The sequence below is a fragment of the Hesperophylax consimilis genome, chromosome 6 (genome assembly GCF_061612785.1).
Source record: "Hesperophylax consimilis isolate HC1 chromosome 6, BYU_Hcon_1.0, whole genome shotgun sequence".
In the NCBI taxonomy this organism is placed as follows: domain Eukaryota; kingdom Metazoa; phylum Arthropoda; class Insecta; order Trichoptera; family Limnephilidae; genus Hesperophylax; species Hesperophylax consimilis.
In genome coordinates this window covers 30073508-30195403 of record NC_142841.1, presented here as the reverse complement: position 1 = coordinate 30195403, position 121896 = coordinate 30073508, and the positions used below count along the sequence as shown (strand labels likewise).

The 121896-nt window shown below is 34.2% G+C and overlaps 6 protein-coding genes across 6 annotated transcripts; 4 read left to right on the top strand and 2 right to left on the bottom strand.

Annotated features, from left to right (window-relative positions):
- Window positions 1-326: 326 nt before the first annotated feature.
- On the top strand, window positions 327-6088 carry mal (molybdenum cofactor sulfurase). The gene is made up of 5 exons (XM_089632910.1): window positions 327-963; window positions 1050-1344; window positions 2354-2966; window positions 4171-4610; window positions 5416-6088. Exons 1-5 carry the CDS (start codon window positions 455-457, stop codon window positions 5605-5607), a joined length of 2049 nt encoding a protein of 682 aa, XP_089489036.1. The 5' UTR covers window positions 327-454; the 3' UTR covers window positions 5608-6088.
- Window positions 6089-6642: 554 nt separating this feature from the next.
- Window positions 6643-12469, bottom strand: LOC149423191 (migration and invasion enhancer 1). The gene is made up of 4 exons (XM_089633062.1): window positions 12363-12469; window positions 11976-12032; window positions 10728-10825; window positions 6643-8210 (listed from the first exon to the last, which is right to left on the bottom strand). Exons 1-4 carry the CDS (start codon window positions 12467-12469, stop codon window positions 8047-8049), a joined length of 426 nt encoding a protein of 141 aa, XP_089489188.1. The 3' UTR covers window positions 6643-8046.
- Window positions 12470-20477: 8008 nt separating this feature from the next.
- Window positions 20478-25789, top strand: LOC149423190 (uncharacterized). Its single transcript, XM_089632909.1, has 4 exons — window positions 20478-20745; window positions 20821-20990; window positions 21525-22837; window positions 23154-25789. Exons 1-4 carry the CDS (start codon window positions 20585-20587, stop codon window positions 23529-23531), a joined length of 2022 nt encoding a protein of 673 aa, XP_089489035.1. The 5' UTR covers window positions 20478-20584; the 3' UTR covers window positions 23532-25789.
- Window positions 25790-30435: 4646 nt separating this feature from the next.
- Window positions 30436-42512, top strand: Rpe (ribulose-phosphate 3-epimerase). Its single transcript, XM_089632908.1, has 4 exons — window positions 30436-30778; window positions 37530-37637; window positions 40782-41003; window positions 42059-42512. Exons 1-4 carry the CDS (start codon window positions 30542-30544, stop codon window positions 42173-42175), a joined length of 684 nt encoding a protein of 227 aa, XP_089489034.1. The 5' UTR covers window positions 30436-30541; the 3' UTR covers window positions 42176-42512.
- A 62-nt stretch (window positions 42513-42574) lies between these two features.
- Window positions 42575-48765, bottom strand: LOC149423188 (28S rRNA (uridine-N(3))-methyltransferase). The gene is made up of 3 exons (XM_089632907.1): window positions 47944-48765; window positions 47232-47504; window positions 42575-43055 (listed from the first exon to the last, which is right to left on the bottom strand). Exons 1-3 carry the CDS (start codon window positions 48489-48491, stop codon window positions 42632-42634), a joined length of 1245 nt encoding a protein of 414 aa, XP_089489033.1. The 5' UTR covers window positions 48492-48765; the 3' UTR covers window positions 42575-42631.
- A 686-nt stretch (window positions 48766-49451) lies between these two features.
- LOC149423187 (bifunctional purine biosynthesis protein ATIC) lies at window positions 49452-74864 on the top strand. Its single transcript, XM_089632541.1, has 11 exons — window positions 49452-49568; window positions 51324-51391; window positions 57052-57268; window positions 63408-63683; window positions 65533-65645; window positions 66099-66322; window positions 68470-68718; window positions 69833-70054; window positions 70227-70404; window positions 71035-71195; window positions 74075-74864. The coding sequence occupies exons 2-11, from the start codon at window positions 51379-51381 to the stop codon at window positions 74192-74194; spliced, it is 1773 nt and encodes a 590-aa protein (XP_089488667.1). The 5' UTR covers window positions 49452-49568; window positions 51324-51378; the 3' UTR covers window positions 74195-74864.
- Window positions 74865-121896: the final 47032 nt, after the last annotated feature.

The window sequence follows — 121896 nt, the reverse complement described above, 5'->3', positions numbered from 1 at the left end:
CAATTACTCACCTACCTACCTACTTATTATTTTACCAACATAAATAGTTTGCAAACTTTTCTTGTCTATCACCAATTTTCCCAACTGTCGCAAGTAACTTTTTTATGTTTTCTTTTTAGGTCAAACTTATCTAGACCACGCTGGTGCAACTTTATATGCAGAATCCCAAATACATAATATTTCAAGAGATCTAGTGAAAAATGTATTTTCTAATCCACACACCAGTAAACATACTTCCAACTGTATTGATCAAGTTCGATTTCAAGTGTTGAACCACTTCAATACCAACAGCAATGAATACAGTGTCATATTCACTTCAGGGGCCACTGAAGCACTCAAACTTGTTGCCGAGTCTTTTGAATTCAGAAAAAATGATCTGGAAAGTACAGAAAATTCAAAAATATCATCGGGGTGTTTTGCTTATCTTCAAAATAGCCACACATCTGTCCTCGGCATGCGTGAAGTTGCCTCATATAAAAAGGCCGAGGTAATATGTGTGCCACATGACGATATGCTTGAAACAATGGCGACTACCCAAGTACATAATGCCGATGAAAATTTTAATCCATTAAACTCATCTGAGCGAGCATTATTTGTATATCCAGCGCAGTGCAATTTCAGTGGTTACAAATACGAATTGAAATGGATTGAAAAAATACGTAGTTGCGTATTGAATGAATTTACTCAAAAGCAGTGCGGTAAAGTTTTTCCAGAGTGGGCAGTACTATTAGACGCTGCTGCATTCGTCTCAACAAATAGATTGGACCTTTCGGCTTACAAACCAGATTTTGTTTGTCTATCTTTCTATAAAATATTTGGTTATCCAACAGGGTTAGGAGCATTACTCGTTAGAAACAAAAGTGCACATCTGTTGGACGCAAGAAGATATTTTGGAGGAGGAACTGTTCAGATTTCTTTGAGTGGAGAGAATTACCACATCCGACGAAATATCATACATGAAAAGTTTGTTACATTTGGAACAATACAATCCTTAATAATTTTCTGTTGGATTCAACAAAACAAATAATAATCATACTGTTATTTTGCAGGTTCGAGGATGGAACTGCATCATTTTTATCGATCATGGCGCTGAAACATGGTTTCAACACGTTGCATTCAATTATTTCTCCCACAGAGAATGAAAAAACCATGGACTTGATTTCAGAGCACACTTTCAGATTGGCTAAAACTTTTTACGAGAAATTAAAATCAATGAAACATTTTAACGGGTCGCCGATTGCCTGCATTTACGCTGATACTGAATACACTAATATACATCAACAAGGAGGAATAGTTAATTTTAATCTTTTAAGATCTAATGGTGACTATATTGGATATTCGGAGGTCAGTTCCTGTAAAATTTTCTAACCACATTCAATTCCGTTAAGTCTAAACTAAAACTTTGAGGCGCACGGTTTTCAACGCTGTGCAAGCCGGTTTCCTACAGAGCATTGGACCATCCCATAATGTCTTATTTATTTTTCGTTTAGACTCTACTTCAGCAATTATTATAAATTGTCTGACAGTGAGATTGAGATTCCGATTATAAAAGCCTTAGCCGACTATAAAACACTCAGTTTTCCCTTTCTTATGACATTGTCAGAAACACCGGTCGGTGGCTGAGTTGACATCGCATTTGGGTCCCACCCAGGCGTAGTGTGTTCAATTCCTCGGCTGGCTAAGTCCTCCATCAGAACACAAGCAACATTTACCGAGTACAGTGGTGGTAGTAGAAGATTTTCAAATATTGTCATATTATTCGTAACCCGGGATTGTTTGTCTTTCTTTTAAAATTAAAAAAAACAGGTAATGTGCATTTAAATTGTTGTATTTCAAAGAAATTGACATTGTATATTGTGTTTATTGTACATACCTATTAGTTTTCTTCTCATTTTCCTAGAAAGACATTTGACACAAAGCTGGACTTTTCTTTATATTTACTAATTTAGATCAGATGAAAGAAGTATCTAATTTTACTTCAACTGCTGATCAGCTTTGGAAGAACCCTTCCTTCATTCACGTTAATATATTTATACTGTACAAAATAATGAAATAGGTATGTCTACGGCCCATTAAAGTATGTTCACTGAACTCAGTTCCGTGAAAGCGCGCTTCATGTCAGTAACATATCTTTCTCCATTCATTAATTTAAGTTATATTGGTGAATTTATTTAATAATTTAATAGTTGAAATAAAAAAAAGTAACTGTTTCATCGAATCAAATCATGACACAATGTAACTTCCTTTTCGAGGCATTCATTTTGTAATTTTTTATTTAAATTACCATATATTTTTTGTTTTTTAATTACGTCTAATTATAAAATTTATAAAACACATTTAATTATATTGACAGGTCACCCACATGGCCGAGTTATTCAATATACAAATCAGATCAGGATGTTTCTGCAATCCCGGAGCATGTCAGCGTTTCCTAAACCTGTCAAATGAAGAGCTACTCACACATTTCCAAGCCGGTCACATCTGTGGAGATAACAACGACCTTATCAAAGGGGTGCCTACAGGCTCTCTGAGAGTGTCTTTTGGTTACATGTCAGTGATACATGATATTGAAACCATAATAAACATGATAATCAAATGCTTTGTAGATAGTGATCCAAAGATAAGCATGTCCAACGAAGTAGCCAAACTAAAATTGCTGGATAATACATCAGTCAATATTGATATCACGGTGAATTCAAACATCGCAATGACCACGCCAACTGCCAATACAATCTTAAGAGCTAGGGGAATTGTCAAAGAGATTCACATCTATCCTTTGAAGTCTTGTGCTGCTTTCAAGATATTGTCTTACTGGGAGATAGGAGCTAAAGGTCTAAAGTATGATAGAGACTGGATGATTGTGACGGAAGATGGAGTCGCCCTCACACAGAAACTGGATACAAGGATGTGCATCATTCAACCTTCAATTGATTTGGAAAAGAATATTCTGCGTTTATCATTTCCTGGTAAGAATTTTTTCCGTCACCAGTCATTGTATTCTGCCTTCATAAGCAAAAAGGCAGTTATGAATTTGCAAAAATCACTTTCTAACATCTTTTTTATTATAATAGATGAAAGGTCTCATAATGTGACTATTGCAAATTCCTAGCTGCTTTTAACGGTCATGTACTACTGCGTAAGTACATATTATACACTTTTAGCTAAATAGCTCTCTGAGATCTTTGCCATCTCCGGGGATATTGTTGTTCAGAGGATCTTTATGGGGAGAGGATAGATTGAAGTTGATTTGCGGGAAATAATAAATAACCATCATCTTATGTGGACTATCTTTCCCGAGAAAACAGTGGATCATTTTATAGGAGGGAGGATACACAAGAGCCGGCAGTTCTTCATTCAATTCAGTTCTTCGATCAAATGTTTTCAAAACATCGTATAAAATAATATAATATAATTTTTTTGTTTTCCATCGGCCACGAAAACATGTTTGCACAAACATTTGGTTCAATGTTTGTGGTAATATTGTTGCTGGAGACCCGCCTTAACTATTACAATCTGTCTGTGCAGTGGCGGCTCGTAACTTTCAGTGTGATAGAGCACCAAGATTGAAAACAACATTATTAGTGTAGCTGAAAATTTTTTATCTGTTATTCGGTGTAAAACTTGAACGATGACTCATACTTACAACAAAAGTAGACGGGCTTTTGAGTTTAGTCGGTCAACTAAAAACTTGATCAACTTTGTTGAAAGGGTATTCACACTTGTTGATAAGCTTTCAAGTGTCATTTAACAGAGTTGATCAACTAAAATCGTACTGTCAAAACCCGCCATAAAATTTTAAAGTAAATTAAAAAAAATTTATTTTACTCACATAATTTTGTTTGTGGTTGTTTTATATTTATCTTATACTATTGAAGTTTATTGGTAGTATTGATTTGTATCAGGGCTTATCTTGTTAAATTATGATCATAAATCAATCTTCAATGATATTATCATAAATAATGGTTGACTTATGATTACAAAAATATAGGCAATTAATCATTTTAAAAGCCTTTGTATTCTTTTTATATTTCCATTACATACACAAATGGATACACATACCACAGAATAGTGTGTAAAGATCCAGTGATTATTGTAAAAGAAAATATGTCAAGAACATATCAAAATCGTGTATAAACAGAATTGACTGTTTATTGTTTATTACTTTTTTAGATGTAGATGATGTAACAGTCACCCTCTCCAAGCCAAATGGTCAGCCAACTGCTCAAAATTCACTATGCCGTTCTAAGGTATGCGGAGACAACATTGAAGGTTACGATTGCGGGGACGAAGTAGCCAGCTGGCTGCTGAATGTCCTTGGCACTCCCGGACTGCGATTGATCAGGCAAAGCGATGCCGAGATAAGATTGTACAAGAAAAACATTCTACTTACCGTCGAAGAGTCACCTTTATCACTCTCAAATAAAGCCCAATACCATGCAATTAATCTTGCTAGCATCAGATGGCTAGCGGACAAAATTGAAAATCAAGAATTCGAAGAAAGGCTTGATAATTTAGTAGATAGATTCCGAGGAAATTTTATAATGGACGTAGAGAATGCTTTTGAGGATCTATCGTGGCAGTTCATGAAAATTGGAAGCACAGATTTTCAGGTAAATTTAACTGAGTTTTCTTCATTCCGGTGGATTTGTCACCAAATATTACTATAAATTAATATAATAATTAATAACCTTAAAATTATGAATGACTTTTGTCATTAACTACGATTCCAGTTCTCCCAAATGACAGCAAAAAAATCGTTAACATAAGGTTAAGGACAATTCCTTATCCTTAACCGCTTTTACGCCACCGTATGTAATAGAGCTATTTTGGGGAAACTACATGTGGTAGATTATACAGCGTGTCCCAAAAATAGTATCAAGCGGAAGTCCACAGGTAGAACACCCCTAGGGGTACCCAAATTCGAGTTATGATTTTTTTGTGAAACCTTGACTAACAAGAAATTATAAGTATACTTAAGTCACAGAGACATGAATTATTGTGATACATGCTTTATTTTGTTTTATTATTAGGTGAATAATATGCCTTGCAGACACAAAACAATTGTGGGCAGATCTGATACCTAATAATGCATAAAAAGTGTTAAATCCCAAAGTTAGATAAAATTGAAAACTATAAAAAATTTCGAGGTAGACTTAAAAAATTCTGCCAAGATCCTTTTTAAAAACCGATTTTATCATATATATGTTTACCTTGTAAATTTCATTGAGCTTAAAATTTGTTTGTAAGCATAATGAAAAAAAAAAACCAGTTTAAAACAGTGAGCTAAATAATTATTATCATTAATTGTGCATTATTGAATTGCAAACCACTCCACCACCGAGGTTGTTATAATACTGTTCAAAATAATTAAAATTGATATTTTTTGCTTCTTTTACAAGTAATATTCTATTTCAGATGATCGGTCCATGCACAAGATGCCAAATAGTTTGCATTGACCAAGCGACTGGGGAAAAAACCATTGAACCTCTTCGAACAATTTCAAAACTCTTTGAAGGGAAAGTCAACTTTGGGGCTTACTTCTCTCACATACTCAACAACAATGAAAGAAAAATTATTTCATGTGGTGATGTTGTCTTTGCTAAGTAAATCAATTCAGGTCACTACGATGATTTTGTAAAAACTTCATTTTATTCACTGTCAAGCAATCAAACATTGCGTTACTTTTCGTTGATTATTCGTATTTTTTATTTTAGTTAGTTATAGCGGACCAAAATAAGACACTTTATTCATTTACAGTATTTGCGGTCAAATGTTGTCATGATTGTTTTTGAAAAATTCGATTTTGTACAAACTTATGTTAAAAAAATTATTTCTTTGAAAAGAGTACACTTGTTGTTATTTAGTATCAGGTTAGGTTAGAATGGTTATAAGGTTGATTAAATTACAGTACGTTGTTGTGGATCATTCCGCCCCGTAAATATTTAACAGATAAAAATAATAACAATGAATTTATATAATACAGTTTTGTGATTGTTCACCTTAAGTCCATTAGATAGAGATGACATTGAAAACGCATTAACCATAGCCTGGGCTGGCCTTGCGGGCGCAATTGAATTGCCAAGATGCAGATAATAAGCCAGAGTAAAGCTGGCCTCTCAGAAGCTGGGCGTACTGTACAGGGCCCGCAGATACTTTAATAGTACACAACTGCTGACCCTGTACAAATCACAAGTGTGCCCTACTGTCGAATTTGGCAGCCATCTCTGGTCCGGAGCCCCTAAATACCTGAAAAAAACCCTCGACTCTGTGCAAAAATGGGCGGTCCGTTTGATAGATTCCCCAATCTTAACAAACGGACTGCAATCTTTAGAGCACAGGCGTCAGGTAGGTATGCTGTACTTGTTCTATCGGTATTACAATGGAAGATGCTCTGAGGAACTAGCGTCATTGATCCCTTCGGCACCGGTGCGTAGTCGGGATACACGCCAAACGCACGCCCAACATTTGTACACGGTTGACATTTGTCACATGAGAACGGGTCGCTTCTACGATTCAACAGCTCGGCTATGGAACGAACTGCCGGCCTCTGTGTTTCCTCCCTCCTACAACATGGGACTCTTCAAGACCCATGTTCACTCCTTCCTCTCCACAAAAAGACCCTCCACACAGCATCCCCAAATAATGTTTTAATGTTTTACAAAAACAGCGCTACACAAAAATACAAATCATTCGAAAATTACTGATTAGAGTGATCACATACCTAGGTCTACTAGTTTTGATAAGATAAGATTTTACTTGTGCCAGACGCCATTTGGTTCAGGGCCGGCCCTGACTATAACTTACAGTATATTTGCAAACTTTTTTGTAGTATTTTTATTTTTTTTAAATGTATATCCGACATATCACACTAACTATGTTACTAAAACTAGATACACAGAAGAGGTATACATAGTTCAATGTAATATTACAGCGCCCTTAACCTCTGTAAAACCGTTCGTGCACCAGTGAAAAGAATTTTTTCTCGCCAACCATTCATGCGCGCTGGTATTGGAGTTCTACGAGATTCCCTAGCAGGAATCTTTTGGTATGCGATTTAATCCTGTATACCATGAGAAAGTGCATTTTTTTTTAACAGAATCGCTTGTACTTGAAACACTTTTAGAGTTTTTTTTTTTTTTTTTTTTTTTATTAACAAAATTTTTGATACATATACAATTCAGGTACATACATAGTAATATAGAATGAAAGAGTAACAAAAAAATCCCACAAAGGATTTTTTTGAGTTCATTTTTGATTTCCTTCAAAAAGGGTCTGGTGTTCCAAAGGCTATGGTAAGTTTTCACAAAAACAGCACTACAGAAATTATCCCATTATGTACTATTATTAATAAAAAATAGATTTAGTGAAACAACACTTTTTATATACAATTCGTTCCATGGGGCTGTATGAATTACCATGTGTACAAATGAATCATTTTTTCCACAAATACCTAAGGAGAAGAAGTATGTTACTTGAGATGCTGGTAAAAAACAAAATAAATTTTACTGCCTATTATTGATTGTCTTGCGTCAAGCTGGACAAGACGTTGGACGTCAAGTCTGCTGTATTATATGTACAAGACAAATTCACAACTCAAGAAAACTCCTGCAATAAATCCACCAAATACGTGAATACTTTGAAACAAATCTCGAAATTATTTATTAATATATTAATCACATTTAGTTAATAGTTTAGGTAGCGGGTAGTTGGGGAACATAGGAGCACATACATAATATTTAACAGAGCGGGAAAGAAATATTGGTATACGAGAGAACTAACTGGCAAGTGAAGGCAAGACTTACAAATTGAGTGGAATTAATGAAAAGTAAACATCTTCAAATTTCATGAAGCATCTTCATTATGTAATTGACTGACGAATTAGGTTTTATACTGGAAATTGATTAATAAACGTCACCTGACTGAATTATTTAATTAGATTCATTTTGAATAAATAAAAGATATATTTACATCTATGAACTACTGACTATGTAATTCTATAAATAATTTAACATCGAGTATATTAATACATATACTCATTTGTACTAATTATGAAATAACACAGTTTATTGGCTGTTGCCTGATAACAGGCATGATCAAGCCACTCTCGGAAGCCACTTTTACTGCTTGCGTTACTTCATCAAAATCAGGTAGTGCCATTGTCTGCAGTTTAGAATACACTTGTACTTCATTTATGAATACTTCAAATGATCCTGAAATTAAAAAGTACCATCATGACTTATTTTACTGTGCTAATTCTTAAAATAGGCAAAACATTGAATTTCTTGGCTTCGTAACACGGGTAAACGGCTCAATCATAAATGTGTTAAAAACAAGTAGGATGTTATGATTTAAGATTTTCACGGCCAATAGTATTTTTGTTATTTGTTTTTGGGGTGTTATGCCGTGTTGCGCTAATTCCTTCTAATAACACATCTGCCCTGATGATGGACACTTCAATGCTGTCCGAAACGTTGGCTAAAGAAGGAGTTAGCGCAACACGACATAACACCCCAAAAACAAATAACGAAAAAAAAAGTAGGATGTTACTTATTATACAGGCCCTTGAGGTGATTTTGCACAAAAACAGCGCTATACAAATCATCCAAATATTACTATTATTATTTATAACCGTAAATGCAATAGGGACACTAAGGGGTAAATGCACATTTTATTTTTGGTTGCACGTTTTATATTGACCAACTTTAAAACAATTTCAAAACGGTATGAAAATCGAAAAAACTCTAAAAAAAAAGTGGGTGTGTCAAGCCTACGCAAGACAGAAGTGAAACTTCTAGTATTCCTCTCTCTCTATTTTCATTTCATCATCTCTATTTTCTCTCTTAGGTTAGTTTGAAAATTAGAGGTTAAATAATTCAACGACGAAGCATGGATTTGATAGGATATTTCCTCTTGTGCCACTGATGTGTTCATCACCTCTATCTCGTCACTACTCATTTTTAACACTGAAATTCTGTACCAAACCGTATGAACCACAATCAATTACGTATTTCACTCGTATTACACTCACGACGCAGTATACTAACCAAGCAGCTGATGCTTGGCGTGGCGCAGTTCGCTGGTGTCTGAGAGAGAGGAAAGAAGAGAAGAGAGAGAACGTTCGTGAGCGGCTCCCCCACCTCAACAAGCGCATATGGTGAGAGAGGGACAGTGAACGGTGAGCGGTGGTGGGGGTACCCGCATTTTCGTGTCGATCCTGACTCGGTTTTACTCCGTCCCCGAAAATCCATTACGCGCCTAAAGAAGTTTCACTTCAATAATGTTAAAAGTTATATTTTCGTGATATTAAAATGTGATTAAAACAAAAACTTGTGTTCTAATTTTTTCACTTTACTTGCGATGTACGAATCCATGTTTTAGCTGTTCAATGTTTTTTCCCTGCAAAAAATATAATAAAACAAATGAGTCGTGTAATTTCTATACCCGCTATATCAACTTTCATTGATTTGGAGAAAACCGCAAAAAACTGTCACATCTCTAGCGTACATGAGTAATTGCATTACAATTTTTTATATAATGAATTGGAGTAATAAAATTTCGAAAAGCATTTATTTTTCTATATATGTCTAGCAATAATTAAGTAATTTTGATAAATAAAATGGATAAAACGGATTTTGATACTCACTTCGTGATTTTGAAAGTCAACTGAGCCGACATGGCGGGTTTAGAAACACACGCGTAGATCATTTTGACACACGAGCGTGGCGTCAGAGCGGCGGCCATATTGTATTTTGGCAAAATAACTGCTTGTGATTGGTTGAATCCGATATAGCGGGTTTTGATAGTAACTTTCTGTATGATATAGCGGATTTGGTTTCTCACTCGCAGTTTTAACATGGTTTTTGGTCGTGATAAGGAGGGTTTTGAAACTCAATTTTAGGCTCCTCTTGTTGCTCGCAAAAATGTGAACAAGATGTCATACTCAGATCATTTTGTCAAAAAATCGGATATAGCGGGTATAGAAATTATACGATTCATATTTGTGATGATTTATGATATGTAGATGATAATATGATTACCAATGTAGGCTGATGGATTAGTAAGTAAAGGGGCGAAAGCACCACTTGCAGGATCTGAGTCGGCCGTAGGAGTGGCAGCTTGCCAGACCAAAATAGAAAATTGAGAGGTGGGTCAAATCCCAGCACTGGAAGGAATGGGAGAGGGCACCCGGAATGAGGCAGTCCAAAGTATAAACAGACCAGACCCTAGACAAACCAGGCAACTACTCAATATGGACAGAAACTCACTGAGGGAATGGTAGGACTACTAACGGGACACTGCCATCCCAGGAGACACATGCATTTGTAGGGAGTAATAGATGCAGTAAATGTAAAAAGGATGAAGAGAATCCAATTCACCTATGGTGCCTATGTCCCGCTCTTTTGGGAACAAGGCTCAGGTACCTAGCTAGACACATTGTAGAACCACGAGACATATCCAATGACAACCCTGATGAACTTTAATAATGGAACCAAAAATTTCCATTCCTTTACTTTAGTAAAGGAATGAAAATAAAATGGGAGATAACACAATGGGCTTATGCTCAAAAGAATTATACATAAACCGTCTCCTCTCAATTATTAAAAAAAAAATTATTCAAATTGATATGGGCAACTGTTATAATATAATTTGATGCTATTATATTTATTATTAGCATAGCACATCACTAAAGAAGTTACTGGAAATCCACATGGTAGTATATTTCATACCTTGTCTTCCACGAGTACAAGTAACGTCAACATGGGGAGTTGCTTCCGTCAATTTTCTAGCAAGTTTCAGGCAATTTCCTTCATAGTCACAAATACTGCTGGAATAATAGTTTTGCCACAATAATAATGTGATGTTTATTACGTATGTAGCTAAACAGAATTCTGTAGTCGTTATACATTTTACCTCGTTTGTTGCATAGATATTTACATTTTTTAAATAAATTATTTTGATAAATAGACGTACAGAATGGTGAATTATAAGTTATTGATTTTAGAAATGTATGTATACTTCACATGGCAAAGAAAAGCAGAAAGAGCTAGTTCATGGTCATCATTACTCAAGTCCTGGTAAAACTATTTTATCTTTTCATCACCATTCGCTACGGTAAGTTTAGATCACTAGTATTGTTTTGCATTTTAAATTGGCGAGTCATAAAAATAACAATGTTTAATATAATTATTAAAAAAAAAAAAAATCGTAAAATAAATTTAGAAGATGTGATGAAATGTTTCAATTTTATTATTAAAAAATTCTTAATTTTTGTAAAAAAATCAGAGTGATCCAATTGCTAAAAGTGCTTTTCTATATGGTTCCGATTGAGACTGTCGAGGTTTTAAAGGTTACACATTTATTATATAAAGTTTGAAATTAAAGGTAAATAATTCTTCATCAATCATGTTTTAAAGCATGGCTCTGTCTACATAGAACTAGTGTTTGAACTTTTTTTCAGTTAATATATATACGATAATATAATTTTAATTGTTGAGCATTCTATTGCGAAAAATGGTTTGTGGTTGTTGTGTTTATAATACAACGCACTCCATACAACTGTTCGTTACAATAGGAATAATCAGACCACTATCAGAAGCAGCTTTGACATGTTTTATTACATCATCAAAATCTGGCAAAACCATTGTTTGCAACTTCGAATATATTTGAACTTCATTTACAAAAACCTCAAAAGAACCTGCAACAAAAGATCTCTTCTATTTTACATTACATAGCCAAGTCTAAGATAATAATTAAAACAATAATGACTTGTTTGAATACCCATTCTTCCCCGAATACAAACTACGTCAACTTCTGGATTTGTTTGACTCAATCTTCTAGCAATACTAATGCAATGCCCTTCGTATTCACAAACTCCACTGCAATAGGGAATGAAATGTTATTTGATGAGAATTCTAGATTGTTTACAACTAATGCAGAAAGAACAATAATTGGTAATTATTAGTTAAGGCAAGTACCAGTATTCCACCTTAACTTTCAATCTCCCCTTTTCACAATGTTTTTGATCCTTATTTCTTCATTCATATTAAATGTTTTAATTCTTCAATATAACAATGTTTTCAACGTCTGAGGTCATAGATATGCCTGAAAAATTTGAAAGTCGTACGAATTACTACGAGTGGTGCTGTCAAAAGTCATAACATTGTTTTACCCAAAATAGCATTTTTTCGATTACGTAACGCAGCAAAAAGTGTTTACCCATAGACATAAATAAACCACTCTCCCATAGATATTAGAAGTGAGTCGTTCGCGAACGAGTCGGCTCAGTGAACCGGATCTTTTTGCGGATCCGTAAGATCCGGTTCCCAAATTAGCCGCTCACTCGTTCGCGGATCAGTAGTGACTCACTCGTTCGTGTGAGTCGGTTCACTCGTTCGCGAATGGTGAGCCGGTTCACTTGTTCGCGAACGATGAGCCGGTTCACTCGTTCGCGAATGGTGAGCCGGTTCATTTGTTCGCGTTTAAATATTTTGCGCGGAGTATGTAGTGTAAATTTTTTTGTGGGGAATTATGTTTCATAGAAATTCCGTAGCCACCCCCCCCCCACGGATTTCAAATATCTCGTGAGGAGTATGTATTTTTATTTTTTTTGTGGGGAATTATGTTTCATAGAAATTCCGTAGCCACCCCCCCCCACGGATTTCAAATATCTCGTGGGGAGTACGTAGTTTGAAAACTTTTGTGGGGAATTATGTTTCTCAGAAAATCTCTAACAACCCCCCCCCCCATGGATTTCAAATATCTCGTGAGGAGTATGTATTTTGAAATTTTTTGTGGGGAATTGTGTCTTATAGAAATTCTGAAATTCAGAAATTCTAAAAAAACAACCCCCCCCCCCCCCTATGGATTTCGAATAATGAAAGGAGGAATCACGCTCACGCAGAATATTTGTGGGGAATATGTGGGCAGATTACTGCAACTGAAAAACGGCGACATTAGGCTAAGATCCGCTGGCAACACTGCCGGTGACCCGCTCAATTGAGCCGGTTCCCTGAAGCGGATCTTTCAAGTGAACGGGAACTAGTGAACCGGCTCCCTCAACTGAACCGCTTCGCCCATCTCTAATAGATATACCACTCACCCAATAGGGAAGGATGGGTATTTTCTTTATGGGACTTGGACACGGTCAAGCGGCTTGATCGCAAGCACGTAGTTTATTGTCTATGGCACTTTGTGTCAAGCATTTTGACCGTGTACCGAAGCTGGCTTGCAAGCATTGCGCAATTCTACGTGCTTGCGGCGAGGCTTGATGCGAATTTATATTTTTGGGGGAATAGACAAACGACAATAGACAAATAAATATCACGTATCATAAACCATGATATAAATTGAATAAAATTGTTATAAAATAGGTACTTAGTTATTGTTTTTGTGTTCAATTTGTAGAAATCCATCTAATTTAAAAATTCTGGAAGTATTTTAGTATTTTTTAATAATTATGACAGCGGTTTTCAAGGTCATTAATAATCAAACTGTAGAATAAATAATTTTCTGAATTTTCAATGGAGAAAACATATTTTTTGTATGAATACCGCACAAGATATTCATACAAAAAATAGCTGTAGCCTGTAATACACTTTGCAAATGCTCATGGGTAAAGCGGTACCTTAACTTGTACCATTCTTGACACCAAATTCGTTTCTTTTTATTATTTTATTCAAACATAAAGCTAACGTAAGAGCCAAGAACGCTTTGTCTTTGACAGATTCCATTTTGCCGCGAGTCACGAAATGACAGGAAGGCATAGAAGTACATATACATAGACCACCACGAAATCACAGGAAGGCGTGGCCATGCTTGACGGAGAGGCTTGATGCGGGCTGTCAAGCCGCTAAGCATAGACAACAATAGACAACAATAGACAAAAAAACTACGTGCTTGCGATCAAGCCGCTTGACCGTGTCCCAGTCTCTAGAGATTGTCAACATTCCTGTCCCGGTTATTTGGAACCGGCTGCTATTGGAATATTTATCACCGGAAATATTAAGGACTCCCGACATGGAGTGATCGGGTGCATCCAGTGCTTGTGTCGGGTTATGTCAGGAGCCGTTACAACCGGGGAAAAGCATTAAACGATGCATGAATGTTGCCGGGACGAAGTGGGGTGGCGAGGGTCATATATGACCGGGCGTCCATTTTTTATAAAAGTATTTTTATCTTTTTTTCTATCATGCTGAAATACTTTGACTTAAAAAGAAAAATAATAAGTCTTTCCATTAGTAAAATTTTAAGCTAAAATGAATAATTCACATTTCGCGCCGCTGTCGTATGAATCGGTTTAACTTAAAAAATAAATTTCTTTTTTGTTTATTATATGAACGAGATAAAAGTGAAAATACAGTTTTCTTACAAATTCCCCAAAAAAACGAACTTGTTTTTGAAATATCAAGTTCTCTCCATATTTTTATGATTGGATTAAAAATTTAAGTTAAAATGGGGTTAGCGTTTTTGACGTTTGATATTAAAATTTTCACCGGAGAGATAATTTTATCTAGTTTCTAAAACAGTATTTGTTTTTACGGAAAATCAAAAAAATAAGATGTATGTAACGCATTTGAAATACACAGAAAACATTGCAAACTGTACAAAAGTGATGAAAGTACTGAAGGGTTAGACATCCGTTGTTGAGCCTTGTATTGAAAAATATTTATTGCAATGTTGAAGTCACTTTTGTTTAAAAGTGAAGTCATTCTCCCCAAAGACAAGATTGTTGATAAGTTGGTCCTGCCTCTTGGAAAAATAAAAGCCTTTGCTGCTTAGCTCTGGTGAAGTTATCCGGTTACGCGTAGTACGTTCATGATTGCAAATGTGCCCATTGCGTAGTTAATGTGCTACATGCATGTCCTGTTTAGACTCGACCGTTCCGCATTTCGTCTGTCTTTAATTTTGGTTGTTTTTTTCGTTACCGGTTCAAGATGGTGGCTCAGTAAAGATAATTTTTTTAAATGTGAATTCTTAAGTGTTTATTTCGATGTTCTTATTTAATTTTTTTCAGTAGTAAGGTATACCTGTCCGAAGATAGTTGGAAAAAAGAAAATTCATTCAAAGAAGATCATTGGGATAGTCACGGTTCTTTGAACAAAATTTACATTTGCTAATTACATTTTTTTTAATTACATAAAATAAATGGTTTCTAATTAAGTAGATTGGTATTTAAATCATCTACTTACAATTCTTAAGATTTCGGAGGATGTGTTGGCTTTAATTCGAAATAAATGAAAATATTAGAAACATTACGTGCCAAGTCGACTGATCACAGAACTCAGACAGAACTACTTGTTATTGATAAATAGACAGCACTAATTATTTAACTTTATTTATTAAAAATATTTTGAATTCCTTAAATATTTAGCAAACTGTAAATAAAATATCTGTGAGCCCCTGAATATTAAACCATATAATTAAAGTAAGTGTCTGACATTTTCAATTGTGTGGGAGGAGGGTTCGGGAACCGCCGCCTCTGGAACCATTTGTTGGATAACCAACACCTCTGCCATAGGTCACCCCAAGTGATTTAGCAGGGGTGCCCGGGTTCATGCTGCGTGGTCAGGTCGTGAGAGATTGGTTTGGAGAAACCCTCTGACCTTTCCAACTGCTCTCTCGACCCATCGTCTTGCGCCGCAGTGCGTCGTATACTTACGTCACTCCTAGATACACTGACCCCTGATTCCTACCCAACCTTCATATCTTTTACCTTCCCAGAACTTCTTCTCCTTCATTTCCTTAAAAAAAACCCATACAGCATTCCCAAAGATGACATATGCCCTGAAAGAAATTATTTTCTTCAGGGCCTCCTGTGTGGGTTTAATGTAGAAAAATAAAATAAATTTAAAAAAATAAAAATATAATTTTCAAATCCATACAAGCGACAAAGCAGGTGAGTCTGCTAAATTTGTTTTCACCAGACCATTATTGTTATTGTACATTTGAAATGCGCTTCTGCTCTTGTGCAAAAACGTAGTTTCTTGAAGAGTCATCCCATAATTTTTCACGGTTATTGTATATATATATAGTAGGTATATTCTCAAATTCCATAGGTCCACTCATCGAATACTGATCCTTTTTGTTGGCCACTAACCAAACTGTTTTTCGTAATCATTATCTAGTTAAGCACATTTTCCAATGCATTAATCTCGTATGATCTGTAAAAAAACGTGTTGCAATATACATATTTTGATAGCACCGAATCGAATAAATACATATTATTTTGAATAAAATTCAACGTGTACGTACGTGTGTTGTAGATACAATTATAACGTAACATAAAACATTTGTTGGTAAAAATTATTTTCGTTCTATTGTAGTAGCCACAAACTCGTTGTATTTTCTTGGAACAATTGTTATAGCATTTTCTTTTCCCATGTTCTTGCCTTGCTGGTATGTTAGTGCCTTTTGGAACAGATGGACTAAAATTTTCTAAACGTGTAGGAATGTAAGTTGCTATCTTACTTGGAGAATTTACACTTTCTTGCGTTACTGCAATGATGACGCCTAATTCTGTGGTGCTTTTATTATTTTCTTGACTTTCTGGAGTCTTAATGCCTGTAGGAACAGGTGAATTCAAATTTTCTAACCCTTTTGGAATGTTAGCTGTTGTCTCATGAGTAGATTTTATAATTTCTGATGTTACTGCAATGGTAAAGCCTGATTCTATAGTCAGTTCTTCATTTTCTTGACTTTCTGGAATTTGAGTGCTTGTAGGAACAGGTGAATTAAAATTGCCTAACCCCGTTGGAATGTAAGTTACAGTCTGAATAGAAGAATTTTCATTTTCTTGGGTTACTTCAATGGTGACGCCTGTTTCTGTAGTGAATTTTTCATTTCCTTGACTTTCTGGAATTTGAGTGACTGTAGGAATAGTTGAATTAAATTTTTCTAGCCCTATTGGATTTTTAGTTCCTGTCTTATGAGGAGAATCTACACTTCCTTGCGTTACTGCAATGGTGACGTCTGATTCTGTAATGAGTTTATCATTTTCGTGACCTTTTGGATTTTGAGTTCCTGTGGGAACAAGTGAATTATTTTTTTCTAGCCACGTTGGAATGTAAGTTACTGTCTCAATAGAAGAAATTATATTCTTTTGGTTTACTGCGACGGTGACGCCTGATTCTGTATTGAGTTTGTCATTTTCTTGACTTTTTGGAATTTGAGTGGCTGTAGAAACGGGTGAATGAAAATATTCTTGTCCTGTTGGAATGTTAGTTTCTATCTCATAAGTAGAATGTTCATTTTCTGGCGTTACTGTAATGATAACACCTGATTGTGCAGTGCGTTTTTCATTTTCTTGACTTTCTGGAATTTGAGTGCCTGAAGGAATAGGTGAATTAAAATTTTCTAGCCCCGTTGGAATGTTAGTTACTGTCTCAATGGAAGAATTTCCAATTTCTTGGGTTACTGCAACGGTGACGCCTGATTCTTTAGTGAGGTTTTCATTTTCTTGACTTTCTAGATTTTGAGTGCCGTTTGGAACAGATGTACTTAAACTTTCTAACCGCGTTGGAATATTTGTAGCTGTCTCGCTTGGAGAGTTTAAACTTTCTTCCGTTATTGCAACGTTAAAGCTTGATTCTGTGGTGAGTTTGTCATTTTCTGATTCTGTAATGAGTTTATCATTTTCTAGACTTTCTGGAATGTGAGTTTTTGTTGGAACGGGTGAATGATAATTTTCTTGCCACATTGGAATGTTAGTTACTGTCTCGATGGGATAATTTTCATTTTCTTGTTTTACTCCAACGGAGACGCCTGATTCAGAAGTGAGTTTGTCGTTTTCTTGACTTTCAGGAATTTGAGTACCTGTAGGAACATATGAATTCAAATGTTCTATCCCTGTTGGAATATTAGTTTCTGTCTCATTAGTAGAATTTTTATTTTCTGGTTTTACTGCAATTATGACACCTGATTCTGCAGTGAGTGTGTCATTTTCTTGACCTACTGCCCCTACTTTTATATTTTCAGTTTCCGTTTATTTGAAACTTTTTCGTGTGTATGAATAAGCGGACTGTAGATGTTTGTAGCTTCTTGTGTATTTATGAGAGCACATTTTTTTTTATGAATCTGATAAGTATTATATGGAACATATTTTCTATGAATATTTAAATTTGAAAAATCGTTTTCTCTTTTGGGAGAAATCCCTTGAGCTATGATGACTGAAAACAGAATACAGAAGACAAATATTGATGTTTTTATGAGTATTGATTAACAAAAAAAACATGATAAAATATATTGGTTAGCTTACAAATTACTTGTGAAGAAGAATATAAGGGAAAAGAAGTAAAAGAAAGTTGTTTCGACATAGACCGGCTCACAAACCTAGATGTTCCCCTCTGAGTCGCAGCCACACGACCATAAATATACCCACACGACAGAAGAACTGATAATTATACACAGTGTCCTGAAACTTGCAGTACAAACGGGTGAATCAACATCACATAGAAAAAAAAAATTAAAAATCTAATTTTTATGAGCATTTCATTTTAATTTTTTTATAAATGCGTAGGGCAACTAGAGGGTTAAAACAAACTTTTGGAGTAGAGTCTACGCTTCTTCGCATTTTAAAACACATTAAACAGCTGATATTCCCATAGCAAAGGATTTTTTTAAATTTAACTAATAAATTCCAACTTTTTACTCGATTTTCTCGAAAACGAAAGCTAATACAAAAAAGTTTTACATACCATAGAATCTACTCCAAATGTTGATTTATATAATATATATTAACCAGTTTATCCTATACAGTTTGTACTACGAGTTTGGACACTGTGAATAAGTATGTAGTATTATATTTGCGGATCATTAAAGGTAGACCTGTCCAACTACTCTCAGTATCACCTTCGTAAAATACCATAATTCATAATCTAGCCATTTTAATGATCTACTTATTGTTAAAATAAAATATTTGTAAGCTAACCTGTCTCGGCAAAGGATATTCCTGGTGAGACAGGCACAGAAAAAATATGTGTAAACCTTACTTAGATAAATGTAACTTAGAAATAAATAAATAATAATGGCAGTGTATCGAGAATAGATTTGAATAGCCAGGCAATCTTCCTCCTCCCTATCTCCTTTTCTTCCTGAAAATATTTGATACATATACAAATAATATTAGTTACCGGTGACCGCAAGTAAGTAGATCTTCATATTGTTTGCTTCAAAACTGAGTGCTGAACCGAATTATTTTTTTTCTTCGTAAAATCGATTTACCACTAATTTGAAAATATTTTTACGACGTAAAATAATGAACACTTATTGAGAAAATATGCTATCCAATTAAAAAATCATTTATATTTTGTACCAATCCAATCATTGCAATTGATTGACAAAAAATATGCATGCGATTCAACAAAAATGTACTATTGTAATCTTTTGGAAATATGTACCGATATTTTATCGTATTTGTATTTATTTGTGTACATTTTATTATAAATTGTGTTGACAGCATATTTGTGCATAATATCAACGAATTAACCTCGTTATAACAGCAAGATAAGTCTGAACCATAAACAAAAATAGACCACTCACGTCTGAACTAAAATCCTTATTATAGCCGTGATAGTTATAACCATAAAAATAATATATTTAATAAGAATAAATAATACAAATATGTTTCGTATCTACTTCCATTTATAAGGAAATACTATACTTGAATATTCCTACTGGAGGTTTATAATCTCCTCACATTTCTTATTATTCCGTGAACACATTCTTCAGTAGAAGATAATATTTCATAAATGAAAATATTTCATCCCAACGGACTCCAAATATAAAATTAAATTTATATATATCGGGCCTATTGCGTCTTTCACAACAACTCGTAACCTTAAAATATATTTTACCTTTTATTCTTTATGGAGCGCCCTCGAGGTGATTTTTCAAAGGGAACAGCTCAACGAAAATGATTAATTTGTTGATATTAAAACCTTCCCTACTTATTATAAGTCAGAATTCCATTTTTTACATACACTAAATGTACTGGCATCGTAAATCGTAACCTAAAAAATGAATGAATTGTTCACACACTAGTAGCTTCTTTGATTGGTAGATAATATAGTAATTAAACAGCTAATATCTAATAACATTCCAGCATTTGACAATTAACAAAGAGTGATTCTGTAATAAAGTTGAATATTACTTTGTTCTTTTTTTTACTTTTGTTTTAAATATATTTTTGTTTAATTTGGTAGAGCATTGTATAATTTTGTAGAATTTATAAATATTTCTCTCTCCAAAAGATGTTTTCAAACTGGGAGTAACCAATCTATTTTGGCTTATTGCTCGAATTGAGTATTTATGTTGGGCAGTAGAGTACTAATAATATCGGTTCGATTCAAATTGAAATGTCTGAACCCGATATTTGCTACCAAGCGATTCATTCGAAACATCATTCGATCGTTTTGATGTTTCGAAAATAGAATGTTTCGATTATGCCCATCACTAAATTCATTGAAAACGTCAAAACAATGTCAATATGGAATTTTGACATCGCTGTCATTAGTTTTGCTTTTTTATTATTGTTTGGCAGTTTAATTACCGGTTTAATATTTACTGTAAAGTTTTTTTAAATTTCAATATGGATTCTACCGTAGAAATACGTAAAGTTCCAATCGGTTCTATTTACGGATTAATTCAAGTTTTAGAGAATTCGGATTCTTGGAAAAAACTTATGTCCCATATACCAAAAGAATTGGAAAATAGTACATTCATTCCAAAATATGGGACTGATCACATGAAGTAAGTTTTGTTATAATTAGATATGCTTCGTATGATTATCCGACGATGTCAATAGTGTTTTATTATTATTTTTAGCCTCATTGAAACAGCAGGATTCAAGCAAAAACGTCCCTGTACAGAAATACTTTTTGAAGAATGGGGAACTTCAGGGAGAAATCGTCCTACACTGGGAACTTTACTACAATTACTGATGGAGGCAGAACTGTTCAGAGCTGCCGATATTGTGGCCGTCGATTTACTAAATAGTGAGTAATCCTAATTGATTCTAAGACTGATAAACTTATGTTGGTACATATTCATATGTACGGTTGGTATAGTTGCCGGTAAATATTTAACTAACCACTTTTACTTGGCAAAGGTTATGGAAATTAGACTTTGTTTTAACTTAATTACTACAAGAATCAACAATTTAGGTTGGGGGAGGTGTAAACATACACAAAATAGGTTTTTAGGTTGGGTTATTTTAATAATTTATGCGTATTCCCTAATCTTCAAACCTAAAATTCATCGAGAAAAAAAAGAATTTTGAATGCATCTTTCACCTTCACCCCCAACATAAATAGTTATTTCTCGTAGTGATTGAGTTAAAACCAAGTGTTACTCTTAAAACGTTTGCGTATTAAGCATAAGGCGGAACTCGAAAACTTTATCGTACGGTTTCTGGTACTGGATGCAATATTTAGAAGTGCGTAATAGAGGGACATTTACAATAAAAAGTTTATTTCTAAACAGCTATTGATACACATGCTTACATCCAAAATTAATTTTCTTTATTTTAGGTTCTCCCCCAAAACGACCCGTATCAGGACCCGCTGCAAAAGTAGACGTTTCCTTACCACACATTCTCGCTGACAAAGAGTTAAAGAAGGTGAATGTGGAAAGCTTACTAAACAACATGTCTTATCCCAACTTAACTGCCGATAATTTGGAAACCTACAACAAAAACATGGATAATAAAATAACCCCTGAAAAATCAACTGAGAAATATAATAATTTTCTTATAATTCCAAGCAGCGGCTTGAATAATAGCAATCATTCTGTAAGCACCGCTCCCTCTGTGTTAACTAAATCAACGAACATTTGCACTGAATCAAGTAATATGATTCAATTTTCTGCAGATCACTCTAACAGTAACTTAAGTCAAAGCTTAAGTGAAGACCTGAATGAAGGTTTCGGCATTCCCGCTATAAGTATGCTCTTAAGTGGAGGTGAAAGTGTCTCGAGGGAAGAAAATGAAACACCCAATCAAAGCAACGATGTTGATGTGATATTCCAAACTGAAACTGATGGCATGATGAGCAATTCCACATCTAATGCGAATCTAGAAGCTGTAAATATGAATGTGACAAATGTATCTATGACTACCCTCTCTGAGTACAATATCCCCGACTTTAATGTCATTCAAAGTGACTCTGGGATGGATTTACCAAACATCAGCATTTTACAAGGAGTTTCTACAAATGATACCGATTCCAATTTAGACTTCAATATTCCTGAGCTGAGCGCTTTACAATTCAAATTCAAAACATCAGAGAGTAATATAAGTGCCAGTTTGCCTATAACAAGCGCATCTTTAAACACAATCTTACCGCATATTTCTTACAAAGAGTTGCAAAGATTTACTAATAATTTTAACGACGTCTCGCAAGATGACAATCTACTATCGTCACGAAATATCGGAGCGGGTGGTTTCGGAACTGTCTATTTGACAAATGGGTTGTTTGATCTTCCCGTTGCTGTAAAGAAACTCAAACTCTTTGGTCCCGCAGGACAATATTGCGAGCCTATAATATCCAAACAGTTCAAGATGGAAGTTGAAATTCTTTCTAAATATAATCATGACAACATTCTCTCCCTCTTGGGCTATTCCTGCGATGGACCAAATTACTGCGTAATCTACGAGTACATTGAAGGTGGCTCATTGAGGGAAAACATCTGTAATGGTTCAAACTTATCAACTCAAACGAGAATGAATATTGCCCTCAACTCGGCTCGGGGCATTGAGTACTTGCACTATGGATTTCAAACTCCCTTAATTCACAGGGATATTAAATCTGCCAACATCCTTTTGACGAAATCCTACATTCCAAAGGTATAGTATACTATCGCTTTAATTTAAAAGTCAAATGAACAGCAATCAATGGCACATTTTGAGTAATGCAAAGTTTTTGATAACATTAATTTATTGATCACATGAGCTTGCTGAAGTATTATACAGTTAAAATGTGGTCTTCCAGATCACAGGTATGTAGGGTATAATTATTATTGTTTTACAAACAGCACTAAAAAAGCGGACATGTTTTTGTTATAAGCCATTCATTGTTGTATGTGAAATGTTTTAAATGTCTCTTATGAAATATTTTTTGTGTACATTAAAATATGTATGATTTTTTATTTTTTTATTTTAGCTATGCGATTTTGGACTCGTAAAACTACTTTCCACTCAAACAGTGACATCGAACATAATGGGCACCACAGCTTATATGGCTCCAGAAGCCTTTCGTGGAGACGTGTCTGTGAAAATGGACGTATTTAGTTTTGGAGTGGTGCTCCTAGAACTTCTCACTGGCCTCGCCCCACTAGATGACACAAGGCCTGGCACAGACATTGTTACACATGTAGATGACATGTGCTCAGATGGAGTCATCGAACCCTTGCTGGATAAATCTGTTGGGAAATGGGAGAATGCTGAGCTATTATTTTCACTGGCTAAACGCTGCCTCGAAGAAAAAAGGAAAAGGCCTTTGATCTCTGATGTTGTTGAAAAGTTGAGAGACTTGTTTTAGATAGATTTTATTAAAACTGAACAAACTTAATTAAAAATAATGTGAAGTTTTTTTTTCACATTATTTTCACCTTGAAGAAATCAAATGAAAGGTCCCTCATCTGGGGTCCACTTGGTGCCGGCAATTTGGTGACCGACACCAGCATTGTTGAGTGCCAACCAGTAAAATGCATGGCGGCTTACTCACTCAGACAACATAATATCCATACTGGTTGTGCCACCGTGGTTTTCCAGTGAAATAGGACCCTTAAGAGGAACGGTTGCACGCCTTTTTTCATACAAAGCTTATATTTGAATTTGAGGCCAAAATACCCAACCAAACTGATAATATTTTTTTAATCAAAAGGTATAGGAAAAATGTACTTTGGATTTGTGGTACTTAATTTATTTGTGTCTTAACTTATGATATATACGCAATATTAAAAATTCTATTTTGCATGATTTTAGAGGCAACTTTGGAATTGTGAGTTAATTGTAATCTCTAAATGGTATAAAATAAAGTCGCCATCCGCGTCTGTCTGTTTGTGCGCTTAGTTCTTCTAAACTACCCAACGGATTTTGATAGAATTTTCACTATCATTTAGAGAATTTCTTCCTGAAGGTTTATATATAAAATACATGCATATTATACTTATCAGAAAATTGTAATCAAGTTGTAAAAGAATATTTTTGGGCACTTTCATTGCTAACGCTGGCTTAACCTTATGAGATACATCAAAATAATGTTCTGTCTATGGCATATGTCTATTTCCTAAGGATAACCCCCAGCAACGTTGGGTACACGTCAGTTAGTTTATTAATAACTGGCGTTGCTCGACTTTTCTCTACTTTCAATAGATATAATATCCATGTATTATATGTATAAACCTTCAGGAAAAAATCTCTAAATGATATTGAAAACCCTATCAAACTCCGTTGCATAGTTTAGAAGAACTAAGCGCACAAACAGACAGATGCGGATAGTGACTATGTTTTATACTATTTAGAGATACCAATGTATTGTCACGATTTATGAACACGTGTTCCTAAAAACCATTTTCGCATTTCGTCATTGTATATTATAAGGTAATGTCGCAGGTTACGGTAATGTTTGCACACAAGTTATATCATATTATTACGAATTTACTAAAACTTTATCAGGAAACAGCCTGTAATCCCGTTTTTAGTTCATTATGATCTGGGATGTTCCCGAACATTCCACAACATTCCAGAATGTTCCGGGATGTTCTGGAATGTTGTGGAATTCTCTCGAATACTCTCGAATGTTCTGGACTCTTCTAGAAATTTCTAGAGGGGCGAAACTTTCAGCCCTTATATAACGGGAACCTTCTTCATGGATAGGGGATAGAGGGCTACCACACCATATAACTCCCTTTATCATACCATTTTTATTTTATTTTCTTATCATTTTTATTTTATTTTCACATTTATATAGTTCATCTAACAAAATTTTTTTTTTAAATAAACTTAAATTGTCATTGCCTCTAAAATCATAAAAATAGAATTTTTGAATGGCCTAAATTTTATAATTGAAAACACAAATAATTAAAGTTGCTACATATCCGTACTAGATATTTGCTATACTTTTTAATTAAAAAATAACTGTTCAGTTTGGTTGGATGCGTAGTATTGCGTAGGCCACAAATTCTAATTTAAATTTTGTTGCACAGCCATTCCTCTTAAAGTAAGAATACTTTCTTTGTTCCACTTTTTTAACACAAATCTTTATGTTTTGTGTTTAATCTTCCAGAATTTTATATTACGTAGGTTATTTAAAAATTGTTTATTGATTGTTAAATTACTGTTTATAGTGTATTTAAAGAAGGATGAATATTCCCAGGTTACGAATAACATCACAATATTTGAAAATCTATACCACCACAATAAGCAGAAAGTGTTGATTGTGTCCTGATGGACGACTTAGCCAGACGAGGAATTGAATTGTACGACCCCTGGCTGGGACCCAAACGTGATGCCAATTTAACCACAGACCGGTCTTATTAGATGATAACTGTGATAACCTTTAGCGTATCAATTACATTCATTAATTTGTTTTAATAACTACTGTAAGGCCATTTTTTATAAGGTTCATCCAATTATTAAACAGAGTTAGATATTTTACTTAGTCATTGCATCAAACTTAGCAATAATCACATTACAAAATATATTATGGAATGAAAAATGTACTGCTTGTATTGGACCCCACCATCTATTCACTGAAAGTCCATTGCATAGACCACTATGTTAAAAAAGGCCGCATGGCATATATATTTTTATATCATTGTTATTATTTTTTATTTAATAAACTTTTTTAATTTCATGTGAATTTTTCATACTGCTCATTTTGTTTGTATTTTAATGATTTTTTATTTCTTCCCTTTGTGTGATTTAATGTATTTTTTTTTTACTAAATCAATCTTGTTTTAATCTGGTAACCATGATTGAAGTATTGCAAAAAATCACACTTTTTATACCTCAGAAGTCAAAGGTCGGTTGTAACATTTTTAAAATTGTTCAGGAGAGAGGAAATAGTAAAAATTTTCCTTTGAACATTGTGATGGGGATACCAGACCTTTTATGTTGACCTAACTTAGTTTCACATTGTCGCAGGACAACCGTCTTTATACCTCTGTGTAGATACTGAAAAAACTAAAAAGGTCTCATACATAACTCATTTTTACAAAAAAATGCATAACCGACCTTTGACTTCTGAGGTACAGATATATACCTGCAGTCCGCAATCCGTATTTTATTATTGTATTGAGAACACAAGACTGGTTTTAACTTACAAGGGATTCTAAATGTGAATGCCCGGTTTGGCAGTATTATGAGGGGTGTTAAGGTTGGGGCTGTAGGAAGGGATTTATTAGTGTGGGTCTTCAAGAGGCCGGATTATATGAAGGAGGAAAAACAGATGACTGCCGCTCATTCCACATAGGAGCCGTCTTACACAGAAACGAGTCGAAGAAGCGACCCGTTCTCATGAAGCCAACATCCACTGTGAACGGGTGTATCTTGAGTTTCACGCAAGTGCACCGGGGAACAATGCTGCTAGCCCTTTAGAGCAGGCTCCATCAAAATACCCGTAGAACAAGCTCAGCATGCCCACATTGTGTCTGTGCATTAGAGATAGCAATCAGTCTTTTAACAATGGATTGTCAATCAGACGAACCGCTCTCCTTTGTATGGAATCAAGTACATATTGTGGGGCTCCAGCCCAGAGGTAGCTTCTAGCTAGGGTTGGCAGCTGGTTACTATTTAAGAATCTGATACTCCTATACAAGACGCCCAGTTTCTCCGAAGCCAGATTTACTCGGGCATCGACAGATCCCTGATACGGTCTGATATACTTACTTCAAGAATTTCAATGGAGTACTTCCATATTTTACATTATTAAACAAATAAAATTATTAAGTAACATTTTGTTTATTATTTAAATATCACCAATGATATAAGTACAGTTTCATAGTACATATTATAGTAGGAGTGATATAGTACCTACCTGTGTACAGTTTCAGCACATTCAAATACTGCCACCCCCGAGTGAAGTTCTGATTTACCGGCCGAGGTGTTACTCTCATCTCTGTCGGCCGAGCAGGGATCTACACTTCTATGGATCGTGGTCGCCGTTCGCAAACTCACGACGTAGATCGAAGACCAGTAGGAGTCCGAAAGGAGTGGAATTAAAGACGATATTTTATTTTTATTTTTTTTTATTGTGTTTATTTCTTGCTAGAGCAATCCCGATGAGTAACAGAACTCATTTTAGGACAGGAGGAACTTACAATTCATATGTAGGAGGTAGTAGGAACAATTTTACAACGGTATTTTGATATCAAATATAAGTTTCACATTCAATACAGCATAAAAATTAAAAATTAAAATAATGACATGTTAAGTAGAACAAACAACAAAAGAAAACAAGTACAGAAAGAAAAAAAAACATGGATAAGATACAACAAGAAATGACAACACAGTTACATATTTTCATTTTTAAATGTAGTTAAAAAATATTCTTTTAAAGCATTGCTTTGCAATTTTTTATTATGGTGGATGTGTTTGTACATATCTGGAAGCGAATTATATAGTGTATAGGCAATATAGTTCAGTGATTTTAACCCATATTTTGTAGTGTGTGTTTGAGGAATGCGGATTTTATTGTTATTTCGAGTATTGTGGTTGTGGATGTCTTGATTGTAAAGTGGCTTGATGTTGGTGTGAGTTGATTTTTGGGTAATTTGTAGGATGGTGCTTGTGATTTCATATTTAGGAAGGATTGTAATTGGAAGGATACCAGAAACTGAATAGATGTCCCTAACATGAGTGTCCCATGGAAATTCAAACACATTTCTGAGAGCTCGGTTTTGAACCACCTGCAGGTCAGCTATCAATTTCTTTGAGGCAAAACCCCAGATACAGCAGAGATAGGAAAGGTGTGAATGTACCATGGCATAGTATACTGAAGTTAGTAAAGGAATGGGTAGTAATCCTTGAAGCCTATATAGTACACCAGTTATAGGGGTAATTTTCTCTTTTATATGATTTATATGGAGATCCCACGAGAGTTGGGAATCTACGATCAGACCCAAATATTTTGTGTTCATTTTCTTTTCGAGGCAGTTGTCTCCAATTTTAATATCGAGGCTGAAATTTTTCTTGTTACCGAAAAGTATATAATGGGTTTTTTTTACGTTAAGAGTTAGTTTGTTTATTCTCAACCAGTTTGTGAGATGGGAAATATCAGCATTCATCTCCGTTTCAAGCTCCGCTAGGTTGAGTTTATTGTAAAAAATTACCGTATCGTCAGCATACAGTTGTATAGTTCCTTTAATACCCCACTTTGTTATGTCATTCACGTAGATTAGGAATAGCAACGGTCCAAGAATTGATCCCTGTGGTACTCCACATGTTATTTTACCTAATTCACTCATTTCTCCTCCAAATTCTACTGCCGAAAAGCGATTTGATAAATAAGATCGGAAAAGCTCCAGAGGTGTACCAACAATACCCAAATGCTTCAGTTTTTCGATCAATACTTTATGATCCACCGTGTCAAACGCCTTCTTTAGATCAATAAATATTGCCGCCGTAAAATCACCGTCATCTATATGTTTCTGCAGATTTGATATAAAATCGAAGGAAAAATCGATATAATGCTGGGTTTTTTTTAACAGTAGGTAACAATGTGGTATAGAGTAGTGAATGGTAGAAAAGGTCCGGGACGCCCGAGGAAAACATGGCGCGATCAAGTGAAACAAATTCTTATGTTTAATTATTGAAGACAATATTAGCGATTTCTAAACGAAAATCTGAAACAGAAAAATTTCGTTTAGAAATCGCTAATATTGTCTTCAATAATTAAATATTACAATTTGAGGTTTTACTCAATAAAGTTATTCCGAAAAATACAAATTCTTATGTATGGAAAAATTAGGCTTATTTAATGACCGAAATAAGGGGATGTGAGGAGAATGTGAATCGGAGAAGTGATTAAGGAGAATGTGATTTGAGTGAATCAAATGCAAATCATCTTGAGTGATGAGGCCCATTTCCACCTCGGTGGCTTCGTCAACAAGCAAAATTGTCGCATCTGGGGCTCGGAAAACCCAAGAGTTATTGTTGAAAAGCCTCTCTATCCTCAACGTGTGATTGTTTGGTGCGGTTTATGGTCCGGCGGAGTCATTGGACCTTACTTTTTCGAAAATGAGGCTGGAACAACATTTACGGTGAATGGATTGCGCTATCGAGAGATGATTAATGATTTTTTATGACCGGAATTGGATGGTATTGAACTGGATAACGTTTACTTTCAACAAGACGGCGCTACGTGCCACACAAGCAACGAAACCATTGATCTTTTACGATTGAATATCAAAATAACACCTCTTATTGGAAAACCCTGTATGTATTTTCACCAACTACATCCAGTTTTCAGGTAGGTACACTAAAATTCAAAACTTTACTACAAACCATTCATGACCCAAGCAACACCGGGTACACATCAGCTATTAAATATTATTATTGGTTTATCTTTCCACGCACTTATGTTGGTTTGTAAACACCACTACATACTTTGAAAACATTACTATTACATACTTTTAACCACTATTGAATTTGGCAGCCACCTTTGGTCTGGAGCCCTCAAAATACTTGGGAAAAAAAACTTGACTTTACTTGATATTATTGACTTGGTTGGCCTTTTGGTGGACTTTTTGACTTTTGTTTATTTATCTTAAGAGAACAGGTCGTTTCCATGACTCGTTCATGAGTTCAACAGTTCGGCATTGGAAAGACTTTCTTGTTTCCTCCCTCCTACATGGGTCCTTCAAGACCTATTTTCACAACCTCATCTTCTCAAAAAGACCCTCCGCACAGCATCCCCAAAGATGACAAAGGCCCAGGGGAATTTAAGAATTAAATATTACAATTTGAGGTTTTACTCAGTTATTCAAAAAGTAAAATTTATTTTTCTCTGGGCCTCCTGTGTGGAGTTGATGTTAAAAAATACTTACTAAAAAATATTTTCGCTATTATAAACAACAATTATAGCAAACAAATAATTATGATGTAAATATTTAAAAATCACTTTGTACGCACACGCTAATCACCGAAACCGCCCGATCGATTTAGATAAAAAAAAATAATATGTAAGGTCGGTTCCAGCAATAAAGGATAACATTGTGGTATACAGTAATGAATGATGGAAGAAGTCAGAGGTGCCCAAGGAAGACATTAGCAATAGCGAAGCATTGCGGGGGATCTACTAGTCTATTTATCTATTTACATTATATATAAATAAAAAAGTAAATTTTCGTTTGTTCACAATCTTAAATCTCTAAAAGTTTTTCATTTTCGCAGTATGGCATCACTTTGGGAACACTTCTGGTAACATTATTACCGTGACGTTTGATATATGTTTGACGTGTTTGACATTGTGATTTGCTGATTTTCGATTCGTTTTTCGTTTGAATTAAATTTGCTTCTAGAATCGGAACTGAAGTGGCATGCATAATGGCTAGTGCTGTAAAATGTAAAATAGGGCCCTCCATCCTAAACTCCGATTTGTCTCAGCTGTATGAAGAGTCGCAGAGACTGTTGGATAGCGGTGCCGACTATTTACATTTGGATGTTATGGACGGGCACTTTGTCCCTAACCTCACATTCGGTCACCCGGTTGTCAAATGTTTAAGGTCAAAAATCAAGAATGCGTTTTTCGAAACACACATGATGGTTTCTGAGCCATTAAAGGTACCTTTGAGTTTATTTAAATATTTTATTTTGCCCAGTTTTAATATATTATTATTATTTTGTATTTTTAATTCGTGATTCCCCAAAATCTCAAACTTATGATACTGTTATTTACTAATTATTTTAATAAAAATAATCATGAGTAACTGTCTCAAAGCTGGTGGTGTGATGGACATAAGCAATATAACTTTAAAACTTTCCCTAAACTTAAATTTGGGAAAAAATTCGGTTTATGGGCGAAATTCCTAAAAAATAAAACTAGTTATTTTTATACTAACTTTGGGCCGGGGAATCCGAATCTGGAAGAATTAGGTTGCGGCAAGCAATATTAACTGAATTACACGACTTTAAAATTTCGACGCACAAACAATTTAACTGGCCATTTTGAATGCTTTCTGACAATAAAACTAGTTATCTTTATACATCTTTATACTAACTTTGGGCCGGGGAATCCGAATCCGAAAGAATTAGGTTGGGGCAAGCAATATAAACTGAAATACACGACTTAAAAATTTTCGATGCAGAACAAAATACAATACCCCATTTTCGACACGTTGTTGACAATAAAATCCATAGAAAAATAACCAAAGATATTACATACAGTGTTACCAACTCTCAAAAATATTTATTTATTTTGGTTTGTGATAGAAAAGAAAGTGCCCCCTTCGTAGCGCCTACTCGCGTCAAGGCAAGAAAACATCCCAGTTTTCAAGTAGTTTAGCGGCTATGCTAGGTTTGTGTAACATGGTTTGTGATAGAAAAGAAAGTGCCCCCTTCGTAGCGCCTACTCACGTCAAGGCAAGAAAACATCCCAGTTTTCAAGTAGTTTAGCGGCTACGCTAGGTTTGTGTAACATGGTTTGTGATAGAAAAGAAAGTGCCCCCTTCGTAGCGCCTACTCGCGTCAAGGCAAGAAAACATCCCAGTTTTCAAGTAGTTTAGCGGCTACGCTAGGTTTGTGTAACATGGTTTGTGATACAAAAGTGAATAAAATGTATCTGAATACTTTACGTAAATGAATTAATGTTAGCAAAATTAAAATATAAAATGCATATTTTTTCGTCTCCCCCGACATAAAAACTCACCTTTCGTGATAATAAACCTAAATCTAACTGTTTGAATAAGAAATATTACTGAAATTTTAAACATGTTATTTTACGTTATTGATATTATTGCTTACTAGCAACACTTAATTTTATATGGTGATATATCTTTGGTTATTTTTCTATGGATTTTATTGTCAACAACGTGTCGAAAATGGGGTATTGTATTTTGTTCTGCATCGAAAATTTTTAAGTCGTGTATTTCAGTTTATATTGCTTGCCCCAACCTAATTCTTTCGGATTCGAATTCACCGGCCCAAAGTTAGTATAAAGATGTATAAAGATAACTAGTTTTATTGTCGGAAAGCGTTCAAAATGGCCAGTTAAATTGTTTGTGCGTCGAAATTTTAAAGTCGTGTAATTCAGTTAATATTGCTTGCCGCAACCTAATTCTTCCAGATTCGGATTCCCCGGCCCAAAGTTAGTATAAAAATAACTAGTTTTATTTTTTAGGAATTTCGCCCATAAACCGAAGTTTACCCTAAATTTGTTTTAAAAAAGTAAACAATATTCCTTTGCACATAATACTATGTTAGACGTTAATCGGTGAATGTAGTGTTCCCAAACCTACGGAAAAAGAAAAAAAATATATATAAAGTATCACCCTATACGCATACAATCGCTATCCAACAATTTTTTGAAACCCTTGTTCTTGGTTTGATTTATCTATCAATACTAAAAGTAATAGATAAAAACCAACACGGATTTGTTACTGGAAGGTCAACTACTACTAATCTATTACATAACTATATTACGAAATCTTTTACCAACAAAAACCGAGTTGACAGTATCTATATAGACTTTTCAAAAGCTTTCAACAAAGTATCCCATAAGTTAGTACTCATTAAATTGTATGCATTAGGACTGAGAGGCAAGTTGTTGGATCGGTTCTCGAGTTACTTGTCCAAAAGAATTTTATTTGTCAAAATTTGAATCAAAGTTATTTTATGAAACTAGTGGTCTACCGCAAGGAAACAATCTCAGCCCCATTTTATTCCTAATATTCTTAAATTACATCATAAGTTGTTTCGATGATGTAGAACTTATGCTTTTTGTCAAATTATACAAAGAAATATCCAATATTAGCGATGCCTAATCTTACAGTTAAAGATCGACAAACTACACAATTGGTGTATCGCTACCAAAAATCAAGAATGTGAGACACTAACATTTTGTCGAATCAAGACCCTGTTATCATTTAACTACGCTTATAGACAACAAAATCTTGGAAAAAGTCAATGAAATTAGGGATCTTGGTTATTACCCAATTAAATTTTGTAAATCACATACCTCAAATAATTTACAAAGGCATGAAGATACTGGGATTTATAATCAGAACCATCAAATACTTCGATTCATTGGAAATTATAAACATTGTAAATTTGTCGCTAGTACGCAGCTTGTTAGAATACAATTCAATAGTGTGGCCTCCATACTATCAAAGTCATATAAGGAATATTGAATTTGTGCAGCACAAATTTTTACGATTTATTAACTTCACATACCTATTCAACACATAAACTATACATTTTAACTAAATACATTACTATGTACATTAGGGTGGATCGATTTTTTGTTTTTATGTTTTTCTTAGCAGCGGGGTGTGGAATGGATGCTCTATGGGGATACTTTTAAAAGTCATTATGACAGCATTAAGATATTTTGAGTGCAAGTACTGCCCCAAGTCAATTCAAATTTTAAAAAAACAGCGTGAAACTAGAAAAAGAAGGGTTTAATCTTTGCTCAATAAAAGTAGGTAAAATATTAAAAAAAAAAAACTTTTCATTTACTAATAATATTATCTACTAATCAAGAAATAATAAAAGTACAAAAAATCACAAACACTGGTAAAAAATATAGTCAAAAATCATAAAAGTTATTGTATTTTATAGTCCTTCTTCGAATTTGATACTGGCATTATACGACAAGATTCTAGCTTGTTTTGTATCCACCCTTCACGTCTTTCAGGGCCGCAAACAGCAAGCATGATGTCGTTACCACTTTGATGCATCTTTCCGTGGCTTGCGTGTGACAGGGCATCAATCGGAACTTACACAAAATGTTGGATTTGATAATTTCGTGGTCTGCAATGGCATCAATTTTTGTCTCGCTAGATATCAGTTTTGTAAGAGCTGCTTCTGATGGTTTTTCCCAGTAGATCAAGTCAATATAGTCTTCTGCGTTGAAATTAAAAGTAGGTACCTTAAATACTCTTATTGGAGAGAACCTCAATATAAGTTCTCGGATACTTAGAATTCGTTTGAGAGCCAACTCTCTAATCTGTCTTCGTTCGTCGTTTAACATAGTAATAAGTATATTTTCGCTTGGCCAAAATACCCGTTGCGTTGAATTACGGGACCTACCACCTTTTTCAAATGCTCTGGAAGGTAACGAGACAATTTTATGGTTTCGTGGAGATGTCTCGCCGGTTGAAGTCTGCTCTTGGTTGTCTCGAAGGTTGTGTTTTTATTTTAAACCACATCGGAGCATACACTCTTAGCACAAATTCAGTCAATATCACCTGATTTCTGTCGGATTCTTGGTTGATGTGTAAAGTCGGTAGCTAGAGAATAGGCTGTTGTTAACCAACGCAAATGACAGATTTTACACGGGTTTCTTTTCGCTAAGTTTTCATTACATTGTCCTTCGGCGATTGCTCGGCACATTTCCAATAAATATAGCTGGTCTGTGCTAAGGTCGTCACGGGATTTTGTAATTTCATAAGTCAGGTTCATAGGTAAGTTGCATTCTATTGCTTGAAATCCTATCACAGGAAGATGTTCACAGTACTTGAGTAACTTTCCTAGTTGGCCGCTAAAGCTTCTAGGACCTGTTGTCAATCCATCAAGGCATTCGAAAGAGTGTCTCAAACTTAACTCTTTAGCATGTAACTGACAAACCAACCACTGAAGTGGATGATGGAGCTTTCCTTCAAGAAGTCGAATAATGCCAGACTTAGTTCCAGTATTGACTGCTGTTCCTTCACATCCGATAGCCACGAAGCACGCTAAATCAATGGATTTTGCCACAAAATATGCAAACAATTTGTGAGCTATTGTTTTAGCATCGCCGAACTTAACGCCCATGTGGCCAATGTGTTGTGAGCTAGGTTCTTTCAAAAGACTGATATGTTCTTCAACAACTTTTCTGCGTCCATCCTCCATGATTAATGTTTTATCCTTTGACCGCCAAACGATATGCAAATGCACAAATCAAAATGGGGCTGATTGATGGCAGTCAGTGTGGTCCTAGTTTTGGCACGAGCACGTCGAATCTTATTACGATCGATCAAGTTTGTTAGATTGTCTTTTGTCACTAATCCGATATCTTGCAATGTAGCGCAGACAGCACAGAAATACTGTATCGATCCAATGTTCTGGATACAAAAGATAGTCCACTGTCTGTTGGATTTATTACATAAGAAGAAGAAGTAGATGAAGCAAAGTATTGTTGGTCAGTTGGAAGATCAGCGTTAGTAAAAATTTAAACCGTACTGCGAAATATGGACGGTTGATCTAAAGATGCGCGGTGCGCGAACGAGGCGCGAAAGTGGACTCGGCAATTATTAAAATTTTCGCGGGAAAATAATTATCATCACTTTTTTTTAATATTATTATTTAAGGCGCGGCAATTTTTATTCATTATGAAATGTAAAAGTAAAAATTAAAGTATTAATATTGACACAAAACTGTTTTATAAAGGGACAATTTTTTACCAGATTTTAAATAATTCAACTGCTTTGGGGCAGTACTTGTTATCAAAATATTAAATTGATATTTTGTATGCTTAATTGTATGTACCTAGAGCATCTATTCCGCACCCCGCGAAAACTGATTTATAAAAAATAAAAAATTCCATACAATGGCGATCCACCCTAATGTACATTCCCTAGGGCCGTCTGTTTCAACGCTTGCTAGAGTAAAAGTAGGAATAAAAGTACAAAATTGCTAAAGTAAAATTTCACCAAAATGCGTTTTCAATTTAACTGACTGTTTTATGTTACTTTTGACTTCAGCCTTTACTTTCCGAAAACCGATAGTTACTCGCCATTTTGACTGTTCTGTTGGCAGAAAGTTACTCTTCAACATTACTTACGATTATTAATCACGCTTAATATTACAGAATATGATGACAGTGACGATGAATTGTTTATCCAATATAAGTTACAGCGAAAACATTTTGACTAGCTACGCGTAAATAATACGCTATTTGGGATGATTCGGGATTTCTACCTCGATATCGTTTGTCGAAAGATCTCTTGTCACTTGGTGACGGTGGGTAAAGTGGAAAATGGCTCAAATTATTGTTGTTTTCTAACCTAAGAGCCATTTTTTTTTACTATAACCTTTGTGACTTTATTATATTCCATTTCACAAAGCCATTAAAATAATGGGTTCAGGCATGTTGCAGTCGAACTCAGCTTCAATGCAGTCCCAGAATTTCGCTTGATGGTGCCTGAATCCATTGAATTCAAGTTCTTGTTGAAGTAATGAATATCATTACTTTTAATGATTAACTAATGTTTACAAGACAAGGTTTTTATAGCACATAGGATAACATATTATTTTTAAGCAATAATTATTAACCTGAAACACAAAAAAATCTAATAAGCAACAATGGTTGAATGAAAAATACCAGTACATATTGAATAATTTGGCAGGTTTTGAATTAACGGACGTAGCGCGATTCATAGAGCACATGCCCGGCAAGCAGAAGACTGCGGGTTCAATTCCCGTAAATTATTATGAACCTGTACCGTTATTTTTATGCCATCTGCACTTTTAAAACAGGTTTCGGATTTTTTTCTATCGCCTTTCTTATATTATGTACATTTAAATGAAACTTTATATGCATAATACAATAAAATTTATATCAGAAATTCCTAACATTTTGTTTCGCTAACATTATTATATTATATAACCTGTATCTTACTTTTTTATTAATTCATTTTGTTCCCATACGTTGTGCTATAAAAATATTATTATTATGTTAATTTTACTCCACTATTTATTTATTGACTAATTAACCAACTAAACATCACGCCGTTGGCACACGCTTCTTGCCTCATTCACATTCATACTTTTCTATTATTCTGACTCTTAACATGGCCCGACTCAAATATCTGATTCACTCGATCGTGCCATGTCTTCTTCGGGCGTCCCCGACTTCTGCTACCATTCGCATTTGCATTGTGAAATTTGCTACCTAACTAACTATGTTAAACCAGTTGAATGGGAAATAAATCTTTACACTTATTGAGTCATTACAAAGCAATTTCAGACAGTAATTTTATAGTTGGTGAGGTGGTAGTTCTTAAAAAATTTAATTCAGAGATGTATTATTTTCAAAGATATAGATAGCGGTTTAAAACAAAATCCAACGAACGGGACCCTTGTTGTTCCCCTCGTGAAGATGCTAATATGTAAGACAAAAAGATTATCGTAGATTTGAATAATTATTATTGCTGTAAATTTTTTTTCCAGGAATCCAGATCATCCATAGCTTAGAGATTAAAAAATAATTTATTAGTTGTTTATAATGTCACTCAAACGGTTATTTACATTGTGCTAATCAAATCACTGTGTTCTTGAAACATTAAAATATTACTTATTCATTATTAAAATTGTTTGTTTCTATTTATTACAATAGTGGATTGAACCGATGGCGGACGCTGGAGTTGACCAATACACCTTCCATATTGAACCCGTCAGTGATGTAGCAACGGTGTGTCGAAAAATTAATGAAGCTGGAATGAAGGTAAATAATAATCATAAGTGGTTAGTGGCTGAGTTGAAAAATGCATCCAGGCATTTTAGGTTCAATTCTTCTCTTAGTTAAGCCCTCCATTATTGCACAAGCAACATTTTCCACTTATAATGATGGAAGTAGGGGGAATTATTTTCAGGTTATTCAAAACCCAGGATTCAGCAAAGTGCTGAAATTATGTTTGTTTTATTAAAAATAAATAATAACAAGCTCATAATGTTTTTTTTATGTATGCATATATTTTTATTGTTATCAAGTATGTAGAACTCTATTTTAATTTTAAATATTTATGTTATTTAATTTATAAAAAAAAAACTGTATATACACGGTGTCCGGAAACTCGTAGTACAAGCGGGAAACTGGAGAATATACACCACATGGGGAACCCAAAAAAACATAAAGTTTTTTGATTTGAGCATTTTCAAAAAAAAAAAAAAACCAAAAAAAAATTTTCGGCTATTTTAGGGTTAAAGTTTTTTCTGGTGTTTAGGGTTGAATAACAGATGTTTTAACCCTGCAGAGCAGAAATATTTTATGATTACACCGGGTTAAATGAAGGGTGATTTCAAAATAATGCTTCAAATCCGAGTTTCTTCATTTGTTTTACTTTCAAATAGTTTTAATTAGTTGGGTACTTTGATCTTCAGTAATAATTTATAAGAATTTGATTAAAAAAAAAAAAAAAAAAAAAAAAAAATCAACTTCAAACTCAATTTACTCGATAACGAAAGCTCAAATAAAAAAAAAATATACTACAAAATCGACTCCAAATGTGATGTAGATTCACCAGTTTCCCGCTTGTACTACGAGTTTCCGGACACCCTGTATAATAAAGTCCTACACTGTGTCATTATTATTACAAGTGGCAGTTGTTTTGCCTTACGAAGGCATTATCAAACTGTTGTGAAGCCACTTGCAGACCATCTATTTTTCATATTACTTCTATTTAAAAAATCATATTGCTTTTATTTTTATTACTAACTAGCTGTACCCCGCCATGCGTTGCTGTGGCTCAGTCTTACTGTGCCGATAGAGAAACAACGGCGCATGTTGCTTTTATGTCCAACAGATGACATCTATCTAATATATATAAAAACACACGCGTATTTGAATCCAATGTTGTGTCAAAATTTCAAGGCAATCGATGGAGAACTTTCCGAGAATTAAGATTTTGAACAAATGAACATTTATATTTTGATTTATATAGATGTCCTTATTGATTTTAGAGTAAATTGTGAGAAATTATTAATGGTTACTCTTATTTATTACTACCCTGTACAGTCTCCCCACTTTTATATTGTTTAAATTTGACTAAAGGTCATTAAAGGGAGGTGTTTACAAATTAATTTGTGCGAAAGGAAAAGGGTGTTAGTCGACGGATCACGGATAAATTATATGATTTGAAATATAAAATAATATGGGATAAAATTTCCTTACTCTGCTTACTGCTAATACGCACAAATCATTGAAGTTTCACTTCTTTTCAACTTAATTAGTACAAGAAACAATAATTTACGTCGGGGTAGATGGGAAAACATGCAAAAAATAGGTTATTAGGTTCTGAGTTTGGTTATTTAAATATTTTGTGTGTTTTTAGATTTAAACAGAGCCTATCGGAATACCTCACTTCATACTAACAAAATCATTGCGGAAAACATGTTTTGGCATGGAAAATTTTGAACTTTGAAAAAAACAAGAGCTTGGAGCTTTAATGCATCTTTTACCATCTCCCCTAATGTAAATAATTGTTTCTTGTAGTAATTAGTTGAAACAAAGTGTTTTTAAACAATCCTTATTATTAAACATGTTTTAAAATTTACACAACTGATAAACAACCTTTTAGGCAAAATTAATGGTTTTTATAGTGATTTTTTTTTGGGGTATTATGTATGACGTGTTGCACTACCTCCTTCTTTAGCCAACAATTTGGACAGCATTACTATGTCCATCATCAGGGCAGATGTGTAAAGATTGTGGTGAAGTGTGTGCTTATGTATGTAGATGTAATATTGTGTCGCCAACTCCAATCCTCTAAGAGCTGGTAATAAATTATAATTTAACCCTTGGGACCTTCTAAGACCCAAACAGTCCCAAATGCCGTGCGCGCATTATACTCTCCTAAGACCATATTTGTCCCAGAATGACCGCACATTATTAAAATGCATATATCTCTCTTCCTCTCATCTAAAAATTAATTATTTCTTTTATGTCAGAAAGAGAAAGAAATAGTGCTTGTTATTGTCTTTGAAAAAATGGAAGCTTGTAGAAGGTTCGATCCGTGCAAATCAACAATGTCTCATGGGTTAAGATAATTTTTTACGTTTAGTTTTGGTGTAGCTGTCATTTAACAACACGTCAAAGTTTAGCCCCGTTGTCTTTATTGATATTTAGTGGATGTTTATGAATTTCAATTGCCTCCGTAATAAGGAGTTCCCAGAATTACAGGAACAAACAAGAATTTACCTAATATTGAATTTCATTACATAAAGGGTGGACATGACATTATTCAGTATTTGAATAACACGATAAGCAGGATTTTTTTTTTTTTTTTTATAGTGAATACCTCACAAGAGTCCCAACTGCTCCCGTCTGGAGCCAGTGAGACTATGGCATCCCCAATTGGGGGATGTTGTGAGGCTGAAGGTAAGTGGGGAAGGGAAAGAGGAAGGTGGGGAAGTATAATGATATAATGCACTGATCTTGTAAAAGCTGATTTGAACTCATAATATAAGCTAAGTGCAAATTTGCTAGCAAGTTACTGTTTCCGTAGCCTAATTGAAATATTATGGGGTTTTGAATATTGTTGCTTTTATTAATTTGTATTCTCAATTAGTCATTCCTAGTTTCCAACGTAAATTCTACATAATTTGTTTTGTTCATTTACAAATTGTGGTTAAAACATTTTAACTCGCAAAGGCCAGTATTTCAGTCGGTTTATAAGCTCAGTTCGAGAGGTAATTAAGTTTGTCAAGTTGCTATCAGGTAGGTTTACTGACCGTTTACTTAAATACCGGCCATAAGTCATTGAATTGTAACTTTCATAATTGTAGGCAGATTCCAACACAAAATTATTTTAGGCTACATTCCTCTTAATTTTTCCTTTAATCGCTTCTCTTAAATCCACTCTTCCGACAGGTGGGTCTTGCTTTGAAGCCAGGCACTCCGGTGAGCGAAGTCGTGCAATACATTCCCTTTGCTGACATGGTGCTGGTGATGACAGTGGAGCCAGGGTTCGGGGGGCAGAAGTTTATGTTTGACCAAATGGACAAAGTCCGATGGCTCCGCAATGAATATCCCCTGCTGGACATTGAGGTGGATGGAGGAGTCAGTCTATCCACCATTAGTGCTTGCGCCGAGGTGAGCATTTTGCAAAATATTTAGTTTCCCAATACTAACAATGAATATCCCCTGCTGGCCATCGCAGAGTCAGTGTGTCCACTATTAGCACTTGCGCCAAGGTGAGCTCCGCTGTTAATTAGTGGCGGCTCGTGACTTTTGGGTGTACTATAGTGCTAATATTAAAAAAAATTCTATTACTGATGTTGAAAAAACAATGTTTTTTTTTTTCAATAATTCAATTTTTTGTATGAAGATTTTTAGGAAATCTGTGCAGCGCACGGCCAAACTGAAATTTCCTGAAAATCTTCGTACAAGAAATCGAATTTTGAAAAAAAAAAAAAATCATTTTCAGCTACAACATCAATAATGCCATTTTTTAAATATTAGCATTCTAGTACATCCAAAAGTCACGAGCCGGCACTGCTGTTAATATAAGTCCTTGGAGTTTTCCGAAATCAGATGTAGACGGTAATTTTCCTTTCAATGTTAAGTTTTTTACGTTTAACAATATATCTAATAGAACCTCGCTTAACATGCATAATTCGTCCCAGAATCTTACCCATAGCGTGAAACCATTTTTCCCATATGAATCCATGTACAATACAACAATATGTTCCATGCTGAAAAAGAATCCCGTTCATGCAATCTCTGGAATAATACATTCCTATCTTTCGATTGCCATATTATTGATCTTGTTAAAAATAACCTTGAAAGAATCACATTCTTCTGAGCTCTGGAAAGAAACCATACCGTTGTTCAGAATGCAATATTAATTTTCTCAAAAATTATCTTAAAAATAATCCTATTTTTGTGAGCTCTGGAGAGAAATCTTGCAACATTAATGTTTTCAGAAATTGTCCAAAGAACCTCATTTTTGCGATCTTCTAAAGAGAAACTATGCTAACTCGTTATGGGAAACAATGCTTGTTAAGTGAGTAAATTTTGCTCATTATGGGAGGTGCTCGTTAAGTTCCACGGTACTTTATTATATCATGTAATAGTTCTCTGTGAACAATTCTCCACACATGCAACATCATAAACAAACATAAGATAGAGCAATGTTTTTGTTTCAGGCTGGTGCTAACATGATTGTCTCTGGTACAGCAATAACAGCTTCCCCGGATCCTCGTTCTGTCATAGCGAACCTTAAGAATACCGTAGAAAGCTCCATCCACAAGTGCAATGTCTGAACCCTCCATTATAAGTATATTATCCGTGCGGTCAAATTTAGAGCATTTCTTATTTCCATTGCATTACGTATGCAATATTACGTTTGTTGCATTTTCATTGACATTCCGAAAGCAAAGACAAAACCCATTGCTCGTTTTTAGGATCTTTTTATTAGTGTTGAAGGGAAAATAATGTCTTGATATTTCTTAGGTAGGAAAATTTATTCAGTGTAATTTTAAGTTGTGCTAAAAATGCTCCAAAATCGACCGCACGATTGAGTAAATATTTTTAGATTTATTTTTGTTACATTTGAGCGAGCTTTGTCAATAATAAAGTTGTATAATTTTAAATAGGTAATGAGTATATTTTTTTTCAAATTCTGTGATGACTTTTTTTTATAAATAAATGAAACATATTGATTACAACGTGTATATTTAAAAAAAATAGTCTTGTATAATAATATAAACATTGTAGATTTAATCGAACCTACTCAAATCAGTATCGTTCTCTTTTTCAACAGTAAGATGAACTCCATTTGAAGCTTGGATTTCATTTTTAGTAGGGCTATTAGAAAAGTCCGAGCTCTGGGCAATTTTATCAGAAAATGTAAATTCTTTAACTTTGTTTTTCTGCTCCAGTTTGCTTCTGAGCGCAGACATAGTAACGAGGATGGCCTCTTCTGTTCTAATAGTCCTGGAACCTTGTGTCGGAACAGAGTTGATGTAGTGATCGAAGAGTAAACTAGGGTCATCGGCTATCAGCTGCTCGTCACTGTCTAGGGCGGATTCTATCCCTTGAAGACCTCCAAAAAGTATGAGAGTGTGCTCATATTTGATTTCTTTCTCCGCTATACTGTCCAAACTCACTCCTTTGTCGGAAGTTCCTATTGTTACATCATACCTGTAAAATAAAAACACATTTAACCTGTTGAGGGTCAGAGCATAAAACAGAAAATATTAGCCCTCGGAGATCCTTCATAAAAATCAAAAGTGGAATCTAAATTTTCATTAGCTTAACCTAATGATGCTGATTTTGTTTTTCATACATTTATCGAAGAATTAAGGTCAAAATCTCATTGCAAATTATTCTAACAGGGATAATTAGAATGCTTGCATGTTCTCCGAAGACCTAGCGGCAATCCACTGGTTAAGTATATGTTTAATGCTTGGAGTTACTATATCAGACCGGCTCAAGTATCGGGGATCCATAGAAGCCCGAGTAAATCAGGCCTCCAAAAAGTTGGGCGTCTTGTACAGGGCTAGGAGATTCTTCAACAGTGACCAGCTGCTGACCCTGTACTAGTCTCAAGTCCGCCCAACTATTGAATTTGGGAGCCACCTTTTGGGCTGGTGCCCCAAAATACTTAATAAACCTGCTTGAATCTGTGCAAAGGAGAGCGATCCGTGTGATTGACAATCCGTTGTTAACAGACCGATTGCCTTCTCTAATGCATAGACCCAATGTAGGCATGCTGTGTCTGTTCTACAGGTATTTCAATGGAGCCTGCTCCAAGGAGCTAGCAGCATTGATTCCTGATGCACCGGTGCATGTGCGCGAAACTCGACGGACACGAACTGAACACCCGTTCACGGTTGACGTTGACTTCATGAGAACGGGCCGTTTTTACGACTCGTTTTTGTGTAAGTCGGCTCGTATGTGGAACGAGCTACCGGCATCTGTTTTTCCTCCCTCCTATAATCCGAGCCTCTTCAAGGCCCGCATTAACAAATCCCTTCCTACAGCCCCTACGATATTCCGCCTCACAACGCCGCCCAACCAGGTGGTGACATAGTTCCCCTGTCTGTACACTGCACAGGCAGGGACACTCTTGTGAGGTGTCACATAAAAAAAAAAAAATGTTTCGAATTAAGTGATCTTAGTCAGGTCTAAACTATATTTCCTTGTTTTATACAGAAAATATACCTGACTTTTGACCAACAGATCTATTCATCTAGAACAAGGCTGCCCAACCCCAGGCCCGCGGGCCACAATGTGGCCCGCGAACGAATTATAAGTGGCCCGCGTGAACCATTTTCAAAAAACCCGCCAATCCGCCAATTTGAAAAAGTGTCGCGGGCCCGCGGTAAAACAAACAATGCAACTTGCGCGCGGTCACAAGTGTTGCCAACGAAGGCGATTTATCGCTATTTAGGCTACTCAGAACGAGAATCAGCGACGAAAAAATCTAACCTGTTGAACTTACTTTTTAAACAAAATACATGGTTTTTGACATAATATTTTTTGCGTCGTCCGAAATGGAATCTTCTAGCCCCCCCCCCCATGGAATTCGAAAAATTGTTGTGGGGAATCACATATGTTGTTCCGTAAAACCCCCCCCCCCCCATGGATTTCAAATATTTTGTGGGGAGCACTCATTTTGAATTTTTTTTGTGGGGAATTACGTTTTATAGAAATTCTCTAACAACCCCCCCCCCCCCCCCCCATGGAAATAGGAACCGTCAGGTATTCAATGGCCCGCCAGTGATTCAAAATCGTAAATTTCGCCCGACTGTTAAAAAGGTTGGGCAGCCTTGATCTAGAACTAATGTTTTTAGTTTCAAAGCTTCATAGGGCTACAATACATTACAAACTGAGCATTAGTGGTTGTAGTTTCTCAGCTTGTACCTGATCAGATGAGTAGAGTTCAAATCTTAAAGAGGGAAGCTATGAAGTTATGGCACCTAGTGTAAGGGCTCTTGTTGACAGCAACGGTCCGTTTATTCCAACTAGCTGGCAGTGGCGGTCGGTGACTTTTAGTAGAAGGGATGCTGGACTCAAATGTTTATACTCGTACTTACTACGTACTCTATATCAAATATGGACATTTAAACACTAGCCCACAAACCAGATACAATTAGGTACCGCCTAAAATTATCTCCATAAATCCATTAAGCTCCATAACTCAATATTTCCAGTTTTCAGAATAAGTTTTTTTTCCGCAAATGGCGGAGACACAAAACTTTTTCGCATTAATGATTCAATTATCAGACGAAATAAAATCAGAAGAAAACATAAAAACATTTAAAATTAAATTACGAAAATATGTGTATATGTATAAGGATTGTATTAGGACATAGATAACTATGTACCTACTTAAAATACCGCAATAAACAATAATTATACATTATCATTTAGAACTTGGCGAAGTATCCAAGCTCGAAGCAAACTGTCAAAGCAGCGCGCGCATACATTCCAATGGATTAGTAATAGAGTATACGATTCTGTGCATTATACATATGAGCATTAAAGACGGTTTTTGCACATTGGATGCTGTCATTAATATCTTGCAATTTTTTTTTTTTTTGTAGCACAATTTGAAAAGAAATATGGAGCAATCACTTTATTGGAGAATAGACCGGTAATATGGGATAAAACCATGGAGAGTTATAAAAATAAGCAACCTACTATCGGCAAGGAAAGAAATCTGCAAAATTTTACATGAAAATTTTGAGACATTATAGGTAGTAGACATTAAGAATGTTTATTTTCACTCACTTCTTGTTTCAAAATGACGACATCGTAAACATCGGGAGTGTCTATGTTATATAAACCTGCCTGTTTTCCATTAAAACAAGGCCCGTCAACAAGAGGCATAATGGTACGAATGTGACTTGAGTTGGGAGGTTGTAAATTCAATTATTATCACAACACATATCGTCGCTGTGAAATCAAACCGGCATATATGCAAAAATGGAGATTTTGAGTTATTGGTGTCAAAAAATTTCTTTTTTTCCCTTCTATTTTTATGTCGAACCGGCATGTCGTATAGTTGAATAAAAATCTGTCAGATGGCGTTGGGCCGGTATGCATTTACGCGTGAATCGCCATTTTTTTTAGCAGAAGACAGACCTATTCCGCAATACGCCAGTTGCTTCAAAACTTTCAAGGGGGAAATGCGTCCATCATGTAAGTAAAACTGGATTATCTCACAATAGTACATTTTTATTACTACCAAATATGACTTATTGTATGACTTATTGGCAGATTATCCGGTTTGCACTTAACAAAAGCGTTTATAGCAGCCTCAACTAAAACAAACCGGCATATATGCCAAAATGTCTGACCCGGGTAAAATTTCTCCCGGTTAAAAAAATAAATTATAATAGGCAAATTTAAAAAAAAAACTTTAGCAAACTGAAAGATGCGAAACTGCGGTGAGAAATACGAGTCTAAAACCCGTGGAAGAGTGAACCAACGAAGCATGAAGCCTCCTTGCCACAACTGTAAACGCAAGTGTTCCTAGTCATTACTACAGATCTCAAAGTTCTCGGGAGTATATCGATGGTGGAAAATCTATCGCCGATCACAGAGATTATCTAATATAACAGAAAGAAAGGAGTCAAACCTTGCAGGAATCAGCTACTACCAGTACAGAGGTTTTTTCAAGTCATACAAACTTTCACACTGAAGAAAGATCAGTGTGATGTTTGTCTCATTTACGACGGCAACTTTTACTTCAAAACCTCCTACGGATCACATGCCTGGGAGGAGGCGAAGAAAAGGAATAAACGGGGCAATGGGAGCGTGAATCCTGTTCTGATGCACGCTTATTCCAAGAGACTATTGATGAGAATAAGAAAAATGGTATCCTAAAGTTAGTTACCGCCGGGATAATACCGTCAATTCAGATTTCCATAAACGATTGGGAAACTTTGAAGTTACCAGCAAAGGAAAGAGCAGTATTATGTTAATTGTTTATAAAAAAATTGTGAAGCAATAAATTATTTTTTCATTGACAACATTGTCTTTTTTTATACCTTAAACAGGTTCCAAAAGAAGAAGCCACTGTGACACAAATGCAAATATTACACTGATTTTAAAGCCATACTGGCATATCTGCATTTTACTCTTAATTTAAGCAATTTTCGATTTATTTGCAACTACTACTTCAATAAGCAGTATTCGTCTAAATTTTATTCATTCATAAGGTGGCATTGAGGTGAACCAAACGGACGTAAAAAGGAAAATATCATATGCGAAATCTTTAAAGCGCTCTGGTGAAAAACAAGCATTTTGCAGATATGCCGGTTTGATTTCACAGCGACGATATTATGAAGCCAAAATAAGTTAACTTACCCATTCTTGTAAGGTGACTTTGAAAACACTTCACTGAGTGTGTTAGCTATCCGAACAACATATCCCCAGTAGACTCCTGTTTCTGCCCGAGGTGTCGAGAGGCTCTCAACTTTCCCACGGATTTTTTTACTTCCTGGAGTGGTAGGCAGCATCCGCACTGTAACTCGCAGTCCCGGATTCAGCAGTTTGTCCACAGAAACATCTTGAAGAAGGCCCACATTTACCTGAGACCCTCTCCCAGGCTTTACATTCTTATTCATTGTTATGCCTTCTCTATAATGCAAAAAAGTACCACTTAGAAATTTTATAAAAAATAATCAACAATTTGGTTTGAACCCATAGCCCGCTCAATCATGGGTCGGTAAACCGGGTGCATTAAGAAAGTTCCATGTATTTCTATTGACACCTGTACATGGGTCAGGGCGGCATGAGAGCGGTGCTGCATACTTCCATTGCCCGCATTCTTACTGGTCCCGGTTTATGTTGATTCCTTACCGACCCGTGAGGGAGCGGGGTTACTGTATGACAGAAACAAATATTTTAGTAGGTACTTTCCATTAATACTTTTCTCAAAATTTGAATTTGAATTGACTAAGTAGGCAGAAAAAATACGAATAAATTAAATAGATTGGTTGATGACAGAAATGTGCCCATTAATGCGTAAATTATGTAATAATCTAATAAATGCTAACACAGAATAAAGAACCATTACCTGAAGTGAAACTCGTTTTTGGCTCGCAAATGATGAGGTGCATCCAATGGATTTAATATTCCTGCAAATCTCAGATCATCATGGATTGGAAAAAAGAATTTTCTCAAGTATTGTGGACACTCCAGGTACTGTAATATCCTCGCTAGCTGCACACAACTTTTCCTGGAGATTTTGGTGCCATCAATGTCGTCTATTTTTGATTTCTTGGTGTTAATTCTATCACCAAGATCATCGTAAACAATGATTTCATCTACACTGAAAATACAAGCGGCTCTGGCAATCTGACCAGCTAAGTAGGATCTCAATTCGGGAGACTGCGCGTTTTCTAAGATGGATCCAGGAACTGCGATGCTTATTGTAGACACATTTGCTGACTTAACCTTTTCAGTCTCTTCTACAAGTAATTCTGCTTCTTTCTTGGCCTTTTCTTCGGCTTTGCTAATCTTTTTCTCAATTTTTTCTTCGTTCCATTTCCGTTTCAGTGTTTTTCTATGTTGAGAGTACTCTTTCCAAGATTTAAAACCGTCAGGAATTACTGAAGGATTCATTTTTAGAGTAAGAAGTACCGCGAGGTAAAAATATAAACGGCGGAGGTTACTTTTGTATGAGACAACTAAGAATCAGTTATTAAGTAATACGTCAAAGTGACAAATAATATAAACGCGGATCAAAATAATACAGCAGAAATCTAAAATGTATTTACTTTCGACAACACGCGTTCCAACCTCCAACTACTATCTGTCAAACTGACAATATTTTATATGACTGTTAGCAATGTTAAGCCTTCAGCCAGGCCAGGTGAGAAAATTTAGATGACCCTACATTCGCCTGTTTTTTATTAAGAGATTTAAAAATTGGTGATAATTCAAATTGTTACAATACAAATACATAAAAAGAGAACGATTTATATCTCCAACTGAACGACTACTAATTATTTTTTTGGTAAACATTTGGGATCGCTGGCCACGGATAATACGAAATATTTTTTTAATAAAACCTTTTGATTCGCCCTAATTACAATAAAAGGAAACTGACTACATTTGGGAATTTTTTTAATTTAGCATTTTAATTTTTAATTACTTAAAATGAAAATTTGCTTTCGCTGTATGAATATTGACAGTCAGAAAAATTAAGCTTTTTTTAGATTTATTTAAATAATCCATAATTTCGATAAGAAAACGTAACTCCACACATTCTTGATTAAAATGGGTCTGTACAAGTACACTTCGGAGCGGCGCAGCGGTATATACCACGCGATACTCAAGGCCGCCGCGCAAAAAAGTAACGTCCGAAAGTAAGGTGACGGTTTACAGCCCAGTCCACTGTGAGACTTTTCTGCGCGGCGGCGGAACGACACGTGGTACCGCCGGCCGCTCCGAAATGTACATGTGGCACAGCCTACCTACGTAAATCTATATCTATGGTCCAATGGTCCAATCACTGCCATCTGTGTCCAATCCGAGAGTGGTTAATTTATGGTCCAATCCATGTCTAATAGTCTAATGTCTATGTCTATGGATATTATGATTGACGACTGACATGTGGTAAATTTGATTTTTTCCGGTTTGATTTTAAGTTTTTGACAAAACTTTTCGTCTAACTCTACCAAACACAGCTAACTTTAGGTAATTACGAAACATGAAATGCAAAAAAAAATGTCATACCACTTAATACTTTTAAATCTGTTCTTATATTGTAATTTTTACTGAATTTGTTGGTAAAACTCTAAATTTTCTACTACGTACCACTAAAAAAACCCTCTAATTATTGTAGTTTTAAATATAAGGGAAAGCTTTAAATTATTTCGTTAATCTTGTCGAATTCCGCTGCACGCTTAATACGCCAAAAAATATAAACAGCACTTGGTTTCAACTCAATTACTTTAAGAAATAACTATTTTTGTGGTGGGAGATGGTAAAAGATGCATTAGTTCCATTTTTCTCATTAAAAGTTTTTTTGAAGGTTAGGAAATACGCACAAATTATTAACATAACCCAAACTAAACCCTAAAAACCTATTTTGTGCATGTTTACTTAAACCGCCAACTTAAATAGTTTTCTCCATTCGATATTGAAATCAAGTGATGTTTTTAAAGAGCCTTTGCATGCAGCGGAATTCGACAAGTTTACCGATTATTTCTGTTAAAATCGTGGAAATAGCAAATAATAGTAATCATAATTTATTCAGAACCAAAACTTTTCGCACGGTTTTCAGACAGTTTGCTGTTTGTTCATTTCTGTCTCTCATTTTGTCTCTTTCACTCAAAGAGAAACGTCTGAACACAAAAGAAAAGAAAAGTGACTAATGAATTCATCAGTGAACTGATCCGTTGACGTTGGATTTCGGCATTCGGCATCTTTCACTCGTGCTCAGAATGAAAGAAATGAAACATCCAAACACGGAATGAACGCTCGTTCATTCTGTTGGACACATATCACGTCGCACGCCAAAAAATGGTATTTAAGTGGAACGATGAGAACACCCTGCTCTTTTTTATAGAATTTTAAGAATTACCAATGCCTCTGGAATCATAAACTTAGCGAATGCAAAGATAGATTGCCACATACTAATTCCATTAAATCTTTAATTAAAGAAATTAACTTAATAGTGACGGAAGAATTGGGTACCCTGTATAAATTTTCTGGGGTTCCAAAACAATTACCGGTAGCAAGATATCTCGGTACAATTTGCAGTGTTATTTGTGCTGGTATACTCTCTCTCATCAAAGTATCTTCTTTCTTTATTGACGGAGCAACAAGTAGTAGCAGTTCTTCAAATTTACTTTTATGCATTCTTATGATGATTAATGCACGATTCAGGATCTTCCTCCGCTAATTCTCTCAGCAAAGTGTTTGAAGCTCTCAACACGTTTCTCCCTAAAATCCATGACCGCACCCACATCGTCAACGTTTTCTTTGCTTTTAAATCAATTCTTCGATCAAATGATCATGAATCAAACTGAATTCCAACGCGCACAAATTCATTCGACGATATCGTGGGAAAGGTTGGTTGAACATTCATTCCATTGTGCAGTGTGAATGCGGAATGAAACAAAAATGAATGTTCAACCGAGTGAACCATCCGATACCCGCTTAAGGAATAATATTTATTCATGAACTTGATAAATTATCTTTTTACAATATTGTGGATACTTCTCTTCTTTCTCGGTACTACGCGATAGACACTATTGAAAATAGAAACCAATATGTTGTTGTTCTGATTTATCTATATAATGTACTGCAGTTCATTTTATATTATCATTATTTGACATTTTGAACTTTAATCATTATAACCCCCCCGCAATTCTAAACAACATGTTTACTATTTTGCACAAACATTATTATATCCTACATTTTATAAAAGTGTTTATTTCATTTCAGTGCTTCATTTCTTGTTGATAACTTACGAAGAACTCACTCCTCATCCTTAGCAACAATGGCCGGCTTAGGTATGTTCACTTGTATTATTTTTTCTGAGTCAAATTTTACTTACGAGTACCATTTTTCGAATGCGCATTTTTTTTGTAACAATACTTTGATTCAGCATTACAATAAGAAACAATTATTTCAGATGTGGAGATGGAAAATAGTGCAATTTAGTAGCTATTTCGTTCAAATCAAAATTAATATTTTACACCTTTAGTATAGTGGCCCACTATATTACCTTTTATTAATAATAAAATAGGTTTCTAGGCTATTTATTTTGTCTTTTTTTATAATTAAACAAACACTAAAAATCTGTTTTTTTATTAATGTTTTTAGGTTCTTAGTTTGGGTTTCTTAAAAAGAAGCATTGTTATTACTAACTATGCATAATGTGTGGTAGTTTAAAAGTAAAAATTTAACCTTTTCTGCTGTTTGAATGGAATTATGTTTCGTCCTATCCAGCTTAATTAATCCTTGGCTACTGTAAATGTTGCTAACAATAACAATATTTAAATATAATGTATTTCTGACTAATAGCCAGAGATGTGCAAAATGGGTACCCAAAACCATTTGAAATGCAAAATGGAAATAGGTCAAAACTTTTCCATTTGAAAATGCAAAATGCAAAATGGTTTTTGGAAAAGCATTTCAAATGCAAAATGCAAAATATGTACCTATTTTCAAAATGCATTGAAAATGCAAAATGGTTTCTCAGGTCAAACAATTAAAATAATTATAGAGTTTAAAAAAATTTGTTATTTAATAATGGACATCAATGTAGAACAAACATATTACATGATGGTAAATCCAAAAACACCACGACTACAGATTACAAAACCACAAAAAAATTGCGCAGTACTAATGTTGCCAACGTAAAAACATAGAAACTGCTATCTAACATTTAATATTACAGCGTCATGGCCCCATGTTCAGTATCTGAATCAGTCTTTTTTGTAATGGTATCACTCGATTGCCAGGGCTCCTACCAGGGAGCAACTTGACAAATGTAAATTATCTCTCATAGCGAGGTTGAGGACCGACTGATATTTGGGGCTTATGAAAAAAAGATGAGTGGAGATAGTAGGAAGAATGTTGCAAAAAAGCATTTAAAATGGAAAATGCATTGAGAAAAGCATTTAAAATGCAAAATGCTAAATGGAAAATACCCATTTTGCATTTTGCATTTCCATTTGAAATGGATTTATTTGAAATAAAGCACATCTCTGCTAATAGCTTATAGCCAATAATATGAATAAGTCAAGCCATTTTTAAGTAAATTTTATTTAAGAATTCAAATTTAATGAATGCCATTTACAGACTAACTGTAAGGGAACATTACTAAATTAGTGCTGTTTCACATATTATATAAAAATAAAATAAAATGTACATTGTGGTAGATACCCTGACGAAAAACCAACATTGTAATAAATTGCACACTAATACAATAAAGACTGAAAGTGATACACATTTACAATCTCCTTCCCGATAGCCTGAAAACGTAGAATAGAATAAGTAAATTTAAGAAAAAGCTGTTCAATCTTAAGATAAGTGAACAGAATTATAATGTTCTTTAATGTAGAGTAATTGTTTATGTTTGTGTAAAATTGTTATTATTTTGTATATTATTATTATATAGCTTATGTTTATATATTTAGTTAGAAAGTGAATTATTAATATTTTTTAACTATAATAAATAATACAAATATATATCACAGTCCAGTTCACGAGAAAGTGAATAAAACCCTTTACAATATTGATTGTGATTAGCACAAGCGTTGCTCGGGGTTATGAGTGATTTGGATTAAAGTTTTGACTTTATGAATATGTGTACCTGAAAACTGGGTACATTTTTGAGGTGGAAATAATATTATCCAACTATTCACTTCCACAACTTACATTCTCCTTACACCCCTTTCTTCATCGTTCATCACATGTCACATTTTACCACACATAAGTATTTGATTTATTTGAGAGTGCCATGTCTTGCTCGGGCGTTCCCAAATAATATTATCCAACTATTCACTTCCACAACTTACATTCTCCTTACACCCCTTTCTTCATCGTTCATCACATGTCACATTTTACCACACATAAGTATTTGATTTATTTGAGAGTGCCATGTCTTGCTCGGGCGTTCCCAAATAATATTATCCAACTATTCACTTCCACAACTTACATTCTCCTTACACCCCTTTCTTCATCGTTCATCACATGTCACATTTTACCACACATAAGTATTTGATTTATTTGAGAGTGCCATGTCTTGCTCGGGCGTTCTTCAAACTCAAATTCTTCTACCATTCACTACTGGATACCATATTGTTACTGTTAAAAAAACTACAATATGTTTTATTTTTATTTTTATTTATTGATTTTATTTTAGTAATTTGTACATTTAAGTTTACAAATGACTAATTAATTGTTACATATAAACATACAGTGGTGCCTCACACAACGAACGCCTCGCACAGCGAATGCTGCACACAACGAACTTCCTTTTCGTTCATTTCACGATTCATACAACGAACTTCGCTTCACACAACGAACTTCGCTTCACACAACGAAGTCGCCCGATCTTCTACGATCACTGCCGATTAATTGCATCCTCCCGCGCAGGCAGTCGTTAGACTCGTTAGTCACTGCGTAGTACGCTTAACTTACGCACGTATCGCAGCAATCGTTCTTCATTACGAATTAAATCGCACACGTATCACGGCAGTCGTCCTTTTAAGATAAACTCAACATTTTTTTTTATATGATGGGTTCTAAAAAAAGCAGGAAGGTGATTTCTCTTTTGCGCACCATCGGCGGAAAATGGATGAAGATGTGCAAGATTCGATTATTTCTTAAAATTAAAAAATGTGTGTTTTTTTCATTATGTTTTTAGATGTATCTAAATAAAAATAATAACAAAAAATTTATCTTTTTTTTATGTCATCTTACCATATTTTATGCTACAGAACGAATTATTTTTTTTAACATGTATTGTTATGGGAAAACGCGTTTCACATAACGAACTTTTCGCATAACGAACTTGCTCCTGGAACGAATTAAGTTCGTTGTGTGAGGCACCACTGTACTATGTTTTTTTTCTTTTTTCTTGCTTGATGTGGCTCCTACACAACATCTTGAATTTTTCAATTGGGGCAGACTTAAGGTTTTCCGGCAGCGCGTTATATTATTTCATCCCTTTATATAATATACTATTCTGGGTATTCGCTTTGTCCTTCTTTGGTAGCCTGATTTCATTGCACGTCCTAGTTTTATGTTTGTGTATGTCCTTGTTGTATTCAATTTTATTCGAAAAATATTTGGGTAGCAGGTTGTTTACTATTTTGTGTAAAAATATCATCGTGTTCAAGGTCAACATCTGTTTCACCGTTAGCCAGTTGACCTGTTGACTTTAATTCAACCCCGTATCTCATTTCAGTGAAGATATATTGCATTGAGCCTTCCTCGGGCGTCACCGACTTCTTATATCATTCAAACCACTCTCTAAACAACCCCGGTACTAATAAGAAAAAACATTGAAATTTTCAGCAAAATCAGTCCAGTAGTTTTTGAGTATATGGGGCACACACATAAGGACATTGATTTTTGTTTATATACATATGAATCAGTTCAAAATAGACTAACTCGGGCTTTATCCTACAGAACCCAATTGTCCACCTTTCCCTTACTGTGCTAAAAAAATACACGCGTTACGGTGCTGTGTAGTCAATACACATCTCAAAATAAGCGATTTAATATCGGAAAAATATGAATATTCATAGCTAATCGATTATGTTTATTATATTTTATATCAAAAGTGATAATAATTGTAATTTATTTGCTGAAAACATGAAAAAACCATCGGCAGATGCTAAAGAAACGTGCGAGGGGTCCACATCTAACGACGGTTCGCGGCCAACTGGCTAGCGGCGCACCTGGCAGCTGGCACAAACACAGCTGTGCGGTCGTAGGTATCGATGGTCTTAATCAAAAACTACAACTGCAGAAGTGTGGATGTCTCATGTTACCGCATAGCAAATTAAAGCGGGACATCAATAGCGTGTCATTTCCTCGCACACTCTTTGCGTATTTAGTATCACACGGTTGATTGTATTGGTGTATTTGTTCCCGATTTAAAAAAAAAACTCTGATTTTTAATTGAATTTGAAAACTACGTAATATATTATTTTTTAATTCAGTGCATAAATGTATAACGGAGGAATACCTAAAATCTGAACCCAGAATTTATTATATTTATAGAGTTACTAAAGTTATTAGAAGCAATGTGTAGTAAATACACACCACAGATGAGGAAAGGATAAGAAACTCCTAGAATATTAAAAACCAATTACATTGATCTCTATAGATACTTTTTACATGTTTAAAAAAAATATATTTTAAACACCACTGTTTTATCCTTACACTATAATACCCACGCTCAGGCTTCGCCTTTGTGGGATTTTTTTGTTACTCTTTCATTCTATATTACTATGTATGTACCTGAATTGTAAATGTATCAAAAATTTTGTTAATAAAAAAAAATAAAAAAATTTCAAATTGGACACATCAAGCTTCGTGACAAAAATTACATGAAATTTCTTTTCAAAATTATAATAAATCACGTAGAATCTTCCCTCTTGGCCAAAATCAATATCATTCACCATCTACTAAGACTATAAGAAACTCCTAGAATATTTCAAATTGGACAAATCAAACTTCGTGACAAAAATGACATGAAATTTCTTTTCAAAATTATAATAAATCACGTAGAATCTTCCCTCTTGGCCAAAATCAATATCAATCACCATCTACTAAGACTATAAAAAACTGCTAGAATATTTCAAATTGGACAAATCAAACTTCGTGACAAAAATGACATGAAATTACTTTTCAAAATTATAATAAATCACATAGAATCTTCCCTCTTGGCCAAAATCAATAGCAATCACCATCTACTAAGAAACCCTGAAACTTTTCATATTCCTTTCCAAAGAACCAATTTAACCTTCTCCCAACCTCTTGTGCGAATGTGCCCACTATAACTCATTTTGGGAAGTGGGTTTGGGTACCACCGCCCCGGGAACCATTTATTGGATAACCAAAACCTCGGCCATATATCACCCCAAGTTGTTCGCTGCGTTCGGTGCCCGGGTTCATCGGGTGAGGTACTGCGCGGCATGCCAGATTGGGAGAGGCTGGTTTGGGGAGACCTTTTGACCTCTCCAAGTGGTCTCTCGACCCATCACTGATCCCTAGATTCTTACCCAACCCTTGTACCTTTTACCTCCCCTTTTATTTCCTCTCCTTCCTTTTCTTCAAAAAGACCCCCCACGCAGCATCCCAAAAGATGACATAGGCCCCGGGGGAAATTATGTTCCTCAGGGCGTCCTGTGTGGGGTTAATATTTGTTTTAAAAAAATCCACTGTAATGGCAAGAAAATTGATATATATGTATATTTATTTAGTGATAGCCCCGGAACTTTTCTATCGATTGCTTGAATCTCTTATAATCAAGTATTTCTACCTCTCTATGTATTCACTTCTCTCTTTCAAAAAGCCTTATTTAATCATTGTTTTGTTTCACTTGGCTCATACTTTATTTTATCTTGTATACATTTATTCCTTATGTTATATATTTGTAATTTTTAATTTAACCCTCTGACTGAAACTAAAAGAAATGATTTGCTTCCAGCATTGTTGAGTGTCTCTAACAAGGCAGAGCTGATTCCTCTGGCGAGGCACCTGGAAAAGTGTGGCCTGAAGCTGGTGGCCAGCGGGGGCACGGCCACCTCCATCAGACAGGCGGGGCTCACCGTTCTCGACGTGTCCGACATCACAGGGGCGCCCGAAATGCTCGGGGGAAGAGTGAAGACCCTGCACCCGGCTGTTCATGCTGGCATCTTATCACGGTAAATTTGGTTTCACAACAAAACAGAAAATTGAAGAAATTAAACCTAATCTAACCTAACCTATTATTTTTATAATATTCTGTTTTATCACTGTTTGTTTTATCCGGTTATCAGTAAATTCATAGTAGTCTCGATCGATCGTTCATTGAATTATCGTTCCTCGAATTATCGTTTTCGAACTCAAAAACTCACAAAAACAGATACCACCGATCAATTCTATATACAATGTTTTACCGCATTAATCATTCAAATTTTTGAATGATTCATTCATTTTTCATTTCATTCATTTTTGTACTACTTTACTCGACTGATCGCTGCTGGCGATAGCTTCTGACACTAGTTGTCATTAGACATTTAAACACGGTGCGTGCCTGCGTTTATGAATGTAGTTTTTTCCATATTCTTGCATCCACTGTTTTCCCGCATTCATAGTTTTTTTCAAAAGGATCCTTCAAAAACGATAGGTAGAGGTTTGTTTAGCTGTAAATTATTTAAGTATAAATAGCAAATTTGTAATTTTAAGGAGAGCAGATAGAACACAAGATCAATTTCTATTAATTAAAGCAAAAGAAGATACCCTTCAATGTCTTGGTCATATTATGAGGAACGATATATACAAGATTACCAAATTGATAATCCAAGATTGATAGAAGACATGATAGAGGAAATCACCGCACTTCATGGCATCTTAACTATATGACTGGTACTAGTGTAGTTCCACACAGTTGTTCCGGGCTGCCTATGTAGTGTAGTAAATTAATACCAAACTAGCAGTTAAAAACCCGCTCCGCGGGTTTTTGCTGCTAGGTCCTGCGGGCGGCACTTCTTCCACGGCACTGATATTAACTGTTATGGTACCTAATATAATTTGCTCATAGGAGACTTGCAGTGCTTAAATATGTGTTACAACGGTCAATGTCTATAAGTTGAATCAATATCGTATAGTTTGTCACAACAATTAAAGATAGTTATAACAAAGTTGACTGAAATAATAGATTATTACATATTGATTAATTGTACCCGTGTTTATGGATAGAAGGAGGGTAATTGTGCGATGAGATTAACAGTCGGTTTAATTAAAAGATGTAAATTTTACTCCAACTGGTGGTAATTCTTTACCTAAAACTGTTACTGTATCTAATAAAGTTTAAAGTTAGAATATATATACACCTTCATCAGGAGAGTAAAAATCTATATATAAAGGTAGATTATTACAATATAGCGCCCCTGAGGTGATATCTCACAAAAGCGGCGCTATACAAACTGTCCAATTAATAAATAAATATAATGTTTACATTTTATTATGTACGTATGCATTGATATACAATGGAAATAGATAAAATAATGTTATCCTATTAAACTTTATTTTATTAAAAAACAAATAACTTTTTTAACATCACTTTATTATATACAAACAATACATGTTTCATGAACGAAGTATACACCGAAGTCAAAAATTAAATATAGATTACAATTGGAAAAAAGAAGTGGAAGGAGGGGGGAGGGGTAAGAGTAGGCTGGGTTTATAAGAATTAGGAATTACAATATGAAAGACCAGTTAAGCGGGAAAATATTTAAAAGAGAGTTTATAAAAAAAAATCTTGTTAATTATATCTACTTTTATAAACATGTTCTCTTATTTCTAAAATTTCGAAATTATTTATTTGTGATGCTTTATATCCTGTGTGAAGTATTTTAAGACCTGAACAAAAAAATTGCATAAAACCATAAAACAATATATTCATAAGACAAATAACATTTAATAACGGTTATTCTAATAAATTGAAAGTTGAAATACTAAATAAAAAAATTAAACATATTCTCTTCAAACGGTATTTTTACCCTATTTCTTAAGATATAAATAAACAATCAGGATTAAAGCATCGCAAATAAATAATTTTTAAATTTTAGAAATTATAAAACATGTCAATATAAAATCAGATATAATTAATAAGCAAAAAAAATTATAAATAATAATGAAAAATGCCATTGCAAAGTTTAAATAAACTTCCAGAAGAAATCTTCTTATGAAACGCTTAATGGTCAAGTAATTTTGCATATTTAACCTTTTCTCTGCGGGAGACGCACGCCTGCGACGCACTGTACATGCCCTGTACGCGGGTGGCACATCTGTGCGACGCAAAGTTTCTTCGGCGTTATGGGTATGAAACATGCTTGAGCACGGTAAAACTTATACTCTTAAAAAATCTCACATCTTTACACTACTGACATCTTACGATATTTATCCATAATACGTATCCTAATCATCGATACAAAGATTTGAAGGGATCTTCCAACTCGGAGCGAAAAATGAATCAGTTTGAATTCTTCCCGCGTCTTTACACACGTTATTGCGCAGGCGCATTTTATAAGATTCTCAAACAGAGACGCTCGCCGTGTAGATTACATTGTTTTATCGAATTATTGTTTGCTTTTTCGTGGATATGAACTTTTTTAATTACAGTGTACATTCATCTGATTTATCATATTTTAAAATAAGTTCAGTTACATAAATTCATTCAAACTATTGAAGAAATATAAAATTTCGTCAGTGTTAGATTATTTTCAAATAAAGATACGTGGTTAAAACTTTTTTTTAGTGAAAAATCAAGTGTAAAGTTGTACAAGTTTGACGTTTTATCAATTTTTGAAAGTATTTTTATTGCCAAAATACAAAATGTCGGGTCGTGGTCTTAATGACGAAGAAATATTTGGTGCTACTTTAGAAATAGATTCAGATTTTGAAATTAGTGACAGTGACGTCGATAATAATTGCGAAGATGCTGAAATACATGAAAGCCATGATTCTGAACCCGAAATGAACATTGAAGAAGGAGAAGAAGTGGTTGAAAATCTGTGGACTGCCGGCCCTTTCGTACCCATTATTTATGAATTCGACGATTTCGCATCAGGTATCAATCCAGATACCAGGTTAACTGAAGACACGCCCGAACTTATGTTTTTTGAACATTTTTTGAATACAGAAATTATGACAAAAATTGTTGATGAAACAAATCAATTTTATCAATATAAAGTTAGGACGATGGATTTTACAGCAAAATCGAGAGTTACAAAATGGGTTGATACAACAGTCTCAGAAATGTACGTTTTTATTGCGTTAACATTTGCCATGACTAGGAACAAACACTTAGCTATCGAGGAACATTGGAGTACGAACCCCATAATCTTTTCACCAATATTTGGAAAGACAATGCCCAGAGACCGTTATCAGATAATATTACAGATGCTCCACTTTAGTGATAGTAATATTCAAACGCCTACTGATAGACTGCATAAAATACGTGTTCTTGTTGACCACACACGAAATATTTTTAAATCAACTATGATGCCCCATGAAAATCTATGTATTGACGAAAGCATCATCGTTTTCAAAGGCCGTCTATTATTCAAGCAATACATTCCATCTAAACGTCACCGATTTGGAATAAAAATGTTTGTGATGTGTGACGTCATGACGGGTTTCATTCTCGATTTTATAATTTATGTTGGTTCTGATACAGAAAAAAATGATACTCAAGGTATTGGTATTTCGGGAGGCGTTGTAACCACCCTTTTGTCAGATTATTTCGGAAAGGGTCATAATTTGTGGTGCGACAACTGGTACACTAGTCCAAATTTATTTAAATATTTACACGAAAAAAAAACTAATGCTTGTGGCACTGTTCGGAAAAACAGGAAAGGCATGGCACCTTTTGTTAAATTGAAGAAAGGGGAAATCCAATCAAAGCACCAATCACCGTTGTTAGCTTTGAAATGGCACGATAGGCGTGAAATCCACATGCTGACCACTCTTCATGATGGTTCTGTTGGACCATCGGGAAAAATAAATAGATCGACAGGAGAGCCCATTTTAAAACCACAATGTGTTCTAGACTATAACAAGAACATGGGTCTAGTAGACAAAGCTGATATGATGCTAAGCAACTTAAGTTGTATGAGGAAGTCACTCAAATGGTACAGGAAAGTTGCATTTCATATAATTGATTTGTATTTATTAAATGCTCACATAATATACCAAACTGTAACATCAAAAAAAGTCAGTTTGGCTGATTTCCAAATGGCTGTGATTGAGCAATTACTAGAGAAATATCACAAAACTTTGCCGAGTATTTTACGTCCCACAACATCAAGAGATTACCCGATGCGTTTATCATCGAAAATTGTTTCCAAACACATGCCCATTAAAGTTCCCCCTTCAGCAAAAAACACAAACCCTCGTCGAAGGTGTCGTGTCTGTGCCACTTCAACACTGAAGCCCAAAGTCAGAAAACTTACTAAATTTATGTGCTTAGAGTGCAATGTGCCGTTATGCGTTGAGAACTGTTTCAAAATTTATCACGATAAAAAAATATATTAAGTGATACATATTTACGGTGACATAATAACAGAAAAATTATTTCATTATTTTTGTAAATTTAAGTGTAGTTATTTTTTATTATATGAACCTTTTTAAGTGTGTCAATATTTCATGTATCCAGTCAAACGCGACATCGCACCCATAAATCAACCACTTACATCGCACCACAGTTGAAGAGCTCTACTCCGGTATGTTTATAAGCATGTGTATCGTTATCTTTGAAATATAAACATGGCCGCCCGGGTATACCGTATCAGATTACGAATATTATATACTTCGAATTTTTATCAAGTCTCATTGATGTTCGGATTGTTTATTTATACTTGAAAAGATAATTCAAGACATAAGCGACGTATTTTTTAAAACAAATTTTAAAATCCATGCGTGATTATTGTTTAAAGTCATAAATTAGATTGATGATAAATAGCCCCGCGTGTGAACGAAGTGATACAAATTAATGACGCATAGAAAAGGTTAAATATTCGCGCCAGTTATTTGGTTAGTTTTTACACCGCCAGATGTGCGCTCTGTGTCGGCCAGCTATTGCCGGCCATATTGAATGAACGCGTGCTTTTTTTGTCAAACGTCAAACGTAATCACGTAATTGTGGATAATTTTCACTGTAATTTAATTAATCCAATGGATTATAAACTTTCTAAAATATATTTTCTTCGATATTATCCAAAAATTATATAAGGAGAAACGATATTTTTGAAGAAATGTCGTATTACATGTGGCGATTCTTTTTCAGTATGAAATCGTGTCTTAATTTTTAATGTCTTATTTTTTTTGTATCCAGTCGCCTGCAAACCGAAATGAACCTTACGGTTGCTTAAAATTGAGGGGCAGATTGGTATTTTTTGCCTGCAGACCCCCAATGCAGAATTTATCCGAATCACATAATATGAATTTGACCAATCAGAGGGCCTACATCGTCCAGACGCTGGGACAATAATACTATCAGATATCTTTTCAAAGAAGGGAAATGTATTGTGGCTTCACATTGTAATTATTTAAAAAAAAATTACTTATTTTAAACTGCTTTATTTTAAGTATTTTGTAAAGTGGATTTATAAAAAGTAATCTTTTATTTAATTAAACATTTTTTTTTGTATATAAGTTGAATTTTATTACTCTTTTAATTTATTTTTTGTATGGCTTGTAATAAAAATTTACACAGAATAATTTTATTACCATCGTAAAAATGTTGCATAGTGAAAGTGTGTCATTTCAGCCAGAAACAGTCCAATGAATCTGATTTCGAAGGCATTTGATTCACTCTGAGTTCGCCAAATATAATGGAATGTGTCCAGATTCACTCTCACTGGTTGCAAACTGTGGAGTGGATCTAAAATTGACACCGGAACCAAACATATTGGTTTACAAAAATATTTTTCAAAATTAAAGTTTATTATCTCGCAGTCAAAAGATACCTTTTGTTAGTCTTTTAATAAAATTAAAAATAATTTCCCTCGGAGCTATGGAGTTAATATTTAAAAAATGATCATTATTACTGAAATGCTCCTGGCTGATTTTAAAATTTGAATGCTTAAAATTATAATATTATTGTTAAGTTCCTTCAGTATTTTAGTTTTTTTCAAGCCATTATCAAATCGTCTGAGTTTGTTGAGAAATAGCATGTTGGTTAGATTAAGATTAGTCCGATTAGTTGATATTCGTCTCAGATTAGTTCTATGTTTGATTATAAAACAATTTTGCATATATTGTTTTTTATTTATGATACATATTTCTTTATTACAGATTAATTCCCTCTGATGCGGCGGATATGAAAAAACAAAACTTTTCTCTAATAAGTGTTGTTGTGTGCAATCTGTATCCGTTTGTTGATACGGTATCCAAGGAGAATGTCACGGTAGAAGACGCCGTGGAAAACATTGACATCGGCGGCGTGACCCTTCTCCGGGCTGCGGCCAAGAATCATGACAGGGTCACCGTGATATGTGACCCTACAGATTACAAAAGAGTGATGGATGAAATGAACTCTTCCACAGATAAACAGACCTCTAAGTCTACCAGGTATGTAATATTATTTAAACTATTTTACTTGTAATGGAAAGTGGTTTTATCATAAGAATTTACAAACACTTTTTCTTGTCATAATTATTTTGACAACTACATTGATCATCTCGTGGGCACCTAAAATAACTTTCTTGCTGCATAGCCCGTTTCATTTTTGTTACAATAATACAAAACACTCTTGGTAAACAAACCAGAAGATTTAAATTGATGACAGAACCTCAACATAGGTTACAGCTTGACACGGATATCTTTGCAGTATAAGAGGAACTAAATATACCATTTTTTTGTTACAGTAGAATCCCGATAATTCATAATTGGTTGTTCTAAATATGTTCATTTGGGTTTCTTCGAAATTATTTGATTATATCGTAAAACCTATGAAAAGTGATGCTCAACACATTATCCTCAAGTTTTGGGCCATGGACTTTGAAAACCTGGTATCTCAATATTTATGATGGCAAAGCCAACAATTGAAAAGTTATCCATTTTTATCAATGATTTTACAATAAATTTTAATATGTTACAATAAATTTTAATATGTTATAATACATTTAATACGTTACAATACATTTAATATGTTACAATACATTTAATATGGCGGCGTGACCCTTATCCGGGCTGCGGCTAAGAATCATGACATGGTCACCGTGATATGTAACCCCACAGATTACAAAAGAGAAAAGACCTCTAAGTCTACTAGGTAATTATGATAAAATGTGGGAAGTTAGAAACACTCTTGTAAATTCTTAAATCAGACATTGTTCATGTATGACAAAGATAGACATTCAAAGAATGTGTGTGTATGAACGAAATAAACGATTGTATTTTCATGTTCAAAGACAGGTGTTTTCGCATTCAAAAGTTGTGTCGAATACTACATACTACATCACGGGTGTGATTGAGATTACAAGATATGCTTACACCAAGTACTATCTTGGTAACAAATTTGGTACGGTGTATGAGCTGACCTAGGGTAAGCAGGTTGTCCTTATTATAATGATGTGATGCAATGTTTACTCTCTTATTTTCTCAAGGCCGACTCGAGTGCCTGGGCGCCTGATTTTGAGTTGTCAAGTGATCAAGTCAATGCCGTGCCATAGTAGAGCAATGACAGTTTGCAAATGGCAGAGATTGTTGTTGATACAATTGTTTTATCGCAAGCATATAATTAAACAGAGGGATAAGACTATTTTAAACAGTGAAGATTATTTAGCGATAGTACTGACTTAATTTGGAAGTTGCGCGTTCAGACCTGAAATCTTGTCGGCCTTGCATTTTCTCTGAAGCACAAAACCTTTGGGCGGGAACCAATTGTATTATTTATAATAATCCATAATAATAAATAATTTCGGCGTACTTCAATTCAATTTTATGCCTTGGCTTTTACTAGTGTTTGTCGAGTAATAAAAACACTTTCTCATCACATATGAGGACATTTTTTCACTTTTTAATGCAAATTGCTTATAGGTCGCACACAACCTTATGCGACGCTTGGCAATTTAGTACTAAAAATACAAAATCAAGATCACTACAATTGACGTGTTTTTTGTTTGCCACTTTGAGAGCTATACAACACGTCTATGTATACGTATTGTAATGTCATTTTTAAATACAAAATTTTTTTTGGTATTACACTCTTATGGTATTAGAGAGAAATTAATATACAAAGAATTTTCCTACAGGAATTAAATTTTTTTCCAGGATGAAAAGTAGCCTATGTCACTTCCCAGTCCCCAACTATCCCAGAGTAAAAAATCACGTCGATCTCTCGCTCCGTTGCGACGTGAGAGAAAGACAAACAAACACACTTTCGCATTTAAAATATAATACATATTGTTTTTTAAAGGCAAGAACTGGCACTCAAAGCTTTCACCCATACTTCCGACTATGATCTGGCCATATCAGACTATTTCCGCAAACAGTTCTCAGCGGGGAAGTCTCAACTCACATTAAGATACGGTAATTTATCACTCCTTACTAACTACTAGCATAAGCTTTTTATTTTTTAAATTATCTTTATTCAGTGCATTGTTTACTAGTCATTCAAAATTTTTCAACATTTTTGTTTTGGTGGTCAATAATAATAAAGTTCACATATCTCTGAACCAATACTATTTTAATTCATGCACTTCGCCTGCTGATTGTCACCTCCACTCCAATTTCCATGGTGGACAAGGCTTCTCCACTCCTCGTGGTTCTGCGCTGCAAGAAGAGCTACAAATTCCGACCTTCGGGACATGTCTATGATATTGATAGGATACACTGTAGGCAGACAGTAGATAGCATATTGTAAATGCCTTGTTCTTCCATAATGGATATATATTATATTAGGGCTATTAATGGAATTTTTCACCCGGCATATAATGCACTTACATAATACAATAATACAATGGTGCAAGTAATTTTTTTTAGGCATGAATCCCCATCAAGCTCCAGCGCAGGTGTTCACCACCAGTGCCCAGCTACCTCTAGTTCCATTGAATGGGTCTCCGGGTTTTATCAATTTATGCGACGCACTAAATGCCTGGCAGCTGGTCAAGGAGTTGAAGACAGCTACTGGTCTGCCGGCCGCCGCTAGTTTCAAGCACGTTTCGCCAGCCGGCGCTGCTGTTGGACTGCCTCTGGATGAAGTTCAGGTACAAAATTGAAGTACATAATATAATACTGTTGTAGTGTAATAATAACTATATAATATTTGAAATGTAGTCTCTGGTCTTATTTGGCAGTTCGATTGTAATATGTATTATAATGGTGTATTTTCACTGTTCTCAATATTAAATTCACCTGTTCAAGAATGTCCTCTACAACAAAGGTGTACGCGTGGCGCGGAAGACAATATACATTTATGTATAGATTTGTAATAAGGCGATGCCATACGTAGTAATGCAAAATCATGTGTTTTTGGTTTGAAAATTTTTTCGCCTAGAGATGTTTCAGATGCTTAAATTAAATACTGCAAGTAGAATACATCTTTGCCTTTGAAATAATCGAGAATTTTTTAGATAAGTCTTTTTATAAATCCAGAAAAAAATAATGTATAGGCCTATGAAAACTGCTTTAAAGTTCAAAATCTCCTACTTACGAAACCATTTTCAGTTATGATTTTATTATATAATGTGGCAAATTAAGTTATTTATAAAATGATCGGAAAAAAATTAAATATTTATACCTGAACATCCACAAAATAAAATAAAAGGCACTTTTTGGCCATGTTTTTTTCTTGCATAAATCAAAACAGGCGGATGGTGTTAAGCGGGAATTTAAACCTTATCGCCATCTAAGTAAGGGTTGTTATTGATAGTGGCTCGATTAAAAATATTACACGACGTAGTGGATCGCCTTAAACCATGCTTAGTTGAAATAAAAAAAGACTTCAAAGCTCAATTAAAGATGGAAATGATATTGTAAACTGAAAATCTTTGCATTGACTGGAATTGACTGGTATATTTGTATTCCAGACAGAGTTTGGAGAGTTTTTAGTGGGACATACAAAGAGATTTTCTGTGATTAAAAAAATATTCCCTGCATAATACATCCATCCAAGATAGTTTCTTACTGTTTTCAAAATAACAATTGTTTGTTTTTATTCAAACGATCTACAGCTCAGCATGCTAAATCTGGGTGGTTTTTAATCAATTTTTATTGATTTTCTGTTTTCTATGAGTACCTATGATGGTCAAAATTTAGTAATATAAAAATCTAAAATCTCCAAAATAATGTCAGAAATGAAAAAAATTCAGGTGCCCCCATATTATTTACTGTCTATAATCTATCAACTAAAATTTTATATATTTCTTGAAGGTTATAAGTACCATGTCATCTCCACTTAGTCGATAGATAGTCTCGGTATCAATTACCCTGGTGAAAGACATCTACATATTCAGAATCAAAACATCGCTTGAAATGGCTTTAGTCATGTTTGGCGACCAGATCTGAAGAGCCAGGTACTTCACTCCCTACTGCCTCACATCATAGCCCAATAAGGTCTTCTCCTTCAGTGAAATTTCATGTTTTTTATAAAAAAATGTATCATGGTAATTAGAGCATGATTTGATAATTTTTTGATATATGAAGTATAAGCTGGCAAAATGTTGATGTTTGCGGCTGGCAAAAAACTTGTGACATCACGATACATACACAGCAGTACTGCAGCACTGCTATTCGAATGAGGAGTTATTGAATCGTGTCTCGTGAAATGTCAAGAGACACCCTTTCTTGCATTTTACCCAAGTTCACTTTAAAGCCCATAACTTTGTCATTTTTCGAGATATCGGAAAACTAATTTAGCTTTCTATATGTGTATTGTAGATATTTAATGACACCATTTATAGAATTAAGCTTAATCTATACCAGCACATTGTTGAATCCTATAAATTATAGTAGCGCTGGCAATGTAGTTTTAGTGATTTGTCTTATATGTAGTATTGTTCTAGTTTATATTTTATGTTACCACTATGTTTTACTAATACTGTTTCATATTAAGTTTTATTTTTTTTAAAATTATTATTTCATTATATTGTTATTATACTTTTACCTACTTTATAATGGATTACATCTACATACTGTTATTATTTCTTATATAATACAGATATTCGTCTATGTACACTGCATCATGTATCACTTTTATGTAAAAGCCAAAGATATTAGAAGAACGAGATGTGCTATGAGCAGTTCATACTGTGTGGAATTGTTGTGCCCAGTGTCGCCGGTTTTGTTCACCAATACTACTGCACACCTTCGCCTTTTTAGGCGTATAAATAAATAAATTTTGTAAATGTTCCAGGCATCCCTGTGCATGGTGTCTGATCTCCGCGATCAGCTGTCTCCCCTGGCAGCTGCCTACGCCCGGGCCCGTGGTGCCGACCGTATGAGCTCCTTTGGGGACTTTGTGGCACTATCCGACCCGTGCGATGAAGTGACGGCCAGGATTCTGTCGCGGGAGGTGTCCGACGGGGTCATTGCGCCCTCCTACTCACCCGAGGCGCTCGCCATCCTCATGAAGAAGAAGGGCGGGAAGTATTGTGTCTTGCAGGTTAGACCATAATGGATTTCTGATACCAACCCTGATGTATGGCAGTAAGGCAAGGAACTGGCAGAAAGATGAAAATATATAAGATTGAATTCTATAGAAATGAAATCCCATGTGTGGTAAAACCGAGTGTATGAAATGTGGATATTCGGAAAGAGTACAAGGCTGATGTAAGCGTGATGAATAACATTAAGAAAGGGACGGTTAGACAGTTTGGGCACATGGAGCGGATGAATGAAGAAAGGAGTGTATATATATATATTTTTTTTTACATTAACTCTCAAGAGGTCCCGAGGAAAATAATTTCTCCCAGGACCTATGTCATCTTTAGGGATGCTGCGTGAAGGGTCTTTTTGAGGAGAGAAAGGAGTGAACATGGGTCTCAAAGAGACGCATGTTGTAGCAGAGAGAAAACAGAAACACAGAGGCCGACAAATCGTTCCACAACCGAGCTGTTGAACTCAAGAACGTATGTCGTGAGTGTGAATGTTAAAAGAAGTCGGGGACGCCCGTGGAATCATGGCATGATCAACTAAATCAAATATTTGAATCGCGCTATGTCATGAGTCCGAATAACAGAAGAGCATGTATGATATGATGTACGAATGTAAATGAAGCCAGGAGTGCTTGCCAAGACTGAGTTGTGTGGCGGTACATCTTCTCTGCCTACCCTTGCAGGGAAACAACATAATGGTTAGGTAGTTAGTTGTAATGCTCTATGATCTAAGCCTCAAATCTTTAGAACTAGAGGTATCATGCCCTTGAACTGTGTGAAGTACTCTAGAGCCTTGATAAGGACTTTTGGTTTCAGGAGTGTTTGTAATGTGAAGAGCCTTGAGTACAGCTTTGGTATAAACAGATTTTTTTTAAAACAGAATTCTTAGTTTACATAATATTCACTTATTATTCATAACATAATCTGGTTTGGTATGGAATTGCTCTTCGTTTCATATTGACTGCCGTGTGGCAGTATTTAATTTTAAATTTTATTATAGGGTTTGATCGCTTGCCAGTTTAAGTTTTAATACAAAGTGAATGGAGAAAGAAGTTGAAGACGCCCCAGGTAGACCCGACATGATCAATGAAATCCAATGCTTGAGTTTAATTAACTTTCCAGATGGACGAGACATACGTGCCAACAGCCATCGAGCGCAAGACTCTATTTGGCCTAACTCTGGAGCAGAAGCGCAATGATGCAGTTATCGATGCATCGCTGTTTAGCAAAGTGGTTACAAAGAACAAGTCCCTCCCGGCTTCTGCAGTCCGGGACCTTATCATTGCTACCATCGCCCTCAAGTATACTCAGAGCAACTCTGTCTGCTTTGCCAAGGATGGACAGGTAACAGATAGACTATTATTTATTCATATGCGTTAATTTTTAGTACATTTTTTTAATTTATTTAAAATCATGCTTTTCTGAAAATCTAGTATTCAAACAAACTAACAAACCCATAATATTATCAACTAAATATTTATAGTTAATAATTTGTGCCCCTCTTTTATATATTCAGGTGATCGGCATTGGTGCTGGACAGCAATCCCGTATCCACTGCACGAGGCTGGCAGGATCAAAGGCAGCCAACTGGTGGCTGCGTCAGCACAAGAACGTGCAGGGCATGAAGTTCAAGCAGGGCGTCATGCGCGCCAACCAGTCTAACGCCATCGATAACTACGTTAGCGGTACCGTCGGTATGTCACAATCTTACATGTATTTGACTTTCTCTTGGATCTGAAACTGCAACGGTAGGAACTAAATATTCTCATTTCGAAATCCAACACTTAAGTTGATTTTGAGGTCTGGGGTTATACTCTATCATCTTACGTTTAACACCGATAGTATCAATTGGATTGATTTTATCAACCCCTGGTTTGTGGTTTGGTCGAATTTGAGTTTCAATGAAAGTATTTAGATAACCTGCAAAACTAGAATTCAGGTTCTAGAAATTAGGAACTACTTTCTTAGTTATGATTGGTTCAGTGGCTAGTGAAGTGGAGCATTCCTGTTGTGTAGAAAATACATGGTACCGCATTCCTAGGGCTAATATTTACACAGCTTTATTAACATTATTTCATATTATCAAGCGAAAAATAAGGAACAACAATGTGTTTTCCTGCCTTCTTTTTGATAATGGGTAATTCAAAGCTCCATAGCTCGTAATGGAAATGATGTTGCGAAATAGCATTTTTCTCAAAATTTCAGACGGTGAAAATTTCACAATTCCATTGTTTTTTCTACTTGGAAAAATAGATTTCTGCTTTGCAGTTGGGATGCTTTGTTGCCATTATCAGAAGAATTAATAAAATTGAATAATTGTTTAGGTTCCGACATGCCGCTGGCAGACTGGGAGGCCATGTACGAGACTCCCCCGCCCATGCTGACAGAGCAGGAGAAGACAGAATGGCTCGCCAAGCTGGACAAAGTGGCTCTGGCCTCCGATGCCTTCTTTCCGTTCAGGGACAACATTGACAGGGCTGTTCAGGTAGGTTAAATGACAAAACAGAAGTAGGTTAAATGAAAAATAATGGATAAAAAAACCTTACAAAAATAATCTTATCTAACCTAACCTAAAGTAACTAACCCTACCCAACCTAACCAATTTTTTTTATAGTGTACTATTTTGTCACTGATCTGTTGTATTTGGTCACCGTTGGAGTTTATCTATCTATACATTAGATCTATCCAACCTTATCAGTCTGAAGAGAAGCACTCCTAACCTAACGTCACTAAAATTCAGATCAACGAGAATCTTTTCTAATCTTACCTTATCTAACCTTTCCTATCTCATAAGTGTATGTATTATTAATCCTCTCACCACCAATGGTTTTGTGTATTTTGGGGTGTTTAGCCGTGATGTTGTACCTCCTTCTTTTTGATTGAGCTTCTACCTCCTGCTTCTTGAGATAACGTTTCAGATGGCCTATCAAGCCTACATACAGCCTATCAATTAGGGCAGATGTATATCGGGGGGTTAATACTGGAAGTGCCTATGTCAGTTTTTGGAAATTTAATTTAGGTACCGAAAAGTACTCTAAAACATTGTTTATTTGAATGGAATGAATACTTTTTTCAGGTTTTCTATTAATGATTATTAGATTGCTGAAATTTTAGCCTGACTAATATAGTTAAAGTATTGTTTCAGCGTTTATTACACCAAGAAATCAATAAACAATATTAATTCCTGAGTGATCCACAAATTTGACATCGGCACTTCTACCATTAAGCCCCAGATATAATGCTTGACATTTACAAAGTATAGTTAGTATTCTTGTTGCAACTGCTCTTGCTTTGTTATGACAATATGTAAGCAAAATCTTTTGATTTATTTTTTGGAATAACTTCATCCTAGGCTTTCAGAAAATTCATCCTAGACTTGCAGAAAAGTCAATAGATGTTGCACATTAAAATTGCATTTAGTTGTCATAATTTCATGAATAGTGCACTGAATCCGGCAAAACAAATACCATTTACAATTAGTATCCTCCCATATAGCACCATTCTGATCGAAGTGTGTGAACTTTGTCAAAAATCAACAAACCTGCTTAAGGCGATGCACTACGTCGATTAATATTTTAAATTGAGCCGCTATCAATAACAACCCTTACGTAGATGGCGATAAGGTTTAAATTCCCGCTTAACACCATCCTCCTGTTTTGATTTATGCAAGAAAAAAACATGGCCAAAAAGTGCCTTTTATTTTATTTTGTGGATGTTCAGGCATAAATATTTATTTTTTTTTCGATCATTTTATAAATAACTTAATTTGCCACATTATACAATAAAATCATAACCGAAAATGGGTTCGTGAGTAGGAGATTTTGAACTTTAAAGGAGTTTTCATAGGCCTTTACATTTTTTTTTTCTGGGCTTATAAAAAGACTTATCTAAAAAATACTCGATTATTTCAAAGGCCAAGATGTATTCTACTCGCAGTATTTAATTAAAGCATCTGAAACATTTCTAGGAGACCAAATTTTCAAACCAAAAACACATGATTTTGCATTACTACGTATGGCATCGCCTTAAAAATTAACTGCGGTCGTTGACAATTTTAAAACATCGTAATGACAGTATTTTGGTTTTGCAATAAAAAAGAAATATATTCCTCGATTAAAATCATCGAAAAACATGTAATATTATGATATGTGTGCTTATGACCTGTGCATGGATTTATGTGCTAAGCTCGACATTCCAACCAAGCCGAGCTTAAAAGCAACTAATATACCAGGCCTTAGTGGAGAAAGTTGTTTGAATTTAACGAAGGAATATCTATATCATAACATTGATAAATCCACAGTATCCGATTTGAAAGGTAAAAAGAATAAAATATTCGACTATGTAGCATCTATGTTGAAAGTTTCTGGAAAACATCAAACTCTCAAATGTTCTGAAAATCCAACTGTTCCTTTAGATTCCGGTAATCAACAAAATTTCTTAAACTGAATAGGTACTTAGTCTCAGTTTTTAATATTTTTATTATTTTTTTTATTTGTAATTTTTTTTTTTTTTTAATTTGATTTTAGAGCCTGTCCTAAACTATACTGATAAAATAAAAGTTGACAGGAAATAATATTAGAAAATGGGTTGTTATCATCAATTTCATCATTGTTATATTTTCAATAAGTATCCCTTAACCCCTCCGACTTTTCGCGAACTTGAAGCTAAAATGTCTTTATCGAAATGTCAATTTCACGAAAACGTTGTGTTATTACCGCCTCACAATCAAAGCTCTATAAATGAAACATTACTGAACGGAGCCGAATAGTAAAAACTGTTTTAGAAAGGTTACAAAATAGGCTTTCAAATTGTTGTATCATAAATAAATATTAACATTTGTAAATATTTAAATTTAGAATGGAAACATGAAAAAATTGTAAAAATGACTCACCTGTAATGTTTTATGTAAAAACGATACTAAAATCACGGATAATGTAAAAAAAAAACACTTATTTCATCGTACAAATGTACAATAAACAATTCTGTCACTTCACTTTTTGACCATTTCATCCAAAATATATTTTTAAAAAAATAATTAAACTTGCGAGGCGGGTCGGCACGTCAAACGGCTTTCTTGGCGTCGTTTTACGATTTGGCGGGTAAAATTTGCTTCCACTGAGTAGGTCTTTTTACGGGTTTCTATGGATAACTTTGAATAGAGATGTGAAGCTTCATTCAATACGAATATTCTACTTTTTGTTTTAGGGATGTCACTAGAAGAATAACGGAGTTATGACGATTTTTGTGGAAACACACGCGTTGACGTATAAACACGCTTATTGTACTTGACTGCTATCGTTATTTTATCGTGTATATCTGCTTACGTTGCTGACCGGTTAATATAATTTATTGAAATTCTTATAGTACGGGGTCCAGTACATCGGAAGTCCATCAGGATCAACCAACGATGAAGCAGTTGTCAAGGCTTGTGATGAACACAACATCACAATGGCTCACACCACACTTCGGTTGTTCCACCACTAACGGCTTGATTTTACATCATCAGGGATGTAGGTTTCATCAAGAATATATCGTTGTATTAAAAATAACCTTGCATGAAACTGTTCACTTTATTTACTTTACATTTATTCTACTCCTTTTTAATTTATCACTATGTACAATAAGTATTGTTGCTCAGGGCGAATTTCAAAGTGCCACTACCAGGATATATAATTGCCTGGCAAGCACATTGTTTCCACTTTACACCTTTTCACAGATTTAGTTTAATTTTTTCCTTTCAAATATAATGTAGTAACGTGGAAAACAACAAAGAATGGATGCAAAATGTGAAGTCAATAATAAGGGGCCGTTCAAGTATTACGTAAGCAGATTTATTACAATTATTTACCCCCTCTTCCCCCTTGTCACCAAAAGTAAGCAAAGCTCTTACCCCCCCCCCTCCCATGCTTACGTAAAAATTGGTACCTATATGCATTTTTCTGTTGATGTATTCTGTTTTATAAAATTTTTGTTCATACAAATTGGTACCTATATGCATTGTTCTGTTAATGTATGCGAGTACCTAAACATATTAATTATTTGTGGGAATCCCCGAATATGTATTCGGTTTTCAAACATAGACAATGTGTGGGTTGCCAATGTGTAAAAAAAAAATAACTACTGCTGAGCAGTGCTGACGTAATCACTATCTCAACCCCCCGACCCCCCCATGTCATCAAAAATAAGCAAAGCAAAGACCCCCCTGCCCCCCCTATAGTGCTTACATAATACTTGAACGGCCCTTAAGAAGCTCAAATTTATATTATAATATGTACATTTACTAAAATACTATCAATAATAAGGAACTCCGGTTAAAAATATTATACAAAAATGAGGATTCTGAATAATATATAAGTTTTATTATATATAATTATATTTACATAGAATTAATAAATAATTACATAAAAATGATTAAAACCACTCCCTGTTATTGGTCGGCGAGGTTTTGACAAAACTAGGCTGCTGACTCGCGCGTTGGTTCGCCATGTGCATTGAATGAGGGAAATTTTGCGTGATTTCTTGCAGCTTGGACACATGGGTCACCACAATTATTGTTTCAAAAGTATTAATGTTTTTTTGAATTCTTGCTAATCATTTATTTTGGGATTTGTTGATTTCATTCCGACGCGTGTTGGAATGGCCTTACTGTTAACTGACAAAACAGGCGGGCTTTGATATATTGAAAATTATTTTAACCATGATGTACTATATGTATATGTACTGATGTTTAGTAGAAGGTAAATAAAATTTATTGTGTTCCTTATTTTGAAAAATATTTTTCTACAAACTTATGTAATAAACTGTTAATATTTCAGAAAAAACTGTTAATGTTTATATGTTTTTATAGAGGCTATAAAATAGTTATTAATTCCAATGTCAAAGAACGAACATTCCTCTATGAAATAATGTTTTTTATTGTAAAATGTGAAGATTGAATCTCTACAAGTTATGTATTGTTATGAATAAAAATTAAGTATACAAATAATTCTTCTGCTTTTCCCTACGTAATTTGTTTATTTCCTTTATGTACCTGCAGACATTTGAAATGAATCCCTGAATAGGGGCACAACATTTCCAAAGATTACCAAGCGTTTAGAACCTTCAAATAGGTATAATTTCAAGTTTCAACATATGTATTATTTCTAGTTTCACCAAAAGGGCATTGAGAGAATGTGGCGCGACGATAGGTAAGTTATTTTTATATATGATATAGAGTTCAACCCAGACTTCCTGGAGCCAATGGGACTGTCTTCTACTTCTGGTGCCCTCTCTCATTTAAGGTTGGTTATCATGAGGGAAACCTTTTCGTGTACAAAAAAACTGCTTAGAGAAACCAATCTCTCCAGTGTAATCTTGCATTAATGTTGCTCCTCATGATGTGACTCCTCATAATAAGGAGTATAAATTCCATGGCATTGATTTTTATATTAAGTTTGTTGCATTACCTGTCCACGAAGTAGATGCCATCTCATGATAGTATTGCAAGAAGCCCGCTTAGTTACACATGCATGCTGCTTTGCAAAATTTCTTTTTTTAACAAACATACCATTTTAAAAAGAGTAGGTGCTAAAATCTTCTTTTTGGTAAAACTTGCCAATTACTCAAATATGACCTGTAAAAGTACACATATTTTTGACACTCATGAAGTTAATACAACTCAGAAAACTATCTCAAATAACCGTGTGTTTTTAGATACACTGCTGGGTTGAATTATTTTTCATTGATTCTGACAGTATCAGAAACTTTGTTTTGTCTTGTGATTACGATAATAATTATTTGTTACAAATCAAGAACGAAATGTTACAGAGAAAATTTGGGGGAATCATCATTAAAAATATAATAAAGCAAGAGTATCAAGAAACTAGGTGGAAGTGAACAGCTGCGAGAAATCCAGGTGCCTATAGAATAACATTGTGACGATGAGTGGATCCAGTGTGGAAACTGTTAAGTTGCGTATTCGTCTGCGAGCTCTAATCGTAACTGTACTTTCCAAAAATAAATAGTGTGTATGTGGCTCACAAATTAAAGGGGGCTCTATGCCATCTGGCCGTTATTGTTACAGTCATTACCATTTTTATGTATTTTTCACAGTCTTGAAAATATAAGTATAATAAGAGAGTAAATTTTTTTATAATTTTTTAAAACTATATTTATTATTATTTACTATTTTTTAAAACTAAGTATAGTTTGTCCACCGGGTACTCCAGGAAACCAATATTTAGAAAATACGTAATAACTATTGAAGAGGTTGGAAGTTTTTATTAATTTTACTCTATTTGGAGAGATAATTTCGTAATTTATTTATTTTTATTTTTGGATACTTCAGAGAGCTGAGTATTGTGAATGTGGAATATTATTATTGCGTAATAACTTTTTTACAGCTTTTTCTAAAAACATTTTTAGTAGGTACTACAAAATTAAATTAAATTTGAAAACACCCACAGACATATGATATTCATATGTCTGTGAAAACACCAAATTTATATTTCTCAAGATTTTTTTTAGTACCTAGGTAACTTCATAGCTAAAAATAATTTCGTTGTTTCAATTTTTCTTCCTTTAAAATCTACAAAATAATATCGTTTTCCCGAGAGCACATTAAAAATAAAAATAAAAAAAACATTACATTTTTTTGCTGAGTCAGCTTTGTCTCCGCGAGGGATTATATTTACTTATGCTACTTCATACAGAATATAATGTGTAAAAAAATTATAAAATATAGGTATATAAAAACAATTAAATTTTCCGTATTTCAGAGTTTCAGGATATTTTTTCAGTATTTAATCTCTTCTAAGTCTGAACTCGACTCCAATTTTCAATATAATTTTGAAATTTGCCTATTTAAATAAAATTAATATTTTAATCCACCTTTAATTTCTCAATAATTTTAAATGATGGCCAAGAACACCCTTGAAGGGTGAAAGCCAGAAATAATGGAAAAAAAAACCTTAATTTCAAAAACTTTTTTTAGTGCCACAATAATTTCAAACGTCCATAAAAAGGATGAAAAACCTAGAAAATAAATATATTTTTATTAATATTACACCTATAAATCAATAATTTTTTTTTTCAGTACCTTTAGCATAATTTCAGAACCACTTTAATTTTATTTTCCAAGGTTACATTTATCTAGAAGGATTGTAAAAAATTTCAAGAAAAAATACCACAGTTTTCTCATGAACAGACCACTTTTGCAAAAACACCTTTTCGTGACAACGTGGAGCGCTGTATTAGGTGATTATCAGCGCCTTGGCGCCTTGGTAAGTCGGCGCCCGGAGCGGAGTGCTACAATTGCGCCCGCACAGGGCCGGCCCTGCCATTCCCAGTAGTGATGAGTCATTCATGAGCGAGCCGCACAATTGAGCCAGCTCTTTTTGATGAACCGGATTCGCACGAGTCCTGGTAAACCGTACCACGGCTCAATTGATCGGTTACTCCTTTTTATCAGGACATATTTTAGAAAACTAACTCCACTAAAATTATCAACGTATTCATTGTATTAAATACTCAGAGACGTGAACGGCGTCTGGCAGTCCGACATCTGTGCTTGGACATTATGTACCTACACCTAGTAACTACCTAGCATCTTATTTTTTTCGCTTTACGAGGTGGCGTACCGGTACCAAGAGTCGCACGATCATTCATACGCCTACTGAGAACCGGTAGCCGTATCGGGGGAGCCAAAACGGGCGAGCACAATAAATATTCTCATTGCTCATACGCTCTGAGCTCACGGCTCCCGTGCAAGAGAGTCGTCGTTCAATTGATTTGACTCTTTGTGCCGTACGAAAATATTCAGCTGGTATCTGACTACCTCTCTTAATTAAATGAGTCATGACCCATCGCTAATTCCTACACATACTATCACCCAATTCCAACAAACACGATTTCATTTCGTTTCGTCTAAATTATTTACAGTCCATTTCAAAGTGCATCTGAAGCTGTAATTCGTAAGCAGTTTTGGATGCAACAAGCGCAGACTTATGAAAAACCAAGGGATGGCCGGAATTCTGGACAAATTAGTTCCAATCATTTTGAAAATAACAATTAAAATGATTTTTTATTAAAATATTACATCATGGAAATGAAGTTTATCGCTTTTCTGAATTTTTCATACTAAAATTCTAATACCTACATAAATTCAAAGAAAGTTCTATTTCATTGAACCAGAGTTACACAGTACCCACAAACCATAGTAGGTATTTAAGTATTTTTGATGATTATAATTTTGCATGGATATGTCAAAGAAAAATGATCTTTCAATGACCTTTTCATAAACGGTGCTTTCTTTTTTTACATTAACTCCACGCAGGAGGCTCCAAGGAAAATAATTTCCCTTTAGGGATGCTGTGTGGAGGGTCTTTTTAAGGAAAGGAAGTTCTGGGAAGGAAAAAGGTATGAGGGGTGGGTAGGAATCTAGGGATCAGTATGTCCAGGAGTGGGGGACGTATGAATCTATTCCTCCCGCTGCGATGCAAGGCGATGGGTAGAGAGAGCAGTTGGAGACGTCAAAAGGTCTCCCAAAACCAGCTTCTCCCGATCTGGCCCGCCACGCATTCGCCGTCAATACCTGAACACACTTCACCCAATGAACCCGGACACCACTGCTAAAACACCAAACATAGCGAACCGCTTGAGGTGACCTATGGCAGAGGTGTAGGTTATCCAATAAATGGTTTCCGGGGCAGCGGTAGCCAAACCTGCCCCTCAAATTGAAATTGTATATTTTTTGTTCGAATACTGCATTATGTCTTAGCAATATTGAAATAAATGTTACCAATAAGGAAGTTGAGTCCATTTTTTTACTTTTTTTTATCAATGTTCGCATTCAAACTTAAATACTGGTATTTTTTTTTTTTTTAAGTTTGTTTTCATAATTAAATTAATTCTCAAAGTTTAAATTTTACTAAGCCCGCCAAAACGAGCGGAATCCGAGCGGTAAGAGGCGGGGTGTGGTGTGACGTCATTAGAACTGTGAAAACCACGACGCTCAAGCATTTTGTATGGAAAAATTTTTAATTCTTCAACAAGGAATTCCAGTAATTTTTTTACCAATGTTAACCGTCTATTAGAATTGATGTTATTAAAAAAAAAGAAAATTGATTAAGATTTCATAGTTAAATTAATATTTTAAGTTAGAATATTTGCTTTTCCCGCCCAGTACGGTACTTGTACGGTATTGCCGTCGCTACTTGTTGACGTTCCACGCGCTAATTCAGGACCACCGCGCAGAAAAGTAAAGACCAAAAGTAAAATAACGGTTTACAGCCCAGTTCACTGTGAGACCTTTCTGGGCGGCCGGCGGCCTGAAGTGTATCACATGCTATGTGACATGTATAATAATAAAAACTTCTAAGTTATGCAATAAACAACATATTATTATAAAGCACTATACGAATATGTATCTTTAGAAATCCATTTCATATAATAATAACAACAAATACGTACATATATTTGACAAACCCAAATAAACCTTTGGCCTATACACCTCTCTCATCTAAACCGACCATCTCTCATGTAATAGAAAGAGATGCACCATAGGTGATCCGTTGAACGTACAAGTCACGACACATGTGACGTCAGAATTCTTTCGACCAATCGTGGAGCGTATACAGTCTATTGCTATTGAATGCTTTTTCAAGAACGTTTAACTAATTCTAAGAATAATAATATAGAAATATATTTATATTTTTAGAATCGATATTTTTTTATCTACATGAACATATTTTTTATAAGTCAAAATATTTTTCACTCAACTTCCTTATTCCAATAGTGTAAGACGCCATAGCATGTATCACCTGAATATATAAAAAAAATGTCGTCTATTTTAGCACTCTGACACAAATGTGTCGATTGTATAATAAGATAGAGTGTGTTGAAGTAGACACTTTTGTCGAAAATTTATAAGGATTCAAAAATATGTTCTACTATTTTGCTAAAAAATATGTTGCGCTGATTATATTATGTATAACTATTTTAGTCCCTTTTATCATTCGAGTAAGCTTTCACATTATTGATATTTATAATTGTTATTTTATTTTTTAATTTTTATTTAGATGTATGCAAATTAATGTATCCTATGTCTGAAGAGATTTTTGTAATTGTTGACCTATTTGTATAATGTATATTAGCTGAGTCTTTATAACTCGATTGTTCTCACGTAAATGAGATTGTCTGTAAAAACCCAGTAAAAATAAATAAATATAACGCGTCTTATATTTAAACAATGTCATTAGATACACATCGTCATTTTTCAAGTTTATAACAAATAGAGGTGAAATTCTTCTTTTGAAAGGCAATTATTTAAGACCGTTATTTTTCACTGGTCTGATAATAATGTGGCGTAGGTACGCGGCGTGACGGGGGTTTGGTGACCATCGGCTTTTCCAGCAAATTTATTAGGTAGGTACCTACTTACATACCCATTGGCCTACAATACGGTACGTTTCCCGGGCTTTACGGATCTTTCGAAATCTAATGACGTATTTTCTCTCAAGACGTCAAGCTTGCAAAATTTCATCTGTCTCGTTGATTTTTATAAAAATCTAATTCTTTATATTAATAGATACTCTACTGCAGATTTATGTTATTTATTGAACTTTTTACTGTAAATATAGGTACAGAAAATAGGACAACGGTTAATACGCACTTTTGATAGAAAAAAAAACACTGTAATCGTTATATTAGTTTGTATCAATGAGAAGCGAGTAATTCAGTTTAAGGAAATGGAAAATAATATATTATTTCGTTAAGAAACGCATAATTTTCTTCACGCCATATATAATAATAAAATACAATATATAATTTTATAAGAGTAGTTTGTATTTTGGTTTCTTATTTATTTTTTAATTAAACCCAAAATAATAAACTATTTGAGGATCATAGGTTCACATTTTGGGTTAGATGAGAGAAGAAAGAAAACTAACCTTGAAACTTTAAAATCAATAACAATGGCCGCCAAGTGAAAAATCATTTTAAATTTTTACAAAATAACTATTAAGGCGATGCACTAGGTCGTGTAATATTTTGAATCGAGCCGCTATCAAAAACATATTTTACGTAGATGGCGATAAGGAAATTCCCGCTTCACATCATCCACCTGTTTTGATTTACGTAAGAAAAAAAACATTGGCAAAAAGTGCCTTTAATTTTATTTTGTGGATGATCAGGCATAAATATTAAACTTTTTTCCGATCATTTTATAAATAACTTAATTTGCCACATTATACAATAAAATCATGACCGAAAATGGGTTCGTAAGTAGGAGATTTTCAACTTTAAAGCAGTTTTCATAGGCCTTATACATTATTTTTTTCTGGGCTTATAAAAATACTTATCTAAAAAATATTTGATTATTTAAAAGGTGAAGATGTATTCTATTCGCAGTATTTATTTAAAGCATCCGAAACATTTTTAGGCGACCAAATTTTCAAACCAAAAACACACGATTTTAAATTACTACGTAGTGCATCGCCTTAATATGCATTATTTTCAATTTCCTGAAACTGAAATGTTTACCTCGCTTTATTATTTGGCTGAAATAAGTTGTTTTGTTTTTTATTAAAAGTGCATATTTTAACACTGTCCCTATTTTCTGTATATTTAAATTTTTTACATATTACAATTTACAAAAGTTACTAGACTCTCGCCTGTACCACGGTAGTCGTACATGAATTATATTGTCGATGGCGCACACACTTGAAAATGTAATTTATAAGAATACTCCAGGTTATATACAAGACGTAAATCAACAAACTTTTTATCCATTCTGGATTAAATAAGTATTGTAAATTCCCCACGAAACATCTATTTACAAAGTTAGTTATCTTGATAAATGCTTTACAAAACATGTAATTGTTTTTACTTATAATATAATAACAATAATATATTATGTAAAAAAAGGAACAAGAAAAATTAAAATTAAATCGAACATAAAAATGTTTAATCAATATTAAAAAAGTAAGATTAGAATATTTGAAAATGAAAAATACTACGAATTATAAGATTATAACGTATGTTAGTTAACCACGGTACCTATCTAGTAGATAATATAACTGCTGTTGTATATAATATATAATATGTTGTATATCAATTTATACCGATTTCATAATTTTAACTCCCTCCAAACACGGCGTCTAATTTTTGATCAATTCTTATTGTTTAAAATCCTAAATCCAACGCCTGGACTCACCAGAACTTACCAATTTAATAAATCTTCATATTCCGTCTATATCAACCCGACAATCTGATTTATTTTATCTACCCTCGTGTAGAACAAACATTCGAAAAAATTCCCCAACTCCTCGTATATGTGCACAATATAATACAAAATTTTACAGCATTGTCATTTTTGGTAATAACCTAAAGAAATATCGATATGAAGTAATGCGTACGATAAATTATTCATATGAGAGTATGGAATGTATCGATCCTTATTTTATAAGCAATAATTATATTAGCCTGAAACACTCATCCACATTGAAAAATCTCCTGATAAAAGATACATGACGCCAACGGGACTTGAACCCGTGTCCTTTCGATTTCCGGTCGACAGCTCTGACCACTGAGCTATGGCGGTTTATCTCTTATCTCTGAAATAATTCAATATATACTAGTGTTTCATTCAACAATTACTGCTTGTTGCATTTAAAAAAAAATAATAATCTCCTATCCTCTTCCTATTTTCCTCTTCCTCTCCCCTTCCTTTAACACCAAATTAATTTTAAGATATTAAAACTTCATTTCCAATGAACTTTAGCATAAGAAACTTCTGTGGCTTGACTTCAGTTAACTTGTATATTTATATCTATCATTGTATATTATGTAAAAGCTGTTTGTGTCTTACAAAATAAATAAATAACTCTTTACAAGAAAATAATATCCACAATATACACACAGCCCAATGTAATACAGATATTACGTCTTCATTTATATTATAATATGGACTGGTAAGAGAAGCAATAGATCTCTTATCTGTCTAACGATCAGAGAGACAGAGAGAGCATTCGTTGCTCGGTGTCCTCCGCGTGGGACGGCTTGGGCGGGATTTCATCAGCTGATTCCCACCTCCCCCTCCCCCTGCACACCGCCCCCTCTCTACCCGCTATCCGACATAACCTGACCCAACGGGTCATGGTTTATCGGAGCGCAAACGGTTTAAATCGTCTAAATGTGTTTGTGGAAGGTAGAATTTACGGTAGAAGGCTTGGTAGTATTGGTTGTTGTAAATTTGTTTGTTGCATCGTTATAGTTGGTGTATCTATCATTGGTTGTTATAGAATTATCAATAGTGGAAATTAATAAAAAAATAGATGCTTACTCCAAGTTATTGCAAATGAAACATCTTTTATTAAATAATTTAATCATTCTGAGAGATTTAGGTAAATCAATGCCGATCTGTGGTCTTTTTAATGGGGGGTTCAGAAATTCAAGATATGATATATTTATTCAAAATGTACTAAATGTACTGTTATTGTCCTCCATTGAATCGTCAAATACAATGGCAGTCACATCATTTAAGTACCTAAAGTTGGTGAGAGGGGTACCTACTACCTACTAAATAATTTTTTTATGTACACAACACTATATTCCGCCATTGTGAACACAGTTATGATAAGAAAGTTCGCGACAATCAATAAACGCAACTGCTTTCAATTTCAAATTCGAAACAATACTGAAAAAGCTCAACAAAATATTGCATAACTAGCGACTTAGACAATACAGCATTTGCCGAAACTAAGGAATATTGGGTCTTATCTAAAAAAGGGTTGAACTTTAAATACGAAAACATATAAAAATCAAACACAAACAATTTACGTATCACAAAAAACTAATAATAAAAACCATATTAAAAAAACCCTATTCATATTCGTCCGAACTTTTATTCAAACAATTTAAGGTCAGAAAATTAAGTGCATTATACTTCTACCATGCAACATTACAAATTTATAAAAAAAATATTCAAAATAAAATTGCACCCTTTAAAAATAACAGAAATCTTAGACAAACGTCCATACTTCCTACTCCTAATTGTAAAAAAACAATAGGACAGTTCAACCATGAATATCTCGGAGTTAAATTTTTTAACTCATTACCAGAAAAAATTAGAAACATGAATACAAATATAAACGAATTCAAAAGCCACCTTAAAAAGTATTCCGAACAGTTGAACTGAATTATAACAAATATAAACCAATATAACAACACCCCCATACACACAAGCCCTGTTTATTTATGGGGGTACATCAAATAAATATATTATAAAAAAAAAAATTAAAAAAATCTTTTTCCATTTAAAAATGTTTCTGTATGTTATGTTATGTAAAAGCTTGTTATGTAAAAAACTTGTTATGTAAAAGCCCACCAGGGCGTTGAAATTAATAAATAAAATAAATAAACGGCTAATAAATGTAAGTTTTGAGTTAAAAAAAAAAAAATTAAAACAATAAGTAGGTACCTATAGATACATTAAAATCTGTTCATTTTATTATTTTATTTTTTATATATACAATAATATTATTATTGGGTTTATAAAAACAGTTTATTTTTAAACAAGTTCTGCTGTGTAATTATTATTACGCGTGACAGCTGTTTCGCCCTCTGAAGGCAAAAATCTAAATTAAAAAAAAAAAAAAAAAAAAACTGTTCATTTTACTAGTAGATTTACGGATGTCACTAAGCAAACGGTTGGAAAAATGCAGGAACAAGAATATAAAAATGTACAAAAAAATACTACAACTATATAGAAATATGCTATATACTATATAGAAAGGTAAATACCATAATATAATATAACATTCCATACTTATTGTGCAAATCTAGACGGCCGCGCCGCTACAGATCCCAGGCAATCTCAGAATAGAGATATAATACATCAATGAATATCAGTGAGATCCGTCAATTTCCGGAGGTCACGTGGCATCAAGCTTCGCGGCGCACAAGGCTAATCTTAATTTGGCATCGGTTTGCGATAACACCTTCAGGGCGATTGTGTTCTCTTAATTGCTGTATGAAGAGTTTTGTGCTGATTGTACAATGCAACAAAACATGGGAATATCAGATTTTTCGATCGCGTGGATAAAAAGACGAAATTTTAATGGCGTGCTGTTTATAATGTGCTGATATTAATACAATACAAGTTTGTCTTAAATAAATAAATTTTCTCATCATTTTAGTGGGGGTTCATTACACAAACGCATTTCAGAGAAAATCGTCACTGCCGGCAAAATATTATGTACCTATAGTATTAAATTTCAGATTTAGATATTAATCCACTTGATTTTCTAGTTTCCAGGGGCGTACCAAGCTATCGGGTCAGTGGGACATTGCCGCCCATTCCAAAATAAATATAAATGTTCTCTCTTTTCCATTCTAAAAAAGTTCAGTTTTTAAACAAATTTCAGTACATAGACTGCCGGTCAGTATTATTATCCAAACAAATGCTTTTCTATTAACGTTTTCATATAATGTACAATATAACAATAATGTACCCATATGGTAAAAAGCGTTTTTGCTATTAGGGAAAACTTTTGAACTAAAACTTATATAAACCCAACAATTTATTCACTCTAACATTTGCACTAGGTATACAATGTTGAAATGTCAACCATTTTTAGCTGGTCTGGCGTCGATGACATATAACTATACAACACGAAAGTGGCAAATCAAAACAATTTTTAAGTAAAGGCATTAAAAGTTAAGAAAAAAAGCCTATAAGCCTAACCTAGTATTTTCATCAATTTCCATGACTTTTTAAAGATGTGTTGAATTGTCATTGTGTTCAGTTATCAGGTTAACACAACATTATAAAATGATTACTCCCTTTTCAGAGCAAAAAATAAATAAAAGTATGTAGATTTGTCACATTCTCGACTTGTCCGATTATCAATCATGCATGTAAATAATATCTCTCTAAAACACTAATTATTTAATGACCTTTGTTTCTTTAAAAAAGAGTTTTTTCATGATTCTGCGTATACGCCTTCCTTACTTGAAACTTTATTTTCTTTTTTCCGTACATATTTGTTTTCGCTGTACAGTTTTTTATAGTAATTTTATATTAACAAGCACTCCTTTCTTAAGCACAAGCACGAGCTTACATTATGAAGGAATCATTTATATTGTACTAAATTGTATATTTCAAAAACCGTTTATCACGTATAATATTTCATAAAAAATACAATATAATAAAAAAAACAGTGTTCAAAAAGTAAAAAATCAGTTAATTTTTTAGGTTATTAAAATATCTTAATAATAAAACAAAAATAAATTAATTTTAATTTCAATAATGGCGAACCTATAATTACACAAAGGTAAAATTAATAAAATTCATTCATTTATATGAAGTTAACAAAATATTGGCCTGTAACGCATAAGTAACTACTTGGGTAAAGTTGGACAAGTGGCAAGAAAGAAAACAACAAATTCCTTTGAAAGGTGAGACTAAAAAAAGTATTCCAGTTATAAGCTAACGACGGGTTGTTTGAGAGAATTTGAACAATTCTTCAAATTTCAAAGTTAATTTTCAAGTTCTGTGAAAGTTATTTTCAAGTTCTGTTATTATTTCAATTCTGTCAAGTAACTGACCCATAATGATATAATATATATCGGCATCACCATTGATCAATATCTTAAATGGAATCTCCACACTCAATTAATTGCAAACAAAATGAGAAAAACCATGCATTTTTTCAGAACAATACGAAACTTTCTTGAACTAAAACACTTGAAAACGATCTATCTGATCGATCTTTGCTATCTGTCAATCTATCATTGAGTATGGAATCATAACATCGGATGGTGGCACTTCATCTGCACTAGACACAATCATAAAAGTCATTAATCATTAGTCATTTTAAATACATGTAGGATAACGAAAGATTTTTTAAATATTTATGTTGAGGGATCAGTAGGATTTATAGGCCCTGTTAGGAGTTCTACCGAGCCGAACCCTCTGATATGAAAATATCTGGAATAGGTGAATCATTTTCCCATTTGATCTCTGGTGAGTTGTCGTGTTGTTCTTGTATTGTTTTGTATTTATTTTGCTTATATAATGTGGATTGACTAGATGATCATTTGTGGAAAAGTGTGTGGAAGGGTTTAGTTTTTCATATGGGAAAGATTTAACCCGGACATAAAGTCGAAAAAAAATGCCACCTCTAATTAGAGACTCGAATTTAATCTTTAATATTAAGAAATTGTTTGACGATTGGCAGATATACACAAAAACAATCATCACGCACCTTTAAACAAACATACATAAATACTACACAAAAAGTTTAAATACTCGCTGTACTCGAAACAATAACAAAGATTTACTCCAAATTTTAGGTACATTGCAACAAGATTGTAAAATGTACAATACTCTTCCAGAGAACATTAAAAAATGTGATACTCAAACAAATTTCCAAAAGAACATTATAATTAGGATAAAAAGTAATAATAGGGAATTTACCAGTGCCCTCACCCAAATTCGAAACTATTGATGCATCATAAATATTTAGTGTACCTATATATTACAATATAAGTGTAGGTTAATACAAGTATTTAAATTAACTATTAAAATTACTGCCTCAACACTGGCTAGCATAGTGGGGCAGGTTATGAGAATCCTCAACTTTATCTAATTTCCTGTTTCTCTCAGTTTCTGTTTATTAAATAAATATATTATTATTATTAAAACAGAATTTGAACAGGAGTTTCACGGAACCCGAAAATGAACGTTGAAATTAGATGAATTGTTCAAATTCTATGAAACAACCCGTCCTTAGTCAGCATTTATATAACACTTTTTGGTCCAATAAAAAATGTCTATCTATGTCGGTATATAAATATAAATATTAAGATGTTGGCCTCGAATCCATTAGATTAAACTGGATTTATACTCATACTCGATTATGATCGTTTTACCACGCAAAGAAACAAATGCATAAAACATGACGCTATTAAAGGCAAACGCAACTGGTCCATTTATAAATAGGCGTGTATGCTGTTTAAATAAAAAAGAACTCCCGTCTTAGGTCTTGAACGGGGAATGCAAAGGGCACCTTGGTTTAAATTTAGAACCGAGTTCGATTTAGGCGTACTGCAGTAAAGCTGGCAAAGTGAGTACCTATCATTGGCGCGCAGTCCGTAAAGGCTGAAAAGCAGTACCTACCCTAAGAAAAACTAAACATAAAAAATAAAAAAAATTATAATACGTGAATAGGTGAGAAATTTGTAAGTACGTTCATTTATTCAGTGGTCCATAATTTATTATTATGGCCATTTTTAAGCACAATAACCTCCTTCATAAACGTATATAAATTATACACAACTGATAAATAAAATTCCATAAAAAATACACACTACCTACCTTTAGTCATAGACATAATAAATTAGAATGCAAGAATTGCGATGTGGGCGTGTTTCGTGATTCAAGTCTGATAGATTCTCCCCTAGACGGGTTGTTTCAAAGAATTTGAACAATGCACGAAATTTCAAAGTTAATTTTAAAGTTCTGTGAAAGTTCTATTTAAGTTCTGTGAAATAACTGCCTAGTAATGAAATAGTAACAGAATTTAACTAAAATTTTCACAGAACATGAGAGGTAGCTCTGAAATTTGATGAATTGTTCAAATTCTGTGAAATAACTCGTCCTAAAATTTAAAATACAAACTGTCTTTCATAATCATTGTGAAATTTCAATTTGGTCAAATGGGGTGATATGCCCGTATGTCAAACTGATATGCCCAACTGTATTTATTAAACGGCTGTATGTAGGAGAAAGAGCTTCGTGTCACTAATACATATGTTTATGGCATTACTGAAACCAAGCTGAACTCAAAGCGCCAGCTTTTGTAGTTAGGGTGTGATTCTAAGCCCCGCGTTAGCGATTCAAATTGGAAAACTTTAAAACTCGTACATTGTTGTGGTCGGTTTTGATCAATGTCACATGTTTTGTGGTCGGTTTTGATCAATGTCATATTTTGTGGTCTTGATCAATGTAATATGTTTTGTGATCGGTTTTGATCAATGTCGTAAGTTTTGTGGTCGGTTTTGATCAATGTAATATGTTTTGACGTTACAATATTAATTATGGCAGTGTGATATTTTGGTTACTGTGTTAGTTATTTTAATCCTAGAGCAGACCCATGCAAATTCACAGGATTATTCACAAATTACAGAATATACAGAAATTCGCAAATTGTAGGATTTGTGAAGCTGAGCGATGCAGACCACAGAACATGTGGCCAAAGAATTCCCGCTGAACTCATTCCCCGGCGGGATTGATGAGGTCCACAGGGCGACGCCTTAGGCCCACTACTGGCTCATTGACCCAGATGTTTCCCTCTGACGCCCCACCATACAAAAGAAGAAGAATTGCATCACCGACAACCGATATTAGTACGTTTATTTTTTTACAGGTGAGAAATGAATAAATTTATGCATTTTAATGATTTCATTATAAATTAGTCTAAGGTTTACCTACAGTTAAATAAACATCTTTTTAAGAAGAGGCTACACTATACAAAAACCAATCTAAAACGTGGCTAATGTGATTCAAAAAATAAAGTATGCTATAATGTATTTTAATATGTCGTTAAGAATCACTACTAGTAATGACTATGCAAAAAGTACTTAACCGTGATGATACCTAAAACATCGCCTTTGAGATTATTTTTCGCAAAAACGGCGCTGTACAAAAATACATACCTATCATCCAAATATAATTAATTGCAGTAATCACTCTTGGCGCGCTGATAGCGCATGGGTAGTACGTAGGTATCTGTTAACTGTTGAGGGATTTGAAATGACCGTACCTACACATAACCTAAATATCAAGCTGCCAGTATACGTTGGGCCAGTGCGCTGGTCCAACGTGTACTGGGCCACTTTGCGAATATGGCCGCCGCGCGCCGTTGGCTGACTAACCGATTAGTGTCGGTTTTTCCTGCACATCAAATTATCTCGAACGCGCTCGCCCAACGTGAACTGGCAGCTTTATATCCAATCATGTAAAAAGACACAAATCAATGGATCTGTCCGTAGGAATTTAATTAGGTATTTTCCCAGAGGAAACTTGATAAAAATATTTAATAAACATTTAATGTAAGATTACCTGCATACGATTTAATCAATTGTATTTTATCGTATATAATTAATTCGCGAAGGTTACGCAAATAAAGGTATTTGACATCAGAAAAACAACTAAATAGAAATTCCTTCAATACCTTTTGTTTAGTTCCCTTAACTATTGCACGGTTGTTGAAAATTTTTGTATTTAAACTGATTTTGACAAGGGACACTAAAATTTAACAATTAATGTTTTTTGTAAGGTAATTTAAGGGTATTTAATCTTAATTACAGGTTAGTGGCTGATTTGACAAATGCGTCTGGTTCTCACCCAGGCGTCGTTCGATTCCCCTCCTAGCATAGTCCCCCAACATTGCACAAAGCAAGATCTTCCGCTTAAATTATTATTTTAATCAATGTATGAAAGCGTAAATAAGTACATCAACATTACCATTTTGTCTATGTATCACCAAATTCCTCGCATCTATGTGTTCGCATTCCACGTTTAAATTCCGCCAGTCGCTATAGCAATATCGCTATAGCGACGCGGCGTAAGCTCGGCCAGGTGGGAGGGCCAGGTAGCCAATGGCAGAAGGCCGCTCCGCGCGGGTGCGGGGGACCGGAGCGGGGTGTCGCCGGCCGGCCGCTCACGTTCCCCGCCGCCTTTCCGCGTAGAATGTTTTCCGGGCCGGTCCGTCGCGTGGGATCTGTTATTTGTTGTCATCCGCCGCTCCTGTCAGATTTGCGCGCGTGCTTTACAAAATTCGAAAATACAACATTGACAGTCGAACTGGATCGCAGTGTCGTGTTGTTTTTTTAAATCTTTTTGACATCATTTAACTTTATCGTTTTATGTATTTAAACTCTTAAATTATGGTTTCATAATTGCATCGATTGATGAACGATTTGCGCGCGTGTTTAAGTTTTCCGATTTCCAAAATCACACGCTGACGAACACAGTGAAGTGTTTTATCTATTTATTAACTAACAATTTACTTTTATCGGTTTTTGGGTTAACCGCTCAAAATATGTATGTTTGACATGTAAACAACAGTGATGTACTTTTTACCTCTTCTTTGTCGATTTCCTAAACAGTAGGTACACTGGCAGCCGTTGAAAGAGATGAAAGTAATGTGTTTTTATCTATTTAATCAACTAACTCCTACAGTTTGTATCTAAACTATAAAATTACGTTATAAAAATTGCTCTATTGACATGTAAACAACAGTGACGTACTTTTTACCCCTTCCACTGTCAACAACAATAACGTTTTTGACAGTAGTAGTGCAAACATAATTTGTAACTTCTTTCAAAATATGCTGTGTAATTACAAAGAGTTTACAAAATAATTTTCAAACTTTTTTCTTTGCCACCGCATCATTGTAATGTTTTGGTGGCCGATATTGATTGTTTTTAATCTATAAAAAGTGATTGCAATGTAAAAGAATGCTTGTTAAAAATGCAGAATGCACCAGAATGTGATAGTTCATTGGAAATGACACCGACACGAGCCAGGAGGAAGCAAGCCAAACCGCAGAGAAAAACAGGTAAATTGCATCATGACGAATTAATTCTGGTGCATGCTAACTCTTTACCAGATTATGCATTTCCGTTTGACCGTACGTTGCAGACTGCACTTTTCCAATTAGTTATTTTGTTTTAAAATGATGCGTTTTACGTACATAATTTTTTTAACGTTTGCAAATTGATACTTACACATTTGCCAATATTGAATACCTATGCTAAAAAGATACAGAATACCTGCGTGGTTTTAACGTTCTGTATTTGATAGGTGATATAAAATGATATAAATGATATAAAATGCAATGCCAATTAATTAATTGCCAGTTACTCACTTTTATAAAAAAATACTGTCTAGTAGATCGATCACTGGAGCGTTTGATCTTTTATATTAAAACGATATTGTTTCCAATATGTCACTTTGACAGCTGGAGCTTCGACGTTTTTGACATTTGAACGACACGTGGCCCCGTGGCAAGCTCGAAGTTTCCGTCATGCGTATTACGTGACGCAGCGTGAAGGGGAAAGGGATTGAAGGGGGTGAAGGAGGGGGATACGCCTCTTGGCGAAAATATACACGATTAAGTAAACTATGTTTATATGAGAGATGATGCTTGTTTATAAATATGCCAACCCATATGAGTTTTGAGAACTTATGGGGTAATGAATCACGAACTTTAAACAATAATATCTAATTGTATATTTATTTAATAATTTTTCAGCTATTCATTTCAACGAGAGATTAATCAAGATTTCATCATTAAAAATACTAATATACCCTAATTGATATTTAGTTATTTTTATTTCTGTAAATATGTGTATATTGTTTGACGGTACCATCATATTTACCACAAAAGCGTTGCCTTAGATATTTTATTTTTTAGTTTGTATGTATATCTGTAAGTACTCGATACCTTTACGATTTAAAACAAACATAAATGAACTTCACGCCGCAGTAAATGCAGTTTATTTGCATTTCCAGGTAATTAGGTATGTACCTAGTACCTACCTTATTCTAAATAGTCTCTCGTATGACAACCCAGGCGGTACACTTTAAAATTGGAATGATTTTTAAATAGCCTGCAAAACGGCGCGACCGCATCTCCCTCTCTCCTCCAGATTCCCGATTGATTGCTCTCTTTCCACGAACATCTGGAGACTATCACGGTCAGGGTCGACAAATCGCGCCATCTATACTGCGCCAGGATTAATGTCGGTACATTCATCGCAATACTTATAAGGATAATTAATTAGTGTTGGAACGATGAAAACAGTATTTTCTTTTTTCAAATAAAATTTATTTGAGGATGTTAAGTTTTTCAGATATCCTTTAGTGTAAATGTGACAAAATTTCGTCAGATTAATTTGATGACCATCAAATGGTTGATTTATTTTGTGAATTTATTGAACGGCCCTAAAGTATTGACTAATGTAATTCATGTCAAGCAATGTTTATCTTACAATTTAGATATTTCTATTTTTGAGACCGATAATTCGTGGTGGAATTCCATTATAATATATTATAATAAAACAAATAAAAAACTTTATTCCACTTAATTTTATTTTGACCGTAACCGGTTTCAGCTCGTCAAAGCCATCTTCAGACTGGTACACAAAATTCTTAGTCTACGGTTTATATACACAACATATGGGGGAGGGGGGTAGTTTATAGGGTTTTAATCAATTTTATTTGTTACTAAGTCGTTTAAGATTGTCGAATTTATAAATATTTGGTAATTCCAGTAAGCTAATTACCTTGGGTTTGTAGCTCATTTCAATGTTTATTAGGGAAAAAACCTCACAGGTAATATGCATTATTAATGACCTAATTTTATTGTCAAATCATTATTTATGATGGGATTATATTTGCTTTTTGAAAAGATACATGTTTACATTTGAGAAATTATTATAAGAATTAAGAAAGTAGGGACTTAGCAACTGATACTAATAGCTTATTAATTACAAAGTTACTTATTGAAGGGGTACATGTTTACATTGAAGTAGGGATGGTCTAACCTAACTACATATTTTAATGTCGAAATTATTATGAAAATTACAATGGATACAAGAGCGGAGACTTGGCAAATGATTCTAATTGTTTATTCATTACAAAGTTAGGGTCTATTTTATTAATTAAGCGAGTAATTTCTCGCTTTCGTTAGGTGAGGTTAACTCCGTAGGCCACACAAAACTTATGAGATACATCAAAATAATGTACTACGGAATTGTATATCTTAAAAAGGCCTACAGAAAAGTCCAGGATGGTATATATATATCTCCTAAGGATAATCCCCAGCAACGCCAGGTACATGTCAGCTAGTATAAAAATTAATTATTTAATTTTATCAGTTTTGACGGAACTATTATTAGGAAAATGTTTAAGCTACGTACCTTCTTATGTTATCGGCAGAAATTCTCGGAATAAATGTATTTTATCAGGATTAATTAACGTCTCATTGAACTCTGATATAACGAAATGCTGAAGAATTTTTCAATTAAATTATTGTGTGGGTTATAATAATTTATTTATCTCTCAAAAGAAATGAGAGAGAACGAAAATAAACCAATTTAATCAGAATTTATGTATTTCCAGTTGAAATATTTATCAATATAACGGTTTAGGAAGACGTTTCTAGTGCCCTTGCGTCAATATTGTCACATCCCACATAAAATGTTTTATTTTAAGAAAGCAATATTTTTTTAAATATCTTAGTTCCTTAATTGAAAGTAAGTAGGTACCTACGACACAGAGTAATAGCCGTTGATACTTTGTGTCAATGGAGAAAACAAACAAGAAATGATATTAACAACATGCCTTGGAGGGTAAGGTGATGGGGAGAGTAAGTGAAGTGTTGGGAAGGTAAGGTGATGGGAAGAGGAACTGATCTGATGGGAAGGTAAGGTGATGGGAAGAGGAAGTGAAGTGTTGGGAAGGTAAGGTGATGGGAAGAGGAACTGATCTGATGGGAAGGTAAGGTGATGGGAAGAGGAAATGAAGTGTTGGGAAGGTAAGGTGATGGGAAGAGGAAGTGAAGAGTTGGGAAGGTAAGGTGATGGGAAGAGGAACTGATCTGATGGGAAGGTAAGGTGATGGGAAGAGGAAGTGAAGTGTTGGGAAGGTAAGGTGATGGGAAGAGGAACTGATCTGATGGGAAGGTAAGGTGATGGGAAGAGGAAGTGAAGTGTTGGGAAGCTAAGGTGATGGGAAGTGGAAGATTGGAGCTATTTAGATCTGGAACTATACAATACTATTCTACAAATATATATTTTAGATATTAACTGTATGAGATGTTTTTTGGGACTTTAACGGGACATTACACGCAAAAAAATTACATTATTAAAAATACAGTTCATAAACATACATACACTGTGCTAAAACATGCTGTGCCATTTCACAAGCATTCACACGCTTGTTGAAAAACACAAGCCATTATCGAAAGACGAAAAAAAATTAAACACAAAACAACAAAAAATGTGTAGTTGATGTAAAAAAGAGAAGATAGAATTTTTAGTTTTGTTTTAATAAATCATATTTTTTTAATCTAATAATTAATATTTTATTTTGTTTACAATTTTATGTTTAAACGTAACGTACGTTATAATCTATATATGCAATATTAATATGGATAAATAGTTTTTTTCCATATCAAAATTTATGTCGGTGATTCAATCCAACATTTTATTTGTTTGCTTTTCTTGAAAGAATTGAGTTTTCATATGGACAAAACTATTTATTCGTATTCATATTACTCGTACTTGTATACGGAGGCAGAAGCATAACTTCCAAACAGTGTATTTTCCCAAACTAATTAAATTAACCCTGTCTATGAACTCGTGGATTATAGCGTGAGATATAAAACCGTGTTTTTAATATTGATTCTAAGTAATTTAGTATTGATTTATAATTATGGAGTTTAAATATTACAAGGCTCTACTAACAACACGTTTATATGAAACTAAAGTGCATCACAGGACACATAATACGTCCTGTCGATGGAAGGGTAGGAGGATAGGATGTTCCGATACCGGTCAATAATTTTATTAAAATAAGGTGGTTAATTTAATGTGTTTAAATGACCGGTTAGTAGCTGAGTGGACAAATGCGTCGTGTTACCATTCATGCGTCGTGTAACCCGGGAAAGCTTGGCTTAATCATTTTTTATATATATATATACCTACTATCATAAAAAAGTAGTTTTGTGAACAGTGTAGAACTCGCGATAAAATTAATAAATTAAAACCAAAATTTTCTCTGAAATAAAGATTTGTAAGTAGGTACCTAAAATATGCAATATTTTTATTTAACATCAAATAAGGAATTATCAAATTTGACCAAAGAAAGGTCACTATCTGAATGACAATAATTATCTATTAAAACTGTATTTAGGCAGTTAAGTAGGTACTATATTAAATATACACGACGATTTTACATTTGAAAAATAATCTTTATTGAACCATTTAAACACCCTCAACTATACAACACATTTACAGACGGACGAAATGCAAAATAGTCGACCTGGTCGAAATAGGACTACGCTACGCTCAGTCAATAAAATGTTTTTTCACCCACACATGGAGAAAAATTAGTATTGCTAATTAATTAAGAATCTTTTAAAATTATTATTAATCCGGTTAAAAACGGGATTGCAGGCCTTTAACGAATGAATTAATTTCCTGATAAACTTTTTTAACCGTTTTTAACCGGATTACCAATAATTAAAAAATATTCTTAATAAATTAGCAATACTAATTTTTCTCTGTGCACGTTCTCTCGGGGCAAGGAGCTTCAGCCACTGAAAGTATGGCCTCCAAAAATTTATATCTTTCGACATCATTATTTTTAATGTTTAGGCGATCGCTTCTTTATGATACTTATGCCTAAACTTTATTCCGACAAAATGCCGTAAAACCAATTATGAAGTCATACATTGTGCGCAGTATAAATATCCATTCCCGAATAAGTTAAACACTTGAGTTGTGTTTTGTTTGGCGCCGAAGTAGGTATTTGAATATTTGAATCTTCCGTCACCAGTCACCATCGCCGTGCGGAGGTGAGATCATCGGGAGACTGGAATCATCATCACCACGGGGCCGTAAAACCATTAGCACCTTGCAAATCATAACAGATTTGTTTAATGCACGCATCGTTGGGATAATAAATAATATTAGAGACAGGCGGGATTGTCTAAGTAGCTATCTACCTTCTACCAGCTACCTACCAGCGAACAGACAAGAGCAGGAATGAGAAGATCTACTTCAAGTGGTCCATTACTACACGATAGCGATACCATTGAGGATGTGGTAGGAACACAAAAAAAACTTAACTTTACCTCATTTTTTTTTCATGGGAATGCCGCACAAGACTCCCAACTACCCTCCAAACAAGGAACTGTAAAACTGTAGAAACTAGTTTCAAACAAGGAACTGGCGTTATCGATCTCTTCAGCTTGGTCGGGAAACACACCAAACGCGCCCCCAACTTTTGAACACTGTTGATATTTGTCACACGAGAACGATTCGTTTCTACGATTCGTTCTTGAGTTCAATAGCTCGTCGCGGAGAAACTGACTGATACGAAATATTGCTAATTTATTAAAAATTTCTTAAAATTATTCGTAATCTGTTTAAAAACGGGACTGCAGGTCCGGAAATGAATTGATAGGTTTCCTGTTAAACTTTTAGTATAAAAATAAAGTATTATCGGGATGTCGGAACACGTCATCACAAAAATCATAATATTTTCACATTTCGTCATTACATATTTTTAGGGAAAATCCAGGTGCATGAACACGCGTTCTGATATATTAGAAATGTACTAAAAATTTAACAGGAAACGGCCTGCAATCCCGTTTTTAACCGGATTTTAAAAAATCACCAAAATTCATTTTTCTCCGTGTACAACATAAGTCTTTTCAAGACCCACGTTCACTCCTTCATCTCCCTAAAAAGACCCTCTAAACAGCATTTTCAAAGATGACATAAGCCTTGAGGGAAATTATTTTTCTCAGCGCCTTCTGTGTGGTTAATTTAAAAAAAAACTTTTATTTTGCCCTCGGTACTATCAATGTGCACAAATCCAAACATCAAAGATATATTGAATTTGCACCCAAATTAAAATGGTAAAAAATAGTTATTTTTTATAAATCCGTAAACTACAAAACCACTACACAGAAAGGGTCTCTTTAAGGCGATGCACTACGTCGTGTAATATTTTGAATCGAGCCGCTATCAATAACACACCTTACGTAGATGGCGACAAGGCTTAAATTCCCGCATAACACCATCCACCTGTTTTGATTTATGCAAGAAAAAAACATGGCCAAAAAGTGCCTTTTATTTTATTTTGTGGATGTTCAGGCACAAATATTTAAATGTTTTTCGATAATTTTATAAATAACTTAATTTGCCACACTATTCAATAAAACCATAACCGAAAATGGGTTCGTAAGTAGGAGATTTTGAACTTTAAAGCAGTTTTCATAGGCCTATATACTATTTTTTTGGGCTTATAAAAAGACTTAACTAAAAAATACTAGATTATTTCAAAGGCCAGGATGTATTCAGGATGTATGCAGTATTTGATTAAAGCATCTGAAACATTTCTAGGCGACCAAATTTTCAAACCAAAAACACGTGATTTTAAATTACTACGTAGTGCATCGCCTTAAGATGATGTACCTGTGCATAGTACCTACCTATATATGAGTTCCATGATAACTCAACACAATGCCAATTCAACACAACTTTAAAAACTAAACTATAAACCTAACTTACGTGACCAATTTAACCTAGTTTTTGTTTCATCACTTTTCATGATTGTTGAACTACTGTTGAGCTTTTCATGAGTGTTGAACTATCATTGTGTTGAGTTGTCTGGTTACCGTATCTATGGTTGGTATGATTCAAGTGAAATGGATGTACGGAAATTATCATTACCTCCCCGGTCCGTTTGTATAAAGTTTATTTACGATCCCGAACGACTGCAGCGGGGAAATCTACTTTAAACTTTAAACAGCACAGAGCACAGTAGTAGCTTTTAAAACCAGACTGTTTTAAACCTTCCGTTTCCCTTCCGACATCCTGCATTCTTCTCCTCACCGTCGCTACTTGCTGGTTGCCGGTCGCTGGACCGATAAACCGATAGAAGTGTGTTATGGGCGTGTCTGTGTGCCAAAATTGAACAATTTTTTTCTTACTTCTAGTGAAATTGATCAATCACTCTCAAAAACATGGTGATTATTTTTCATGTTACATTATAATTTGTATTGTATAATATGTCCTATCGACCGCCAGATAATCAATTTAATTGGCCTGTCAAGGGCGTAAGACTCGAAAGATTTTAAAGTCCATAGTGGCAGATAATCGCCTTGTTGAATTACTGCCATTTAGAATCGAAGACTAGTAGCTTGCAATGGTTTAAGCCGTCTTTCGTGATCAGATCGAAATAACCTGGTTCTTACCCATATTCTCCCTTCCAATCATTTCAGATTCAAATACATTAATTAGGGTGTCATACTGGCTCTGGGACACGTATCGAATCCGGAAAAAAGACACATGTTTGGTTAACTTTGCGCGTGCGCAATTCATGACATCCGGCCGCCATGAATGTCGTTGTACGGTTGTAGTACTGGCACAATTTTTTTCCAACTTCTAGTGAAATTGTTCAATCGTTGCCAAAAATTAAGTATTTTTTTCTTTTTCTGTTTTATTTTTACATGTTAAAATTATAATTCGCAAGTTCTATGTCCTATCGATCACCAGATTATCAATTTAATTGGCCTGTCTAGGGATTAAGACTCGAAAGATTTTAAGGTCCAGAGTGGCAGAAAATCGCCTTGTTGAAAGATCGCCATTCAGAATCGAAAAGTAGTAGATTGTAATGATTTTAGCCGTCTTTGGTGATCAGATCAAAATAACCTGGTACTTACCCAAATTCCACTCTCCACTCATTTCAGCTTTTAATCTCTTAATTAGGGTGTGATACTGGTTACCGGGATACGTGTCGAATCCGGAAAATCTAAAATTGTTAGGTTAACTTTGCGCGTGCGTAATTCATGACATCCGGCCGCCTTGAATGTCGTAGTACGGTTGTAGTACTGGCACAAATTTTCAATGATCCTCTTTAAAAATATCTATTTTTAGACGAGCTGTTGAAATTTTAAATTACCCCGACATAAATTGTCGCTCACTTGGCCTCCTCTTTCTAGTTACTATCCGTTCACTGTTGCTGGCTGTTAGTGGTCGCTTGCAGGTATTTTTAGAAAGCATTTGCAGTAGACCGGCTGTCCCACCGGTTGTTTCCTTTTTATGGTTATTACTTTGAATTCCACGATTTTCCCCTCTCCACCTCTGCCCACCTGGCATCGTTAGCATTCGTCCTGAATTTTCCCGCTCATTGCCTAATGGCGTCGGTTTTACATTTATTTATTCGACAACGTCTCCCCGATCTGTCGAACATAAAAACACACTTACACTTCGCTCGGATGCATACCGAACCGAATGTATCAATTAAAAGATTTAACGGACCACTAAATCGGCGACCAAAACACAAACAAGTATTGCGAAATCATATTCAATATTCAATCGAAGATTTATACCAAAAAAACCTACCCTAATGTAATGTATGCCATATGTAGCTCTTGCCAATGTGGTGTAGAGGCTGAGTATTATTGTAGTGGGTGAAGGTCGTACACAATAATGATACTTGATCTTGTACTGATATTTATTGGGGAGCTGCTTGTAACAAAAGAGGGCGCACTACTAACGTGCATCGCCTTTTATAAGATCTTGCAAGCATTCCATCTCGCTTGCACTCATCCACATTCGTACAGACATCACACCTAACATATATATACATTTTTCTTCAATAACTTCTGCATCAACTTTTGCAATATTAACAGCATTTAAATTTAGTCAGCTAGAGTTTCTAAACATTTAATTATTAAAAAACTCAAAACTCACTTGTCACTCTTAACCGACGAGATATTATAACAAAGTGTTGAGCATAATAATTTATACAGAAAATAGAAAAAATAAATCGATAGAAAAGTATGTTTATGACAGATTTGTTTGGCTTCATTGTCGATTTTAGAAAAATATGCGATTTAGAAATACTTATACAAGTATCATTGAAAAAGAAGTTACCACAAATAAATCTAAACTATACATAACAAGATACAGAAAAATAAAAAGATTACGGTTACAACTAGGATTCAAACCAAGAATCTCTTGTCCTACCAGGACAGGCATCTTAACCAACTTGACCATTGGGATCTGTTTATTAAACGTCATTTTGTCGATCTCATATTTCAAATTCAGAATTAACAATATCATCTTGCAATTAATTTTTCCCATAATTCGTATCCCAACCGGAATTAGAATAAAATTGGTTTGTAACCTAGAGAGTTTCTCAGATAAACAAATCCGATTTTTCATATCTTTGGTCGCGCACAGCCAAACCCTGAAAGCGTTTTGCTCTGTTGTACCCTAAGAGTAATAGTTCCATGGTTGTACCGTTTTCCACATTTATGATATTCTCTTTTGAGTTGTCTTTTTTAGCTTGGAATACTTTGTTTCGATCGGTAATTTACTTTTTATAGCAGTGACAGTACTTTCACACACGTGCAATTAAATTATCATGGTTGAATATTGATTAAGGTTTTTGTTTACACTTGCATGGAAACAAAATGATCCAATTCGCTTAGCGTGGGTCAGGACGCATTTGCAGTTATTGGCCTGTTGACATCTCAGATATTTTATTTGGACGCGACGAAATATTAAAGACGTAAATTGGTACATAAAAATCTTGTGTCACTTAGTTATTAATGCATTTATGGCATTAGTACAGATTTGTTGTGCAGTAGAGTTGCGTTATACTTTGTAACAAATTAAGGAGTAAATTATGGATTCTACTAGTTGTTCATATTTTGCTAATCCATTTATTTCTCTGAAGTCTTCGAAATTTTTGGCAAGAACTATTTTTGTCACGGGTGTTATTATGGATCTTTTCCATGAATTAAAATCCCTTTAATACGTTTATTAATAAAACTTATCCGTCTTCTATAGCTTGCAGTGCATGTTTGATTATGCGTATTGAAATCCCTACGGCGATGATTTTGATATTATTGTGTTAAGAATTTTCACTTTTTTTTTTCACTGTTAATTTTACTTTGATAATTTGAAGCAGGCACAGAAATACGTCAACACTAGACTAATAATAATACTAAACCTAAATATGTTATTTTATTATTCTCTTTTCCTTTCGCTCGTTGATAAGAAGTATATGTAACAATTGAAATACTCTTATTTATGTTTATGACACTAATATATACACTAGTATAATAATGTATGTTAAATTTGTTTGCTATTTTAGTTGAATCATCATCAACTTCATCTGGAAAGCTTATTTCCTTAAGGCGACATAAGTCTTTGATGCCGCGGGTTTGCTCGACGCTCACATTTTAATTATTTGTGATGAACGCATTGCTAAAATCTCAAATGTTTCTAGAGGGGTGTAAGTTAATTATATTTAAGATTAATAAAAACATGACCATAGTATTAAAATATTTTATGTAAAATGGTTTGAAAATTTTATAAAACGTCTTTCGACTGTACAATTAAGGTAAGCACCAGATTTTATTTTTCTAGACGATGAATTAGTAACTTCCCGACGGATTCCTTTATAAAATTTTTTGATTTTAGTAATACGATCATCAGAAATTATTAAAATAAACACCACGGCAAGATCGATTTTCTAGGCCAGCTAGGGCAAAGTCAACCTTAGAGGTGTGTCCATTGTCCATGTCCATGTTTTTACGCCACTTCATTACTTACGTCTTTAAGATTCCCACTTTATTTTAGAGAATTGATTGGGCAAATTCAATTGCAGGTCCGTACAATACACAAGGGCCCCGCGTCGCATATTTTTATGCACGGCTGCTTCACTTACGTCGTTCAGATTCTAAGTATATATTTTAGGGTATTGTCTCGTTTTAATGTTTTTTCTCTGTTTAGCGCTTAAAATTTCTTTAAGTGTCCACATTATTTTTTGAATCACACAATCAGACAATTAGTATTTGCCTAATGTAAGGATTTTCGTAGTGTTTCATTTCTGTACTATACATGGTTCTACGAATCATATAGGTTTATATATTTGTATTTTACAGGTTTTATTAGTGGTATTTTTTTTGTTTTTGTAGTATAAGTAAGAATTTTATATTTCATTTAATTTTATCTTTTAATTTCATATTGGCTATGGGCATTAGCTCATTTTCTGTTGTTTTCCGATGTCCTACTAGTTCATCGAATTTTCCGTCTAAATTTCTTTTGTTATCACAAATCCACTTTTAAAAAGGGTGGCGAAGTCGTTGTTCTTAATACCTTATAATGAACAACAACGCTGACTTGTGGTAAATATTTAGATGTTCTTTTTAAGGTAAGAAAATATTTAGACTCTGACCAGCCACAAAAACGGTGAGTGAAAAACGAACAGACCATTCTTAAAATGTATTAGTAAGATCAGGTCCTGTGAAAGCTATGTTGACGTCACATCATTCACCGTTCATCGTACGATTGAGTTAAATTAGATTGCAGTGATTATTTGTGTGTTGTGATGCTGGGTACTGGGAAGTAAGGTACATAGGTAGGATGGTATTAGGGAGGTAGAACGGCAATGTTGCAGCACGCTTGCTTGCTGTGATCCGTCGATCCGTGATCAAAGATGATTTTATCACCGGAGACATAATGACGTCATATTATTAACTCTCTATTCATCAAGCACAAGAGCGGATCAAATGCAGCAAAGCAGGGGTGACGGACGAAACTACAGATTGTTATGAAAGAAAAGTGAATTATGTAATCAAAATAAAACTCTGAAGGATTCCGATCCGATATATTCTTTGTGCACGCACTACCTCGTATTAAAGTGAAAGTTGTTTTCCTGTTATATAAAAACTTCATTGCAGTAGGTAGTACCTACTTTGTTTAAGCATTGAGTAATTTGCATTGAGTATCACTAAATATTAAATTAATATTTTTCTTCCTTCAATTTTTTCCAAAAAAATGATTGTAAACATTTATTTATCTGCTTCTACTTCGTGAAAATAATGCACTTTTCTCATTTTCTGTATAACACAATTCATAAATTTATTTTTACTCACATTAAATTTATCTATTTTTTTTAAATTAATGTTTATGCTGCTCACTTTAATGTGTGAGAAATGGTTAGGTTGCGGTTGAATTCTTCAGTTAATGTTTTTATATTGTTTTAGTACCTACTTACTGTCAGTACTTTCGTTTTCTCCCTGAGTAAAATAAAAAACAAAAAGTTTCAATATTAAACATTTTTTCGCTATTTAAAGATTTCACTGACTAAATTCATTGCATCTGTGGTCGAGGGGTAAGGCTCTCAACTAGCAAGCCGAAGATCACGGTACAAATCCCGGCGTGCGCAAGTAAATTTTATTAGATTGATTTGTGTTATTTCGCAATTTAATCATTTGAAGTAATATATAATGTACTTGCGGCACTTTCCAGAGTGGTGGTGTAAGACCACCATTCAGAATTGAAACGTTGCTTGAAATGGCTTTAGTCGTGTTTATTGACAAGATCTGAATAGCCAGGTACTCCCCCACCTTCCCCTCCCCAATACCTTTAGTCTCAGAGCACACCCTGATTGGGAATGCCATAGTCTCACTGGCTCCAGACGGTTGGGAGCTGTTGGGACTATTGTGCGGTATTCACATTAAAAAAATGTCCATATTGAGAGGTTACTAATAGCCTGGGACAATGCATACTTGTATACGCGGAAAATGATGCCTGGGCGATGATGAAAGGCTAGCAGGGATTGAATCTGCGACCATTGGTAGGAATCCAGCTCTATGGACCACTAAGACAAATCACCAGTTTAGTTAGATATTGAAATATTTGGCCAGTCAGTGGCATCGTATGTTCGATTCCTCGGCTAGCTGAGTCCTCCATCACGACCTAAGAAAAATTAGCTTAGTATGGTAGACGGAGATTTTAAAATATTGTCACTTTATTAACCCTGGAATATTTGTCTTTATTTTAAAAATAAAGTATGCGTTAGATATATTGCCAGGGCACACGGAGAAAAATGAGCATGGATGAATTATGAAAACCTGGAAAAAATGTGATGGCAGGCCATTTCCTAACAAAATATTAGTACATTCAGAATACCTCTTATTTTTGACATCCTCATAACACATTCGTGTTTTGCTGAAAGTTTGATAGAAAATATGACAATTCATTCGTTAAATGCCTGCAGTCCCTTTTTTAACAGAAATACGAATAATTTGACCTGATTTTTAATAAATTAATTAAATCAGTAAGTTTTCTCCAGCATCAAAATTTTTTCAAGCTTGAAAAAAACATTACTTTCAGTAGATATTTTCAAATTTCATTAAAATATTTAAAAAAATTAACCACATTTTAAACTGGGTTGCTTAATCAATGACTCACCGAGTGATACGGTTATATATAATTTTCCATCAAGCTCACCCTATTTGAAGTTCTGGTGGAATGAACTATGAAATGAACAGCTTAATGACACATTCAAAAGTTCCGCAAATTAGTCAAAACAGCGGGCGGTAACTGCGGCATTACGAAGTATATTGATATTGACATTCCTCGTGTTTCATTATTAGGGATATAAAATGGACATTATTTATTTGCAAATGGAAAATCATAAATAAATTATTTTTCATTAATTCATCTAATTCATTTAAATATTTAGCCTCGTTCGGTATGAGAACAAAATTTAACAAATCCTTCCAAACGGTCAGCCCCTTGTTATGATTATCACTATTTAGTGTATGTATCATTTTATCTTAACAAAAAACCACAATTTCTAAAATCAAAAGCCTTTTCTAATATTTCAGTAATTTGGAAAAGTCATTCATCAAAAGTCAAAGTAAAAAGCTGCAGTTACTTTAAGCTCATGGTCCTGATGGGTATCATTTTGTTTCTAATCTCTGAAGGTTTTCAAATCCAATCCTCATATCTATTTTAACTACTTGTGTGGAAGAGCGCCAACATCCTTGCCTCTGTGCCCAATGGCCACTGGAAATTCAAAAGATTTTTTTTTCGTTAACGCAAAATAGGCAATCCCGGAATAGAAAATATTCTCATTATCATGCTGGAGAAAGATCACAAATTTGATTTGAGTTTGATTAGGTCTGAAAAGCTAGGTAGGTAGGTGTTTTCAATTTTTCTCTTCTCCGCTTTCTAGATGCCATAGTTCCACCAGCTATGGTAAGTCGGAACTGTGGTTTTACGTAATAATCTCGATTATTGTAGTCAATTATATATTTGCTAGTGACAAATAATCCCACTGTGACACTGAATTATTAATATTTTTTGACATTAACTTCACATAGGGGGCCGGAGGAAAATAATATCCCCTCGCATATTATGTCATCTTTTGGGATGCTGTGTAGAGAGTCTTTTAAATGAAATAAGGGAGAGGAAGTTCTGGGAAGGAAACTAATATGAGGGGTGGGCAGAAATCTGACGGTCATTGTGTTCAGGAGTGAGCGACGTATGAATACGTTTCTCCCACTGCTGTGTAAGGCGATGAGTCGATAGAGTCCTGCTGGATGGGTCAGAGGGTCGCCCTCAACCAGAGCCTTCCGATCTTAACCCTATGAACTCGGGCACCCATGCTAAGTAATCAAACGTAGCAAACCACTTAATGTGACCTACGGCGGAGGTGTTGCTTATCAGTAAAAACACACAATAACAATTTGTTATTCTTTTCACGAAGATATTAAAACATTAATGAAGCTATTGTAAATTAATATACAAGCAAGACAAACTCATTGTTCCCTTCTTAAATGCAATGAATATATTCCTGGCATATTCTAAGTCGTAGAATCTACCTATTCATCCGTGATAAATGTCAACATCGTACGGATGCTTGGCACGCGTTCGTCACGTCTTCTAGTAGGTATGCACCTGGCTTCTAGTAGCGAATCAATTAGAGCAGGTACCTGTGGCATTACGAAAAACATTTGTAGAACAATGCTACTTATTTGAGAAGCTGCCCACGTCACATTGCTTGACATTAAACATCCCAACTCATCTCTTGTGATTTAATTAAATTATTTATTTGCGATTAGTTACTATTGGAATTTGTAATATTAAATGAACGTAACTATTCTGTATACGTCATTTTGTACATACGTTTCATTTTATGTTTTTCACATCTGAAAAAAGTATCAATATTTTGATATCCTTTTCAAAATCTGTCAAAATAGGGATACAAATTGCAGGGCCTTTTTCTGTTTTGAATTTCCAACCAGAAACGAGTCTCTTTTTAATTATTTAATACATGCGATAGTTGCATAATAAATATTTGTAATAACACTAAAAACCACCATCCATTTTATCACGTCACCACATACCACGTCAGCTCAAAGACAATTTTTCTTCCTAGCTCCTAAAATCTTTAACATTATCCCTGAAAACCTAAAAACCGTGAGTCAACCCCATTCCTTTAAAAAACAAATTACGAAATGGATACTTACACACGGAATACATTACAACTACAATACCCATTCATTCTACACTCTATCAATTTAATCACCTTTCAGACAAAACACAATATATCCTTATTTTCTAACTTAGAGGTATAGTATTTACATAATTAATTAGTGTGATCTATATAATAATATTTTCTCAAATTTTTCATTTTCTTATAATTCTCTATCTTCTCCATCCTCTTCTTGCATCCCAAACTAGGTATACATCATTTTTCTTTTTTATATTATAGTAATGTATAGATTCTATGTCCGCACACTGTAAAATTCACCCGCCATAACACGGGGTCATCCCTAGCATGGAGGGTGAAATATCACAAAAAACCTCATGTACTCTCTAAATCATGTATCAATAAAATAAATAAATAAAATAAAATAAATTAAATTCAAAGTTGCACCCGATCTCTCTTTGGCACTATGTTAATACCAATCGAACAATGTGTTATTACATATTTTAATGATAACGCCTCCAACTCAAGTCACCTTAAATGGGGTTATCTCCCAATAAACTCACATAATTAATATAACTGTAATGGTGAAATGTTTACATGTTGAATACTTTCGGGTACAGCATGATACAACATTTTTGGAACTTGTTTATCTTTCTTTTTCTAAGTCACCGTTTTGGGAAACTATAATTACGAGTATTATGGCATACCTAGATTCATGTTCATCTCTTATCGCTGTATTAATTTGGATATGTTCTGTAAAACACCAAATCTGGAGTAAAAAAGGTTTGCTAAATACAAACATACTTTACAACAAACTGTAAACAGCAAACATGTTTATTTATATAAATATTACTTTTAATTACTATACATTGCTGTATAACTACTTTAATAGTACCTTTAGTACTTATTTTAACTCCTTTGTACAACAGAACTATCTATGACAACATGTATTGTACCTGCTTATTTCGTTCGTACTCAGTTTATTATGTTCTTTTTTTTTTTTTTTTTTTATAGTGAATACCTCACAAGAGTCCCAACTGCTCCCGTCTGGAGCCAGTGAGACTATGGCACCCCCAATTGGGGGATGTTGTGAGGCTGAAGGTAAGTGGGGAAGGGAAAGAGGAAGGTGGGGAAGTACCTGGCTATTCAGATCTAGTCACTAAACACGGCTAAAGCCATTTGGAGCAACGTTTCAATTCTGAATGGTGGTCTTACACCAGGGCGATACTGGTAGTATCTTCCACTCTGGAACGTGCCGCAAATATACTATATATTATTTTAATTAATTAATTGTGAAATAACACAAATTAATCAAATAAAATTTATTTGCGCACGCCGGGTTCGAACCCGCGACCTTCGGAATGGCAGTCCAATGCGTTACCACTGGACTATGCCGGCCGTCAATTCTCCACTCTATATGTAGATATTATTATACTACTGAACAATTTACTTGTAACAATGTACACACGTAATATATTATATAATACACATGTAGATAAATAAATAAATAAAATCTCTATATAAATGTATGGATCATATTCATCATGGTGATGATCAGTATTCCTTAAGCGTACGTAATTAAAAAAAAAAAAAAAATTTTTTAAAATTTATTTCAAAGTTGAGTATTTTTTTTTACACAGTGATTTAAATAAAATAAGTTTTATCTTTCAATTTCTATAATATCCCACGCAACAATAAAATCTGTTGTAGTCACAGTAAAAATACCCATAAATTTGAAATGTGTGAAATACTTTGCATAACTTAACGCCATTAACCGCTGCCATTACTTAGTTTTTAATTGATGTAACCGTACAGCTATAACTTACAAAAGTTTGACCTGATAAATATAGAAGATACACGAGTTTATCTTATTACGAGTTTCGTATGTATTTAATTTATCGTTTGGTCTGTTAACCAAGCACTTATATTGCACCTGTTTCTAATAAAAATCACATAAAATAAACAGAGAGAGCTTTCTTTCAGGAAATTTCTGTAAAAATCTATGTTCTCTGTTTACCTTCATATGAGGCCAGATATATCGTGTCTAGTCGTAAACAACGAAGATTTTTTAGGTACACGTTAATATTTCATTTGGAATTTATTCATAAGGTCACTGACCTATTTAATTTTGTCGGCGATGTTGTTATTTATCGTATTTTTTTAATGTAAAATGACAATAAATCAGTCTTAATTATTTCGTCTGGCACATATTGGTGTGGAAAAGGAACGAACAGGAAGTCATCGTAACATGAAAGGGGTATTGAGTACGAGTACCTAAACTGAGTTAGAGTGCAGTAGATATATGATCGAAGATAAATAGTCGAAAAACAAAAATCTACTTGATTTTTTTTAAACTTGGTAATTTTTAATAAAAAAAGGTTTATTAGGCATACTACTCGTATATAAATATAAATAGTGTAGGTAGGTATAAAATTTCATTGTGTAAATTAAAATTATGCAAATAAAAATGTGTAATTGTGCGTTGTACTAAACACTGTTATAATTAAATTTGGGTGTGAGTACCGCTGTCCTGGCAACGATTTATTGGATAACCAACACCTCTGCCATATGTCATCCAAAGTGGTTCGCTATGTTTGGTGGCTTAGCAGGGGTGCCCGGGTTCAAAGGGTAAAGCTTAGTAGGTCTTGGCGACGTATGAGACGGCTCAATTACTGCGTGATAGGCCGGATTGGGAGATACAAGTTTACGGAGACCCTTTGACCCGCATGGCAATGGGAGAAATAAATTCATCCGTCACCCATCCAGTTCACCCCTAATACCTCTTTCCATCACCGAACTTCCTTTCCTTCATTTCTTTAAAAATACCCTCCACACAGCATCCCCAAAGATGACATAGGCCATGAAGGAAACTATTTTCCTCAGGGCCTCCTGTGGAGATAATCTAAAAAACACACTTTAGATTTTTTTTCTGAAAAGTTGTATAAATTGGACCCTCTTAAACGCTTCAAAGCATATTATATTTATATTGTGAAATATTTATCTCTTCCACGTTGAAGGCAATGATGTTAATCTGATAGTATTATTGTCCTAGCGTCTGGACGATGTAGGCCCTCTGATTGGTCAAATTAAAATTGTCTGTTTCGGGTAAACTCAGCCAACTTGAAAATTAAGACACGATTTCATACTAAAATAGGATCGCCTCATAATAATACGAGATTTCTTCAAAAGCATCGTTTCTGCTCATATAATTTTTGGATAATATCGAAGAAAATATGTTTTAGAAAGTTCATAATCCATTGGATTAATTACATTACAATGAAAATTATCCACAGTTACGTGATTATGTTTGACGTTTATAAAAAAAATCACGCGTTCCTTCAATGGCCGATACGCACGGCTATAGATGGCCGACAGAGCGCACCTCTGGCGGTATAAAAACGAACCTAATGAATGGCGCGAATATTTAAATATGCAGTTGTAGACATGTAGTCAATAATAGTGTTTAATTTGAAATAATCCATCACAAATACGTAAAATTTAATTTATTCAAACAACTGTCATTCTTATTATGCGTAAATTTAGCATGTTATTATTAATTAACTCCTCCCTGTTCCGTGTTTTAACAATATATATACTCACCCTCTCTCTGTAAATGTCCTAATATCTATCTAAATGTAACTGTTGTTAATAACACTTAAAATGGGCGAAGCCCAACCAAGAGCCGCCCGCAGGGCCTAACAGAAGAAAAACCCGCGGAGCGGGTTTTTAACTGCTAGTTATTATTAATATGTACCTTTACCTTGTAATACTGAATGTTTTCTGAAGATGTTTAGGCAATAGACATACTTTGTCAAATAGTAAAAAAATATTTAACTCATTTAAGTATGCTTTTATCTAGGCATTGATTATTTAGAAATGTTCACCGAAATGTTCGGAGCTCGACTATTGCAAACTCCTGAATCAAGTCAACTTAAGAGAGCCTACTCGATACAAAGCATATGGACCTTTTTCAATGTCACTGTTAACGAACAAATTATAAAGCAAACATGTCAATTCCTCGCCTTCATAGTTTAGCAACTGACATACAAATGAAATCGACATTTTTCATGGCACTGTATTATTTAAATTTATTTATTTATTCATTTACATACAGTAAATAAAATTAGTACCTACCAGTCAAACAAGGATATTATATATGTATGTGTTAGTAGGAATTTTTGTGAACACCTCACTAGAAGAAACTGTGCTGAGGTGTTCGCATGTTTTAGGAAAGTGTTATTATGCCGTCATAAGTAAAAACACATCATCCGCCCTTGAGTTGATTTTGCACAAAAACGGCGCTAAACAAATCATTCAAATATTATTATCGTCCTTGAGATACTCAAAGAGGATACTGTGGTTCCAGCTATGGCGGCAGTATGTATTGTACATATAATAGATCAGTTAAGTCGAAAGAGAATAAAACAAAATAGAAGTAGGTGAAATTAACGCAAGTATTTAAAAATTTACCAAATGATTATACAACAATAATCTATTTAGTACAACTTAAAACACAATAGACATGCTAATTAAATTATATTATGTTGGATATGTCATTGGGGTTTTTTTGGAAAAATTGTGTACCTTTAGTTTATATCCATTCTGTTATCTGTTTTTTTCAGTTTGTGCATTGGTGAATTATCAGCAGGTTGTTTCAGATTAGGTGGCAAGAAGTTATACAGGTTAATGTGATGGAAAATTATTGATTATCTTTTCAATCTATTTTTCATTTTATTTAATCTAATTGTGAAATATTGTAAAAATGTAATTATTATTTTAAGCAACCATTATTTATTACTAACACTTGTATGAAAATTGTAACCACTTTCTGAATTTAATGAAAAACCCCATAAGCGTATAAAAAAATAACGCAGAAATGCCATCCGCGGAATTTGTGTAAAAATTGGTAATTCGAAGTGCTTAAGACGGTTAGAAAATCTTATAATAATTCTGAAGGTAAGCCAGGTAGGCCATTATGATACTCCCACACTGACGGTGGGAGGAACACGCACTGAAGTACTGTTAATTTCCACTTAACCACTTACCTTGATTGACTGGACCTTGTACATTGTACTCGGGTCACCTGTCGTTGCGCCGATTTGTGGTGCCGACGCGCACTGTGGAGATCAATTGTTCACGTGTGCAATTTTATCGTTAGACAACCAAGAGAGGTGTGTTAGTCAGATTGTTCGCAGATATAGTAGGCAGGAAATATTCTGTCCAATTAATGGAAAACGACTTAGATTCCAACACCTGCATGACCAACATAGATATATTATTATTTTATGGCAATTTTTTTTATGTTATTATTTTTTTTTTTTTTTATATTTACTCCACACAGGAGGCCCTGAAGAAAATAATTTCCCTCAGGGCCTATGTCATCTTTGGGGATGCTGTGTGGAGGGTCTTTTTGTGGAGAGGAAGGAGTGAACATGGGTCTTGAAGAGTCCCATGTTGTAGGAGGGAGGAAACACAGAGGCCGGCAGTTCGTTCCACAGCCGAGCTGTTGAACTTAAGAACGAATCATAGAAGCGACCCGTTCTCATGTGACAAGTGTCAACTGTGTACAAATGTTGGGCGCGCGTTTGGCGTGTATCCCGACTACGCACCGGTGCCGAAGGGATCAATGACGCTAGTTCCTCAGAGCATCTTCCATTGTAATACCGATAGAACAAGGACAGCATACCTACCTGACGCCTGTGCTCTAAAGATTGCAGTCCGTTTGTTAAGATTGGGGAATCTATCAAACGGACCGCCCGTTTCTGCACAGAGTCAAGGGTTTTTTTCAGGTATTTTGGGGCTCCAGACCAGAGATGGCTGCCAAATTCGACAGTAGGGCGCACTTGCGATTTGTACAGGGTGAGCAGTTATGCGTTATTAATATGATTTTTTATGACTGTTAATGATAGGTATCGCAGCAAATCACGCAGGTGCATTGTTTACATACAACGGGTTTTAAATGTGTTATTCGACTTCAATAAAATTGCCATAAAGTTAAAAAAAAGAAAAATTTAAATAAACTCACCATAAAAAGTTTTAACAAACTTTTTGAGTAGGTATTCAAAATAAATCGTAGTTTTCGCAAAATAGCAATAGGAAGGCTTAAGCAAGGCGAAAGGCTATTTCTCAGTGACTTTTCACATGGACATTGCTGTCGGTTACACATTAGAATTGTGAGTTTGTTAAATTTCATTAAAGTCGGCAATAATTATAACTTTGTAACCTATACTTTGTGAAAGCAGTTTATGTTTACATAGTCTATTATTCTAGGCTAGTATTCTTCTTAATTTAAAAAAAAATTTCTTCATTTATTATATATTTTTTATATTCACTGGTGACTGATGACATCATAATCATAGATTTGGTACGGTTTTAGGAGACCCGAAAAATTTAAAGTTTGGAAATTATAATACATACTGTAAAAACTAACTATTACATTAAATAATAAAAATGTTATTTTAATTAGAAGATAATAATTCTGTCGAAATCGATTGGGATGTTGTTATCGGTAAAAGTAATGAATCTATGTTTCAGTGTTTCGTTAGCGCATTTAAACCTACTTTTGCATTGAAAGCTCTTGTGTTCAAATATGGATTTGAGCGGCGAACGTGATTTAGTATATATATATTGTATAGTGGTTCCTAATTCAAAAGTGACGTAACCGTTTCAGCAGACCATAGACACATTAAAATGGCGGTAGACCAAGCAGTCATTAAAGAATGCCATATATTTCCGGTTAGGTACTTTCCATCTCGAGTGTTAGAATTAGAACGTGTTGTTATGACGGTTGTGGTTTATAAGCTTTATCATTGATGTAATATCAATACCATCTTTCAGATTGGTTGTTTCTTGTGGTTATTTGCTCCCTTCTTCTATCCCGTTTTGAAAGGACCTACAATGGAGCACCAGGGCTGTATTTAGACCTAGATAATCTTGGCAGCTGCCTAGGGCGCAAATTTAGGGGGTGTGAATTCGCCGAGCTTCTCGCGTAGTTTCCATACTTTGTACATAATTTGAAGGGCGGTAAAATTTGAAATGGGTGGTGCAGAACCTGAAACGGTTTTGCATCGTTAGGATTGATTTGATGGATTGTGTAATTATAATGTGTAATTTCGTAACAAATAATTATAAGCAATAATTAGTCGCCAGAAATATCAATACAAATTGAAAATATCTCCCGAGTAAAAATATTGATATTTCAGTCGACTAATTATTGCTTATAATTATATTTTATCCTTTGTGCTATGCATAAAACCTTGTCTTATAAACATTAGTTTATCATTAAAAAAATAAGTGTAATTTCGTGGCTTGGCGAGGAGAAAGCACAATTTGTTGGGTAAAAATCAGTTTTTTGATACTGATTTTTGAGACTTTGTATGTGAATACCGCATAAAAATCCTACCTGCTCTCAGCTGCTTGGAGCCAGTCAGACGATGGCATCTCCAAACGGTGTATTCTGTAAGGCTACAGATCTTAATTTCTCACTGTGCTTTTCAATGTAGGGTAACACGTTATATTCATTAAATAATTTATTGTGTTTGTATTTATTTTATAAAAGCATTATTTTTCATTTCTGAATTAATAATCTACATAGAATTTCGCTTATTACATAATAAAAATAAGGTATTTCTTATTAATATTATCTTATCTTTTATTAACTTTATTAGTGTAACTGGGAGTCGCGCCTTTGCCCGTAATGAGTTTCTCAAAATAATAACAGGTTTTAAAAAATTTGAAATATTATATATCCACTTGAGCGTAACATAGCCATATCAACAAATTAAGTAGTTCAGTAAATGTATACGTAACTTATACATATACCAATATCGAGGAAAAATCGTAATAAAGTTGTATTTCGCTACGAAACATTAAATTTTAACGAATTGCTTTTGCATTTGTTGATTTTTTTCTATAAGCCATAATTATTCCTTGCTATAATTGTCAAAAAACCATTTCCAAAAGCCTAAATTAATCTTTCTCGGTTCATTTGAAAGTAGACTAATTTTGATTTTGGTTCGACAAACTAAGCAGCTTTTAATCGATTAGAACTGTCAAACGCCATTGCCGGTTGCGGGCGTGGCAGAGAAGGTCGGCGAATCACAGATAATATTGATAAAAATCCTTATCCAGTCAATATTGACATTTTATAGGTTTTGGTGCAAGCCCTCCTGTTCTAGTATCATAATTTAGTTTGTCCTAATATACTTATCGATGAAGTAATATTAAATACAAATACACGCAAATCCAAAAAATGTCATAGGTACCATTCACAATTACAAGAATCAAGATAAGTTTCAAGGTGGATGACGACAGTAGCCAATTAGCCATCATCCCTGATATTTGATTAATTACAAGGGCGGCGCATGAAAGGAGTTTTTTTTACCTAATTTCCCTCTTGTTCTCTCCGAGCTCGCAGCCAGTTAGGGGTAGCTCTATACAAATAATAATAAGTATTGTTGGCGGAGGGTGGCTCCTGCCTGTGACACTTCTTTACCTTCTTCGTTCGCGGGAAGGTGGGTTCATAATGTATAATTTCAATCCAGTGGTAGGGCTAAATAACGTTTTTTATGCACGTTTTATATACATGTTACGAAATTTGATATGCAAACGATGATCTAAACATAATTTTCAGTTAAAAAAATAAAAATTAATATTATTCAAATATTTATTTAATAAAAAAAAATACAATTTTGGTGATTTTTCACCATATTAGGCTCATGCCCGTATTATGGTAGTCGTACATGATTTATGTAAGAATAACAATAATACAACACAAGGGAAAAGGACATTGTGATAGTAAAACAAAAAAAATAAAAATGCATATTATAATACAAACCATATATTAGAAATAAATATAAAGATAAAAAGTTATTAAAAAAATATATATTAAAAGTAAGAGTAAAATACATGCAAAACTATACCAACTTATTCTATATCATTATTTATTTCTGTTTAAAACAGGCTTGTTACTTACAAATGTAACTACCTATTTACGGTCACATTGTCGCATTTGAATTTAAAATACAAAAAAAAATATGATAGAGTTAAAACGTTTTTTTAAACTGATATAATTCTTTTCCCCCTTACTAATAAACGTGTTTTTAATTATTCACAACTAATAAATAACCAATTACCATTCATTCGTAGTTGTGTATAATTTAATAAAACAGTTTTATTATCGAACAAAAGTATCAATTTCAACATCTCAGTGAATATAACTATAATACCTGTTCATTTGGAAGATATTAATGGAGTAAAGAAACTAGGGATGATGATAGGGATGTTAGGGATGAACTAGTAAAAGAAAAATGGAAGCTTGGAAAGAACCACCCCATTTCAAATATTGACGTACCTAGTTACTAAACGCAGTCAAAGCCATTTCAAGCAAAATATTAATTATAAATGGTGTCTTTGACCATTTTACTCTACGTACGAGTATATATGAAAAGATTTAGGACGGGTTTTTCACGGGATTTGAACAATTCATTCAATTTCAAAGTTGATTTTCAAGTTTTGTAAAGGTTTTATTTAAGATCTATTATTATATCATTACTGGCCAGGGGTTTTGTAAAACTGAAATAATAACAGCACTTGAATAGAACCTCCACAGGACTTGTTAATCGACTTTGAAATTTGATGAATTATTCAAATTCTATTATATAACTTGTCCTAAGTGTTTGTAGTTGAAGTAAATAGAGTTTTCGGCAGATATGGCGGTCTTTCCTTTCTGCTAACCCTAAAATAAGAAGATAGTGACAATATGAAAATAAAACAGTGTTCTGCTTTTTGGTACAACATGTAAAAATAAATATAATTGATCAATGTGTTCTGTCCCCGTGTTACATTCAACACCTACCGGTTTCCTAACACGAACTAAAACAATGTTGTGACCTTCAACAACATTTATAACATAACCCTTTGTAAGATTCAGAAATTTATGTTTTTATTTAAATATTTTATATAAACATGTCTCGGCCGCACGCCCTTTGTAAAACCGCTAACCACCTTGGAGTGTTTCTGAAATAATGCACTTCGTTCTCGGTCCTCTGAATTTGTGCTGTAAACAGGCTGTCCCGTTAAATTAATTTTATTATTCTTCTTCTCTGTAATTAAGAAATATTTTCCTTGGTTTTTGGTACAACATCATCAATGTTGATTAAACTATTTTATTTCTGATCCTGATTTAATTGATAAACTTGGGTTAAAAAAAGTATTAAAAAATTTTTACCCGAATAAAACAAAGCTTTTTTAATATAATACATCTAATTTTTATTATTTTTTTTTTCGTTTGACTGAAGATTGAACCTTCTTTCCTAGAGACTGGAGTCAACAAAGCTAACACCTACGTCTAATTTTTATTTTATAACCGAAATTTACTTCGATATTAACTGCTGTAAATTTTTATTCATTAGATAGTACAATGTCTTTCAATTTTCCAAAAAATAATTAAAATAAATTTTTATCACTCATCTGAAAGTAATTACAGAAAAGAACTGTCGGTATTTCGACAAAATGTTGGTACTAAATCGCTAATATTAAAGCTTTCGATTTCGATTTCACGAGTAAAAACAACCTAAAAAAAGTTTATCTAATGGATGTACCTACGCCATAGTAGACCATACTGCAGTAAGAAATGCACGAAAACGCCAATCAAATTCGAATGAATTGATTTATAACGTTAGAATTTTACTACGCGTGTTAAAAGAGCCTAAGCGCTGGGATGATAGTTATGTTGCACTCCAATGTTTGCCTCACTGCACCGTAAAAGGTATGAAAGGTCACATTCTCATACACATCCCTGATGCAGGCTTTATCGTTGTTTCGTAAGTGAAATGCTTCGGTAGGATTTTGGATTTTGGCGTAGCTATTCCCGGATATCATGTACAGTGTCCAAAGTCTAACGTCCACTGCGTGGGGATTTCCAGGTTTATTTCCACAGTGGACCGGATAAGCGCGCTTCCGATTGAAGGGGTGCCGGATAAGCGAGAACTTCCGGGGCAAACCGGATATCAGGGGTCCGTGTAGAGACACTTTAAGTTCAACGTCTCGCAGAGTCTTGTTTGTTGTTTGTAGTTAGTAGTTACAGCAAGTATGTATTGCGCGAAATATACTTTTTTGGCTGTTGATTAGAAAAAAAATATTTAATTGAATTAAATATTGACGTTCTTCCAATGCAGGGCGGTTAGATATTATCGGTGCCTTGGTTCCTTGACTACTCCAATTGCGCTTACTCCATTGCATGGTGAATAAGTAAGTCCGAGAATGACTTGAGTTGGTTATGTTATGTTATAAACAAGGACACCATCCAAGGAGACACCGAGAGATCTCTAGCCATTTCAAGAAATCTATGTATTAAATGAAACAAAAACGTTGTCATAAAATTCAATACGTTAAACAACAAAATGGTTGCTTTTTATGAGAACTCAAGCATTATACGAAAATTATCTATTTATTAAATAAAACAAAAACTTTGTCAAAAAATATAATACATCAAACCAAAAAATGATGGCTTTTTATTGAAAATACAAAAATCTAACAATATTGAAAAATCTATGTATTAAATGAAACAAAAACTATGTCATAAAATGTAAAACATCCAACCACAAAATAATGACTTTTTATGAGAACTCTAGCATTATACGAAAATTACCTATGTATTAAATAAAACAAAAACTTTGTCAAAAAATATAATAAATCAAACCACAAAATGATTGCTTTTTATTGAAAATACAAAAATCTAACAATATTCAAAAATCTATGTATTAAATGAAACAAAAACTATGTCATAAAATGTAAAACATCCAACCACAAAGTGAGAACTCTAGCAAAAATCTATGTAATAAATGAAAAAAAAAACTTTATCATGAAATTTAATACATCGAACCACAAAATGATTGCTTGATGGAAAATCTATGTATTTAAAACATTGCTTATTATTCCCTCCCTTTGCCGGCTTTCAAAGATAACTGTGTCATATTGTTTCAATTACTTTCTTGCGCGCATACACATAGTAGAAAGATATTATTAAAATCAGAATGTTTCGAACAATATTTATTTTTTGCATGTCTGAAACAAAATCAATAACAAAATCTAAATTTCATTAAAAAAACAAAATTTCTTTTACTTGGCTTTTGAAGTTTTTTCATGTTCGGTTTATCATTTACCGACTAAAAAGGTTCACATTTTTCTTTTACAATTAACTATTACTGTCAATAATTTTTATGTATGTAAAAGGTATTTGTGCCATTAATTCTAAATAAATAAATATTACTACATTCAAATCTCAAATAAAACGCCATTTTCTAGGGTAACCCAACAATTTTTAGTTCGCTAACTAGGATTTCTAGATAAACCCGTCTATCTGCCTTCGTCGTGAGATTTGAACAAATCAATGAGCGCCGCGGTTGTTTGAACTTTTAACCACTTGTTATAATATACAATACCTATGTTTGAATATATTTTTCAATACGGCTTAAATAAATACAATCTATATATCCATTCACCATGAATTAATTTATTTATTTACTTCTTTATCGCAAGTATGCGTTAGATGTTCAAGGTGTGACTCAGCATAAATATTTATCCATGCATCAAACATGTCACCCGTGAGTTACTAAAAACTATAATAATATTAACATCAAAGATTCGTGTCCTACCTGTAAGACTGTGCATGTGGTTGTGAGTTTAACGAGATGAAGACATTCCTCGACGTTATGTAACCCGACCAAATGTAATTCAATGAAAGTCATTACTTGAGATAACCTGGTAAAAGTACCCAAGGATAAAGAAGTCTTTGTTCGTTGTATTTGATTGGATTTTTTAAAATTGTTGTTGCCAATAGTTATACAGAAAAAAATGATTAAATGATTTAATGCTTCTATATAAAATTAAAACTGGCGGTTACAGAAATAATTTAAAAGTCTGTTTTATGTTGAAAAAATATGGTAAAGAAAAATTAAAAATGTATAATTGATATTAGTCTTTGATATAGCTACGAGTAGATATTTATTTATCAATGTTTTTATAACGTTATTCCGCATTATATTATATAGAACTGGGATAGTTTATTTTAACTGCTCGTTAAAAGCACTTTTGTTGTTTGAATAAACCGTGATAATGCACAGTTAATTAGAGTCTTATCGCTAGATAACAATAAAGTTCATACTTATTACACTTACTAATATGCTGATTAATGTTTATATATTAATGTGCATAGTTATGATGCAAAATTTCAAAACTCATTATTCTAGCGTGATATTTTTTATGTCATCTTTGGAGATGCTGTCTGTAGTGTCTTTTTAAGTAAAGGATGGGATGTATCAGGGTCTTCGATAAACCCGTAAGTTATGTAGGTGGAAGGAAACAGAGAAGCCAGAAAAGCATTTCACAGCCGATCTGTTGAACTCAAAAACAAGTTCTCGAGAACTCGTCCTCACGTGACAAATGTCAACCGTGTATAAATATTCGAGGCCAGTTTGGCGTGTTTCCCTTCTGATGCCAGTTCCTCGGAGCATCTTACATTGAAATACCGGTAGAACAAGAAGAGCATTAAAGATATTAAAGATTGCAATCCGTTTGTTAAGATAAGATACAAGAATCTATCAAACAGATCGCCCGTTTCTGTAGTCAATGATTTATCTTTACTTGCCGCAGTGTAGTTCCAGGGCTGCAGTATGTGACGTAAATTTTATAAAACCAAACACGAACTTTAGAAAATAGCATTTTGATGCCCGTCATTCGAACTATCAAAATGCCGCATAGTAAAATAGTTTCAAATCATCATCAAACTAACCAAACCAGAATTGCAGTATGAGAAGATATTTGTCATCTAACATTTCTTTAGTTGTTTTCCGATTTTATTCAGCTTAATGGAAGCCTATCAGTCTACAAAACAACATATACTACTACGTATTCGAGATTATTAGGTGTACAAGAAGTATTTCTAAGACGCAGATGAAAACTATAAGTTTTACCTCTGTTCCCGACAGCACTATCACCGAGGAAGCTTCCAATAATAATTCTATTACCTCGTCTTGTCTCGTCTCTCTCATCTCCTCTCATCTCCTCCCATCTGCTGCTCCCCGCTGACGATATCTGCAGA

Bases quoted from the DNA above. Each gene is read 5' to 3' on its own strand.
- LOC149423190 (XM_089632909.1), top strand. From the start codon at position 20,585: ATGGATTCTACCGTAGAAATACGTAAAGTTCCAATCGGTTCTATTTAC. The intron at 20,746-20,820 runs GTAAGTTTTGTT...TATTATTTTTAG, and splicing joins TATGGGACTGATCACATGAA to CCTCATTGAAACAGCAGGAT. The intron at 20,991-21,524 runs GTGAGTAATCCT...TCTTTATTTTAG, and splicing joins GGCCGTCGATTTACTAAATA to GTTCTCCCCCAAAACGACCC.
- mal (XM_089632910.1), top strand. From the start codon at position 455: ATGCGTGAAGTTGCCTCATATAAAAAGGCCGAGGTAATATGTGTGCCA. The intron at 964-1,049 runs GTTTGTTACATT...GTTATTTTGCAG, and splicing joins CGAAATATCATACATGAAAA to GTTCGAGGATGGAACTGCAT. The intron at 2,967-4,170 runs GTAAGAATTTTT...TTACTTTTTTAG, and splicing joins TCTGCGTTTATCATTTCCTG to ATGTAGATGATGTAACAGTC.
- Rpe (XM_089632908.1), top strand. From the start codon at position 30,542: ATGGCTAGTGCTGTAAAATGTAAAATAGGGCCCTCCATCCTAAACTCC. The intron at 30,779-37,529 runs GTACCTTTGAGT...TTATTACAATAG, and splicing joins TGGTTTCTGAGCCATTAAAG to TGGATTGAACCGATGGCGGA. The intron at 37,638-40,781 runs GTAAATAATAAT...CTCTTCCGACAG, and splicing joins TTAATGAAGCTGGAATGAAG to GTGGGTCTTGCTTTGAAGCC.
- LOC149423187 (XM_089632541.1), top strand. The intron at 65,646-66,098 runs GTAATTTATCAC...AATTTTTTTTAG, and splicing joins TCAACTCACATTAAGATACG to GCATGAATCCCCATCAAGCT. The intron at 68,719-69,832 runs GTTAGACCATAA...TTAACTTTCCAG, and splicing joins GGAAGTATTGTGTCTTGCAG to ATGGACGAGACATACGTGCC.
- LOC149423191 (XM_089633062.1), bottom strand. From the start codon at position 12,469: ATGAACCGGCTCACCATTCGCGAACGAGTGAACCGGCTCATCGTTCGC. The intron at 10,826-11,975 runs GTACTTGCCTTA...CTATTATTCCAG, and splicing joins AAAGTTAAGGTGGAATACTG to CAGTATTTGTGACTATGAAG. The intron at 8,211-10,727 runs GTATGAAATATA...TTTTAATTTCAG, and splicing joins TTGTACTCGTGGAAGACAAG to GATCATTTGAAGTATTCATA.
- LOC149423188 (XM_089632907.1), bottom strand. From the start codon at position 48,491: ATGAATCCTTCAGTAATTCCTGACGGTTTTAAATCTTGGAAAGAGTAC. The intron at 47,505-47,943 runs GTAATGGTTCTT...TTTGCATTATAG, and splicing joins AAAAACGAGTTTCACTTCAG to AGAAGGCATAACAATGAATA. The intron at 43,056-47,231 runs GTAAGTTAACTT...TTTATTTTACAG, and splicing joins AAGTCACCTTACAAGAATGG to GTATGATGTAACAATAGGAA.